This window comes from Enhydra lutris, unplaced genomic scaffold (genome assembly GCF_002288905.1).
Source record: "Enhydra lutris kenyoni isolate GAN:26980312 unplaced genomic scaffold, ASM228890v2 scaffoldscaffold69, whole genome shotgun sequence".
Classification (NCBI taxonomy): Eukaryota; Metazoa; Chordata; class Mammalia; order Carnivora; family Mustelidae; genus Enhydra; species Enhydra lutris.
In genome coordinates this window covers 4,844,266-4,988,444 of record NW_019154153.1, presented here as the reverse complement: position 1 = coordinate 4,988,444, position 144,179 = coordinate 4,844,266, and the positions used below count along the sequence as shown (strand labels likewise).

The 144,179-nt window shown below is 41.5% G+C and overlaps 1 protein-coding gene across 2 annotated transcripts; it reads left to right on the top strand.

Moving 5' to 3' along the window:
- The first annotated feature begins 59,951 nt into the window (after positions 1–59,951).
- On the top strand, positions 59,952–103,391 carry LOC111159678 (poly(ADP-ribose) polymerase family member 11). 2 transcript variants are annotated; one of them, XM_022522251.1, is made up of 9 exons: positions 59,952–60,096; positions 82,948–83,061; positions 84,582–84,710; positions 85,515–85,635; positions 88,282–88,357; positions 91,626–91,698; positions 91,777–91,907; positions 98,753–98,904; positions 100,401–103,391. In XM_022522251.1, the coding sequence occupies exons 3-9, from the start codon at positions 84,585–84,587 to the stop codon at positions 100,715–100,717; spliced, it is 996 nt and encodes a 331-aa protein (XP_022377959.1). In that variant the 5' UTR covers positions 59,952–60,096; positions 82,948–83,061; positions 84,582–84,584; the 3' UTR covers positions 100,718–103,391. The 2 variants fall into 2 exon arrangements, with proteins under 2 accessions (XP_022377959.1, XP_022377958.1); XM_022522250.1 differs by lacking the exons at positions 59,952–60,096; positions 82,948–83,061 and adding an exon at positions 60,128–60,280.
- The last annotated feature ends 40,788 nt before the right edge of the window (positions 103,392–144,179 follow it).

The window sequence follows — 144,179 nt, the reverse complement described above, 5'->3', positions numbered from 1 at the left end:
ATGAAAAGCAAAAATAGACAAATGAGACTACATCAAATTGAAAGCTTTTTTTTTTTCATCAAGGAGCACAATCAACAGAGTGAAAAGGCAATCTATAGAATGGGAAAAAATTGCAAATTATCTATTTTATAAGTAACTAATATCCGGAATACATAAAGAACTCCTAGAACTAAAGAGGCAAAAAATCAAATAACCTGATTAAAAAATGGGCAAAGAACTTGAAAAGATATTTCTCTGGTAGGAGTAAGTATATTATCTACTTTTTCTTTTTGGGTGCTGATATAAATGGTATTGTGTTTTTAATTTCAAATTCCACTTGTTTATTGCTGGTATATAGGAAAGCGATTGACTTTTGTATGTTAACCTTGCATCCTGCAACCTTACTAAAATCACTCCCCTCCCCTAGGAGTTTTTGGTATATTCATTCAGACTTCTTACATAACCAATTAATTACTTGCTTCCCAATCTGTTTTGTTACTTCCTTCCCAATCTGTATACCTTTTATTTCCTTTTCCTGTCTTATTGTTTTAGCTAGGATTTCCATTACGCTGTTGAAAGGAGTGATGAGAGGAGACATTCTAGCCTTCTCCCTGATTTTAGGAGGAAAATTTCCACTTTCTTACTATTAAATATGGTGTTAACTGTAGTGTTTTGTTTTGTTTTGTTTTTGTTCTTTTTTTTTTTTTAAGATTTTATTTACTTATTAGACAGAGAGACACAGTGAGAGAGGGAACAAAAGGAGTGGAAGAGGGAGAAGCAGGCTTCCCACTGAGCAGGAAGCCTGAAAGGGGGCTGGATCTCAGGATCCTGGGATCATGACCTGAGCCAAAGGCAGATGCTTAAGACTGGGCCACCCAGTTGACCCTGCTGTACGGTTTTTATAGGTGTTCTTTATCAAGTTAAGGAAGTTCTCTATTCCTGGCTTATTGATTGTTTAAATCATGAATGGTGTTGGATTTTCTCAAATTCATTCTGTATCTATTGATATAATCATGTGATTTTTCTTCTTTAGCCTGTTGATGTGAAGGATTACATTAATTGATTTTCTAATATTGAACCAGCCTGCATACCTGGGATAAATCCCATTTGGTCATGGTGTGCAATTTTTTTTTAATATATTAGATTAAATTTGCTATTATTTTGTTGACATTTTTACATCTGTGTTCATGAGATAGATTGACCAATAGATTCCTTTTCTTATAATGTGTTTGTCTGTTTTTTCTGTTAGAGTAATGCTGGTCTCATAGAATGAATTGAAAAGCATTCCCTCTGCTTCTTTCTTTCTGAAGAGATTGTGGAAAATTGGTGTAATTTCTTCCTTAGATATCTGGAAGAATTTATAAGTGACTCCACCTGAGCCTGGTGTTTTTGGTTTGGGAAGGTTATTAATTACTGATTTAATTTTTTTAATAGATGTAGGTCTATTCAGATTGTCTCAATCTTCTTGTGTGAATTTTTGCAGATTGTGTCTTTCAGGGAATTGGCCCATTTCATCTTGGTTATCACGTTTGTGGTCATAGAGTGGTTCACGGTATTTCCTTATTGTCTTAAAGTCCATACTGCCTATAGTGATGTCTTCTCTTTCATTTTGATATCAGAAATTTGAGTCTTCTTATTTTTCTGAGTTAGTCTAAGAAGATCAACTTTATTAATCTTCTCAAAGAACTTAAGCTTTTGATTTATTGATTTCTTGTTTTAGTTTCAATGATTTCTGCTCTGATTTATATTATTTCTTTATTTCTGTTTACTTGGAGTTTAATTTACTTGTCTTTTTCTAGTTGTCTAAGGTGGAAGCTTTGATTGTTGATTTTAGATTTTTCTTCATTTTCTTTGTCTAATATATGCATTCACTGCTATAAATTTCCCTTTAGGCACTGTTTTGGCAGCATCCCCCCAAATTTTGACTAGTTTTATTTTTGTTTTTATTTAATTAAAAAATTTTTTAAAATTTCTCTTCAGATTTCTTCTTTGACACTTGTATTATTTAGAAGTGTGTTGTTTGATCTCCAAGTATTGGGGATTTTCCATCTACCTGTTACCAATTTCTATTCTAATTCTATTGTGTTCTGAGAATAGACGTTGTGAACAGACACTGTGTTATTTCTATTCTTTTACATTTCTTAAGGTGTATTTTATGGTGAAGAATGTGGTCTATCTTTGTAAATATTCCATGTGAGCGTGAGAATGTGTTTTCTGTGTTATTGGATGAAATAGTCTACAGATGTTCATTATACCCAGCCAACTGATAATGTTGAACTCAGTTATGTTCTTACTGATTTTGTCTTCTGGATCTGTCCATTTCCAAGAAAGGGGTGCTGAAGTCTCCCAACTCTGATGGTGAATTTATCTATTTCTCTGTGCAGTCTACCAGTTCTGGCTTTATGAATTTTAATGGCCTGTTGTTAGATGCTTAAACTTTAAGATGCTTACACTTTAAGAATTGTTATGTATTCATAGAGAATTGAACCCTTTTTCATTATGTAATGCCCCTCTTTATTGCTGACAACTTTTCTTGCTCTGAAGTCTGCTCTGTCTGAAATTAATATAGCTACTCCTCCTTTCTTTTGGTTAGTGTTAACAAGTTGTATCTTTCTCCATCCATTTAGAAAACTGAGGTTTAAGGGGCACCTGGGTGGCTCAGTGGGTTAAAGCCTCTGCCTTCGGCTCAGGTCATGATCCCAGGGTCCTGGGATGGAGTCCCACATCAGGCTTTCTGCTCAGCAGGGAGCCTGCTTCCCCTCTCTTTCTCTGCCTGCCTCTCCATCTGCTTGTGATCTCTATCAAATAAATAAAATCTTTAAAAAAAAAAAGAAAACTGAGGTTTAAAATTATTATTGAAACAGTTGGATTAATATCTACCACATATGCTACTATTTTGTATACATTGTCTATGTTCTTTGTTTACTTTTATCCTGCCCTTCTTTTTTTTTTTTTTTTTTTGGTGTGTGGTAAAAAAGACACTAACATGAAGTGTATCCTCTTACACATTTGTAAGTGTACAATAGTGCTAACTGTATGCATATCATTGAACAGAAGATTTCTAGAACTTTTTCATTTTGCTAGATTAAAAGCATAGACCCATTGAATTGCAAAGCCCTGTTCCAATCTCCTCCAGACCCTGGCAATCACCATTCCTATGGCTTTAATTACTTTAGATACCTCATATAAGTAGAACCATTCAGCAATTTTTCTTCTGTGACTGGCTTATTTCACTAAGCAAATATCTTACTATTCATCCATGTCATCCATATGATAAGACTTTCTTCTTTTTTGAGGCTGACTTTTATTACATTGTATGCGTATACAACATTTTTTTAAATCCATCCATCTCCTCTCTATTGTGAATAATGCTGTAATGAACACTGCAAATATCTCGAGACTTTGCTTTCAATTCTTTTGGATAAATGCACAGAAGTAGAACTCCTAGATCACACAATTAGTTCTATCCAGACTGTTTTCAATATCAGTTGCATCATTTTACAATCTCATCAACAGTGCAAGAGATTTCCAATTTCTCCACATCCTCAATCACACTTGTTCCTTTCTTTTTATCCTAACCATCCTCATGGGTATGAGGAAATATATCATTGTTGTTCTGATTTGCATTTCTCTGGTAGTGATGTTGAGTTCCTTTTCATATACCTAATGATCACGTGTATGCCTTCTTTGGATAAATGTCTAGTCAAGTTTTATGCCCTTTAAAAAATTAGGTTATTTTGTTTTGTTTTGTATTGTTTTCTACTTAGTTGTAAGAGTTCTTTTGGATATTAATACCTTATCATTTAAATGGTTTGCAAATATTTTCTCTTATTCCATAAATTCTCTTAAATCTGTTAATTATTTCTTTTGCTTCACAGTTTTTTAGTTTGATATAACCCACTTGTCTATTTCTGTTTTGTTGCCTGTCCTTTTGGTATTATATTCATTCCCTTTTGTGTTTTAAATTGAATATTTTATGTTATTCCACTTGCTATCCTTTCTTAGCATATCAATAATACTTGGTTTTTTTTGCTTGTTTAGTGGTTTTCCTAGCATTTGCAATATACATTTACAATTAACCCAAGTCTATTTTCACCTGTAGTGCAAATACCTTTTAATAGCTCAATAATCCTAATTCCTACCTCCCATTCCCTTTTTTATTCCTGTCACTCACTTCACTTTGATATAAGTGATGTACATAATACAGTGATGTTATTATTATTTTGAACAAACTGTTATCTCTTAGATGAATTAAGCATAAGAAAAGTAAAAACCTTTATCTTACTTTCACTTATTCCTTCTCTAGTGCTCTTTCTTTTAAAGAGAAATCTTTATAAAGACCTAAGTTTCTGATCTGCATAATTTTCCTTCTCTCTGAAGAACTTCTTTTAAGATTTCTTCCAAGGTAGACCTACTGGCAATGAATTCCCTTACTATTTGTCTGCGAAAGTTTTTATTTTTTTCTTCACTTTTGAAGGAAAATTTTGCAGTATACAGAATTCTAGGTTGAAGTTTTCTCTCTCAACACTTGAGATGTTTTACTCCACTCTCTTCTTGTTTGTGTGGTTTCTAAGATACAATTCTTATCTTTATTTCTTTAGAGATAAAGTTTTTTCCTCCCTCTGGCTACTTTCAAGGGTTTTTTAATTTACAGATTTGTATAAAAATATAAAAATATTTATATTTTTTTCTTTAGTTTGAATATGATATGCCTAGGTGTAGTTTTTGTGGCATTTATACTGCTTGGTGTTTCTGAGCTTCCTGGGTCTGTGGCTTGATGTTTGATATTAATTTGGGAAAATTCTCAGTCATAATTTCTTCAAATATTTCTTCTCTTCCATGTTTCCCCCTCTTTTGGTATGCTCATCACACATACATTACACCTTTTCTGGTTGTCTTATAGGTCTTGGATATTCTTTTTTATTTTTTTACTCTTTTTTCTCTTTTCTGTTTGGAAATTTTTTCTATTGAGGTATCCTCAAGCTCAGAGATTGTTTCCTCAGCTGTGTCCAATCTACTAATGAGCCCATCAAAGGCATTATTCATTTGTTAAAGTGTTTTCAATCTCTAGCCTTTCTTTGTTCTTCTTTCTTAAAATTTGCATTTCTCTGCACACATTGTTGCTCTACTTTACTCATTAGAGTCATTAGAATATTAATTGTAGTTGTTTTAAATTCTCAGTCTGATCATTCTAAAGTCTCTGTACATCTGGTTCTGAGCTTGATCCATCTCTTTAAACTTTGTTTTTTACCTTTTAGTGTGTCTTGTAATTTTTTCTTGGTAAAAGAAACTGTAGTAAATAGGTTTTTTAATAATGTTGTGGTGAGTGGTGAGGTATGAGGGAAGGGGAAGACTTCTAGGGTCCAATGATTAGGTCTGTCTTTTCCTGAGCCTGTGCTCTGGACTGTGAACTTCACAAGTGCCTTTCACTCCCCAACTCCCATGCCTTAGGTAGGACAGGAGTAGCTGGAGTTTAGTATTTTCCTTCCCCCAGACGAAGGTTAGTGTAGGTGGAGGTAGATATTCCCCTTCCCCACATGGATGGCCAGAACAGATTGCAGTTAGGTATTTCCCTTCCCCAATTGGCTGACCTCTGATAAGACCCCAGTAGTGTAAGAGCCTATTCAGCCTGAGCAGCCCCACCCCGGTTGAACTGCCATTTTGTTGTAAAACTTAAAATGACTTTGCCCACCCCCCAAGGGAAACTTACTTAAAAACAAGTCTCGGGAAACCAGTCCCAGGTAACGAATTCGAAATACAAGGGTGGGTGAGGCCAGGTGGAAGCATTCAATCAGTGCGGGCGCATACTTTCTCCTAGCTACCAAGGAGTATGGGCCCCGCCCTTTGGGCACCTTTTGGGCGCCAATTCTGAACTAGGTGGATAGGCTGGTTCAAATGTCTACTAGGGTAAATTGTAATTCAATTGGTCACCTAGCATGACTGTGCAGCTTTCTCTGTGTGTTACAATTTCATTGGCCACCTGTGTGTGGCCAAGCCCAACCACATGTCCTTTGCTCTATAAAAGTTAGTCTGGAAAGCAGGGAGGGTCGCCCTCTCTGTAACAGGTGTGGCCCTGGCCGGCCAGTTTGATTCCTGATGCTTGGCGTGAAATAAAGCTTTGCTTGACCTTTGTTTTGTGTCAGTCTCGCTCCTTTAATCAAGGACCCATTATTGGGGTACCCAATTTGGGGGGACCCAACAGTAGGTGTTGGAGAGGATGTAGAGAAAGGGGAACCATCTTACACCATTGGTGGGAATGCAATTTGGTACAGTCACTTTGGAAAACAGTGTAGAGATTCCTTAAGAAACTAAAAATAGAGCTACCCTATGACCCTGCAATTGCAATACTGGGTATTTACCCCAAAGATACAGATGTAGTGAAAAGAAGGGTCAATGTACCCCATGTTCATAGCAGCAATGGTTACAGTCACCAAACTGTGGAAAGAGCCAAGATGCCCTTCAACAGACAAATGGATAAAGAAGATACGGTCCATATATACAATGGAGTATTATGACTCCATTAGAAAAGATGAATACACAATCTTTGTATCAACATGGACTGGATGGGACTGGAGGAGATTATGCTGAGTGAAATAAGTCAAGCAGAGAGAGTCCATTATCATATGGTTTCACTTGTGGAGCATAAGGAATAACACAGAGGACATTGGGATTGGGAGGAGAATTGAGTGGGGGAAAGTCAGAGGCGGAGACAAGCTGTGAGAGACTGTGGACTCTGAGAAACAAACTGAGGGTTTTGGAGGGGAGAGGAGTGGGGGTTTGGGGGAGCCTGATGGTGGGTATTAAGGAGGACAGGTATTGCATGGAGCACTGGGTGTGGTGCAAAAACAATGCATTTTGGAACACACACACACACACAAAATTAAATTAAATTTAAAAAAAAAATCCCAGTAGGTTCTACTCTGGTAAAGTAGATTTCCTTGTGGAGAGACCTGGAAGAACAGAATTCTCTGTGCATTTCAAAATGATTCCAAACCACCCACCCCCAAGCCAGAAGCCTGGGGAGATTTTTATCTAATTGTCACTGTGAGTGCCTGGTCAAGATCCTGGAAGTAAAACTAACAAAAGGGAGGGGGTCCCCTTTGAGTTTTCATCTCTCAGAGGTGTCCATCCTGAGCCTCTAGCAATTTGTCAGTTTAGTTTATGTTCTCCAACTCTGGTACTAGCTCCCATAGAGGTTTCAGCTCTAGTGAGTTGTGATTTTCTGTATTTGCCTGTCCTGTCTGTCCCTCCAATTTTGAGGGCGGTGGTTTGCCTTGTGACTTCACTTCTCGGATGGATCTAACAAGGTATGTTTTTAGTTTGTTCAGCTTTTTACTAGGGATGGAGTAATGACTTCCAAGCTCTTCATGCGCCAGATCAGAAACCAAAAGTCTGAGATACCACAAAGATCTGGCTCTCATTCTCTTTTGGTCTTTATAGTAGCCCTTAAGCAAGGAGCGGCCCTTCTTATTGTACTGGCGTGTCAAGTCGCAGCTGAAATGTAAATATCTCATACCCACCCGTTCATGGAGATCACCAGGTTACTCATCTGCTTGCCTGGAGGAAATTATCTGAGCTCGGTGGTAATTCTCATTCAAGAGAGATTTTGCCCTCCAGAGCTTATTTGGAAATGTCACATTTTTGGTCGCTGCAGTGGGGAAGTTGCTACAGTAGCAGGTGGAGGGTGCTACTAACCATTCTTCATTGGACAGGACAGCCCCCCACCCACAACAAAGAATTATCCAGTCCCAAATGTCAGGAAGTGAGATTGAGAAACCCTGTCCTGGGTTAACCCTGAACTTTTCGTCCCCGACTCCCACCCCATCTTCCATCTTCAATAAAATCAGTGTTGAACCAACTCGATGCCTTGAAATTCAATGACGGTCTTGATTAGATTTTGGTCTTGTCACCATTATTAGGGTGTCAGTCAAGATTCAGCCAACATTGTACTGAGTATCAGCGACCCACGACGAGGCAGCATGCTTATTGCTTTCTCTTGTAATCTTGCTTCATTCGGTTTTGTTAAATACTAATTGAGCCCTTAATACATGCTAGCTGCACTGCTTCCACAGGAGGGAAGGACTGTTTTCCCTGTTTTTACAGATGAGGAAGTTGAAGCTCAGAGAGGTTAACCACTGCAGCCCAAATCATATAGCTCAGAGTTGGCTTGTCAGCCCCACGCATGTGTGGAGAGAAGCCACCATTGCCTTCTCTCTGCTGAGAGCTGTGAGTGCCCAGATGCTCTGGCTAACTGAGGTCCGTTAACATCAACATCTGTCAACGTTTGGGAAACTGAGGCAGGGTTGAGGAAGTGACACTATGAGTGGCAAGAGAGGAATAGAACCCAATGTTCCAAGTCCCCACCCAGGTGCTCTGCAGGCCTCCCAGAGAGTATGAATGGGTTTTGATGGGGATAATAGTCTCTCTCCAAATACACTCACTGCTAGCCTTTCTTATGGAGCAATTCAGCTTTCAAATGCTCAGTACATTAGACCAAAGGATGGGTGTTTTGTCTTCTTTTTCCCCCTGGCTTTTTCTTTTTTAGGGAAAGCAATTTGCTCCTTTCTGATTTAGAATGAGATCTGGCAAGTAAGTGCTTGTTCTCCCTCCTTCCCTTGTTTCCCCACTCCCTCCCCACCCTTCAGTTTAAAAACAAGTTGTGGGGAGAGGGAGGGGGAATAAGAACACAGGATCCATGCTAAGCAAAACTATTTGCATAAGCTGTACACTTGGTTCTCAGAGCCTGAGCTGATCTAACCTATGACAAATTCCTCCGTCTCGGCCACCTGCCAGCTGCGTTTTCATCGGGGCTGGCAGGACAACTGAAGTCTACATTCTGTACTAATTAACGACCTTCGGGGAGAAGACCACCAATTGCAATGCCAGCACACTTTGCTTGTTAAAGGGGACAGGGGGCCGTGTTGGACAAGGCCCAGGCTTTTTTCTTTAGGGTGGTGGGCGGGGAAGCAGGCCAGGAGGAGTGAGGGGTGGATGGGGTGGGGGGGTGCAGTAAACATACCAGAAAGACAAACTCTAAGTTGTAGGAACAGTTGGGAAGACATCTGCACATGCCAGAACATTGTCATGAACCCTGGCTTCTACAAGGTAACTCTTCAGCAAGTAGGAAGGGGGCCTGGGAGTGAAGGGTTATCTTTTGGGGAGAAGACTTCTGCTGGCCCTTAGAGTGGCAGGCAGAACCCATGCTTCACAGGCCAGGTGGGTCTGAAAACATCAGGGTTGTCTTATCTGTGCCTGCCAGCCACACCCTCAGTGCAGGTAGTCATCAGCTTTTGGTAGCATCACCTTGTGGTACAGGGATCAGAGACATGGGTCTACAAGCCACAGTGCAAGAAAACCTCTCCTCTTCCAGGATCCAATTCATTTCCTTTTTCTTTACTGCTGGGGCTTGGGGTGGCATTATGAGAGGACATTCTTAAAGAACATTTGAGACAAGAACAAGACTCATCCATAATCTCCCCTTCTACCGGGATGTTCATTTGTGAGCTCTTGGATGTCATACTTGCCTTTGGCCACTTTGTGTGAACTCTTGTAGCCATCCTTTGTTTTCTTCTCCTGGATGGAGGAGGCCTCCAACTACGACACATTAAGGCCTGAGGAGACTCTATGAGATCATTTCACGGATGCTCCTGACTCTTAAGAATTACTCCGTAGAAACTAACCCTAGGTGGGTGATGAGGCAGTAAGCTTTTAAAGAATGAAGCAGTGTCCCATAGGGTCCTGCTTGCCTACTCCTATGTTGGCTGGTGTAGGGAATCTCTTTGCGGGGAGGATGTAGGCCAAGTGTTCCTGGCTTATACTCCTTGGCCCAGGACCTCCTGCCCACCTGGCCAGCAGTGTCACTCCTCTAGAGAAAATAGCCCTCCGTCTTCCAACTCACCCTCTCGCACCGCAATCTCCAAAGTCTGTGATGTGGAACTAGTTCCTTTCTTACAGGCACATCCGTTTGAACTGTGAGAGGTAAAAAAGGGGCCAATTGTTCTTTCCTTCAAGAGGAGCCTGGAGTAGAAAGATGGGGTGCCCCTCTACTCACCCCTATTCCCTGTAGGCCCCCAACCACCCCCATATCACCAGCCCCATGCTTCATTAAGGGAGCACAATGTGTCCCCGTGGTCGCCTGCCAGCCGGGATGTCCTGTGTGACAGCAGATGCAAAGAGAATGAACAGGCGGCTGAAAGAGCTGGGGACAAAAAGAGCACATTGTCCAGAGCTCTGAAAGGGCTGCCTGAGAGGGGACATATGCATCTGAAAAAAATACCCCAGTGGGTCCCCCCCTGCTGGCCTCAGCCCGCCCTCACCCAAACCTTCAACTGATGCTGCACAATGGCATCTCCAGACCCAGCAGGGCCAGGCCAGCTCCAGGCTAACAGCAGGCACAGGGACTAGAGGATGAGTGTGAGGCACGCGTTCCCTCCAGGGAAATTCTCCACCCCTGTCCCCTGTCTGTCATCGAACCATGGAAGGCTAGAGCTGGGAGAGTCTGCAGAAACTATCTGGCTTCCCTCCCTCTGCAGGTGAAAGAGATGCAGGAGAGGTGTGGGAATACAGTCTCAGCAGGAGACACCAGGATGCTGGGGCACCCAGGTGTCCCACCGCCTGCTCCATTTCATTCTGGTTGCCACAACTCTGCATCCAGAGGATGAGAATGGACTTTCCAGAGGGGCTAGATATTCCCACTAACCCTCCTCTGTGCTGCTCTGCTGGGGTATGGAGCCAACACTCAGCTTAGGAAGTGATTGTGTCATACCCATAAGAATCCCAGGGCTTGGTTGGATTTCTGAGTTTGGGGCCCCAAGAAATGGGAGAAGAAGTAAAAGCTAGCTTTACAAAGAAGCTGCTATTTTGTGAGAGATGACTTCATGGTTTTGCAAAAGGAAAAGTACATGGGTTTATAAGTCAAACCCAAGAGTCTGAATCCTCTGTTCTGTTTTGCGAACTTGGACAATCCATGGAGCCTCCACAAGCTTCGGCTTCAAAGTTGGAAAATCAGGGCTCATGCCAATGTTAGTATCCGTCCTGATAACCGATTCTGCCACTAACGGTCACGTGCCCCTCGTGATGGCCTCTAGTGAGATCAAATGCGACACCAGGAGTGAAATCTCTTTGTAGACAATATAGCACAATATATATTTCAGAATGTTATTTTTAACACTAAAAATCTTGGGGCAAGCTGTCATGGCCCAGGACTGTATTGCTTTGGAGGATATTTTCCAACCAGCAATTGCTTTTTGACTTAGACATTTTGGGGAGGACGACTTGGTAGAATCAAGGTCCTTTTTTAAAAATCAAGTGTAAATTTGATAGTAGCTCTCTTTAATCATAATGGGCAGAGAAACTTTCTGGAAAGCCAACTCTCCTAGTCAAGGAAGGTGTCCGTGGAATCACTCAACCTTTAGCCTGTCTCCAGTGAATTTTCTGACATGAGAAAGTTCCCCTCCACCTGGGGCCATTTCCTCTTTCCTCCTCAGCCCCTCCTAAGGTGTACTTAAGTGGACCCCACAGACTCAGACTTCGTCCCCTGGAGAAATGAGCTCACCGGCTGTATGCTAGCAGATGTGGGGAAGTCTGTGTGGTCTCTCACAACAGCTGTTCAGAATTCTTTTCCCCTGAAAGTTTCCATTCTGTATATGGGGAGGTGGGCAGGGGGGAAGGGCAAGCCGGCAGGCGAGGAAAGAATGTCGGCTCTCCACCCTGTTTTGGAGCTGTTTTGATTCTTTGAGATCTCAGTGTTTCAGAGACAGTGTACATGCTGGAAGATGTCATAAATGAGTTTGTTTTGTTCCAGATGTATGACACCAGGATCTCCGGCTTGGATTATACATACTGTGTTGCCATGCCAACACACACACACATGCATACACATGCTAGTCTCCTAAACCACGCTCAGCACTGGGGAGGGAACAAGGGGCCTAAGAGAAATATTTTTTTTTGTCTCAAAGGAATTTCCCATTGTGAAGTCAAGTAACATATTCCTGAATCAATTAGAGGCCTGGTAAATGTCACACTGCCCAGAACCCAGAGGAAGGAGTGTTCCCCTTGGACAGGGCTAATCAGAAGAGGCTTTGTAGTAAAGGTAGGACTTAAGCTGGTTGGGAGGGAGGGTATAACTTGAGCAGAGAGGCAAGAGCTGGGTGCCCAAACAGGGTAAAAGGGTAAGCAAGAGGGAAGAGGTGGGATGAACCACTTTCTCTTACCCACAGGCATCCCACTTATGTCCAGAAGTCTACTTAAAGATTCCTAGAGCTAAAAAGGCTCTATCCCCATCTCTAAATGAGGTCATGACCAAATCATCTTCTCTCACTGGTAAAGCCTATCCAAGAAAAAGATTCCAGGATCTCTACTTGTTCTAGAGTTTTGCGACCGCAATTGTCGATAAATCTTTCCTCATATTTACATTTAATCACTTTGGCAGCCTGGTATTCACAACCTGAAAGCGGGTCTTAAACTTGCTTAAAACTATAGCCCCAAGGACGTACTATATATAGGCTGAAATTGCCTCATATATATATATATATAAATATATATATATATATATATATATATATATATATATAGGCTCTAGGCCTTCAGAGGTAATTTAGGATTTCCTTGCCTTCAAGACGTTCATAGTATAGTAAGAAATTAAAGCATAATATTGGAAAGTCTATTATAAAATAGAGGTAAAAAGAATTCACCTGAAAGTTGTTAACTGCTTAGGGTTTGGGAGATGGCTCCATGGACAAATTTATAGTCGTGGTGGGCTTTGAAGGATGAATAAGGGTTTTCCAGGTAGACAAGGGAGAAACTGGTATTCTGAACACTGGGATCAGTAGGGATGAATACATGAGGGATGGACAAGCATCCTCTCTTATTTCCTCCAAGATCTTACAGATCATAAAGTCAACTTATTATATGCTAAAATAATAATAAATGAATGAATAAACGCATAAATAGCACAGCACTTCACAGAAAAATCCAGGGGATTTGGAAACCTTAGAGGTACAAGTGCCCATAGGATCTTTTATTAATCAGTTGGTGACTAAGACAGTGTCTAAGACTGATGGTGAGGTCAAAGTTCTTAGCAAAGAGCCCAGCACGTGGCGGCCCTTTGACTTTCACTTATTCATAGACCATCTCAAGAAAAGGGATTCCAACGGAGGCTGTGAAAGCTTTAGCTAACTCCATGAAAGATAGAATCATAACAAGAGGAGGGTTGATGGGGTTGATGTAATGAAAGGGAGTCATATTTGTCTGCTGTAGCCCTTGGTCTGTTCTCAAGTGTTTCCGTTACGTCATTTAAGTCCACTTTCCCTTCCTTGTTGAGCTGGAAGAAAAACACATTACAATAACAGCAACTATGATGGCACAGGTGACAATGGAGACTTCCCGTGGATCAGGTTCTGCTCTACACACTTTGTATTTATGAACTCACTTAATCCTCATGATTCCCTGAAGTACGTGTGATTATTAGGCCCTTTTTAGAGACTGGAGAGTCATCTAAAGGAAACTAGAGAGTCAAGTCAACCAGTTTATCACCTCGCTAACTATTATCAGTGAGTTGAGCCTCTGTGGGGTGGTCCCAGAGCCCAGATCCCAATCATGACCCTCCGGGTCTTCTTCCAGAGATATAGGACAAACCAGAACTCTCTTCCTGCCCTCTTGATGCCTATCCACTGAGTTTCAAATTTTTGTTGTTGTTACAACTGCCTTCTGGAAGTCCTTTCCTACCCTCCCATCCTCACTTCTTCTGAATATCAGAATAGGGGTGGTGGCAGAAGAGAAGTGGATATCCCATTGAAGGATGTTGTTGGATGATTTGAAAGCAGTTCTGTCTCCTTAGTCTTTTCCTTTTGCTGGGGGGATTACAAGCCCTACTTTGTCCTTTTGCTTCACCTCTCCAAAACCCCAAAAGAAAGATCTCTCATTCTAAAGATGAGAAACTGAGGCATGGGGACAAAAATTTGTGTATCACCCATAAAAGCCTGAGAACATCTGAGCAAGACAAGACAGGGACTCCTATTATATAATCCCACTAGCCCTGTCACTAGTCCAGTGCCAAACTGGAACGGATGACAGCCACGTGGCACATGGGCCTCTCACTCCCATTACTGCTCCAGGACAGACTTCAAACATTCATAGGATGTTCTCCTCCACTGAGTTTGAATGCTGCCTCAGAAGACTTCTTTCTCAGTTCAGTGCTTCAAGTAGTCACTACTTATAAGTCTGATTTGATCCATGAGATAAAACCCCTTTGACATCCCTGGACCAGCCGTTAGCTGTTTGAGGTCTAAGAGGGCCTTGGGGGGCACCTGGGTGGCTCAGTGGGTTAAAGCCTCTGCCTTCAGCTCAGGTCATGATCCCAGGGTTCTGGGATCAAGCCCCCCATCAGGCTCTCTGCTCAGTGTGGAGCCTGCTTTCCCAGCCCCCCGACCCCGCCTGCCTCTCTGCCTACTTTTGATCTCTGTCTGTCAAATAAATAAATAAATAAATCTTAAAAAAAAAAATAAGAGGGTCTTGGGTACCCTCCTAGATCTAGAACCAATGTACCATCTCCAAGGGGAGCTGGGCATTTTCTCATTACAAGGCTGTTGGGCTACCTAGTGTTTCTTTCCTCTTTTACGGGGTGTGAGCTAGAGGAGCAAGAGTCTGAGCAGTGGCCTTACCTGGGGTTAGATAAATGAACTTTATTTTGTGTCAGTCCCTATTAAAAATAAGACCTAAATATCCCCAAAGCTGCTGCTTAGGATTGTACAGCGTATATTCAGACTACAGTGTGAATGACACCCCAGAGGGTTGAGCAGTGCACAATCTGTACTACTATCCCTCATTATTCTTTCCCCAAGCAGCTCATCATCTACTTGGGGTAGCGATATCCAAGCAAACAGCCATAATTCTGTCTTATCAGCACTAGCACTAATGCACGGCCACAGAATACAGCAAAGGGAGAAACCAGCATCTCTCCTCCTGAGAGCGGGGGAAGCCTTTGCGGCACCAGTACCCTTAAACTAAGCATTGAACAATGAATAGGAGTTCCCCAAGACAGGAGGAAAGAAGCAGCGTTCTGGGTAGGGGGGCCGGAATGCAGAAATAAGCGCATAGCAAAGAGTTTATTATGTGTCTGGCGGGAGTGGGGTGTGGGTTGGTGGGAGTTGGCTCCCTCTGTTCTCAGACTACGCTGGTGATGCCTGGCTGCCTACAGTTGGGTAAGGCCCACCCCAGGAATCCTCTCGTCTGCGCTGTACTGCGCAGGGCTGCCTGGAGAGGAAAGGTCCTCAGAGACAAGCACGTCCAATGCAGAGAGAAGATGGAGAGATTTACTTTTCTGAAGGCAACAGCCCCACGCCTCAGTCCCACAGTACATCAGTGTGTGGAAGTCAGAACGCCAATTCACAGCCCATGTGCACGGGCCAGGGGCGGGAGGCTTTCTGGGAGTGAGGTGAGAGCGGGGCTGTTCCCAGAGGCTCCAGTCTCTGTTTGTGTAGACAGCGTGGAATCTTTTCAAGCCATGACCATGTGGCATCCGCTGTTTCCCTCCAGGAAAATTCATGACATGGTGAGGAATGGGCCAGCTTGGTCTGCCAGAGAAGGGGCAGGCATTCTGGGGCGCTGCCCATTGTGGTGGTCAGTGCACTTGAGACAACATAACGGTTCAAAATGCACTCCCGGGCCGGAGGTAGAGACAATCCCCAGGGTGAGGAGAGGGGACTGAGGAAAGACCCCCTTCCTCAAAAAAGAAAAAAAGAAAGAAAAGAAAAAGAAAAAGAAAAGAAAAAAAATCCTCTCCAAAGACGAGTAAATCCACTCTTAATCCAGATAAAAATCCCCAGGCACCCGGCCACAGAAGGAAGAGTCCAGCGTGTCTGACAAGGGCTCTTCTTTCTCCTGCAGCCATGGGGAGAAGTGCACACAGAGTACCAGTAACCTCAAGCCGTAGGGCAAATGCTGGCTGGCCATGTGGGCCAGGACTACTACGTCAAAACTCGATTTGGGGAACATGTCCCTGTTCCGCTTCTGTCACCTTCCTTGCCTGTGAGTAGAGTCTGAAGTTCTCATTGTGGCTTGTTCAGATCCACGGCTACCTCCCTCTATCTTACCGTGTTCCTCTGCCACACTGTTCGCCCATTCTCACTCCCTGTGGGCGGCTCTCCATTCCCTGGGGAGCTCCCTCTTCCCTGACCCCCTCACACCCCCAGTGCTGCTCCTCCCTCCGGCAGAGCCCGTCCCCCGCTTCTCTGCCTTTGGAGATACAGCCCACCTCCCAGAGCGGACTGACCTACTGTTCGTTCTACACCCATAAGCCATGATCCCGCCTCCTGCTCCTCCGTATGTCCGTATGCCGGCACTGGATTAGTCTGTACCTTATTTTAACCTAAAATAAAATCCAACGTATAACATAAAATTATGCAGGGATGGGGATCTTTCACTGAATTTCAAACTTCTCAACGGTTGGAACCAATCTCCCACAGTTCCTGGTGTAAATGTCTCATACTCAGTCATCAGGTGCCTGCTGGAAGGAAGGAGGGAGGGAGGGAAGGAGGGAGGGAAGACAGAAAGGACAGGTGGAGAGAAGAAATAAGGGAGGCATATATTCTTTTGGAAGACTACTGTTTAATGAGGGGCTTCTTATTCTTGGAGGCAGACCTTGCAAAAACTGCCTTCTAATGTAGGCGTAACCAATTCTGTCTGAAAGAGAAACCCTGTAAGCCAGGTGCTTTCATAAAGGTATCTCTGTGTGGGGGCGCCGGGCTGGCTCAGGCGGAAGAGCACGCCACTCTTGATCTCAGGGTCGTGAGTTCGAGTTCCACATCGGGCATAGAAATTACTTAAATAAATCAACAAAAACTTTTTAAAAAAGATATCTACATGTGATGGGGCATTACGTGTTTGAATACATGAAGAATGTTAAATGTTTTCAATTAAACTTTTCCTTATTTTTTTTTTCAGTAAAGACTTTGCAAGCACCTTCACTGTGTCAGGCCCTCCACAAAAAGGGACTGAAACATGGGTGGGGGGGGTGCGGGGCAGATGGGAGTTTTGTCCTCAAAAAGCTCCAACTCTAGAAAAAGAGAAGGCATGAGCCTAAACATCATATGCAAGGTCAAAATCTTTACACGTGGTAAGGGATGGTGAGGAGGGGAAGTTTACCTCCAGCCTGCAGAGATGGGAAAGCAGGGACTTTCTGTCTTGAAGTTCTGGGGAAGAATTGCAAATCTGTTTGTTTATTGCCAAAGAATGCTTGCCTTGGAAACTGGAGAGTGCCTCAGATTCAGACCCAGTGATAGAGTGTCTCTAAACTGGGTCAGGGACAAAGACAAAGGACAGACGATACCATAAATAACAAACTTATAGGGCAGAAGGTGTCAGCTCAAGTATTTGAGGCTCTCTTCAAGAAAGAGGGAACCAGGGATATAATCATTGGGTGAGAGGAGCAGGAAAACTTCAAAACCAGTAAATCAATTAATTATTGAGTTCAGCACATTTCTTTCTTCCCGGGCATGTTACAACTTCTTCCAAATTGATTTCCCCAACTTCGGTCTCTCCCTGGTATTACCCACCCCATACAGTACTGCAAGGTCGATTACTGGGTAATCGAGTACTGGGACGACGTCTTGATCACGTTATTTCTCTTCTCGCAAACATGATAGTTCCACTGAAAAAGCATACAAATAAAATTTCAATGGGCCTTCAAAGTCATTTTAGTTGCAGTTTGCTTTAACGAGCCCTCCAAGTGATTCTGAGGCATGCTAAGGTTTGCAAATTGTTGCCATATGGCTTATCTCTTCTCCCAAGGAAGTGTATCTCCTGAGGCTAGAGCCCTTCCTGGTATATTTCAGAGTCCCTCCACTCAGAGGCTGGCACATGGCAGGTGTTCTAGAAATCATGGAAAGGTAACATTCATCTTCAAAGGTAACTTGTCGAGTGGCGTGCTGGGTGCAGAGGGGACTAGAGCAGAATTAGATGTGTTAGCGTGCATTTGGTCATTGTATTTTTCCCTTTTACAACTTATTTATTTATTGCATAACTGGAAGCCCGTACCTCCCACTTACTTTCACACATTTTGCTCATCACCCCACCTACCTATCCTTTGACACCCACCAGTTCTCTGTATTTATGGGTCTGTTTCTGTTTTATTGTTTGTTTCTTTGTACCTTTTTTTTTTTTAAATTTCTGTGTAAGTGAAATCATATGGTATTTGTCTTTCTCTGACTTATTTCACTTAGCATAATACCCTCTAGGTCTAGCCACGTTGTCACAGATGGCAAGATCTGATTCTTTTTTGTGACTGAGTAATATTTAGTGTGTGTGTGTGTGTGTGTGTGTGTGTGTGTGTGTGTGTGTGTGTCTGTGTGTGTCTGTGTGTGTGTACACCTTCTTTGTCCATTCACTTATTGCTGGGCACTTAGGTTGCTGTCATATTTTGCCCTTGTAAATAACTGCGATGAACATAAGGGGTGCACATATCTTTTCGGGTTAGCATTTTCACTTCCTTTGGGTAAATACCCAGCAGCAGAATTACTGGATCATATGATATTTCTATTTGTAATGTTCTGAGGACCTTCCATATTCTTTTCCACAGTTGTTGCTGTGGCACTGGCAGGGCACGAGGGTCCCTCTGGTCCACATCCTCACCAATACTTGTAATTTCTTGCCTCTTTGATACTTCTCATTCTGACTGGTGTGAAGGGGATATCTCATCGTGGTTTTGATTTGTGTTTCTCTGATGATCAGTGACGTTGAGCATCCTCTCGTGTGTCTGCTGACCATCTGGAGGTCTCCTGCGCGTTTGTTCAGAGTCTACGGGAGGAGACAGAATTGACACGGGCAGCAAGTGAGAATAACACAGCGCTGGGCAGCAGGGCGCAGGTCCTAAAAGCAGCACAAGCACAGAGAAGGGGACAAGGCTCTGGATGGCCTAATTCTATGTTTTTATACGACCGAATTCCACTCTTCCTTCACGGTGCTCGTTTTATTCCTTATCTGTCAAGGAGCTGGTGGCCAGCAAACCAGAGGATAGTGACGATGACAACATAACAGTCCCATCATTACTTAATGTTACTAAATAGCTAATGCTTATGAGGGGTCACTATGGGTCAAGCACCATGCTCAGCATTGTAAATATCAGCTTATTTTATCTTCCTAATGGCCCAGCGATAGATATCGAGGAGGGACCGAAGTTGGAGAAATCAATTCAGAAGTCATTGCAATGGGCTAAGTACCGAATGAGATAATCTTATTAACCGGTTTTACAGAGGTGGACACTGAGGCACAGAGAAGTTAAGTAAGAAACTACTGATTTGAAGGGACAGTCAGGTTTGAACCTCTCTGAGGACCACAGGGGTTGATAAGGGAGAGCTAGGGTCCCAGCAAAGTGTAGGATGGGACTTCAGACTAAACAGAAATCCATGGTACCTTCAGCAATAGTCTTTCTGGATGGCTGCTGATCCTTATTTGGCCTTCCACGAGCTTTCTGGCTCTGTGGTTAGCTTACTTGCCCACATCCAGGGGGGACCTCTTTTCCTGTATTCATTGTGCTTTCTGTATCCACCAGCCTCCTGCCCCTTTAGAAATTCCAGATGCTTCTAGGAGTGAAATACCGGCATTTCATCACCCTCTCTTCCTTTGCCCTTAGCATGGACAGGCTCCCCTTTAATATTGAGGATCTCTGAGGTCCTCCCCACCATCCTAGAACATTCTTTCTTCTTTCTTTCTTTCTCTCTTCTTTCCTTCCTTCCTTTATTTTATTTTATTTTATTTTATTTTTTTGTCCCACAAGGTATAGAACAACAAGGTCCTGTAGTTCTTTTTACCACTAGATTTTAAAAACAGGTGTAATGAGAGTTAAAGTTCAGTGTGATCCCGCGGGTCCAGTGCTTTAGGGGACTTGTAGCAACTAAGTTTTATGCCATCTCTGACTTACTGTGTGACCTTGGGGCCAGCCACTTGCCCTCTCTGTGTCTCAGTCCCCCGCGGTGGGATCATAATATCTACCGCCAAGCAGTGCTCGGAGCATGAATGAATTATTATCCTGAACGCCCTCTGAGCTTCTGGGACAAAGGTGCTATGTTAATACACAGTATCCCTCTTCTTCTTCTTCTCATTAGTATTATTCAAACCCAGATGGCATTATTATTGCTGTTGATTGACAGCCCCGCATAGCCCCATTCACGGGTGTCAGAGAGCCAGGCGGTAGTTAACACAAGCAAAAACCATGTTTAAAACAAAGCCCAAGGAACACTCCAATAGTGTGTGCCTTGGGTTGCTATTAAAGCCAGAGCAGCTGCAGTGGCAACACGGAGGGACAGGGCAAGGAAATGCATCCCGGAGCACAAAGAGGGGAAAGTGGGTCTTGACACTGATCATATAATCGTGCTGGGCTTTTATAGACACTGGGAGGCCTCAAACAGAATAAATGCTTGAACTTTATCCACGGTTTACAGGCAGCGGCTGTAAAGGTCTTTGTTGCTGTTGCTGCCATATTAATGACCCAGCTTGGGGCGCTGCCGCCGCCGGCCGCTTCTTCCAAAGAAAACAAATCAAAGTGAGTAACTCGATGTCCAGCAATGAGTTTTCCATTATATAAAAATAAGTATAAATCTCTCCCAGTTGGGCAGCCGTACTGCGACGTCGGAGGCTGGTAAAGGGGTCAAGGTAGCTAGGCACTTTGAACCCCTGAACCAGCCCATCAAAAAGAGGTTCCTTCTCTTTGTTAATTGCAAAATAAACAGATAAAAATAAACCGTGGTGTTCTGGCGCTGTGGACAGAGTTTGCACCAAAGGAGAGAGGATCGGAGGCAGCTGGGGAGGGGGACTGGGTCCCTGGGTCTGGCTCTCCATCCCTTTTCCACCCTGCTTGCCCTGATAAAATCCCTCTGAGTGAATGACCTCAACAAGCAGCCACAAGAATCATCAGCTACAGGGCACGCCTTGCAACTTTACAGAAGTTTATTCCAAGTGGCATCTTGGGCCGATACAATTTAGTGCCTTGAAGGCTTTAAAAACTGATTGTCTATAAATATTCTGATTGTTTTAACAGAACTCGGGAGTCCTTGGGAGCATTAGGCAGCTGAAAAGTGGAGGCAGCTTGCCGTTGGTGGAGGTTTGGACAAATGGATGAATAATGAGAGCTCCTAGGACATGGGAAAATGGACGAAGTTGGATGGTGGGGGCGGGGGGCAGTGAGCATGGGAAATAAGGCAGGGTGGAAGTGGAGAAGGAAGAAAACGGGGCACTGAAGTGAGAGAGATATCTGGGGAGCTTGCCCCTGGTCAGGGGGGCGGCGGTGATGAGGGCAGTGAAAGGAGTGACAAGGACAGAGTCAGTATCAAGGGAAAGAAGTTAGACATCTGTAGGTCCAGGGAGGCAGCTGATTCCTGAGGGGCGCTGGTTATAGGGTCTGGGACCCACCCCCTTTTCACCCCATTTGTCCTTCAGACACAGTGGAAAATGTGCTGCTTTAGCATGGCAATCTTCCAAAATAGAAATTATTACCCCACCAAAAATAAACGTGTTTCTTTTACCCAATGGCTTGCTGATGTTTCCCATTCGTCTTCTTCACCAACTCTCTTTCCTTTGCTGGACCCCCCAACTATCTCTTCTTTGCCACCAGGTGAGTGTCCATCCATCCATCCATTCCCTCAGTCCCCATAATGCTACCTTCCAGAAACCATACAAGGTGTTCTCCATGCTGATAACGTAGGGTTTCTGTCCTAAAGCTGCCCTCTTCCCAGGGTCAGAGACAAACTGGTACCAAGATAAGTTCTTGAGTATGAGGTGGGATGGGGACAAGATCAGGTGAAGGAGAGGCCACTCCGGTTGTGAGATGAGTAGACTGGAGGGCAGGGTGTGGGGGGAGAACCAGCTGGTTGGGAGATGTTGTCATCGCCGAGGCTAAGGACCGCCTGGCCTGAGCTATGCCAGAAAGGGGCAAAGAAGACAGACCATCTAGAAAGGCAGAATCATCTAGAGAGGAAGGTGTGGGATAGGCAAGGAGAGGGAGCTTCCCAGAATTCTAGCAAGTGTGACTAACCCCCTCCTCCAACTCCCTTCTTCCATAGTCCCTTCCCTTGCAGGGTGCCTCTAAAGCTTGCCATGTCTCTTTGCTTTTGCTGCCCCCAAACCTTCTCCTCATGGGCATGTTCCCAGTGATTCAACCTTTCCTCTCTAATCCCCAACTTTCCTTCTCCTTCAAATATCATTTCACCCCTTTATTCTCTGCTTTTTCCACTTCCATGCTCTTCCCACCTGGGTGCTGCAATGGGACCGTGGGGCTCCTTTCCTCGCTGGCTTCTAGCCTCCTGCCCTGGGTTTGCTTGGGGGAAGGGAGGTGGCAGGTGGGGAATTCTCCTGGGAAGCAGGATGAGGGAGATTCAGGGGGGAGGGGAGACAGACCCAGAGAGATGAGATCAAGGGTGGACGTGAGGCAGAAAAAAAAACAAAAACAAAAACCTAAAAGCAAATTGGTTTTATTCCTTCCCTGACATAGTCTGTTGGGAAAGGATTTAATGTGGTCCCAGGAGATTTCCACATTCCACAGTGAGAGCTTCCCTTCCCCAGCTCCTCTCTGGGGAGTGGGAGCCGGGACTCCTGATTCGAGACACCTCAGGAAAGACAAGCCGAGGCTTCAGAGCAAGGGCAAGGAGTCGTTTCTGTGGTTTTCCACATTGGTGGGCCCTGAGTGGTTTATTGATCATCTGCTAGATGTTCTGCTTGGCTGTTGCTCATACAATCTGTCTCCTCTATCCCTGACATCAGCCTTCTGAGGTAAGTATAATTCCACCTCAGACCTGGAGACACTGGGGCGTGTGGAGATTAAGAAACTCTGCCCTGTTGGCGGGAAGCCTCAGCCTGTAGCCTTTCACACGAGGACACGCACTCCTTCCATTGGCAAGCTCACTTGGTTCAAAAATAAAAGTAAAGCTAACATAACCCATGTACATTTAGCCTAATGTACATTTAATCTCACTTTTTTTTTCTTTCTCTCTCCTAAAATGTTAGAAATAGATCTCACTCTCTGAAATTTCCCCTGAAGCAGTTAAAAATGTTTCCCCAGATGAAACACTTGGAATCCTAAAAAGGGTTTTGTTGGTTGATTGGTCGGTTGGTTTTTGAAGATAACATCAAATAACGTCTTTCATGAAACCTCATCTTCCAGACCTTTCCCAAGAAAGTTCCTCTGAGGAAATGATCTCTGGGCGGATATGTTGGAATTATTTCCCAGGACTGTCCCAAGGGGCAGATGTTCTGGGAGAAAATCGTCTGCCCCCTGCATGGCAGGGAACCAGAAGCAGGCTTGATGAGCAGGGGCTGGAGGTGTAAACAGGCAAGAGAGTCCGAAGCAGGGGGGCAGAAGTTGAGAGACACGTTGAATGCTGCTGTAATAAAAAATAATCCCTAAAAACGATGAGAGTGGCTTTGGGACAGTAGAAGACAAGCTGGAAGGACGTTGAGGAGAGAACTGGTGAAAATCTAAAGGATCTCAAGGAGACTGTTAGCAGCAGCCTGAAGTCCCTCAAGAAAGCAGTCAAAGATTAAAGACAAATAAGGAGAGGCACGTGGGTGGCTCAGTCGGTTAAGTGTCTGACTCTTGATTTTGGCTCAGGTCATGATCCCAAGGTCCTGGAATCGAGCCTGCATCCGGCTGTGCCCTGGGCACGGGGTCTGCTCGACATTCTTTCTCCCTCTGCCCCTGCCCCCACTTGCACATGCATGCATTCTCTCTCAAAGAAAATCTCTTTTTTAAAAAAAAGGCAAATGATGGGGTGCCTGGATAGCTCAGAGGGTTAAACCTCTGCCTTCGGCTCAGGTCATGATCTCGGGGTCCTGGAATCGAGCCCTGCATCGGGCTGTCTGCTTGGCGGAGAGCCTGCTTCCCCCTCTCTCTGCCTGCCTCTCTGCCTGCTTGTGATCTCTCTCTCTCTCTGTGTCAAATAAATAAATAAAATCTTAAAAAAAAATAAGGCAAATGAGGAAAATATTAGCGGAAACTAAAGAGAAGATAATTCATTATGTGGTGGCAGAAAGTCTAGCAACATTCTTGCCTGCAAGAGTATGGAAAGTAGAAAATGTACCTCAGCAACTGGGTGGCCTGGCTGAGGAGAGTTCTAGGCAGGCTTAAAGGTCACCCTGGCTTCTTTTTGTTGCTTACATTAAAATTTGACAGGAGAGGGATAAGCTCCAGAAAAAAAAAGTTAAATATAAAGCAGGCAGGGGGCGCCTGGGTGGCTCAGTGGGTTAAAGCCTCTTCCTTCGGCTCAGGTCCTGATCCCAGGGTCCTGGGATCGAGCCCCACATCGGGCTCTCTGCTCAGCAGGGAGCCTGCTTCCTCCTCTCTCTCTGCCTGCCTCTCTGCCTACTTGTGATCTCTGTCTGTCAAATAAATAAATAAAGTCTTTAAAAAAAAAATAAAGCAGGCAGAATCCACACAGTTTGAAAACCCCCTGCCTCTCCAGGTGAAAAGCAACATTAAATTAAGAATGGCTTCTGGACAAAAATTAAATTCAGGGAATAGTAAGAACAACATGCCATAAAGACGATACTGAGATTTTGATTATAAAGTCCTCTGTTACCTGGTTACCTCTGTTACCTGTTACCTCTGTTACCTGGTTACCTGGTTAACTCCTATTCATTCTCCAAGACCCAGTTCAAAAGCCTCCCTAAAGGAATGCCTTAAAAAAGTGTTGTGTCAAAAAACAACCAAAAAAACCTCAGGACTTTTAAGAATTCTTGGCAATTTCAACAGAAGCTGGATGTTTTATTGTGAAGACCTTTGTGAACCCAACTTTTTTGGTCCCAATTGCATGAACCATAATAAGATTCACAAGAGGCTCCCAAAGATTTTAAGAGAATCATACAAACAGAACTATCATCAGTTTGGACTGAAAGGGACAAAGGAAGTATAAAAAAAAAAATCTCCAAACTTTCATAGGCCAAGAAAACTACTTGGTTGCAAATATGGGCTCCCTTTTACAGAAAAGAAAGAATGTCCAGAGGGTAGAACTAAGAGCCACAGTGAAGAATTGCCAGGGCTTGAGCCCTGATGAAGGGATTGACCACGTGTGGCCTGTTGGATCTCAGAATTGCTTTAGACCCGGGTCTCCTGTATGCCTCCTGTTCTTCCTCTTTTCAAACGGGAGTGTCTAGAGCAGCTGTCCTATGCCTAGGTCACTACTGAATGCTGGGTGTGTGGGAGGGGTACAGATATCTGGGCCCTTTAATTCTCAGGCTTTCAGGTAGAGAAGAGCTGTGCTGGAGGAAGGATGTCTATCTCTGTAGAATATCGTACACCTTCTTTGCACTTTACGTACTCTGTTCCCTCTCTCCAGAGTTGTCTCCCCTTACTTTGCTACCTGGTTAACTCCTATTCATTCTCCAAGATCCAGTTCAAAAGCCCCCCCAGCTTCATCAGTTAAAGTTGGTGGCTAGGTTTTCTGTCATTCTACAGGACTTATCATGGACTTATCATCTTGAACTGAAAAGGTTTCCATACTCTCAGTTTTCCTCACTGGCCCATGAGTTCAAGAATGGCAGGGGGGTGCCTGGGTGGCTCAGATGGTTAGGCATCTGCCTTCGGCTCAGGTCATGATGGTCCTGGGATCGAGCCCCGCATCTGGCTCCTGCTCTGTCGGGGAGTCTGCTTCTCCCTCTCTCTCTCCCCGTTGTCCCCCCTGCTAGTGCTCTTTCACTCTCTCTGTCAGATAAATAAATAAAATCTTAAAAAAAAAAAAAAAGAATGGCAGGGATGACATTTTATCACTGTGTTTATAGAAACTCATTGCAAAATTAATGCAGGTGCTCAGCACATATTTGATGGTAAACAAACATGAGGAGTATGTATTTAAAGAGAGAGCATGCAAACTTTGAGGAGAGAAAGTGAGTTAAGAAAACTTAACAGGTGTGCTTAATTACTGTGGCCCCAGAGGCGAGGAAGTTTGTTAAGAGTGGAGTGTGGTCCTGTCCTGGAGGTCAGTGTCTTTGATTTGGTGTTTGGAAAATCTGAACTTACTTGCCAGGTGATAAGAGTGTCCAGGGAAGACACAGCTTTGTTTTTTGGGGGGAAGGCTAAGAACTTTGCTCTCCTTGATTTACAGTCAGTGACTTATGCCTTAGTCCCTTCAGCACATAGGAACACATTACAGAACATGAAGGGGGAACCAGGGATTCTGGAGATGTGAACATCAAATTCCCAGAGACCCTCTCAGACCTAAAATGTTCTGTTTGGAGGAGCCAACTTGGAAACAAACCAATGTGAAGCTCTATGTGACCAGAGACTGGCTGTCTCTTTCTCTGTCACTGCAGGCACTGAGTATGCACTAAGAACATTTTTTTTTTTCATGGTTGCTGAGTGGTATCTGGGAAGGAGGAAGAAGGGAAGGGAGAAGGTTAAGGGATATTTTAGGAGCTTCACAGGTATAGTGATCTCCAATGGCCATGTCCTCAGACTTTTCTCTAAATATCTGGACATGACTCTGTCCTCCCCTAACTTAGTAAGGCTCACTTCTGAGAGAGTATGAAACAGAAGCCCGTGCCTCCTGCTGTCATGGAAAACTCCATCTGAATGCCCAGACCAGAGTCTTGAGGGAAGATGATTCATGTTGGGCCCAAAATAAGATTTAGTGAAATGACTGATATTTCTGTTCTTTTTCTGTTTTCTCCTTGTGAAAATCTCATAGTCAAGATGTAAGAATGATCACAAATACATAAATATGAATATCCTAGAACTTAATAACCTAGAACACAGAACTTAAACAAAGTCAACGCATGGAGCCAGATGTATTTTGCAAGATGTATTTTAAGAGGGGCTGGCGAGGGCTCTTCTCCCACTCCAAAGGGCTCTTCAGCACAGAGCTGCCACTGGCCAATACGGTGGCCTTGTGAAAATTTCGAGAAGCCATTCTTCCCTTCACGAAGATGTAGCTCTGTGCCAGAGCACGTGGTTTGGTGAATAAAGGGCAGAATGGGTCTCTGGTGTCACTCACTCCCTTTCACTTTACATTTCATGGTGACAACAATCTACACAATCACAGATGAAAGTCTTATTATCATGAAGTCCCAAATCCCACCATTTGGATTCCATTCTTTATGACTGAATGAAAGCATTCCTCCCTCACCAGGGCTGGGCACCCCCATATACTGACTACACATTGGCTCCTATCAGCCAGCTCTGCATCACTCTCCCCGAAGACAAGGAATAGTCAGCAGAGACCTGAGCCAGTGAAAGAGCCAAGGGGGAACAGATGGGCTCCTAGGAGGACCTGGGAGGCCCCTGAGGCTCTAGTTGAGGGGAAGAGGGTGGGAGTGCTAGGGCGGGGCTGAAGGTCAGCAGGACCAGACCACATTCACCTATTTCCTTTTACTGGTTTAATGTGGTTACCAGCAGCTTCAAAGTTATGTAGATGGCTTGCATTCTCTTTCTATTGGGCAGCGCTACCCTTGAACTTAACAAGGGACCTAACACCTAGCAGAGGCTCATAAATGTGACTTGAAAAGAGATGAAACTAAATATACTACAATTACCTGTCTGAGAACTGTGAATGATACATTTTCTTTAGGCAATATTTCTTTCTCTTTAGTTTTTGTTCTTTTTATCCCCACAGTTCTATTGACATATAATTAACATACATCACCGGGTAAGTTTCAGGTGTACAGTATAATGGTTCGACTTACCCCTATTATGAATTTCGTTCTCCTCTGCAAAAATTCATAGTTGTCTAACATAAACAAGGCAATAAGCCAAAAGATACTCCCAGATATCTTTTCTGTAAATAAAAAAAATCCCCATGTCCCTCTCCTTTATCCCCTTTTCTGGGATGTACACAATCTCTCAAGTACAGTGAGATTGTTGGCCACACAAGGAGAAAAGACAATTTATCAACTCTGGGTCCTTTCTGTAGATGTTGAAATTGATTCAGAATTCTAAATTGTCTTGGGGCTCCTGGCTGGCTTAGTCAGTGGAGCATGTGACTGACCCTTGATCTCAGGGTTGAGGGTTCCAGCCCCAGGTTGGGTATAGAGATTACCTAAAAATAAGCTCTTGAAAAAAAAAAAAAAAAGTCTAAGTTGTCTAAACTCTAAATCCTTTCTGAAGGCCTACCGAAGATTCAAAGTCTGTATCTACAGGGGATACAGCTGTAACCAGAGAAAGTAGTTAAAGACTTTAACTGAATAAATGAATTTAAGTGAATTAAGTGTTGAGCTTGAATTAGGAATTTGGTGGGAAATTGAGATTTGGAGACAAATTTTAGGGTCTTCCAGCTACCCCGAATCACCAGGAAGATTAAATCTCCGGTAAGCTTCAAGTTTTCAGAAGGCTATGAGGACTAACGGAATTGGGAGTCAAATTGTGAAGTTAAACGGGAGGACCACTTCTCACTGGCTTCTCAGCTCTCCGATCCACGGGTCCTCCGTGCAGCTCTGACCCAACACAGCCCTGTGTCAGAGAGCAGCCCTCTGTGATGGCTGGCCCAGGTGAGAGGTGGCGCGTCGTGGCACTGACAGGGCCTCCGTGGGCGGGGGCGGGGGCGGGTGCGCTGACAGGGCCTCCGTAGGCGGGGGCGGGGGCGGGGGCGCAGGCAGGAAGCGGGTGTAGACGCGCACCAGAGGAGATTGTGGTTTTAGGGGATTTTTTGTTTGCTTAATTACTTGTTAGAATGGATTTAGTTTCTCTCCCCAGAAGAGATACAGATTTGAGATGAATTTTAGATGTTTTTAGAACAAAAATGCTACTCAGTTGAATTTCTGTTTTTGCCATAGCCATGCTACTGAGCTGAAGGAAAAGAAAGCACAAGTATCCCGTCCCAGACTGAAACCCTTTTTTGTTTCCTCGGTGTCACAGAGCCTTCATTCTGTTCCTTAGGAAGAAATAGTATCCTGAAGGATTCCAGTAAAGCTGGACAATTAAGTAAATATTTTTGCTCAAAAAACATGCCATTTGGTACCATTTTCCTTGATAAATTATCTTCTCCTTGTCAAATAGGGACCAAAAAAATATAACCCTTCTCCTGAGGTAGAATCATAATGAATAGAAAGATACAATTGGGCTTTTATACATCTTAAAGCATTTAAACATACTAGACCTTGAAGTAATTAAGCTTTTTTCCATCATATTTTTAACTTTCCTAAAAAGAAACAAAAATAGAGCTCATGCTAACATCTCTTCTCTTTTTAAAAGAATGCTGTGAAATTGAGGAAGGAAATGAGACAATTTGTCCCTAATCGTCTTGCCTTAATAGTTGTAAAAGCCACCCTTTCACAAATGGTATATAGGGTTATCTTAACTGGCTTCATGCACAGTTAACTCCATGACCATTATATAGGACACACTTCATGGAAAAACTGTGTCCACTGCTTTCCCCTTATTTCTAAATACACTGGGTAAATACAATACATTACAGTTGTTCAGAGCAGACACTTCGATAAACAGTTGGCCACGATATGGCAGTAAGCCACCAGTACTCAGTCTTGCTTGTTGTATGATTCATTCATTCATTCATTCATTTGTTCAGTTTGCATGTGTTGAGTGCATTATGCAGAGAAGAAATACGTAACTTAGCCTGTAGGATCTGGAGCCAGCTTCACAGCTGAAATGAGTTTTGTTTTCTTTTTTTTAAAGATTTATCTATGGGGCACCTGGATGGTTCAGTTGCCTGAGGTTCCAAGTCTTGGTTTTGGCTCAGGTCATAATCTCATGGGTCATGGGATCCAGCCCTTATCGTGAGGAAATCCATGCTCCACGGGGAGTGGACTTGAGGATTTTCTCCTTCTGCCCTTTCCCCTATTCTGCCCAAAGCATGCCTACACACACGAGAGTAAGGGGAGAGGCAAAGGGAGAGGGAGAGTCTCCCAAGCAGGCTCCCCATTGAGCATGGAGCTCTGCAACTTGAGATCATGATCTGAGTTGAAATCAAGACTCCCTCGATTGACCCATTGAGCCACCCAGGCACCCTGAAATGAGTTTTGATCAGGTCTTAAAGTAAAGGTGTGGCAGGAAGACCATGTGGCAGAAGGGACAGATGTGTCAGGTCGCAGGAGAATGAAACTGTGTGCCATGTTTAGGGAACAGCAGGAGACTCCATGCAAGTGGAGTACAGGATGCCCGACGGTGGAACTGGCACGCACCTGAATTGCAAAAGATGTTGAATGACAGCCTAAGGAGTTTATATTTTAATTTTTAGGGGAAAAAATTGTATGAAATGGATTTCCTGTCAATTTGGCTTTCCTTAATTTTATTATTTCTACGGATTCCCTGTTCTCTAAGTACAAAGCCATAAAGGACAAAGTAGGAAAAGAAAAACAAATATAAGACATAGCCAAACTCAAAAACAAGAAAAAAATATCTTTATGGATCATGGCAAAGCAGTGAGTGAGGATGAAGCCACTGAACTTGCGAGGCTCTGGGCCCAAATCAGGCAGCAACAGAAAGGAGCCTAGCTTCTGTGGGGTAACAGAAGCAAAGTGTCCATGCATAAGACAGTAGAGGTAGGCAAATGCCCTGAAGCCAGAGTCTGACTGCCTAGAAGATCTAAGACCCAGCCTCCTAACGAGGAACTGATCCAGGTTCTATGATTGACTCTGTAATAGTCTCATTATCACTGTAGGGCAGGAGCCCCTTAACACCATCATAAACCTGGTGATGAACTAAGGGTGCAGTGTCCTGGGTAAAGGCATCCACAAAACTTCTCAAGTGGGTGCAAGAGAGAGCAAAACAAAACAGGAAGCCTCAGGTACAAAATGAGGCTGTACTAAATTCACCCAGATTTAGTGCAAAGAGACAAAGAAATATAAAATTAAAAAAAAGTAGTTCAAGACATGCAGTATTATCAGAAGTTCCAATGCATCTCCAATTTGAGTACCAGTAAAAAGAAGACTCGAAGGAGTGATGGAGAAACCATTTTTTTTTTTTTTGAAAGATGGTAGCTTGGGATTTTCCAGAATTAAAGGAAAATATGAGAATTCTGAGCAAAAATGCACTTTGAGTACCTAGTAGGATAAAGGTATATCTATATAACAGTGAAATTGCATAACATCATCAGTAAAAGAAAAATCTTTAAAGCTACCAGAGGAAAAAAAATGATTACTTATGAAGTAATCTATTAGTAACAATTAGACTGAAGTTTCACCTTAAGCTTTCATCAGTAGCAATAGAAACCAAAAAATATTGGAGTCGTATCTTCAAAGTGCTAGGGGAATTTGTTAAGCTCACTCTCAATCAAAATGTGGTATAAAATGAAAACATTTCAGAAATGAAGAGACTGACAATGTAACCCTACCAGCAGAACTCATCATAAGTTAGATTTTGACCAAAAAATAAGGAAAAAAATAATGGAATATACAGTAATTAATGAAATATGTTAATGTAAATGTAGTGAACTATTGACAATGAGAGTAATACCTTTTTGTTGTTTTTAAATCAGTGAAAGTAAGATTTAAGATAATAACAAAATGGAGGAGGAAGGAATTTTATAGACAAATTTTATGTATGACCAGAAAAAGAATAAAAATATTGAAAAAGTTTAGGTCTGTTCTTTTTTTTTTTTTTTTGAGAGAGAGAGAGAGGGGAAGAGGCAGAGGAAGAAGGAGAGAGAGAATCAAGCAGACTCCCTGCTGAGCATGGAGTCCAAGGAAGGTTTCTATCTCAGGACCCTGAGATCATGACATGAGCCAAAATCAAGAGTCAGACACTTAACTGACTGAGCCACACAGGCACCCCTAGATTTGTTAATTTTTTTAAAAAGTATATGACTGTTGAATATTTAAGGATAAATATAATTTAGTCACTTAAAGGATAGAAATACACAGTATAGATTCTGATTCAGTCAGAGAAAAAGAGAGTGATAAAAACTTTATTACCCTAAAAGCAAATAGAAAAACAGAAAAAAGAAGCAATAAAAAAAGCAAAGTTAAATAAAGACAAAAGAAGATTATAATAACTGACAGTTCTTACAAATGGATTAAAGCCAACTGAAAGAGATTATCTAAATGAATAAGAGAGAGAGACACTTAGGACCATATAGGACCAATAAGAGAGATATACCTAAAACAACACCAATCCAAAAGGTTGAAAATAAAAAACTGGGGGGAAAAAAAGATCATTCAAATTCCAAAATGATATTGAGCAGCAATGTTGATATGACACAGAATAGAATTTATGGCAAAAAAGAACAAATAGGGAAAAAGAGAGAAACTATATAATAATGATCAGAATCATCCTCTAAGATGACGTAGCTCATCCTGACCTTGTGTATGCTGAACAATAGGATTCACATTATGCATAAGAGGGAAACTGGTCATTATATATGTATACTAGGAGATTTGTAACATTTTTCTAATAGAAAATAATGGATCAAATGGACAAAAAAGTAACTCTGTAGGACTACAGAATATTTGAAGGGAAAAAAATCTATCAGTTTCTCTGATAGCTATATGTAGAACTCTGCACACCATAAAAATCACAATTTATTTTCACGCTAACATGGAGCATTTGTGGACATGACTATATAGCAAAGCAGATTTTAACAATTTTCAGAGAATTTATATTATACTAACTTTCTGATCTCTGTTCAGTTAAATTAGACATGAGCAAGCCAAGGGGAGAGGTTTTTTTTGTTTGTTTGTTTGTTTTTTAAGATAAAAACAAACATGTTTGGAAACTTAAAAATGCATCCTAAGTAATTTTGGGGTTCAAGAGAATATCACAATGGAAAGTCCAGAATATTTTAAACTAAATGAAATAACAGAGTCGTATATAAACATATGATGCTGTTAGAAATTAAAGGGTGTAATGGTACATAGATCTACATATTAATACATATTCAGTCCCCTCAAACCCATTCCCTATATCCTATTTTCATAATCATTAATGGATTTGTATTTTCATAATTTGTTTTGTATGGTATTCCTTATTTTGATTCTGAACTTTTCATCACAGCTATGTAAAAAAATGAATTAATTAAAAATAAAATAAAAGGTACAATTAGACCCTATAATTAATTTATAAGGAGGAGGAAAGATAAAAGGTCAATGAGTGCATAATCAATTCAAGAAGCAAGGGAAGAAAAAATCAGAAAGAGCCTAAAAACACTGGAATGAAGGAAATAATAAAGTGAAAGACAGAAATCAATAAATTAGAAAATAAACTGTAAAAAAGATCAATAAGAGTAAATCGGATTGGGTGCCTGGGTGGCTCAGTGGGTTAAGCCTCTGCCTTCGGCTTAGGTCATGATCCCAGGGTTCTGGGATCGAGTCTCACATTGGGCTCGCTGCTCAGCAGGGGGCCTGCTTCCCTCTCTCTTTCTCTCTTTCTCTCTGCCTACTTGTGATCTCTCTCTGTCAAATAAATAAATAAAATCTTTTAAAAAAGAATAAATCAGATTTTTTGAATAAAAGAAAATCATCTAGCAAAGCTAACCAAGAAAAAAGGCATAAACAATATTAAGAACAACGAAAGAAAAGAATAGAACCACACCACATTAGAATACAGATTAAGGGGGCGCCTGGGTGGCTCAGTGGGTTAAGGCCTCTGCTTTCGGCTCCGGTCATGGTCCCAGGGTCCTGGGATCGAGCCCCGCATCGGGCTCTCTGCTCAGCAGGGAGCCTGCTTCCTCCCCTCTCTCTCTGCCTGCCTCTCTGCCTACCTGTGATCTCTGTCAAGTAAATAAATAGAATCTTAAAAAAAAAAAAAAAAAAAGAATACAGATTAAGCAAACCGCAGGAGAAAAGAGGTAAATGTATGCAAATAAATTTAAAAATTCAGAAGAAAAGACTCAAGTTTACTTTTACAATGGGATAAAGAGAGAATAAATACTGGGATGAAGTCAACTATCTAAGCCATATGTCCTAGTTAGTCAAGGTTTAAAAAAAATCACAAGTCAATGATAAACTCTTCCAAATGGTTTTTTTTTTTTTCATCCACTGGGGAAAGCTTACCTCTTCCAACTTTCCTGTGAAGATAGTGGAACGTGAATCCAGGAACCTGAACCTCTCAGACTGTGGTGCCCTATCTCTGTGCTGAACTGATTATCTCTGGATAAGTTGAACATGAAAAATACATTTCTATCATGTGTAATCCACTGCTATTTAGACTTTTTTAGACTTTTCATGTTACTTGCAGCCAAACCTAAGGTGAACTGATACAAAAAAAGAATACCAAACCAAATGAGGAATATTTATAAAAAATATATCACAAAATCATACATGATATGATAATATGATAATATAGTAATATGATGGAGTACCCTGGAGTTGTGTCACACTGAGTCCTAAAAGGTGAAACTTCCTAAGGATTCCTATCAGAGTCAGGAGGAGATAGAACTGCACACCGTGACTGCTTCTTTTCAATACTGTACTGAAAGCCTAAGTAATACAATAAGATAAAGAAAATAAGTGGGGCACCTGGATGGCTCAGTGGGTTAAAGCCTCTGCCTTCAGCTCAGGTCATGATCTCAGGGTCCTGGGATCAAGTCCCACATTAGGCTTTTCTGCTCAGTGGGGAGCCTGCTTCTCCCTCTCTCTCTGCCTGCCTCTCTGCCTACTTGTGATCTCTCTGTCAAATAAATAAATAAAATCTTAAAAAAAAAAGAAAATAAGTAATAGACACAAGAATTTAAAAGCAAAAGGAAAACTGTCCTTATATGCAGGTCTGATAGTCTAAGAGATTTTCTAGATAAACTTTTGGAATTGATAAGTGTGATCACTAACCTGGATATAAGACCAACAAAAAATCAGAAGTCTACCTAATCATCAGTAACAGATAACAAAGAATATAATTTTTAAAATGTCCTATTCATAAAGATGTATAAAATGCCTGTGACAAAAATGACGAAATAGTACTGAAGAAAAACAAAAACAAAAAAAGCCCGTTATATTCATTAAGATGCTTTCATATGCAAGTAACAGATACCCAACCAAAAATGTCTTAAATCAGAGAATTTTTATTATTTTGCGTAACAAGAGGTCCAATATAAGCAGGTTCAGGGCTGGTTAACTCTGCAACTCAAAGATGTCACTGAACACTCAGGTTCTTTCCATCTTTCTGCAGCATCATCTCCAACAGGGCTTTCATCCTGAGATTTGTCTTCTCACGGTTGCGGGTTAGACGTCTTAGCTCCAGTCTATGTGCAAAGTCCCCATCACACAACCCTGTTCTGAAGGAAGTAGAACTATCTCTTTACACATCCATTTTTATCCAACCTTTCTCAGAAAACTATGCCTTCTCTCCCCCTGCCCAGGATGAAGTCATGAGGCCCTGCCTACCAGAAAGGGAGACTAAGAAATTATCTCGTATCTGCAGCCTCTATCTCAAGTTCTTCCACACCTGAATAAGTGGATAGAAGGTCTCCATTCCTTGAAAGACCTGTCAGCTCCCCCCTGCCCCAGTTTAAATCTGTGAATTCAGTGCAATTACAATCAATATGAAAAAGAGGGTTTTTTCCGAGGGACCTAAAAAGCTCATACCAAAATTAATATGAAAGAACAAAGGGCCAAGGATAGCTAGGGCAATTTTGGAGGAACAAACACTGGGGGCACATGTCCTCCTGGAGATCAAAACATCCTATCAAGTCATAATAACTAAGATGAAATTGCTTTAACACAGAAACCTAGACCAATAGAAGACAGAGAGCTCAGACACAAGCCTGTATGTACTTAAAAACTTGATACATGACAGAGGAAGCATTATTCCACCCCTTACACCCGTGTTTCTCAAACAGCAATAATAAAATCTATGGCTCTCTTTGATAAAAATTAAAATCCCATGCACTCCTCTGCCGTCTCAAAATAATATGCTCTCCCCAAAGGGTTGAGAATTACAGTATTCCCTATATATCACTACAAGCAGGAACTATATTTATGAGCCAAGTGCTTTAATTTTTCTTTTCAAATAATGTCTGATGCTTTGCACCGTGCTTCATTTCCTCCTAAGATTCTGATATGTGCACCACTCTCTTTTCCCAAGTCTCCTCCTGGCTAGGTTAAGAGTCATCGTGGGAGGCAATGGGAAGCTAAAGAAATCAAAACATGGGCTGACGTGGTCAGATCTGCATTCTGGAGACGTCGTTGAGTAGCCGGAGGATAGAATGTAGAAGGAAAATAACATATAATCCTGCCCAAATGGCTTTTTAAAATCTAGCAGCAGAGATATGAAATACACACAGGGTAAAGACTAACGACCTTTCTGTAGCAGCCCATAAAATCGCTCATCCAGGGACTCACAACAGAGGACAGGTATCTTATCATGGAAAGTGCCAGGAGATTAGAGCTGGAGGATTGGGCTTTGTCACTTCAGGACTTCAGACCTCCCTTTTCCCACCTTTAAAAGGGGGAACCAGGTGGTGGGTATTAGAGAGGGCACAGATTGCATGGAGCACTGGGTGTGGTACAAAAACAATGAATACTGTTATGTTGAAAATAAATTTAAAAAATGATTAAAATTTTTAAAAAAGTGGGATAATGGCAAGACGTACTTCACAAAGCTCTTACAAGAATGAAATTAGAAGGTCTGTGTGAAAAATGCGTTGTTGACTGTAAAATGCTAGCTAGATGGGAGCCAGCACAGAGCACAAAGATGTATATTGTTATCTCTGAGCTACAATGCTTCCTCTAGCAGTAAAATTAATGACATTGACTTCTTTGCTCTTTACCTGCCGTAAATTCTTCATGGGAGCAAGGTCACAAAAGGGCAGTTTTGTAACTTAGAAAGCAATGCCAAACCTTCCAGTTGGAAGGAGCCTTTGATTTGAAGTTATTATTTCAGCCTCCCACTGGATGGAGGAATCCTGTCTGCAGAGTCCTGCCCCAGGTGGCCATCCTGCCTAGGCTTGAGCACTTCCCCCAAAGGCAGTGTTCCTCTCTCACAAAGCATCCCAGTCCACCAGTCCAGTCCAAAGGCAGCAGGAATCCTTCTAAGTAGAGCTGTGATCAGACTCCCTCCACCTGTTTTCCCCTTTGTAATTCCCTCCCTTTCCCCTCTGACAACTCTTCAAGGGTTTAAAGACAACTGTCAGGGCTCTCTCCGTCCACCTTCCTTGGGAGAAACAGTCGCAGTTTTTTCTAACTGCTGCTTTCTTGACATGATTTCCAAGAGCCTTCACTCCACTGGCTGGCCTCCCCGAGTTGCTCTCTGCTTTGTCAGTACCCCCTTTAAAATCTGGTGCCATCTCCCGGCCATTCCTCCAAATGGAAACAAACCCAATGCCCAAGAGTGAGTCAAGGTAAACAAAATAAGGCGTAGCCATATGATAATGGATTGTGTAATTATTAAAACTGTGTTTTTAAAGAATATATAATGAGTTAGGGAAATAATTCAAGATGCGATGTTAATTTTTAAAAACATCGAAAACTCTGCATAAGCCATATTTTAAAAACTCTCTTCCATAGTCCTCCTTCTTACACTGAAAAGGACCGGAAGGATGCATAACAAAATGAAATCAGTCGTGGTCCCTAAATGAGAGCTAGATCCCTTTTGTGTTCTTCCTTATCACCTCTCTACACTTCTAGGTTTCTACAGTGATTATGTTTTGATTTTATAACTAAAAAAAAATTACAAAGAGGGGTGCCTGGGTGGCTCAATGGGTTAAGCATCTGCCTTCCTCTCAGGTCTTGGTCCCAGGGTCCTGGGATTGAGCCCTGATTTGGGCTCCCTGCTCAGCAGGGAGTCTGCTTCTCCCTCTCCCTCTCCCTCTCTGCCCTGCTCATGCTCTCGCTCTCTCTCTCAGAAATTAATAAATAAAATCTTTTAAAAATTTAGAAAGACCCACAAAGCTTACTAGGAAGGAAAGTCCAGAGCAAACCCTGATGCCCGGATGCAAGTGGGGCAATGGCACCCCCACCACTCGTTGGTGGGGCATGGTGGGAGGGGGACACTACACTTCCCTCTGTGTTGCCTGATGAACATTAGTCTTTGTAGCCATGTCAGAACTTTTGCCTCACGTTGAGCTTTTTGAACTAAAATCCTCAAGACTTCTTCACATTAACTCTTGTTAAGAGTTTGAATAACTGGGGCGCCTGGGTGGCTCAGTGGGTTAAGCCACTGCCTTCGGCTCAGGTCATGATCTCAGGGTCCTGTGATCGAGTCCCGCATCGGGCTCTCTGCTCAGCGGAGAGCCTGCTTCCCTCTCTCTCTCTCTGCCTGCCTCTGCCTACTTGTGATCTCTGTCAAAAAATTAAATAAAATCTTTAAAAAAAAAAAAAGAGTTTTAATAACTGAGTTGTTTTTTTTTTTCCAAATCAAAATGAAAAACTGTCATTTTCCCCCGTTAAATTCCATTGTGTTTGTTTTGGCTCCTTGTTCATGCAGACCATATCCTGTTTCTGTCACGCAGTATATTATTTCTACTTCATTTTGTGTCAGCCCTCATTTATACACTGGCATATCGTGCATGTCATTGAAGGATTTTTAACAGAACTGGTCCCAGACAGGGACCAGAGGCACCTTGTTCTATGTACCTGTGCTTGGGTGACTTGGCTCAATCATTCAGTGCTTTGTGCATACAGTGGTTGTCCCCATTGTGCCTTCCCCCAACTCTAGAGTATATAGTCCTTATCTATTCATCTTACCATGAGAAACTTTGTCAAAAGAACTGCTGAAAGATTCACTCCCTCTGGGACAATCTGGTGAGTTTTGGTAACCTTTCAAAAAAAATGTAAAAGTATGAAATGATTTAGTATGACGTGGCTTATTCTGCATGAACTTGTGCTGGCTTCTTGAGAGTACCACTTCCTTTTTAAAATGATTACAATCTAACTCTTTATTAACCCAGGTTAGAGTTTGCTGGGATCAGAATTAAACACTTCAGTGCAAACTTTCCAGAACCTACATGTTCTCCCTTTTGACGACTAGGACAGTTGCCCATCACTATTTCTTTGGTATCGCTCCGAAGATTCCTGAAAGATTACTGACAATGGCTCTGTGATTAAATCTACAAGCTCTTTCAGTCCCTAGGGACGTAATGTTTCAGGACCTGGAGACGGGAGCTTAGAGAGGCCACGTATTTATTTTCTAAGAAGCTTCACACCTAGGGCTGCAATTTCCTCTTCACCGTGTTTATACTACTCTTTCCAGTTTAAAGATCCTTCTTGGAGATAGAGAAGACGGAAGCTAAGTAGGAGTTGAGTAATTCTGCTTTGTATCTCTCATCTGCTAGGATTACACCATCTGCCCCAAGCACTGGACCTGCCCTTCCCTATTCCCCCTGCTCAGAGCATACATGCACAAAGCCCTTTCTACTGTCCCTGAGAATTTTTTGTAAGTCTTAGCTCATTCTGAGCCCCGGACTTGCTAACGTGAAGACTAAAAGCCTCTGATACCCTCTGCTTTTCTGTTCTGGTTCGATGCCTCTCCTTCCCACTTTTGTAAAGTCTCTTTGAAAACCTGAGGAGTGCTGGAGAGCTTCCACTCCTGGTTCAGGGACTCCCCTTTGCTGCATAGTCAGGATCACGAGAGATTGTATTGTCCGAATTTCACTGGCGGGAGAATGTTTCTTTAATATGTCTTCTGTCCCCTTATCCTTTAAAACACAAAACACAACCAAATAAAATAAAACAAAATAACAACCACCCAAAAAAAAAAAAAAAAAAACCCTCTTCAGGTTTGCTTCCTGTCACAGGTGCAAGTGATATTTTTTAAGTAACTGGTATTGCACATTTAGGCTCACCATGTTCAATTTTCTTAAAAAATGTATGACAAATTATAAAAAATGTTGCTTAACTTGCTTCAAATAAGAATGTGGAGGAGCTGTTCTTTCCAGTTGATTGTGCAACGAGAAAGAGGGGAGAGGGCAGAGAATAGAGGAAGAAGGGACATTAACTTTGAGTGCCGATGACACTATTTCGTGTAATTTTTATATCAATCCTGTAAACACTGTCCTGATTTTGGAGATGGAAAAAAATGAAGCTTAGTTTAAGTAACTTAAAATAAAATTGTTTGGGATCCAATAGGTAGAGTCAAGATTGAACTCAATCTCTATGATTCTACTGTTCAATCTCTTTTCCCTGCATTAGAGGTTGTAGGTAAAGAAGCTCACAGGACAATTTAGCCCAGAGACGTGTTTTGTGGACCACACAACATTTTCTGAAATTTGAATATATTGCCAACATTTACAATTTAGGAGATTTTAGGTCATCGAATTCCAGAGTTCCAGCTTCTTTTGAAAATTTATGGACCCTCATTTTTCCCCATGGCAACCACTGGCCGAGTTGAACAGGGGTGATCCCTTCTGAGAGATCATGCCCTCTCCAGGTCTCCATGATCTCTACTTCTTCCTCATTTATATTCTCTCCTTGGTCCTGCTAGGTATTTGAGTTTGCAATGTTCAGGGTCATGTGCTGCTCCATTGTATTTCCTAGTTTCAGAGAAAAAGCCTTCTGCCACATGGAAAAGAAGGGAGCAAAGCTTATGAAAATCACAGCCCTGTGTCCTACACTCAATTCAGCCTTATTATTCCCCTGGAAGAGGTGCTCCCAGAAACTCAAGAGGTTCCAAAAAGAGCGTACTTATCTTACTCAGCTTGTTCCAGGCTCCTCCATTCCCAATAATGTCCTCACTTTCTGTCCTGTGGTTTTTAAACCACGAAGTCTAGCAAGGATATAATTTAAGACCTTAGAACCTCTAAGAGTGGGGAAAAGAATTTGTTCCTATGACCGCCTAAACAGAGCTCTCAGGCCTAATCAAAGCCTATGCTCTCCACGAGTCTCTGGCTAAACCTGCCATCATGGTTGGACACTAACAGAACATTAATATCCACCTGGGTGGCTTGATCAGTTAAGTGTCTGCCTTCAGCTCAGGTCAGGATCTCAGGGTCCTGGGATCCAGCCCCGCATCAGGCTCCCTGCTTGGCGGGGAGTCTGCTGCTTCTCCCTCGCCCTCTGCCCCTCTCCCTGAACTTGTTTTCTCTCTCTCCAATAAATAAATAAAATCCTAAAATATATATGTATAGGCTAGAATGATCAGGCAGTTGATTCCCAACTAAGGCTGGGAATCAGGAAATTTGTTTCATAGTCTTGGTTCTGTTACTAGGAGGATATCAGTGTTGGGTATTATAATAAAGAGACCTGAGGAAATAAACTAGGGCTAGTAGCTAAACTAGGGTCAGTAGCAAGAATGAAGAATATGGGAGGACATCTGAAAATGTCTGTCTGTCTATTCATTGAAATACTTGATACATATTTACTTTACTACACATCCACCAAATGTCGGACACATTTTAGGCAATGAGGGTTCAGAACTGAACAAGACAGACAAAAATCCCTGCCATCAGAGAGTTTACATTTTAGTAGAGAGAGAGAGACAGACCATTACAAGAGAAAATAAAAACAAGGAAATTTACATGACAGTTGGTGATAAGGATGTGGAAAAAATCCAAGCAGAATAAGGGAGTTAGGGAGCTTTGAGGCTGGGAAGGGGACAACTCAAATAGAGTAGGTGGACCATCTCCGGTGGGAAGGTGATATTGGAATACAGACCTGAAGGAAGTAAGGAAGCGAGCCATGGAGATGTTTGGAGGAGAGCATTCGCGGAGAGGGGAGAGCAAGTGCAGACCCCGAGGTGGGACCATGCCTGGCATGTCTGAGATAGAGCAGAGGTCAGCATTGCTCAGGTGGAGAAGGCAAGGAGGAGAACAGCTGGAAACGGGATACGACAGGCCACGGGGCTTCAGACAGGGGAGACACTTGCTGGCCACTGTGGATACTCTGATTTTTTTCAGATCATCATGGGAGGCAGGGAGGTGACATGCTTGGCTTACACTTAAGATGACTCTGAGAACTCTGTTGAGAATAGCATGTACTCACCAGGACAGAAGCAGGGAGTTAGGAGCCATTACACAGAGGCTGGACTAAGGAGGTACCTCGGAAGTGGTGGGCTGTGGTTGTATGATGCACATTGTGTGGACGGTGAAGAGAGCAGTATTTGCAGAAGGATCAAAATAGAATCTGAGAAAAGAAAGAGGGGGTGCATGTGGAGTAGGGAGATTGAATTAGAAGATTTTAGGTCTCAGCAACCAGAGGATGCCATTAGCTGCAATGGGGGAGGCTGTGAGAAGGGCAGGTTTGGGTATCAAGACCAGGAGTTCAGTTTTGGATGCCTTGGGATGCTTATTATACATTCAAATAGAGATTGTGAATGAGCAATTCGACATGAGAATGCACAATTATAAACGTGGGCATCGTAAGGTGTTGATTATATTTAAAACCATGGACTGGATGAGATCATTAAGGGGGAAAGAGTATTTAGAAAGAGGTCCAGGGACTGGGCCCTGGGCATTTAAACAGTAAGAAGGGGAGAGTAAGGTGGAATCAACCGAAGAGACTGAAAAGGAGTATCCAGCAAGGAAGAAGGAAAATCCAAAGAGGGTGGCTTCCCAGAAGCCAATGGAAGAGAGTATATTAAAGAAGGATGGAGTGATCAATTCAAGCAAATTCTGCTGGGGGTCTGGCACAATGAGGATTTGGGATGACCACAGATTGCAGTGGTGAGGCAATTATGGTAGTGATTTCCACAGGAACAATTTTGGCCGTGACAGCCTGCATGGGAGGGTGTGGGTGGGTAGGGTGCTGTGAGCTCCCAATGAGACGGAGTTCAATGGAGAATATGGGAGAAGATTAGAGACAATGAGTATAAACAACTATTGAAAGGAATTTTGCTGTGTAAAGAAGAAAAACGGGATGGAAGTTGGAGGAGGAAGTGGGGTTAGGGGAGGTTTCCTGTGTGTGTGTGTGTGTGTGTGTGTGTGTGTGTGTGTGTGTGTGTTTGTGTTTGTGTGTGGTGGGGGTTATTTTTAAGATGGGGCCATGTCTGAATGCTCATGGGATAGACCCAGTAGAGAGCAGAGACATGATGCTTTGGGACCCAGGGGAGAATTCTAGGACAATGTCTGAGTAAATGCGCTGGATGGGATCTAGTGTGTACATGGAGATGGTGGCCTTTACAAGGAGAAGGGCCAGCCCATCCATGGCAGTGATATAAAGGCAAGATACAAATGGGTTGGTACGTGGAATGACAGAAGTATGTGGCTATAGCTGGTCTTGTCACCAGGCTGAAAATGCACAGGAAGGGAAGAACTCAGAAAGCCAGGCCCAAAGGCCCATGGAGAGGTTGATAAGGGATCGATGCATTTACTTCCAGGAACTAAATCTGAGAAGACACTGAGGGGGGCACCCTCTAAACCATGAGACCAAGTACGCCTGAGGGTCACAGTTAGACATGAGGACTGTGGGCACTGCTATCCGAGCTGATGGCCACAAGATGGGATGAACTCACCCAGACAGAGAGAAGAGGGAAGAGCATGGGCCAGGGAGTGAGCTTTGCAGGACACCTGCATTTAGGGAGCCGTGTGTGCACGTGGGTGCGTGTTTTGGGGTGAGAAAGGCAGAGAAGACAGAAAAAGAGCATTGCTGGCTTTGTCAGTTCACAGCTACTTTCTTGCCCAAGAGAGTGAAGACAACTGAGCGCGACGGAGACGGTGGAAGGAAGAGTATTTCCTGAAGGAAGGAGTCTTCCGCTGGGCGGCCAGCCTCAGGGAGGCCCCAGGACTGAGGAAGGAGGTAGGGAAGGTGGTGGCTTAGGAAAGTCACCAGATTTGAGAAGAAGAAGGTCACTGGCTCTCAAGGGAACCATGGAGGAAGCTGGGGCAGATGCCCAGACTCAGGGCCTTCAGATGTGATTAAGAAAGAAGTAGAGACAGTAGGTGGGTGTAAGCTTATACATGTTGAAACAGTGTATCCATGAAATGAACAAACATGTATAAAAAGTCATATAATGTCTCTAAAAACCAAGCAAAACACTTTATGGGAGATCTAGGATGACATCGGGAAAGGACCCATGGACAGGGCATGAGGACCTGGGAGGTGGTAGAGTGCCCCCATGGTCCTGAGTGTTTCTGGCTAGGCCTTCCTTGGAGCTTAGCCAGAGGAGTCACAGGGCAGGTGGAAGGATATGGCCTCCTGGCAAGACTGTATACAACAAGGAAATGGGAAAGCAAAGTGTCCTGTGTCCTAAAATCCCCCCACATCTGTCTTTCATGGTTTGAAGAAGACAATGTGAACCAAACCATGTAGATACTGAATCTTACATGGCTTTCCTTCTCTGCTTTCTTAAATACTTTTCCCACATGCCTCTAAGTCTGGCTGCAAATGCGTGTCTCAGAGGAGTGTCCTAACAGACTTCTAGTCAACATGGGAAGCCCAAGAGTGTATTCTTGGGGACGACCCTACGACATTTAGGGAATAACAAATATTGTGCTTTGGGTCCTAAAACATGCTGCTAGTACCTTCTTAGGAAGGCCTTCATGGACACTGAGAACCAAAAATTTCAGCCACAGTAGAGTAAAACATGCCCCCTCTCTCCTGTTTGCTCCCTTATCCTCTTACCAAAGGTCTTGTTAAGACTTTAGGGCTGTGGGGCGCCTGGGTGGCTCAGTGGGTTAAGCCTCTGCCTTCGGCTCAGGTCATGATCCCAGGGTCCTGGGATCGAGCCCCACATCGGGCTCTCTGCTCTGCAGGGAGCCTGCTTCCTCCTCTCTCTCTGCCTGCCTCTCTGCCTACTTGTGATCTCTGTCTGTCAAATAAATAAATAAAATCTAAAAAAAAAAAAAAAGACTTTAGGGCTGAAGCATCAGTGAAAATTTTTACTTTTGGGAAGAACTAGTGTTTTTCTTATATTTTAAAGATCCATTTATTTATTTATTTATTCACTAGTAAATTTCTTAATAAATACACTAAGGTGCAGAAAATGAAGTTTAAGAAATCACCTCCCCATTTAAGGCAAATTCATTTTCATGAACTGTAACAGATATTGCCAAGGATTTGAAATGTGACAGTCACCAGGCCCTGTGCTTGACATGTATTACCAGATTTAACCTTCAAAAAAGTTGATGAGGTAGGTATTTACTGGCCCTATTTTATAGATACTGAAAGGGAGCCTCAGAGACATTCATGGGTTCAAGACCTAGAGCTGGCAAATGGCAGAGTCCCAGTCTGTTCCACTGAACGTGTGTCTACACCGTCGGAATCCCCTGATGGAACTCAGTGAGCATTTTTTTTTCACATGGCTGCCTTGCCTTCACAGCCATGGTGATGAGGGGTTTCCCTATAGGAGGAAGACATCTGGGAAATCCCATCCATCCCTCTTCCTCCTGCCCCAATGATGCCGCAGTTCCCAAAGCTTGGAAGACCTTGGCGTTCCTCAGCCACACTGAGAATCTCTGTGGGTAGAAGGAAACTGAGGCACAAAGGGAGTCTCCTGCTGGTGGAGGGCAGGATGTGCAGACAGTTCAACGGCTCACCAGGCAGGCCAGGTCACACTTCTGTACACGGTTGGTATGGGAGCCCCGGGAGGGTGTGGGGGAGGGCCCTTCTAGAAGTGTGACCTTAGACATGTGATGAGACTCCCTGGGCCTTGGTTTTCTCAGGTGAAAAGAGGAAGTGATCTCACCTTCCTCTCTGGGGAGGTACAGTGGGGAGCAGGAGGTTGGGAGGGGGTGGGGAAGGAGCCCTGCCCAAGTTACAGAGACCAAGCTGGAAGGGAGGAGATAATGTGGGGAAACCATGGTCCAGGCCATGGGCTGGCTTGGAATTTGCAACCTGGTGAAGGCTGGGGGGATGGGGTCAGGGGTTCAAGCATGTGAGAGATAAGGTTGGTTTCACAGGGATGGGATTTGCCAGGGAAAGTACTTACTTTCCTTTATTTGAAGTGACAAGTGCTCTTGACAGTGCCCTTTAAGGGAAGGAGGAGATGTGGCTTAGGTGGTGTAATTTCTGGATGACTGTTCCTGGGGAGCAGGAGTTTATGTTCCCACGCCTGATGATGCATCCAGCAATGCATGTGGCTGGGCTGTTTCTTCACACACTTTTCCTTTCCTTTCCTGTAAAGATTTCCAGCGTTATCATTATGTTTAACAGTTATAAACACTCCCATTTATTACAAACTATCTAAGCATCGGCTTTACTTATATTTGCCTGGGAAATTTGTGCTTATCACCCCCAAGCTGGGCAATGAGTGAGCTGTACAAACACTGCTTTCTAAGCCTTGGACTGACTGGTTAGTATGCAGCCCTCACTATAATAGGACATGGGTCAGCCCCTACTTGCCGATCTCTTCCCCCCCCCCCCCCCCCGTTGGAAGATTATCTCTAAGGCAGAGGTTGTGACTGCTTGTGAGTGAGCATCCTCTCAGGTGTGTGGGGAGGTTGTGGGGGTCTGTGAGTGCCGCATGGGGTATGGTCTGCAGGAACAAAGATGTTTGCTTCCTTTTACATTCTGGTCAGGCTCCCGGCCCCAGGAAACTCACAAATCACTGTCACAGTGCTTCTCATATCACACAGTCCTTATCTGTTTCTTTAGTGGTCTCTCCCCCAAGACTGTGAAGCTCTCATGAGCAAGATCTAGATGTCTTTCCTCTATCTCCTCGTCCCTAACACCAATGTCCCCAACAGGGTCTGGTACAGAGTAGATGCTCAGTGTGTGTTGAGCAAAGGAATGACTTCTTTTCTCAGCTCTGTTTCTGACATGCTTTGTAAGCAGCTCATTTTTGGAAGGACTTTCTTTTTCAAAAAGATTTTATGTATTAATTTGTCAGACAGAGAGAGAGCAAGCACAAGCAGGGAGAGTGCCAGGCAGAGGGAGAAGCAGACTCCTAGCTGAGCAAGGAGGCTGATGCAGGGCTCGATCCCAGGACCCTGAGAACATGACCTGAGCCGAAGGCAGACGCTTAACCCACTGAGCCACGCAGGTGTCCTGGAAAGACTTTATCTTCCCTATGTCACAATCTCATCACAAGTCTTTCCCCAAAACTATAGCACAGTTGACCCTGGAACAATATGGGTTTGAACTGCATAGTTCCAGATACGGGTAGACTTTTTAGAATACATTCCTGTATTCTCTTTCTTGTGGTTTTCTTAATATTTTTTTTCTCTTACTTCCCTTATTGTAAGAAGACATGCATGTAATACATATAACATAGAAAATACGTGTAAATCAATTGTGTTATCAGTAAGGCATCCAGTCAACAGCAGATGATGAGTAGCTGAGGTTTGGGGGAGCCAAAAGTTATACTTGGATTTTTTTTCTTGTGCAAGAGTTTGGCACCCCTAACTCTCAAGTTGTTCAAAGGTCAACTGTACTTCTGTGACCGTGGTGTGTGATTCTGAATGTTCTGTTAAGATTATTCATGACAACTTATAATTTACTACAAAGAGGATTTCACAAATGTTAAGGGGAGAAGCCAATCCTCCCTTTCCACGTGCTGACATAATTACACAATCCACGTTTGCTGGGACGCCCATCTGAAATTATGGAGGACACACAAAAGTAGTTTCTCCACTGTTCAGAAAGGTAGCTATGCCATTTGTCTGATGACATGTACACCTGACCTCCACCCAAAAGCTTTAGGCTCTTGGCTAATAGAGGAAAGGTTCGGTTAGAATAGGATGGGCATCCCTGGGGCAGATTTGGTCCTGAACCAGTTACTTGTCCATTAGACAACTTTTCTCGAATCCTTTACCTGTGGTAGCACAGGGAGGAAAGTGAGCTCATTTGGGCTTCCTTATCAAATTATCCTAAAGTTCTTTTCTTGTCTTAAAATGAAATGTGTTATAATATGAGACTACCTGAGCTCACCTTTCTGTGACTCTTAAGATCAAAAAGAAATGTCTGTGTATTAGATGCTTACCTAAACATTCTAATTCTAATTTGGGACAACTGATAATGGCTTGGAATGCGTTCAACATCCTACCAAACTCTTTGGAGTATCCTCTGGGTAGCGTTCAACAGGGAGAGGGGAAGAGGGCAGGAGGGAGTGGGCCATACAAGCAGATCCGTAACAATACAATCCAACAACACACCTACACCAAATGCCCCAGGGATGATCACAGTTAAGTGTCAGAGGATCCGCACTGAATGCATCAGAGATTTCAAGAGAGGAAAGCACTGCGTGCGCCTAGGGATGGGTAGGAAACACTTCCCAGGAGAATTGGTAACTATCCTGGGCTTTAAAGGGGTGGGGATTGGAAGCTGATGGAGAGGTGGCCAGGGATCACATTTCACCTTAGGGAATGGCGGGGGCACGTGGAAGAGTGACAGAGTCCATCTGAATGGAGAGAAGGCTTGCACTTGGGAGGAAGAAGAGACAGAGCTGGAATGAAATGCTGGAGCCAGACACGGTGGTCTCTGAGCACCACAGTCAAGAATTTGGATTCTGAACCAAAATATAGTTTTGAAATTAAAAACAAAAACAAAAACTAAAACTAAAAGCAGGGGACAGAGTAGAACACATTTTACTGAGAGGAAACTGAAAGCCAAGATAAAGGAGAAAAGTTAGTAAGAAAATGTCCGATGATTTGCGACATAGAACAGAGACGATCAGACCTTGAAGGGCCCTTCCACTTCATCTGGTCCAAATGCCTTATTTCACAGATGGGGACATTTCAGCTGAAATAAAATCAAAACCTGCCCACGCTCACTCAGCTAGTGAAGGGCAAAGCCAGAGCTAGAAACTAGTGTGGTGTTCTTTTCACCCCCCCTAATAAATTCAAATCTCCAGACTTCGACAAATCGCATCCCAGGTTGCTCAAAGAACAATAATCTTTGAAAGAGCATGGAGAATAGGAGAACTGTTAACAGACAAGAGAAGAACAAAGTTGTCCTGATTCTCAAAAAGGGGGAAGGGGGCATATTATAAAAACTATAAGCCAGTCAGCTTGACAATTATCCCTGGCAGAATTCTAGAACAGAATTTTAAAAAGCTATTTACTCCACAAACATTATTATAATAATAGAAACGAAGGGGGAAATAACCCACAATTTCACCACTTTAACCCATCAACTGAACAGATTATTAAGTAGACTCTTTGTAAGTCTTTAGAAAAGCAGAGATCACTCAGAGCCAACCCGAAATCTCAGAAAACAAAACATGTCTTCATTTATTCCTTTTTTGATAGGGATATTAGACTGGTAGAAAGAAGAGGCATCAAAACCATACTTGCTTTCAGCATGGCTTTTGACAAAATCTATCATCATCACCTTGCGGATAAGACATGACCTGGCCGATAGCCAATGGGTACAACCACGGCTGGTGTAAGAATTATACCTAAAGACTGCTGATTAGTGCATACGTCAGCCCTCCGGGGAGCCACGGCGGCGAGCCTGGAGGTCTCTCTTTTACACGTCCCTGACAGGATTTTTGTCTGTGTCTTAGAGGAGATGCCTATCAGATTTTCATACGACACGAACAAGGAGGGAGAGCTTATGTGAAGGAAGAGAGGATAACATGAATTATAACAGCAAGCACGGAACGTGTGCTATGTTCCATGAGTTGTGTGAAATAGAATTCCACAAAATTATTACATTTAAAGTGCACCACGCTCTGAGGCAGATGGTAATATTATATCTCCATTTCAGAGATGAAAAAACTGATGTTTTAAGAGATTCGAGTCATTAGCCTCAGATGACACAGTTCATGAACAAAATTTTGAATCCTGGTATGCCTGGCCCCAGAGTCTGAATTAAATGAATCTGTGTAATTTTGACAGACTATAGCCATGAGTCGAAATCTATGCTATATCACAGAGCTGAACCCCTGAATTTTATTTATATATATATTTTATATATTTATATATAAGTATATATTTTATATATTTATATTATATAAATATATATTTTATATTAACTATAGCATATATAAATTATATATTATATTTTATACACACACGTGTGTGTGTGTGTATATTTTTTTTAATGGGAAAAGGAGAAGCAGACTTCTGGCTGAGCAGGGAACTTGATGCAGGGCTCCATCCCAGGACCCTGGCTGGGATCATGACCCGAGCCAAAGGCAGAGCCTTAACAACTGAGGCACCCAGGTACCCTGAATTATATTTTTAAAAAATGAGTTTCATAGACAAGGATTGGGCTGGTCTGACCCACCACAAACATGTGAGTGACCTGGGAGCTGGACACAGGCTTTAAAAAGAAAACAGTGGAAAGAGAGTTCACCAAATGTGGGTCCCCTTCATAGAAACACAGTGTTTGAATCAAGGCAGCTGACAGTTCTGTTGGCTATGTGATCAGAACACATGTTAAGTAAGATAAATCAGAAAAAGACAATGAAAATCGATCCAGAAACCATGTCATATAAAAAAATGGTTGAAGAAATGGGTATTATTTTAGGCTTAGAAGGCCTAAACCATTACATATTTTAAAAGAAGTTATAGAAAAAAGGTAGTTTATTCTGCATTCCTGTAAAAGGAAGAATGGAGACCTGTGGGTAGAAGTTATAAAGAGCCACCCTTGGGCTCAACCTAAAGGACTCTCTATTGGAATTCTCTGGAAATATAACAGGCCACTTCTCCGAGTGGTCAGTTTGGTATTACTTTAAGAGTTTAAACAGACAGAACAAGTCCTTGTCAGTGTGGAAGAGATTAGTGTGGGAGCTGGGAGGAAGACAGAGGCCATAGGAGCTCCTTTCCAAATCTAAAATTCTAAGACTCAACTTAGATATTATCTTATCGGAACTTGGTTAGTGGTTATAATTCAAATGGTGAATAGTTTATCAAATGATCCACCAACTAATGCTGAAACAGGTGCAAATATGTTAAAATGATAGTTTGTTGGGAAATAGGAGAGTTTCTACTTTAATTCCTAATTTAATTTGTAGCTACCTGAATTTATATCAGCATTGTTTAACTGGCAAAACCCCATCCATATCAGAACAAGAATCAAAAACCTCTCACTTTTGATTATAGTGCGCAGTTAAGCCTCCTGACCACCTACCTCTTTTGACACTATGTAGTTAAGAGATCTATAGTTCTGTATAAATGCCTTTACTCCTAAGTACACATTATACTGCTTTCATTCAGTCTTGACCATTTGGTTGATTTAGGGTAAAGCAGTACAATTAGATTATTGCTACTCCAGACAGCTATTCTGAAATGTGCTTGACAAAAGCTGATCTTGCCCACCCAGAAACAAAGGAATTCTCTGGCTTATTAGAAAGTTTGTGCCCGCTTTTTTTTTTTTTTTTTTTTTTTTTTTTTAAATCAGAGCCCTCCTTGCCTGTGTACCGGCGCCATCTAGTGATGAGATGGTGAAGTGAGCACATTTTCAGCCAGGGAGCAAAAACCCAGTTTCAGACAATCTATGAGGGACCACCATTCCTTTCTGCACCTCGGAATATTTGGATTGGAAGAAATATCCAGGAACCAAATATTTAATATTCCTGCATTATCCAGGAAGCTCTTCCCCAAGATCCTACCCAGAGATACTGATTTTTAGTCTATTTGCAGAGTAAGCATTCATCCAGGAGGGCCCCAGTTGAAAGAAAGCCTCCATGGGCAAATAAAAATGAGGGAACTGAATGGTAGAGACCTTGGTGATTTTTCTTTTCTATTTCCTTTTAGGTTCCCCCCTACTTTTTTTTAAAAGAACTAATGGCAGGTGAAGACATGCAAAGGCATATGACTGGAAACCTATGGAAATGCTCAGAATAGCTTCAGAGAGTGGGAACAGATCTGAAATGAAAGCATGAGATACAACAATGCACAAGCATCCTACAATAGAGAGGAAGAACGTAATGTCCTTGAGGGCAGTGATTTTCCAAAAGTGGTTGTCAGGAAAATTTTGTTCAGCTCTACGGCAATAATAAGCCTTGTCTTAAAACCATTCCATGTTTAGCTCACCAGACTTTGAAGAAGAGGATGTTATATGCACTCCTGCTCCAGTTTAGTGATCATCCAGGACTGTGGGTAATGTTAGGAATATTCTTTTTTTTTTTTTTTTTAAGATTTTATTTATTTATTTGACAGACAAAGATCACAAGGAGGCAGAGAGGTAGGCAGAGAGATGGTGGGGGGGAGCAGGCTCCCTGCTGAGCAGAGAGCCCGATGCGGAGCTCGATCCCGGGACCCTGGTATGATGACCTGAGCCGAAGGCAGAGGCTTTAACCCATTGAGTCACCCAGGCGCCCCTGTTAGAATATTCTATCAATTAAAAATATAAGCATAAGACAAGCATCATCCCAAATGCTAAATACTGATGGAGGGATTTGGATTACATGTTTGCTAAGATTCCTTTTCTACTCTGCAAGTTTCTCCTTCTTGGAGAGGTGAGGTCATCCACAAGATCTACAAGGAGTGCCTTTGCGCCAGGGTTACCTGTCCCAGAGGGCCCATGGTTGGGCAGAGTGAGAGCCTTCTTGTTTCTTCAGTGGCACAGGTGATTCAAAGCAAGCCGATCTGGACCCGAGAGCCGATCGTCATTCTCAGTTGCTTCCTGTCTCTTGCATTCTTTGGATGGTTTGTGCATTTACTTTATATATTTGTCAAGTCTCATATCTGGCTCTCTTTTTAGTTTTCTCCAGTAAATGAAAAGTCCCCCAAAGGCAGAGAGTTGACCTTTTGCTTCCTGTGTGTCTGGGCATCATGGTGCTGACATCCCTTAGCCCAGCATCTGATTTGTCTCACTATGACACCATTCATGGACTGTGAGATCTGGCAGCAACACTGGAGATCACCTGGTCCAATTATCTCATGTTTTAGATGTGAAATTGAAGCCCCCAAATGGGATTTGACTTGTTTAGTATCACCCAACTCTTTAGGACCAGAGTTTGGATTAGCCCGAGTCTCGTGACTGTTCTGGACTTGAACATGGCATTTTGATCTTCTCTCCCATAATGGGGTGGTGGGGGGGCGCATGCATGTGCCTCCCCATCTCAGCTGGAAACAGTCAGCCACAAGCAAGAAACTGCTTCAAACAGTGTGTGAATATTGTCTTCTCACGTATGCGCATTTTGCCTTCTACTCCATAATATATGTCTGTTTCAACATACACATGTTAAAATTACTTTTTCTAATAAGGAAAACTGATACTGAAGGTGTAATTGGAAAGAGCCCTTTATTCCTCAGCATAATGGCATAAACCTTGGAATCAAACTAAGTTTAACTTTGGGTTGAGTGCTTGGGGTTTAGGAATGGTGGACATCTTTCCGAGTGTGGTTCTGGGACCCTGAAGCTATGTGAAGGGAGACAGAGGAGGGCTCACAAAGTATGTGAAAGCCGAGATCCTATATTTTTAAATAATGAATGTTTTAACAGCTTTTTTGAGACCTAGTTCATATACCATACAATGCCTCCATTTAAAGTGCATAATTCAGGGCGCCTGGGTGGCGCAGTCTGTTAAGCTTCTGCTTTTGGCTTGGGTCATGATCCTGGAGTCCTGGGATCGAGCCTTACTCTGGGGAGCCTTCTCTCTCTGCTTCTCCCTGTCTCTCTGCTTGCCCTCTCTCTCTCATGCTCTCTCAAATAAGTAAATAAAATCTTAAAAAAATAAAGTGCATAATTCAATGGTTCTTAGTATAAAGTCGCTGTATCTTGAGAGAAAGCCTGAGAACAGCTAGTGGTCAGTATGTTACAAACATACCTGCCCCACACAGTGCCTTTTAAAGTGGAAGGAAAGACAATATCTCGTTTTTAAATGCAGTGTACATGCTGTCCTGCCTCCTAGGGATCTGTAGGGCATTATTAATTTACAGAAACACCCCTCTTAAGCTCCCCAACTCCCCCTCCCACACTGATCCAAAGCTCTATCCAGAGACCTGATTTGCTGGGCAAAAGCCATGGACTTTGTGGTGAACTTGCAGAAAAGAACAGTCCTTGAGTTGGTGGGGGAAGGGAGCAAGGGGTCAGGGAAAGGGATATAGGAGATCAAGGAAGGAACTATGCTGCTTTCTTTTCTTTCTTTCTTTTTTTTTTTATAAAGAAGAACGTAAAGGTATCCTGGGAGAGTACTTGAATTCCAACTGCGATTAGGTAATTGGGACTGGTATCAGAGGTAGATGGGTTGAAACCACACTGAGAAATGGCATAGAGTAGTGGAATAAGAGGTGCAGGCCCTAAATCCAGGCACCTACCTAGGTTTGAATGTTTGGTCTTGGGCCAAGGTAACTGATCTCTCTGAGCCTCAGTTCCCTTACATATAAAAAGGGGTAACCTACTTTATAGTTTGTTGCGAGCATTCTATTTGTTAATATACATAAAGAGCTTATAACAATGTCAGACACATACTTTGCGCCATGTAAGTATTTGCTGATTTTTATACCAGGCCCTGTTCAATCCGCACGTCTTCTCTGCTCCCCACTCACCCACACACACTCACACACACACTCCTTAGGAAACTTGCACCCTGTTCCCTCTGTATGGAATGCTCTTTGCCCAGATATCCTCTCTCACACTTACTCCCTTCCCTCTTCCAGACTTGTCCTCAAATGTTACTTGCTCAAGGAGGATCATTCTGATGACCCTCGATATCCCTTACCTTGATCTAGGTTCCTTTTTTCTGTGGTTCTCATCACCCTATACCATACCATATAATGTACTTACTAATTACATTACATTATGGGTTTCCCCACAGCCCCAGGCTGAGCCCTGCCTGTCCCTATCTCCCCACTCCCCCGACATGTAAATTCCACATGGGCAGGGATTTTTCTCTATTTTGCTCACTGACGTATCTTAAAAGGCTAGAGACAGTGCCTGGGACGTGGAGGGAGGTTGGTAAATATTTGTTGAATGAAGAATTGAAGAGCAATTCATATTAGATAATCTGTTGTAATTTCTTGACCTCCCTGCTCATTAGGAACAGGCGTCAGCCCCACATGCCTGGAATGACCTCATGCAGGCAGGACACCCTCCGGCTCGTTCTTTCCACCACCGAAGGCTTTTCCTTGCCTCCCTCTCTCCTGATTTTTTAAAAATTATTTCTTATGGAGGTGTTTTCCTGCTTTCTGCTTTTAACGTCAAAGCTTCTCACACTCGTTTTCTAAGTCATTTCTGTTGCCCCTTTCCGGATCAGTCCTATTAAGTCCTTCTTTACAATGCGATGACCAAACCCCTAATGCGGCATTCCTGGAAGGAAAGCCCCAGCCAGGAATGTCACAGCTCCAGAGCCTTTTCAGACTCTCCATCCTCTAATTAGGACGGCCACACGCCTCAGCTGCTGCTTTTGACTGCTGCTGTGAGCTGCATGTTGATGCCCATCATTGTGTCTTAGATAATTTCCCTGAGCAGCTAAAACTAATAATCAGTGGTATTTTCAATAGAGCCTGGCCATTTAGTGGGTGAGTTCTTTAGCACTTCATTTTTTTTTTTTTTTCGGTTGAATTTAATTTCTGGTCGTGTTTCCTAATTAGGAAGATTTACAGGATTCATTTTGATTTTTTGAAAAATTCCTTCCCAGGAATGCTTATCTCGGCTTCAGCAAATGTTTCATCTGCTTATTTTACCTCTTAATTCCTGCTGGGGTTGTTAACGCGTCAGACTTCAACAGCAGGGCTGATTCTGGGGCTGCCTCATTGTTGGCTCTTTTTCAGACCGAGGCTGGGTCTTTATATTCAAGGCCGATGGGCACAAATGCAGCTTTTTTCTCCTTCACTCCCTGTACCCTCTTGTGGCCCCTCGGCTCTCCTTTTGCGCCTTCTTCCGGTCTCCTGGCTCCTCCTTTCTGTCAAATCCAAGCTTGCCTTCCATATGCATTTCTAGGACTCCCCTATTTCTGGCCCTAAATGTGGCTTTTAATAATAAAAACAGCTAGAGAAAATTACATTAAAACGATAAGCGATGCCATATCTTGCCTCTCACCACCTGCTCGATTTTCCTTTCTCTTCCTATTGTGTGTAGGTAAGATTGATCTGGTTTGCACAAATTTGCTTGGCCGCTCAGCTACTGGTTTTCTGATTATTTTCGTGCTTTCCAGTGATAGGTCTCCACTGCTCCTTTTCTTCTCCTCCCTCCTTTCCCCTCAGGCATTTCCTCCGTCCTCTCCTGGCATTCAAAGAGCTAATAAACTCAACCAGGTGGAAGGGGGACTGCAATCGCTCAGAATCCTTGGGCTGGGGTTAGCCTGGCTCTAGACAGCTCCACCCAGAACACACAGAGAAAACACAAGAGATAAAGTAAATTGTCTTCCGTTTGTTTGGTCTTCCTGAGAAAACCGGTGACCGTGGTCAGTGTGCATAGTTTCTACTGCCGTGGCTCTGTGCCCAGAGCTGTGATGCAGAAGGGAGCATTCCCAATGCTGGACTTGGTGTGACAGGGAAAATTTCAGGCAGAGAGTCATCTGTTGAAAGACTATGAGAGGCTGAGCCCGCTGTGAGTGATTGAGCCCACCCTTGAGAGAGGTATTGGAGAGTACAGTCCAGTTGTTTTCTATGAGGATATTTTATAAAGTCCCAGATCCAAGGGGTTTCCTCAGCAAAATAAGAAGTGGATTATCAGTACAATTCCAAATACACAGAGGGCCCCAGGAGACAATTTAAGGATGAGAGATACTGGCTTGGCCACTGAGGCAACCCTGAGAGGCCATTCCTAGTGGGAAGGGGTCAACGAGACTTTGGCCAGTTGTTGGCATAGGTGAAAATACTGTGACTAAGGGGAGCTGAAGAGCCACAGTATTTCATGTGAAATTTCCCAGTTTTGAAGATGGCAGTCACTTACCAAAACAATTTCAATACTCTTGTGTGTGCTTTAGATATGAGTTTACGACCCCAGGACTAAATGATCATCAAGGTTCCTTCCCACTCTTGCTCTCTCAGTGGTCATAACTCAGGCATGATAAGGAAAAAGTTAATACTAAAATTTGCGCAGCTATTTTCAGTTTATGAAATATGTTCCCTTCACATTACCTTGAGATATAGCAGTTTATATTTTAAGAGCTGATGTATATTCAAACCCGTTGTGTTTTCTCCATTCCATTCTCTGACCACCAGCCCAGGCAACCCCAAGACTTCAAGAAAATGATGGGTAGTCCCAACCCCCTGAAAATTTGAGGACTTGGTCCTAATCTTTCCGGTTAAACTTGCTTTGTAAAAATCCCCATCTTTGAAGAAGAACTAAATAACTTAACCTGCTGCTATTCACTTAACAAAATTTGTTAAACGCAGACACAAAAAAATCCCTAGTAACCATGGACAAATTTTATTTAATCCTAAATAAAAGATTAACAAATTGAATCTGGCAGTGTATTCAAAGAATAATGAATAGATGATAAAGCTGAGTTTATTTCAAGAATGTAAGGGTGGATTGGACATTAGAAATCTACTATAGTTCATTATATTAATAAGTCAGAGTAAAAAGTGAATATGGTAATAGACCTTAAGAGACAGTTAATAAAATTTAACCTCCTTTCCTAATTAAAATTGCATGGTAAATTAGTAATAGAAAAGATGACAGTGTATTTTTTTAAGATTTTATTTTTAAGTAACATATACCCAATGTGGGGCTCAAACCCACAACCCTGAGATCAAAAGTCACATGCTCCACCAACTGAGCCAGCCAGTCACCCCGAAATAATAACGTATTTAAAGGAAATCAAGAATCAACTAGGGGCAAATGCTTGTCTTGCTACATTATAGACTGAATGCCCATGATCTTGTCCTATATTTTTCAAAAGTTTTCTGAGGTTTTGGCCAATCCAACAGAAAGAGAGAAAACTGCATTATAGGCAATATGATTGTTGACATAGAAATTCAGAGAGATCAGCTGGCAAATCATTAGAACTAATAAGACATTTTCAGTGTGTTAAGATACAAGATAAATAAATAATAAATAAAAACGAAGTTTTCCTAATTTACAGTAATGAAAAATATCTCATTTGCAATAATAGCAAAAAAAACCATAAAATCTCTAAGAACAAACTTCACAAAAATTGTGCAAATCTTTGCAAAGAGATTTTTATGTCTTTGAAATTTAAAATACCTAAATACATGAAGAGATGTATTCCCGAATGGACAGACTCCTGAATTTGAAAATTTGGAAGAAGAGAATTAGGAGAGAAGTTGCTTTATGAAATAGCAAGTATATTACGAAGCTACAATGATAGAAGTGTGACATATCACAAACCATGAGAAACTATAGACTCCGGGGAAACAAACTAAGGGTTTCAAAGGGGAGGAGTGTAGGGGACTGGGTAGCCGGGTGATGGGTATTGAGGAGGGCACATGTGGTGATGTGCACTGGGTGTGACATGCAACTAATTAATCGTTGAACACTACATAAAAAACTAATAATGTTCTATATGATGGCTAACTGAACATAATAAAAAAATTTTAAAAGTAAGTGTGACATAGCACAGAAATAAGCAGATAGCTGATAGAAGAGACCAGAGTGTTCAGAAACAGATATACACACACACATACGTTTAGTTTGTGATTAATGGTGCCACTTCAGAGTAGTTGGGAAAGAACAGATTATTCGATAAGTGATACTGGGCAACTGGTTAACCATTTGCAAAAAGTAAAGTGGGAAAAAAAGGGTGAAGAAACCTCTCAATCCATTTACAAGAAAAAATTAGAGATTTCAAGTTTACACATTTTTCTTGAGTATATAGTTTGGCAAAATATATCAAAATTTGAGATTTCTATAATCTCCTATTAAATGATTCCTATTTATTTATTTATTCATTAAGACAGAGAGAGAATGCGAGTTTGTGCATGAGCAAGAGGGGGAGGTGGGGCTTGATCTCAGGACGCTGAGACCATGACCTGCACTGAAATCAAGAGCCAGAAGTTTACCCAACTGAGCCACCCAGACGCTTCCAATTCCTAATTGGAATTAAAGAACTAATTCCGATGAGGTAAATGGACAAATGCACAGAAACGTCTATACAATAAAGTTTTTTGCTGCACTTTCTTGAGTAGTAAAATCTTGAAAACCACTTAAATGTCTGTCACAATGGATTATTTCAAGTGTGTGTGCAAGCTATACATACAAACCTTGGACTGTGATGAGTGTACTTCAAAATGATGAAATAGATTTACATATATTGGAGTAAAGGCTATCCACAGGATAGTAAGTAAAAGAGTCACGTTGTTTTTGTTTTTTAAATATTTTATTTATTTATTTGACAGAGAGAGTGAGAGAGCACAGCAGGGGGAGCAGTAGGAGACGGAGAAGCAGGTCCCCCACCAAGCAGGCAGAGAGCCCTATGCAGGGCTCAATCCCACCACCCTGGGATCATGACCCCAGCAAAAGGCAGACACTTAACAATCTGAGCCACCCAGGTGCCCCAAGAATCATATTTTAAATCTGTAGGTTTTCTTTAACATTTTTTTTTTTAAATGTGTGGAGCTATGGAAAAGCCCAGAAGGATATATGACAAAGTGTTTCTTTTTCCTTTTGCCTGGGTAGATTCTTTTTTTTTTTTTCCCCCTGGAAGAGTCTCCCCATTTCTTAGAGCTCTTTATCCAGGTAAATTCAATAGCACACCCTTGAGGTCTTAGCTTAGACTCTGTAGGGGGGCGGCGGGAAAGCAGACACCCTAGCCTAGGTAAGCATGCTCTCATTGAACCCTGTACTTTCCATACTACCTACAAACCATACTGCACTTCTTTATTTATCAAATTACCGAGTTTTAGTTTTTTGTTTTCCCCCTGAACTCTAAGCTCCGTGTGGGCCTGGACTGTGTATGGATCTAGGGTTCCAGAGCCTACCACGGTGTCTGGGAAATAACTGTCGCTTATTGCGCCCTTACTGCATGCTAAATACTGTGGTTGGTATTTTAAATGATCTCAGTACACCCTTAGGTAGATGCTATTATTCCCTCCTTTCTGAAGATGAGGAAATTGGAAAATAGTCAAGTTTGTCCCAAAAGCCATTGGCCCCGCTGGAATTAATTCCCAGGCCTGACTCTTGGCCGCTACACTCACTATACAGTGATTAATAAACACCGGATGAAATACAACCAGCCGCCGCTTGAGGACCAGTCGCCGGGTACGTTGCGGTGGGGACTGAGCACTGGAAGGGTAGAGCGGAGGAGAAGCCCTTTAAACTCCCTTGCCATCAAGATACCCACAAGCCCCGCCCACTAGGGCCCGCCCACCAGCCCGGAAGGGAGCGGCGGGGGCGGGACGAGCTTCCGGGGCGGGGCGGGGCCAGCGCTGGTTGGCCAGCTTCGGGCGGAAGTCGGGAGGGTCGGTGGTCCGAAGACGCTGGCTTGTGACAGGGCGGGGTAGAAGGAAGGCCTACATAAAGGTTGCCTCTCCATCCCTACGCTCCCGGGGACCCTCGGAAAAAACCCAGCACCCCGGCCCCGCGGCTAGCCCCTTCCCCCAGGCTCTCTCCGCTCGATTTCGCCACCGTTATGTGGGAAGCGAATCCGGTGAGTAGCCGGGCGGGACGGGGCGGACCCAATGGGCGGGGTTGAGGAGAGAGGGGCGGGAGGGGGTTCCCGGGAACTGCTCCCCCTCACCCGCTTCGTGCTGGGTGTTGAGTTCCGGGGCCCCGAAGATCCTGGCCCTTGCGGCTTCTGTAGTCTCTGGCTTTTGAGCGGTGGAGATGGCTCGGTGGGTTCTCCAACGCATTATCGCTTTCTGTTACAGTTATTGATTTGACTTGCTGTGGTTTCTACGCCTCGGCCCCCCGCCCCCGTTCACCGTCTTTTTTAAACTTTGTGTTTTGCTTCCTCATCGAAGTTCCGGGGCTGGGGACCGGTTCCTCTGCCCGTGCCCCAGGTGTACCTGCCAGTCCCATCCACCTAAAGCGAGGCGATTCGCCCCCCGTGTCTCGAGTGGGCCTAAGAGGAGCCATCCCTGCCCCTTTTCCCTTCTTGGGGGGCGGTCGTTTCAAAGTTGGGGGGACCGAGTGTATGTTCTAAGCCTGTAGAGGGTGAAGTTCTTAGATTTTTTTTTTTTCCAGTGGACGGAACAGATGACCTGGAACTTTTCAACTGCGAGTCTTGTCTCGCTCCTCCTTGTTTGACTCCCCTGTTGGCATTGCGTCTGCGTGTATTTTCGTCTGCTTTGTTTTTATACGTTCCTTCAGTGTGCAGCTGTCGCAAGAGTGGAATCCGTTTGCCCAGAGTATTCCATTCATCTCTTGTTAGAGTTGAAATCGCCTAGTAACATGGCCGGTGTACACCTTAGGAGCTGACTTGGGAAACGGCGGAATCCCGTTTCAGCGAAACGGTCGGGCTGAATGTGTGAAGCTACCCCGTGTGCCGAGGTCACTGCCCAGATTCACGTACAACCCGGTTTTCATGCTCGCAGTACGCTTTGGCTGTAATCAGTACTTGTGTTTTGTTTTGTTTTGTTTTGTTTTTCCCATTTCTGGACTCTGTTTCCAGATGAGTTGGAGTGTTGATAAGTTCATTCTGTTATATTTTTAAGTTTTTACCCAGTGGAAACTGGTCTCTTGGTCTGCGCTCGTTGCTTGCACATTGTGGTCGCGTCCCAGTCCTTCCTGTAACTGGTCCTCCTCTAAGATCTTTTTTTTCTTTTTGGTTCATACATGTAACCCTGCGATATCAGGCCGCATCACAGGAAAGTAATCGCTGGTATTTGATTTTAGCAGAAATAGTGCGGAATTAATGAGAATGTGCTCTCTGCTTTGGTATTTACTTTCGCTGTCTGTCAACAGTCTTCATTTTCTATCATTGTACGCGTCCATGTGTGTGCGAGCGCGCATCTGGCCAGTGTGTCCTCAATTTTTATTAACACTCCCTTTCGTCTTGGTTTCTCCATAACAAATTTTTTAGTCGCCTAAGTATGTCTTGCTCAAAGTCGCATGTTTGAAATTCTTCACTATATTGTAAGCTCCCTGTGGGCAGGGATTTTTGTCCATTTTGTTTATTTTGGTACCTTATTTTGGCATTTCATAGGCACTCAGTAAATATTCGTTGAGTTAGCAAAAGTGACTGGATTAGTGCTAGAGGGAGTCCTTTTCTCCTGCTGTTCATTATCCCTCCTCCATCACATAGACATTAGCAATCACTGTTGGATCATTTGTATGTTGGTAGGATTATAAAGACATTAGTGAATGTCTTATAAATTTGGTTTGTTATATAGCATTATCTCATTTCTTTGTGAGGAATGCTGTTTCTTCTGACATCACCCTAATGATTTTGCTAGATTTCACTAGAGCACACTGACCTTTGTTAATAGACGAACCTTCCACATATAATCCCACATTCTTCTTTCAACCCTATTGTGCTACCCTACTGTGTCTTTTTTTTTTTTTAAAGATTTTATTTATTTATTTGACAGACAGAGATCACAAGTAGGCAGAGAGGCAGGCAGAGAGAGAGGGGGAAGCAGGCTCCCCGCAGAGCAGAGAGCCCAACACCGGGCTCAATCCCAGGACCCTGGGATCATGACCTGAGCAGAAGGCAGAGGCTTTAACCCACTGAGCCACCCAGGCGCCCCCCACCCTGCTATGTCTTAATGCGACTGTGTTTTCTTACTGATACTGGTTACCTTCCTATGAGCATATTAATTCCGTCAAAAAGGGCAGTTTAGTTTTTAAAATACAGTCAACATTCTGTGTGTGTTTCTCTCTAGTAATCTGTTAGTAATCTAGTAATCTGGAACTTTTCGCTTTTAATAGAAGCGGCATCTGGACAGTTTGTCCAGCTGTGCTCATGGAATTAGAATTAATGTTACTGTAAGCCAAACATACTAGGAATGAAAAACAAAACAAAACTACAACGTATCCTGAAGATAAATGCAGATGACTTTTGCATTACCCATCAATTGAAATTACTATTTGCCATTTCTTACCATTGAATGAGATACTAATAAATTCTACTTTGTGAAGCAAGACCACTGTGAACCGAGTTAATTGAGGACTTCTGCCTAGTTTCTCCCTGTATATTTTGATAGCGTCTATGGCCTTAATGTACTACACATGAGCTGCAGATAGACCTCCTATTGCGAATATACCTTCTGTATGATACTGTATTCTTCTCACAGGTGGCTTTGAGAAAATGTTACACTGATGCTGGCCATGGTAATTCTCAGAATTACCTCTCCATGACATGGTTTGAGTGTGGAAAATGAGCACTGAGCTTGCAACATTTCCTTGGGGGAAAAACCTAAAACAGGATAACCAAGGAGTTATAAATTTTGTCTCAGTACAAAATTTTATTTTATCTTTCCACACAGTCATGAGGTCAGTGATATCTACTCAAGCTTTTCACTGACCAGGCAGCTTGAGGTAAATAAAGCATAATGTCCCTGCCAAGGCAGATCTGATTGACAGAAGCAGCAGGCACACTCAGTTCTGATATGAGCTCTTGGCAGTTTGCCACCCACCTGGGGGAGGTAGCCCTTGACTAATGTCCCCCAGCTTAGAAAAGTGGCATAGTCTGGAGAAAGGAATCAAAGGGGTGTGAAAGTCATCAAAGCAGTGATAACTGCTTTGACTGTGTGTACCGTGCCTTTATCCTGCCTCTCTCTGCCCTCTTGTGTCATCATCTTATTCTTCTTTGCTGCGATTGGAGTAAATAATAACTATTACGTATGAGGGAGTTTCAGTTTCCTTTTCTCGCACTGATGAAGGAAACTGAAAACGTGACGAACATCTGTAAGATTACAAGGCCATGCATTACAGTATTAAGACCTTACTTCCCGTGATGAACTCTTCCATACTTCCTTGCCACACGCGAACTCATCTTATTAAAAGAATCTGAGGAGTTAGCTGAGGGAGGGGAGAACAGTTTTCTCCGGATCATGCAGGTGAGTGTGCAGCATAATTACATGAGTGCCTGTGTCCTGTTTTACTGCCTGCTGTTGCTGGGTGACAGGGTGATAATGTGTGTGTATTGCTGCAGTGCTTTGCCTGCTGAGCCATCTTTGTCTTTGTGATTTTTATATTCACAGCTGCTTCCAGACTCACTTGGCACTATGATTCTTACCTCTCCTTTTTCTGTCAAGCTTCTTGAAAGAATAGTCTTACACTTTTTGTCATTCTTATTCACATCTCTATCCTCCAGCCCCACCTCTGCCCCTAACACCTTTACTTGCTAGGAGGTCAACGAGAACTTTTGAATCAACACATCTGTAGTGACTTTCATGCCTCCAGCCTCTTTCTGCAACATGAATGCACTCGAAGTGTTCCTCAGGACCGCCCCCCTCCCCCTGCCCCGGGACTGTACTGCTTTGGATTTCTTCTTTTTATGATTTACCTTTGAATCGTAATCTTAATTGCACTAATTTCTATCCCTGAAATATTCTACTGTTCACCTTTGTTTGTTCTCAGACTTTTTTTTTTTTTGGTGAGCTCCAAGGCTTCAGGTATTACTGTAGTGTATATGTCTGCCATATGTATCTTTCCAGTCCTGACCCTATTCCTGAGCCCGCTGATGGATACCTCTCCTGGTTGTCTGACAGTTCACAGTTGGCATGTCAAAACTGTACTACCAGAGAAACCAATCACTGATTCATTTTTCCCACTCAACAAGTGTTTACTAAGTATCTATCACATATAAAACATTCTAGACACTAGGGAGGGACATTACAAATATGGATCAAGTCAGAGCCTGCCTCTCAGGGGCCTTGCAGCATAGTTGGGGGAGTGGAAGCGATACCAGAGGATCTTGGGGGACTAGGAAGGTTTTCTAACCTAAGTTACATTTGAACTAGGTGTCGGAGTTATAGAAGTGGTCCTTAGGGAAGGACAAAGGAGCAAAATGACCACAGACCCCAGAGGTGAAAGAGAATGGCAAGTACAGTTTGGATGAAGGAGCGAAATGGAAAAAGGGCATATCTGATGAATCTCAAATGTCAGTATGGGCATTTTCAGAGAATGAGGATGGAGGGCTTTTGGGTGTTGGTAACTAAGATCTGTGTTATCTCTTCTGAGTCAGGCAGCATCCCTTAGGCTTGGGGGAGAGTGGAGGTAGAATTTGTTCCTGGAAATGAAAGTTCTACAGCAGGCATAGTGTCTGTGAAGCTGTGTTCTTAGATCCACGTATAGTCATGGGTTCATATCCTGATACCTGTGTCTTGGCGTTCTTTCTAATCATCCCAGTAGTGAATTGAGTTCAGCTTGTGAGTAGTGTGATGTGCCACTGTTTGGTGGCTGAGGCGGTGCTCAACAAAGCATGCCCACACTGAGGTTATCTGATACCTGTGTAAGGTAGGAATTAATAAATTATTATCCTCCCTTTTTCAAGGAGGATGCTAAGTAAAAGTTTGGTGACCTTTCCGAATAAGGAGAGAACCGGGTTTTAAATCTAGAACTTTTGGGCTCCAGAGCACGTACTCTCTCCAGTCTGACTTAGGATATGGGGACTTAAGTGGTAGAGAAGGGCCTGTGGGGAAAGACACAGGAAGTCAGAGGAAAAGAAGGATGCTTGAGCAGCAGAAAATCACGACTTTTTTGTGACACCAGCTCCCATGTTTTTAGGACTTTTTTCTAGTGGTGCAGTGTACAAGTAGCAGTAGGGAAATGATGTGGCCTCCCCAGGGATGCAGATGCAGCCCAAGGCCAAGGCAATGAGTCTAATGGTTTCTGGAGTTTCAGAGTTTGTGATACAGGCCGGAGGCAGACTTTCATAACAGGTTTGAAGGATGGAGTGAGTAAAATGCTGAGTATGACCCACTAGTCTAAAATATGCAGAGTATTGAGGTCTGTGGCTTATACAACTCACCTTCTAAGAGTTGGATCTGCTTTTGAGATCCTGATAGCACCAGTCTATTTATTGAGCACTTACCATAAGCTGGTCAGTTCTAAGCCTCAGTGTTTACAGTGGTGAATGGAACAGACCAGCTCCCAGCCCTTAAGGGCTGCAGTCTGGTGCAGGGAGGCGGACATTAAGCCAGTAATTACACAAATAATATTTTACTGCGCTTGCAGCAAAACCTCTGAAAGAAAAAGAGAACAATGACAATGTATAATAGGGGGAGTTAATATTAGATGGGGATATCAGGTGTGTCCGCTCTCTGAATTCAAGCCACTTTTAGAGCGATCTGAAGAATTGAGCAAGAGTTAGCCAGATAAAGGTTGGACGGGAGTCAAGGAGGGCTATTTAGACAGCAGAAACAGCATGAGCAGAGACCCTGAGGCAGAAAGGAGCTTGGTGTTTGAGGCAGAGAAGCCACGTGTGGCTGGAACCCAGGGAACCAGGAGAGGAGGCCAGGAGGTATGCAGGAACTAGCGGAGCATGGCTGTGTCACACGTGTTTAGGATTTTGAACTTCATCCTCAGAAGTGTGGGAAGCCATTGGAGGATTTTATATAGGAAGGGGAAGGAACATATCTGTGTTTTTTAAAAAAGACCATTCTGGCTGCTGCGCAGAAAATGAGTTATGTATTAGGAAGTGCGGAGTGATGGCCTCCCAAAGATACCCACACTGTAAGCCCCAGAAACTGTGACTATGTTAGGTTACATAGCAGAGGAGGATTAAGATCACTAATCAGCTGATGTTGTGATTGGGAGATTGATTACTTACGGATTTTCTAGGTGGGTCCAGTGTAATCACAAGTATTTTTAAAAGCGGAAGAAGGGGACGAAAGAAGTGAGTCAGAGAAAGATGTTGTTGTGGAAGAATTGTCAGCAGCGCTGGCTTTGGAGATTAGGTGAGAGGCCACAAGGCAAGAAATGTGGGTAGCTTTTAAAACCTGGGAAGGCCAACAAAACACTCCCCCTTACAGCCTAGTGAGTTCCATGTCAGACTCCAACAGAGGGGTAAGATAATACATTTGTGGTGTTTTAAGCCTCTAAGTTTGTGGTAATTTGTTCCAGCAGCGATCGAAAGCTAAAACAGAGGGCCGTCGGAAAGGCTGTTTTAAGACCACTTAGGGAGCTGCGGTGTGGTCCCTGGGGAACATGAAGGTGATCTGGACTAAATCGGTGTTGGCGGGGAGAGAGACTCCGAGGTGGAGGAGTTCAGGCAGCACTGTGGATGAAGGGTGCTAGGTTTCTGGCATGGGCTGCTGGGAGGAATGAAGTATTTTCACTGAGATGGGGAGATTGGGAAAGGGGCAGATATGGCCGAGATCAAGATTTGGCTCTGGGCCTGCTATAGGTTTAATGTGCCTGTGAAGCATTCAAGCAATAAAGTCAATGAGGCAATTGGATATGTGGGTCTGGAGACCGGGCTAGAAGTGGCAGTTTTGGCCTTAGTCTGTGTGGATGGCTTTTAAAATCATGGAGTATATGAGACCCCTAGGATGGTGTTTCTCAAACTTTTCAGCACCCATGCAGATCACCAATCTTAAACAAGAAAGTAGTATTTAAAAAATTAATGTTTTCATTTATTGAAAAAGATATTTTTGCAGCCTCATACAAAGTATGTATTTAACTTGTTGACAGATAGCTTGAGCTGTAGGTTGGATCCAGACACTAATTTTTTTTTTTAAGGTTACATATTTATTTATTTAACAGAGAGAGAGAGAACGAGCGCGCACATGCACAAGCAGGGGGAGCGGCAGGCAGAAGAAGAGGGAGAAGCAAGTTCCCCACTAAGCAAGGAGCCTGATGTGGGGCTCAGTCCCAAGACCCTGGGATCATGACCTGAGCTGAAGGCAGATGCTTAACCCACTGAGCCACCCAGCCATCCCTGATTTTTTTTTCCCCCTGTATTTCTACTAAATTAGGAAATTCCATGTTATAATTATAGATTGTCAAGATTTGCAACTGGTGTTTGCTGGCTCTGTCAGATGTTTTAGAATGCCAAGATCAAACACATACTGAGAAAGTATGAGAAGATTTCTCCCTGAAGGCTATTCCTAGTGTTCAATCAGTTGCCAAATTGACACACTTAAAAGATTAAGTAACTGTAGGAGCAAATGTTTCAACCAGGCTGAACATTTGGAAGATAGGAGCAAGTGCATTCTTAGTCATTCTTTGATTACTTCAGTCTCTGGAAAGTATCTGTTCATGTTTTGTTGTAACATTTGGATGGGTTCTTTATATATCGGCAATAATAAAATAAGTCTCACTCTCTGATGAGTGAAGAAAGCCATCAGATTCTGGGAAGGAATCACACCCTAGCAATCGAACCATTTGTAGCATAGTTTCGTGACTGGAAAATCTGGTTATCTTTTCTCCTCCTCATTAAAAATTGGGAATTTTGGCCTTGAAATAGTAGTTTTAGGTTATTTCAGATGCTGAGTATATTTTAGCTATATACTTAAGCAGGCCTCTGGAAATCAAGAATGGCTATTAGTGTTATCAGCATCATAAAGAAATATTTTTATCCGATCTGTCCTTTTGGAAACTCTTGTCAGCACTTTTTTTCCTTGACACTCAAGTAGACGACGGGTGATTTTGCAAACACTGCCATTTCTTTCCACACATTTGAGAGCACATACTGAGTTGTTGAGATTTGCTGATACTTAATTTTTATTATTTCCTTCAGCACTCAGTTATGATCAGGAGACATACTGTTTACTTGTAATTGTTACAGGGGTTTAAAACACCTTTTCTTGCTGTTTGTGTAGCTTGTGGTCTGTCAGTTTTGAGTGGGTTGCCCCTTTTCCAGCCCATGTCACAGCTCACAGAAGCATCATCATCTAAATGAAAACTGGCTTCCCTTGTGGTGTGAGTTTTCACTGATACACAGAACAAAAATTTGTTGAGTACTTCTGCCTCATTACAGAGTATATATGCTATAAAAACTGATTTGTTTCTCCACAAGTAGTTAACTTTTAAAACAAAGTAAATGCTGACACACTCATGTGATAATTTTCTCATAACGTGCCATTGATAGTATGTGACTTCCAATTGAGTCATTTAATAAAGAAATTTTGTCAGTAGCTTTTTTTTTTTTCACAATTAAGTTGGGCATTAAATTTGGACTGACAGTTTCTCAGCGATATCTAGATCTTTACCTGTTTTAGCTGAGGAGTGCCTCTTTAGTTAATAATCAACAAACGAATTGATTTGAGGCTTTGTTTGAAAATGATGTGAAAGTTTTCTTGGTTTTACACTGCCATATTTGCCGAACACTAGCTGATATGAACTGATCAACACAGACTGAACATAATGACATAGTGAGTTGGTAACTTTAAGGAAATTAAAGTTTTCATAAAAATCATTTCTCTTATATTTCAACTTTTCAAGATATATCTGAACAAATTTCTTTAATTTCCCCTCGAAAATGCCTGTGAACTTTACATCATAATTCTTGAGGACCATGTTTCGAAGAATCTGAAAAAGACAAGAAAAGGGGCCAGGAATGAGCCCACAGAACTGAAAAGTTACAGGCTGCATAGACATTAAGGTACAAAGGAGATCAAGAACTTGTGGCCAAAAATCCAAGACAATCTAGAGAGTATCATTTCATGGAAATCAAGAAAAGAGTAATATAGGACAAAGGGTAAACTGTGGAATGTTACTGAGCAGTCAAGTAAGATGAGGACTGATAAAAGAGCATAGGATTTAGCAACATGGAATCTCATTGGAAGTCCTAGCAAGTGCTGTTTCTTATTTGTTTGCTTGTTTGTGATGGTGTTGGAAGATATTGGGTCAGAAGCTAGAAAAAGTAAATTAGGGTGAGTTTTAGAATGAATGGGAAGTAAGGCAAGGAAAATTGTGTATATAGACAGAGAGTTATAGTTAATCCACCAACAGAGATAAAATGGAATCCTAAAAGTATTTGATCTAAAAGAAGATTGAAAAGGGTAACAAAGAACAGATGGAACAAAAGCAAATAAGAGATGATAAACTTAAACCTAACCATATCAATAATCATACCAAAGTAAATGCTGCAGACATGTCAGTTGGAACACAGATTGCCAGATTAGAGTAAAAAGTAAGACCTGATTCTAAGTTGTCTATAAGAAACACACTTTGAATAGAAGATACAAATAGGATAAAACTAAATGGAAGGGGAGCTATGGCACTGACACCAGAGGAGAAAGCTTAAGTGGTATATTAGATTTCAGAAATAATGATATTATCAGGGATAAAGAATGTCATTTCCTATGATAAAAAGTTCAGTTAATCAGTAACAATCCTAAACATTTATATACATGACTATAATAGAGCTTCAAAATACATGAAGCAAAACTAATGGAACTGTAAGGGGAAATGGACAAATCCCATTATGGTTGGAGATTTTAATACTCCTCTCTAAATAATTGCTAGAATAAGTAGGTACACATGAGCAAGGATACATAGGACTCAAACAATACTATCAACCAACTTGACCTAATTCACATTTATAGAACATTACACTTAACAACAGGTGAATACACTTTTTTCCCCAACTACGTGGGGGACATTTTACATGATAGACCATATTCTAGGCTGTAAAACAAGTCTTAGTACATTTAAAAGAATTCAAGTCACGTACAGTATGTTATCTGATCAAAATGGAATTAAATTAGAATTCAGTAAAAGAAAGACCTGTAAAAACTGCAAGCATTTGGTAAGCAAGTACCACATCAACCCATTAGCCGAAGAGATAGAAAATGTGAAGACAATGTATCAAATTTGTGGTATGCTGCTGTAACAGTACTTAGAGGGAAATTTAGGGCTACTTTGATCCCTATATTGGAAGTGAAATGTCACAAATTAGTGATTATAGCTTCCTCCTTAAGAAACTAGAAAAAGAGGAGCAAATTAAATTCAAGCAGGGGCAAGGAAATAAAATTTAAAGTGGAAATCACTGAAATGAAAACCAAGAAACTGACGAAAGCAGAAGCTGTTTTTCTTTTCCTTTCTTTCCTGTTTTTTTTGTTTTGTTTTGTTTTGTTTTAAACATCCATAGGATTGATAAACCTCTAACCAGACAAATCAGGAGAAAAGGAATACAAATAATCAATATTGACAATGAGAGAAGTAATATCACTACAGATATTAAAGGGTAATAAGAGAATGTTATAAAAAATGTCAGTCAGTAACACCACTTAGATGAAATGGGTATATTCTAAGACACAGACTACCAAAGTTCCCTCAAGAAGGAATAACACGAATAATCCCAAGTCTATTGAAGAGTTTTTGTACATGGAAAAGGGTTACCCACAAAGAAAACTCCAGGTGTAGATGATTTCCCTGTAAATTCTAACAAATATTTAAGGAAGAAACAATACTAGTTCTGCACAAGCTTTCAGAAAATTGAAGAGAAGTTTATACTTCACAACTCATACTATGAAGCCATCATTACCCTGTTACCAAAACCAGTCAAAAGACATTACAAGAAACAATGGACCAATATTCCTTTCCTAATGAACATAGATACACACATATTTTTTAAAGATTTTATTCATTTATTTGACAGAGATCACAAGTAGGCAGAGAGGCAGGCAGGGAGAGAGGGGGAAGCATGCTCCCCACTGAGCAGAGAGCCCAATGCAGGGCTTGGTCCCAGGACCCTGAGATCATGACCTGAGCTGAAGGCAGAAGCTTAACCCACTGAACCACCCAGGCACATAGATACATACATTTTAAGCAAAATTTTAGCAAATTGAGTCTAACATATAAGAAGGTTAATTCATAATTACCAGATGATGTTTGGTAACATCATAGATGTTACCACGTCTATAGATACACATATTTTATCATAGATAAAATAGATACACACATGAAGCAAATTTTTACATAGATACACACATTTTAAGCAAAATTTTAGCAAATTGAGTCTAACATATAAGAAGGTTAATTCATAATTACCAGATGATGTTTATCCTAAAAATGCAATGTTGGTTTAAAATTTGAAGAGCAATCAATGTAATTCACCATATAAACAAACTAAAATGAAAAATCCTATGATCATTTCAATGTATGCAGGAAAGCATTTGACAAAATTCAGTATCCCTGATAAAAACTCTCAGCAACTTAGGAATAAAAGGAAACTTGCTCAACCTGATTAGGGGTATGCAGAAAATAGCAAACTCAGTAGACCTAGGGTACTCAAATCATGTACCTTCTCAAAAAAGGCCTTTTTCAATGACTGTCCTTTCCCTAGCTCCAGAGAACCAAGCTCTTAGAATAGTTTGTCTAATGAATGTATCTGCATGCCTGAGATCTTGAGCTATACTATACCACTTTCCCCAGATAATTTACACTGGCAGTGTGATTTATGGTTAACACCTGCTTTCTCTCTGGAGGTCTGGAATGTCAGCAGCTGAGGTCAGTCATGTAGGGTGACTGTCATATACTTATATGACTAACTCCTAGTGAAAACCCTGGACACCTAGGCTCAGGTGAGCATCCCTTGCTTTGAACTGGTCACATATGGTTGCTAGGAGAATTGTTTCCTGTGTGACTCCACTGGGAGGGAATGTGTGGAAGCTTATACATGGTTTCCTCTGGATGTCACTCTATGCGCTTTTTCCCCTTTGCTTATTTCATTGTGTATATTTTTACTATAATAAACTGTAACCGTGAGTAGAACAATTTCTGAGTCCTGTGAGTCTTTCTCCTATGAGCCCGAGGTTGTATGGACCCCTGACAGAAGGGGCATCTACAAAATACCTATATCTAATATCAAACTTGAGAATGAAAGAGTGAATACTTTCTCACTAAGATCAGGAACAAATGATGCCCATTCTTTATTTGACATTGTACTTGAGATGATAATCAGTGCAATAAGGCAAGAAAAAGAAGGCATGGAAAAGAAATAACAGGCATCTGTATGCTAGAAGTGAGTCTATATTTATCTATATATAAAATGCCTACTTAGAAAATCTGATGGAGTGTCCAAAAATCTAGAACATACAAGAGAGTTTAGTAAGGTTGCCAAATACAGGATACATGTACAAAAAATAATGTATCTCTAAATACAGGCAACATTCAATCAGAAATTGAAATTTAAATGCAGTTCTATTTACAATAATATCAGAAATATGGACTACTTGGGCATGAATCTTACATAAATGACGTGCAAAATCTATACATTGAAAACTAGAAAACATTACTGAAAAATGTTAAGACCTAAATAAGTCAGGAGATATACCTCATTCATGGGTTGGAATACTCAATATTGTTGAGATGGCAATGATCTAGATCACCATGCCATCCCAATTAAAATTGAAAGGACCAAATAGCCAAGCAGTTTTGAAAAAGAACAAATTTGGAGCACTAACACTACCTGATTTAAAGATTCAGTGTGAAACTACAGTCATGAAAACAGTGTAGGATTCGCAGCAAGATAGAGAAAATGATTATCAGAACAGAACAGAGTCCAGGAATAGACCCACAAACATATAGGCAACTGATTTTCTTTTTTAAATGAAAGTAAGGTTTAGTGGAGAAAGGACAGTTACCCAATGAGTTCAGAAGTTGTTTAAACCCTTTGTGCCAGTGAGGCTTCCATCCTGTGATGATCCATCCATGTGCAGTTTAGGAAATGTTGCCAAGTCTTTCCCATGACCTGCTCTGATCGTTCCTTTGTGGATACAACCTGGTGCTTGTACACAGCCTTCCTGACTTTCATGGTTCATTGTAATTCCAGGAGGGCTTTTCTTGGTTATTCCTGGTTCTCTGTATTAAATTTCTGTATTCTCTACCATTTGGCTTGTATTAGGGCTTTGGGCTTCTTAGTTGTTTTGCCTTGAGATTTCCATTTTTTTTTCCAATAGTGTTCTTAGGTATGAGGTTCTGTACTTTCTGTTCCAAATAAAGTCAGTCCCTTCAGACAGAGATATGGAGCTCTTTGTTCTTATGGTAAGCTTTTACCCTCAGTAGAATCCTTGTACTGCTACACCTGAGTTTGGGAGTGGGAGCTGACTTTACCCAAAGTGATACCTGGATTTTGGATAGAAGGGTTATTGGCATCCCTGGTCTTCTTGAATTCCTCCTCTTGGCATGGAACTTCTATCTTACGAACAAACTAGGTTGATAGCAATCAGGACTCAGAATTCTTAACCTACTGGGCCTGGAGTAGAATTTCCACCAAATGTACTGGGACCGGGTGGAGGAGCCAAGAGGTCAGTCTCCTCTGTTGCCTGCTCAGAATAGACCTATACCTCTAGGTTGAAGAAGATGAGAAACACTAACAACCTGCCCCTTCAAGGATGAAACTAGCCCAGGACTAGGAGGTGGAGGGAAAGGGAGCCCCTGTCTACACATGACTGAGATGGATCTTCTGTAACATAGCTTTGGTGGAATGGGGATAATGGACTATATCTTAGTCAAATGCCACAGACTCTTGCCTGTTCTGAGATTTAGTAGATTTTCTTGATTAAATGTTTGTCCATTTGCTGTATGCCCTTAGGACAATTTCTAGAGACCATATGTTGTTTTTTTTTAATGATGATTGGTGATGATTTTGATAATGTTTTTTAAAATAATGTTCACCAATTAGAATGTGGTTTTGGTGGGGAGAAGTTCCACTGAGCTCCTTACTCTGTCATTCCAAAAGTTCCTCCCTGTTTTTAATATTTTAATAGCAGGCTTTAGATCTTCTTTCTATAGAGACAAGGAAGTTTTCATTACCAAATGTGATTTTTCTCAAGATATTAGTTTATGCTAATGTATTTTGTTAACTATAATAAACTTATCAGAAAGCTTTTAACCAATCTGGAAGATGACATTATTTTTCTTCTATACACTGGGATTTTGACTTTAAACTCATTTTCCACATAGCCTTTCTATTTGATGATCCAGGTTGACTGTTCCCAGGCCCCATAAATACTGTCTTTGGAATAGGCAGCATTATAGATGGATTCCACCAGCATACCCACTGCACTTGTAAATTTACCAAATGCTTTTTCACTTTATACTGTCTTTTTTCTTCATAACCTGGTGTGCAGGAAGTATCAGTTCTGCCAATTAAAAACTGAAAATTGGCATAGTGGCTACACTAATTCAGCTAGCATGTATTAATTATCTACTCTATGATAGACAACTTGCACACACTCCTTTTATTGCCTATGAATGTGTTCTAATCTAGATCCATTGCATTTTAAAGTTACTAATTTAAACTTGACTTTGCTCTTTGAGCCTTATTATACAGAATTGCCCTTCCTTTGGAGGGGAAGCTTAGTATAGAAAACCATAAGACTTAGTCTTAGGAACTAAGTCTTTGGAAAGAGCCATAGTATATATGAAGCAAAACAACCAAAGTAAGCTTTGGCAACAGGAGAGAAGGTGCAACTGTCTGTATATGAAAATGAGGCCATGGGGGTTGGCAGTTTAATGAAGAAGTGACACTCAAGAATCCTTGGGTGTTTCTTTAATCTTCTTTGTACTGCTAACTCTATGATTCTGTTTTTTGTTTTGTTTTGTTTCATGTTTTTATTTAAATTCTAGTTAGTTAACATATAGTATAATATTAGTTTCAGGAGTAAAATTTAGTGATTCATCACTTACATATAATACCCAGTGCTCATCGCAACAAGTGCCCTCCTTAATACCCATCATCCATTTAGTCCATCCACCTACCCACCTCCCCTCCAGCAACCCTCAGTTTGTTCTCTATAGTTAAGAGTCTGTTCTATGGTTTGGCTCTCTCTCTTTTTTTTCCCCTATGTTCATCTGTTTTGTTTCTTAAATTCCACATCTGAGTGAAATTACATGGTATTTGTCTTTCTCTGACTGAAATATTTTGCTTAGCATAGTTCACTCTACCTCCATCCTCATCATTGCATATGACAAGATTTCATTCGTTTTATGGCTGAATAATATTCCATTGTGCATATCATATATATATATGTGTGTGTGTATTATTTTTAACTTTTTTTTTTAAAAGATTTTATTTATTTATATGTCAGAGAGAGAGGGAGAGAGAGCAAGCACAGGCAGACAGAATGGCCGGCAGAGGCAGAGGGAGAAGCAGGCTCCCTGCCGAGCAAGGATCCCGATGTGGGACCCGAACCCAGGATGCTGGGATCATGACCTGAGCCGAAGGCAGCTGCTTAACCAACTGAGCCACCCAGGTGTCCCTATTTTTCACTTTTTAATGAACCTCCATACTGTTCTTCAGAGTGGCTGTACCTGTTTGCATTCCCACCAACAGTGTGAGAGGTTTCCCCTTTCTTCACATCCTCACCAACGTCTGTGTTTCCTGTGTTGTTAATTTTAGCCATTCTGACATTCATGGTTTTGATTTGTATTTCCCTGATGATGAGTGATGTTGAGCATCTTTTCATGTGTCTATTAGCCATCTGAATGTCTTTGGAAAAATGTCTATTCATGTCTTCTGCCATTTCTTAACTGGATTATTTGTTTTTTGGGGTGTTGAGTTTGATAACTTCTTTATAGATTTTGGATACTCTTTATCAGGTATTATCTTTTCCCATTCCATAGGTTGCCTTTTAGTTTTGTTGATTGTTTCTTTTGCTGTGCAGAACATGTTTACCTTGATGAAGTCCCAATGGTTCATTTTTCCTTTTGTTTCCCTTGCCTCTAAGAACATGTCTAGTTGAATTTATTTGTGTATATGGTGTAAGAAAGTGGTCCACTTTCACTCTTCTGCATGTGGCTGTCAAGTTTTCCAAAATCATTTGTTGAAGAGACTTTGTATTTTTTTCCATTAGATATTCTTTTTTGCTTTGTCAAAGATTAGTTGGCCATAGAGTTGAAGGTCTGTTTCCGGGTTTTCTATTCTGTTCCATTGATCTATGTGTCTGTTTTTGTGCCAGTACCATACTATCTTTGATGACTACAGTTTTGTAATATAACTTGAAGTCCAGAATTGTAATGCCTCCAGCTTTGCTTTTTCTTTCTCAAGATAGCTATGGCTATTCGGAGTCTTTGTGGTTCCATGCAAGTTTTAGAATTGTTTGCTCTGGCTCTGTGAAAACTACTGGTGGTATTTTGATAGGGATTGCATTAAATGTGTAGATTGCTTTGAGTAGTATAAATATTTTAGCACTCTATTTGTTCTTCCTGTCCATGAGCATGGAATGTTCTTCCATTTCTTTGTGTTATCTTCAATTCCTTTTATAAGCATTCTGTAGTTTTCACAGTATAGATCTTTCACCCCTTTGGTTTGATTTATTCCTAGGTATCTTATGGTATTTGGTTCAGTAAATGGGATTAATTCCTTGATTCCTTTTTCTGCTGCTTCATTATTGATGTATAAAAATATAACAGATTTCTATACATTGATTTTGTGTCCTGAAACTTTACCGAATTCGTGTATCAGTTCTAGCAACTTTTTGTTGGGGTCTTTTGGGTTTTCAACATAGAGTATTATGTCATCTGTGAATAGTGGAAATTTGACTTCTTCCTTGCTGATTTGGATGCCTTTTATTTCTTTTTGTTGTCTGATTGCTGAGGCTAGGACTTCTACTACCATGTTAAGCTAACAGTGTTGAGAGTGAACATCCCTGTCTTATTTCTGACCATAGAGAAAAAGTTCTCAGTTTTTCCCCATTGATGATATTAGCTGTGGGTCTTTCATGTATGGCCTTTATGATATCAAAGTATGTTCCCTCTATCCCTGCTTTGTTGAGGGTTTTTATCGAGAACGGATGCTGTACTTTGTCATATGCTTTATCTGCATCTATTGAAAGGATCATAATGTTCCTAACGTTTATTTTATTAATGTGGTGTATCACATTGACTGATTTGTGGATATTGAACCATACTTGCGGCCCAGGAATAAATCCTACTTGATTATGGTGAATAATTCTTTTAATATACTGTTGGATTTGATTTGCTAGTATTGTATTGAGAAATTTATATCCATGGTCATCAAGGACATTGGCCTATAATTCTCTTTTTTTAGTTCCATTCCAAAACCCTATGTCTTCATCTGGTTTTGGAATCAAGGTAATGCTGGCCTCATAGACTGAGTTTGGAAGTTTCCCTTCCATTTCTGTTTTTTGGAACAGTTTGAGAAGAATATGTATTAACTCAAGTGTTTGGTAGAATTCCCCTGAGAGCCATCTGGCCCTAGACTTTTCTTTCTTGGGAACTTTTTGATTAATGATTCAATATCTTTGCTAGTTATTGGTCTGTTCAAATTTTCTATTTCTTTCCGTTTCAGTTTTGGTAGTTTGTAAGTTTCTAGGAATTTATCCATTTCTTCCAGATTGCCGAGTGTGTTTTTTTCATAATATTCTCTTATTATCATTTACATTTCTGTGTTGGTTGTGATCTCTCTTCTCATTCATGATTTTATTTATTTGGGTACTTTCTCTTTTCCTTTTGGTAAGTCTGGCTAGGAGTATATCAATTTCATTGATTCTTTCAAAGAACAAGCTTCTCGTCTCATTGATCTATACTGCTGTTTTTTTTTTTTTTTAAGATTTTATTTGTTTATTTATTTGACAAAGATCACAAGTAGGCAGAGCAGCAGACAGAGAGAGAGGAGGAAGCAGGCTCCCTGCTGAGCAGAGAGCCTGATGTGGGGCTCGATCCCAGGACCCTGGAATCATGACCTGAGCCGAAGGCAGAGGCTTTAACCCACTGAGCCACACGGGTGCCCCTATACTGCTGTTTTTTTGTTTGTTTCTGTATTGTTTATTTCTGCTCTAATCTTTATTATTTCCCTTCTTCTGGCTTTAAGCTTTATATGCTGTTCCTTTTCTAGCTCCTTTGAGTATAAGGTTATGTTGTGTATTTGAGACTTTTCCTGCTTCTTGAGAAAGGCCTGTATTCCTATGTACTTTACCCTTATGACCACTTTTGCCACATCCCAAAGGTTTTGGACTATTGTGTTCTCATTTTCACTTGTTTCCAGGTATTTTTAAATTTCTTCTTTAATTTCCTGGTTGACCCACTCATTCTTTAGTAGCATGTTGTTCCATGTAGCATGTACTTCCATGTATTTGTGGTTTTTCCAAATTATTTTCTTGTGGTTGACTTCAAGTTTTATAGCATTGTGGTCAGAAAATAATCATGGTATGATCTCAATCTTTTATTTATTTATTTATTTTTAGATTGTATTTATTTGACAGAGAGACAGAGATCACAAGTAGGCAGAGAGGCAGGCAGAGAGAGTGGGGGAAGCAGGCTCCCTGCTGAGCAGAAAGCCCGATGCGGGGCTCAATCCCAGGACCCTGAGATCATGACCTGAGCTGAAGGCAGAGGCTTAACCCACTGAGCCACCCAGGTGCCCCTGATCTCAATCTTTTTGTACTTGTTAAGGCCTGATTTGTGACCTGTATGTGATCTGTTCTGGAGAATATCCCATGTGCACTTGAGAAGAATGTATATGCTGCTGCTTTAGGATGGAATGAAGTCCATCTGGTCCAGTGTGTCATTCGAAGCCATTGTTTCCTTATTGATTTTTCTGCTTAGATGATCTGTCCACTGCTGTAAGTGGGGTGTTAAAGTCCCCTGTTATTATTGTATTATTACTAATGAGTTCCTTTATGTTTGTTATTGTTTTATGTATTGGCGGGGGGTTCCCAAGTTGGGGACATAAATGTTTATAATTGTTAGATTTTCCTGTTGGATGAACCCCTTTGTTATGATATAGTGCCCTTCTTCGTTTCTTGTTTTTGCTTTAAAATCTAGTTTGTCTTATATAAGAATGGCTGCTCTGGCTTTCTTTTGATGTGCATTAGCATGATAAATGGTTCTCCATCCCCTCACTTTCAATCTACAGGTGTCTTTAGGTCTAAAATGAGTCTCTTGTAGGCAGCATATAGATTGGTCTTGGTTTTTTATCCATTCCAAAACCCTGTGTCTTTTTTTTTTTTTAAGATTATATTGGGGTACCTGGGTGGCTCAGTGGGTTAAAGCCTCTGCCTTCAGCTCAGGTCATGATCCCAGGGTCCTGGGATCAAGCCCCTCTCTGCTTAGCAGGGAACCTGCTTCCCCCGTCTGTCTCTGCCTGCCTCTCTGCCTACTTGTGACCTCTGTCTGTCAAATAAATAAATAAATAATATTAAAAAAAATTTTTTTTATTTATTTGACACAGAGAGAGAGATGGTGAGAGAGGGAACACAAGCAGAGGGAATGGGAGAGGGAGAAACATGCCTCCTGCTGAGCTGGGAGCCCCATGTGGGGCTCAATCCCAGAACCCTGGAATCTTGACTTGAGAAGAAGGCAGATGCTTAACGACCAAGCTACCCGGGTGCCCCACCCTATGTCTTTTTATTGGAGCAGTCCATTTACTTTCAGAGTGATTATTGAAAGTTAGGAATTTAGTACCATTGTGTTACCTGTAAAGTTGTTGTTTCTGGTGATGTTCTCTGTTTCTTTCTAGTCTGTTGCTTTTGGTCCCCACCCTCCCCCCTACCTCATAGAGTGCCCTTTAATATTTCTTACAGGGCTGGTTTAGTGGTCACAGATTCCTTTAATTTTTGTTTGTCTGAGAAGCTCTATCTCTCCTTCTTTTCTGAATGACAGCCTTGCTGGATAGAGTATTCTTAGCTGCATATTTTTCCCATTCAGAATGTTGAATATGTCATGCCACTCTTTTATGTCCTGCCAAGTGTGGAGAGATCTGTAGCTAACTTCATTTGTTTACCCTTGTAAGTTAGAGACTTCTTTTCTCTTGATGGTTTTAGGATTTTTTTTCCTTATTTCTATATTTTGCAAGTTTTACGGTATGTCTTGGTGTTGGCCTGCTTTTGTTGATTTTGATGGGAATTCTCTGTGCCTCCTGGATTTATATGCCCATTTTCTTCCCCAGATTAGGGAAGTTTTTGGCTATAATTTGCTCAAATAAAACTTCTGCCCCCTTTTCTCTCTCTCCTTCTATGAGTCCTGTGATATAAATGTTACTATGCTTTATAGAATCATTGAGTTCCCTAAGTCTACATTTGTGATCCAATATTTATCTTTCCCTCTTCTTTTCAGCTTTATTATTTTCCATAATTTTATCTTTTATATCAGTTATTCATTCCTCTGCTTCTTCCATCCTTGTGGTCATCACATCCAGTCATTTTCTCATCTCAGTTGTAGCATTTTTTTTTTTTTTTTTTAATTTTGGCCTAACTAGTTTTTAGGTCTTTTATCTCTGCAGTAAGGGACTCCCTGGTGTCTTCTGTGCTTTTCTCAAGGCCAGCTAGTATCCTTATGATTGTTGTTTTAAAGTCTGGATCAGGCATATTACTTATATCTGTTTTAATTAGATCACTGACCATGACTGGCCATGTTCTTTCTTTTGAGATGAATTCCTCCATCTTGGCATTTTGTCTAGGTATCTGTCTTCTTCTGTGTGTCAGGAAAGCCTGTTATGTTTCCTGTTCCTGAGAGTAATAGCTTTATGGAGAAGAAATCGTATAGTGTCCAGGGCCTGGTGCTTCAGGGAGTGTCTGGTGTGTGCTACATGCACTCTGCTGCTGTATTTTGGCTGTTCTATCCTTCAGGCCAGTTGTCTGCAGAGGCTCTCCTTGCCTGCAGTGGGCAGTGTTTGGACCTTGTCAGAGTGTGGCAAGTTTTAACTAGGCATGCTCTGGTCTGCTCTTTAAAAGAGGCCAGATCCTATTTCTTCCAGAGCTGGAGCTTTGCAATGCTCAGTGGTCAGGAGACTTGGTGGCTGTGGGAGTTTCTCCTAGTCTTCCTGGGGACTAGCCCACTGCTCTGGCTCGCAAGCGCACTTGCCCTAGTAAAGAAGCACCTGCAGAGTGCAGGGGAGCAGGGCTTGGTGTAGGCAGTTTAGGCTGTCACTGTTGGTGCTGTGCTGCTTACCAAGGTTAGTGTATGCATAGGGGTGGGAAAGGGAAATTGTGCCAGTCCTCTCCCCGCTGCCCCGGGAGAAGGGAATTTGTGTCTCTAGCTATCTGGAAAGCCCTCTCAGAAAAGCCTACAGTCTCTCCTCCTGTGTCCCAGGTGTCCCTCACATCCCTGCCTTCACCCTGTTGTGTCCGGTCCATCTGCCCACATGGCTGCACAGTGCACCTGTCTGTAATCAGGGACGCCAGCTGAGTTTTAAAACTCCAAACTTTAGGGATCCGGTGTGACACAGACCTATGTTGGTCCTCTGGGGGAGGGTCTTGCCACACTGTCGCCGGTGCTGGTTTGTCCCTGAAGGGCAGTCGCATGAATGCTCAGGAGCTTGGAGTTTAGAGTAAAGTGCAGCAAAAAGCCAGGATCCAGATTAGCTGCGCTCAGCAGGTGTCTGTGCCCTTATGCTAATGAACAGGACAGTGTAATGGTGCCTGCCAGCTCTTTTGTCCCCCGCAGGGCAATGTCAGCTCTCCCAGATTCACTTCAAGAAGGGGGAACCATCTCTTCCAGTGCATCCCAGGGGAACCTCAGATCATGTTTGCTTTCAGGCCTCTACCCTCCTCCACAGGAGTACCGCAGTACCTGCTGGGTTCCATGCTGTCCATGGCAAGGACTTCTAAACCTCCAGTCTTTGGGCCCTGCTAGTTGTAAAAACTCAAAATAATCAGCTCTCTCATTTTCCCAGTCGGTGGTTTTGGGGAAGTGTTTTCCTTGTGCAGTTCCCTGTGTGCTCTCTCTCACCTCTCTCTGTGACTAGGGCTCTCTCCCCGCTGCAGCAACCATGATCTGTTTCTCCCCCAGATTATGTCTCCACACTTCTTACCCTCCACAGTGTTTCCTCTTCTCTCCCTGTAGTATGCAGTTTGTTCTGTCAGTTCTCAGATTGATTTCTTGGGTGTTCAGAATGATTTGATATTTATCTAGCTATGTTCAAGGGAGGAGACAAACCTGGGGTCCTTCTACTACTCTGCCATTTTAACTCACTGGCTGACTCTATGATTGTAGACGAAATAATTGCATTTTTTTCTGCTTTGTTTCCCCCCTAACTTTAATTGGAGGATAGTAACTTCTCCTGCACATTGGGCTATGGAAGACAAAAAGTTTTATAGAATTTGAAGTGTTTTAGAAATGTTTTACATGGGGCACTTTTCTATAGTACTACCTTCTCCAAAATAGTGATAAATATGAGTCTGTCCTAAGTCCAACCCAAAGCTATTTATGACAGGAAGTTCTGGAAGGACTTTGGTAAAATACTATACTTGTAACCTGGCTTAAATTGTGATCTTAGGGACAGTGTGACATAGCAAAGCACACACGATATGTGCATACTGTATAAAGGGTGTTTTCTATTTCCTATTTCTTGTTTTCATTTCCCTTTTCTGGTAGAGAAAAGATAGAACTTATAAGCCAAATGTTTATCTTAACTATTACCTTTAAACTCAACCTTCCACATTTGGGGAGTTATTTTCAGAAGAAAAAATAAACTAAGGTTTTTCTTGCTTTCTTTCTTTCTCACAGTAAAATGGCCCAACAATGTGAACAGTATGAACAATAATAGAAGGAAGAGCTGGAGTTGTGAACAGTTAACCTGGACAACTGATTTTAAATTTCAAATTACTGCCTTTATTTTCTGATTAAAAAGTATAAGGCAAATAGTGGGTCCTATACCTGAAGCTCTTGATCCTAGAGTGTTCTATTTTTCATTTCTTAGCCACCAATCAACTTTAAAACATGAAGGAAAAATCCAGAAAATAATCATAAAGCATTCCTTGGAGAAGTTTCCAAACATGAATAAAATATAACAAGCCCCCTTCATTGAGCTCAGGTACTGTACTTAGCACTTTACTGCATTATCTCACTCATTTATAACAATGGCCCAATGAGGAAGGAGTCTTTAATCTCTATTTTGTGAAGAGGAAACTGTGTCCTAGATACGGTAATTAGGAAGTTATGCTAGGTTACACAGCTTCTGGAAACAGGATGGACCATTTTAAGTAATGAAATTTAAAGCAATTATTTTCTAAATTACCTAAATCGTGTACATTCTTTGTAAAAGGAAAGAAGATGTAAGAAATAAAATTTTTTAAAAATCACCAATAACTCTGTGTGTGTGTGTGTGTGTATGTATGTAGATAAAGAATAAGTGATAGTGTTGGTTAACCCTGGAGAAGGAAAGTGAGAAGATACCAGAAAGGAAGGGATGATAAAAAACGTGGTTACATTTATCTAGAATGTTTTGACTTTTTGCACAGGGACTGTTTTCATATATCAGTTGTGCAAATTTAATTTATTTAAAAGCCCTGAAGGAATGAGGACACATTCCAGATAAAGTTAATCATCTTTGACTAACCTCATCACCCCTTTTCTGGTGACCCTCTCTTCATCACAATCTCTACTCAAGAATGTTTATTTTCAAAGATAGTGTGGACATGAGTTACTTGATATAGGGAAGATTGTAGGATTGTTGATAATGAAGCATAAGGCAGTATACTATGGCAGCTACAGGCACAGACTCAATCCAGACTGCCTGTGTTTGGGTCCTGGCTTCCGTAGTGTATGATCTCTCTGTGCTCCAGTTTCCTTATTTATAAATTTGGGATAATAATACCTATCTAACTGGGTTGTCTTGAGTCCTAAATGAGTTATTATCTGTACAGCACTTAGTGCCTGGTACATTGTAAGAGGCAGGTAAGTGTTACTACAATCATTATTGTTATCCTGACACTCAGAAAAAACTATGATAAATTGTTGTATATCCATCCAGACTTTTTATCTGTATGTGTGTACATATACACATAGAGACATGTACATACACATGCATTCATGTATGCGTGAATTTTTTATGAAAATTGGATCATACCATTTCTATTTATTGTAACCTTTTTTTGTATTCAACACTATAGATTATAAACATCTTTCCATGCCATGGAATAATGAAAGTTTAAAACAAATCTAAGGTGTATTTGGTCTTAACGAGCTGTGATAGCATGGATTCTTTTGATCGAACGTGTGGACATATGATAAGACAGAAATTTCTTGGCACTATATTGAATATCTAGAGTGCTTATAGATATTGACACAGCTTATTTTAAATGGTTGAGTGGGCATTGATATATCTTACCTGAGAGTATTATTATTTGTCTTATTTGTTAAGCAGTGATATTATATTTAGCCTTCGTAAATCTTTATCTTCAGAGTCAATATGCCAGAGAGAATGGTATTTTCAAAGGGTCACTGTGGGAAGGACACTTGGAATATAGTACTTTGTAGGAAGAAAAATGATGTCTAAAAAAATACATTGGTTATTAAGAAAAGTATTTCTTCTGCTTCTATCTGGCTTTTCAGGAGATGTTTCACAAAGCGGAAGAATTCTTACCCAAGCGGACGGATAGTGAGATGGACGAGATGGACACGTCGGACACCCAGTGGGGCTGGTTTTACCTGGCGGAGTGTGGGAAGTGGCATATGTTTCAGGTACCTCCTTTCTAGAACCTACCAGATGGGTTTCCTCCACCTTGCGCTGCACAGTGTGCCAGTGCAGACCCTGAAGGACATCCAGCCTTAAGGACATCAGACAGCTTGACTAAAAGAAAAATGAGAAATCCTTTTCCTTTTCGTTTCCCCAGGTTTTTGTCAGTCACGTATTTAGAAGAAGCAGTGCGCGATCACTGCAGGTACAGAGGGCCTATGTGACTGAGTTGGGTAGTGTCATTACAACCGAGCAACTCCGAGTTCCATTTGGTGGGAAAGAAGGGGAAGAGAGCAAGCCCATGTTAAGCACCGTGTGTCTGCCGGGTATTATGTTAGATGCCACAGGTATCTTTTCTCCTTTAGCCTCCCAGCAGCTCCAGAGCCCTGTCTCACAGTCAAAGAGACTGAAACTCAGAGAAGGTCACAGAATCCATCCTGAGTCACATGCAGCTAGTGAATCTGAATCCAAACTCAAAAGCTTGTGGTCCTCTTTTACTTCTAAGCCTACTTAAAGATTTCATTTGAGCCAGTGAGGAAGTTGTAATTATTATAATAATTTGCAAAAGTTGTATCAACTTGGAAAGAGGAATTCGAAGCAGTTGCTGGAGTGTCTTTGCTGGAAATCCTGACACTGTTTTGCACACGCTGGCTTAGCTGTGATTCTCCCTGTGTGTGGGGACTAGAGCAGGTGATCAGTCACTTCCCCTTGTCGCTCCATTCTCTGTCTCTGTGACCACAGAACCGCCTCTGTGGCCAAGCCATTGATGTGAACAGCTGGTAAATGAAACTTTCTGGTTTGTCTTAAAGCCGGATACCAACATTCAGTGTTCAGTTAGCAGTGAAGATATCGAAAAAAGCTTCAAAACAAACCCTTGTGGCTCCATTTCTTTTACTACTTCCAAATTCAGCTACAAGATAGACTTTGCAGGTATGTTTTTTTCCGTAATAGTTGTGTGTTTTTAGTATATTGATATGGTAAAGTCTACGTTCTGAAGATGAGAATTAGTTGATATATTTGTAAGCAGTGAAGTAAATCCTTTTTGTCATACACAGAAATCTCTCTATAAAAATTCAAGATTTAAAATCTTGAGCAACATGACCTTTTATAAAGGAGTATTTGAATGCTTATCGATACTAATGTATGTGGAGATTGTTGTATATTTTGAATTTATGTAACACTTCTAAGGAACACGAAACACTTTTTAGCTGTTTTTTTCACCATCAGCCTTTTGAAATAGCTGGGAATCTTTTTATTTTAAGGATTAATCTGAGAGGTTAGTAACACTAGCTGGTGATGGTTTGAAGACAAAAGTTCAGCTGAAGGACAGAAAACTATTTCTTTAATGGACATTGCCTTCTACCATTTTCTGATTTCATTGTCTCTTTCACAGAATAGCCAGTTAATCTGGAAATCAGCCCCACTTTGGATTTCATCCATCATATATGGGCGTGGTTTTAGGTATCCCATGAGAAACCTGTAGAATTCAACTCTTTCATTTTCAAGCTGGTAGTTTCAGCTGTTGGTTGCATAGAGACATAGAACCACCTGGATGGGGAGGATTTTTTTTTTTTTTAAGATTTTATTTTTAAAGTAATCTCTACACCCAATATTGGGCTCGAACTCCAAGGTCAAGGGGTCATATGCTCTACTGACTGAACCAGCCAGGCACCCCAGGGAGGCTTTCTTAATAAAGCATATTTTGGCTGCTGCATGGCTCAGTCCTCTAGCTGTTGCATCCCAGCTTCTATGAGCAGTATCCTTATGACACAGTTAGTAGTGTGTTGTGGTGCAGTAGGGTGGCGAAGCCTTCGGAAATCTCCTTGGAGGCGCTGAGACCCAGAAATGGTGAAAGGGTTTTGTCCAGTAAGGTTGATGCAACCAAATCACTGATGATTATTGTCTCCCCAAAGCTTGTTTGATTAGCAAGAGTTACATTTTAATATATTCTTACTGCTGACTAGCCATCACTTTTTTTTATGACATTAGGCAAATAGATTGCCTTTAAGGGACCCTGATATTTGTCTTTTGGCCTCAGTTGAGACAGAAGGCGTCTGTTAGACCTTTTAGACATTTTATGTACAAGTGCCTGTTGGAAGCAATACGGAGACACCATGATATGCACACAGCAGGCTGCATGACAAGGATAAAGTTTATCAAAGCATTCGGTAGTTAATTCAACAAGCCACATCTTTCTGAAAGAGTAATTTTTAGTAAATGAGATTGTAGGGAGAGCTTTTTCCCAAGCAATGCTGTTTATTAAAAAAAAAAAAAAAATCTTTATCAAAGAATAAGAGTCACATATAATCATTCAATTTCACCAACCCTCATATAATGATACTACATCAAAGTTACAGGTACCAGCATTTCACGTGTACTATTTGTAAAATTAGCCCCAGCCATTCGGCCACAAGCCAACTCAGGTGCTCTAGATAAAAATGGTAAAACAGAAACTCAGAGTGGGCTGCTTTAAGATGACACCACAAGCTTTGCTCCCTGTGCTGAGATGATCTTGCTTTTTCCTGCACAGTGGTGATGCCATTGTGGGCAGAACCTAAGAGAATCTAGAAAGGGAAGAACAGACTTCATACCTTATAGCCTTTGCCTGAATGGGCGAGCCTCTTTATTTTGGAATGAAATGATGCTAGTTAGATAAGACAGAGGGACTAGCATCTCACATTAAGCCTCAATTCTTAGCTTTGTGGGAACAAAGAAATGGACCTGGTGCTAGTGCCATAGCTAAGGCACAGAAGAGAGAGGGAAATGACACCTTCAGTTAGTTAATTAGACTTTTATCACTAGAATCTCTTTAACAAGTATATATTGCATCTAGCGGGTTTTCTATTTTTTGGTTTGGGTATACAATTTAGAGAGAAGGCAAGAAATGTACAAGTTTTTGGAATTCTGTGAATTGTGTAAGTTCTGTGGTGGTAACAGATCTTTTTACCGTTCCCCAAATTTTTGGAGAAATCAAAGTACACTTTCTCCTAATAAACCAACCAAAAGATTTGTTTCTCTAATTTCATTCTCTTCCGAGGACTCTTCATTTTCCAAAGTTTGGAATTCTGGCACTGTAGCCTCTGCTTATGGGCAGTGGGATACAGAAAGGAGTGGGCCCTGCCTACTGAGCTGCAGGAGCCCAACACCCTGTGTATGAGCGCAGATCATGCCATGAAGCCCCACTCCCTGAGTATCACTTTTTTTTTAAAAGAGATTTTATTTATTCATCTGACAGAGAGAGGGAGCACAAGCAGGGGGAGGGGCAGAGGGAGAGGAAGAAGCAGACTCCCCGTTGAGCAGGGAGCCTAATGTGGGGCTCCATCCCAGGACCCTGGGACCATGGCCTGAGCCGAAGGCAGACGCTTAACTGACTGAGCCACCCAGGCACCTCCTGAATAGCACTTTTATGTCGTGGTAAATAGATATGGTGAGATGTCCTTGATAGACTGTGCCTGTCAGCTCTTCCTCAAGCCCCAAGGTTCCCCATCGCCAGGTGGTGTGGCTACACATCTTCGTGACTGTTTACAGCACAATATGTTCCTACCACTTACCTAATATCTTTGTCTTTGTATACAGAAATGAAGCAAATGAATCTCATCACTGGAAAACAGCGCTTAATAAAAAGAGCCCCCTTTTCTATCAGTGCTTTCAGGTATTGTAAAGAGAATAGGGGTAGAAAGAGTGGGCTTTTCTCCTCTTTCTTAGTATTTGACAGAGGAACAAATAGTCTGAAAATGTCTGGGTAGGTTATTTCATGATCTTGATACTGCTCTTTCTGTTACTGAAATTCACAATGGTTGATGAACTAACAATATGATTATTTTCTGTCCTTTTTTCCTTCCCTGTGTCCTCTTCATTTCCCTGTATATTTTGACATGTTTTCATTTCTTTAGGACGGTTACGTAATGCCACATGGTCTCCACTACAAGTCCTTGAAATAGCTTACTGAATTAGGCTTGAATTAACTTGCAAATACTCTGACAGAGCCATCCAGTTATGCGGGCCATAAATCCTAGGCAGTTGCCTGTTTTGTCTCTACCTCCACTTATCCCCACTGGGGTACTCCTGGGAATGATTTCCAATCTGTCGTGACCAAAGGAGGCCTGCAGGAGGGGCCAGAGCAGCAGGCCAATAGCACGGCTCTCTGCTCCTGGGGCTGGTTGCACATTTTCCTTTTTGCTCTCACTGGCTGCACACAGCCTGAAAAGAGAGGCAAAGATGCCAGAAGAGAATATGTGTTTGTTATTCATGTGAATGAAAGTGAAGGGGAAAATCTTAGAGCATACCTCCTATTTTCTGCCCAAGCGAATATTGATATCCCTGCTGTTGAAAGAATATAGAATCAATCAGAAAAAATAAAATGCTAGCGTGTGAATTAGAGGGGATACATACTCCTTTGCTCTTCCCAGGGAGATATTCTAAAAGCATTAGAGTAAGGAAAGAAATACTTTAAGTTTTTATCCATTTGTTTCTTAAGACCTTTGGCTTATATTTTAGCATCATGATTTAAATGTTATTTAGGTACTTATAGAATGAATGCCCTAGTACTTCTATGGAATATGGAGAATATATTATTTTCTTACCAGCCACATCATATCTTTATTCTTGAGTATGAGGAATATAATAAAGAAATTACTTAGCTTCCGAGAGTGTGTAATCTGGGCGAAAAATGAGATATAATCATGGAAAATGTTAGTGAAATTGTACGTTATTATTTCTGGTGTACTTTGGTGGGGAGAAGCACGACCCTATGGGGTCGAGCACTTTGTTCTGTCACGGACTATAGAAGCCAGGAGAGGGAGAGAATAACCAGAATGGAAGACAATAAGCCAGGTAATGATAGAGGGGGACAGTTAGGTAGGCTACAGTAGAGCAAGGAGTAAAGCAAGTGACCATTGATACAGATATATTCATTTGTGGCAGGAATATATCAAGCATGTGTTACATGCAAGGGGAGTGGTTTATATTTCCTACTGGCAAGGAAATTACAATTAATTAAGGCTATGGGGTACATAAAAATTAGGAAAAAAAAACTTTTCCAAGGCTAGAAGATATTTCAGGGAAAGTAAAAAACAAAACAAAACAAAAACCCCTGAAAAACAACAAGAAGAACAAAACAAAAACAAAACACAAACACTGGGAAAAGTACTGACGCGCTTACCTTCGAGGGCTCATCTCTGTAATATCTGAATCTCTGAGTAGAAGACCTACAACCCATTAGAAACCTATGACCTCACTCATAATAAGAGAACTACAAATTATACCAGACTATTTTTTTTATTTTATTTTTAAAGATTTTATTTTATTAGAGAGAGAGCGAGAGAGAGCACGAGAGGGGAGAAGGTCAGAGGGAGAAGCAGACTCCCCATGGAGCTGGGAGCCCAATGTGGGAGCTGATCCTGGGACTCCAGGATCATGGCCTGAGCCAAAGGCAGTCGCTTAACCAACTGAGCCACCCAGGCGCCCCGATACCAGACTATTTTTTTTTTTTTTTTACTATCAAACTGTCAGAAGTTCAAAAGTTTGATAACACCCCTTTTTGGAGAGGTTGTTGGGAAACAGGAATTCTCTCCATTTCTGGTGGTGATATTAATGAATCCAACGTTCAAGGAGGGCATTTGGGCAGTATCTGTCAGAATCCTAAATAAATATGTTCTCTGACCCAGGAATCCCATTTCAAAGATGTTATCCTACAGATGCATTAGTGGATGTGTAAAATGGCAAATGGATAACCTTGTTTTTTGCAGCATTCTTAACAGTAGCAAAAAGTCAAAGACAAGCTAAATACCATCAACAAGGGACCTTTTACAGAAGCGATGGTTTATCTGTACCTTAGAATTCTGTGCACCTGCAAAATCAATTGCACTCATTCATTTAACCACCCTGTATGGAGTGTTTCCCCTGGGCCAGGTTCTGTGGTAGGGGTGGGGCGTGAGGATACTCTCTACCTACTGATACAGAAGGATCTTTAAGAACATAAAAAGTGGGGAAAAAAATGGCTGCAAGGAACCTGTTTTTGCTATCATTTGTGTAAAAATTTGGTTTGTGATAACCTAAAGAAGTCTGAAAGAATAATACCCCAAAGTCTAAAAAAACCTGATTACTTATAGCTGGGGCAAGAGGTGACAATTAGAGAGAGTAGAAACTGTTCACTGTCTGCTTCTTCATACATACTCATTTTTAAAACGTATGATTATAGGATCTTTTAAAAAATTACGGTGAGCTTTAAAAAGGAAGCTAAAGACAAGCTTGACATTTATGACTTTCTTCCAGTAACTTCCAGTCCCCAGGAGATCAGTATGTTCTTTTCAGCCTTTTGCCATGAAGCTCTCCAACTTACCATCTTTTTCTGTGTTCCCATCCGGGGCTTCAGCGTGGGGGGCAGGCTTTCAGAGTTTCACTGGCCACACTAGGTGAATTACCAGAGGCTGTGTGTGGGGAATAGAGGGCAGTCAACAGAGAAGAGTTTAGGTTTGAGTTAGAGCTTGAAGGACATTGAACATATGGCTGAAGAGTTTGGACTTTATTTGATAGGTAATATCAATCTGTTAAAGAGGGGGTTTTTTGAATCAAAGGTTTGGTTTTCTTCTTGGAAATGACTTTATTTAAAATATTCCTTATATTTTAAAGAATTTCTGGCAATTTTAGAAAAACATGACAGAATTAAACAACCATTTTTGAAATTTTGATGTTATTCAAGATTGGCTGTTTTCCATCAAAGTTGTCAATTCAGCACCTAAAACGCAGCACACAGGAGACATTGAGTAAATATTTGAAAATAAAGAACCAAGGGCTTTAGTTAATTGCGTTTGTCACAATATCCCAAACATGAAAATTAAGCTTTGGAGAAAAGGTGGAATTAAATCAACCATCATTATCACCAGCGTCTAATACTGTGTTGTGTCTTTTGCCATTTAAAGTTACATCTGTGAAAATGAGGCCATCCCCATGCCCCCACACTGGGAGAATGTGAACACCGAAGTGCCCTATCAGGTAAGAGTGGGGCTGGCCAGCGGCCCTGTGCGGGAGCAGAAGGGGCCCCTGTAAAACTATGCAAACTTCTTTTTTCAGCTGGTTCCTTTGCACAGTCAAACACACGAGTATAACGAGGTTGCCAGTCTCTTTGGGAAAACAATGGACCGTGGCAGAATTAAAAGAATCCAGAGAATTCAAAACCTGGACTTGTGGGAGTTCTTCTGCAGGTAAGGTGGCATCTGGCCCTGGCCCTCTCTTTGACCTCTGAGGCTTCTGGAGTTTTAGAGAAGGCGAAGCGCCAGTGCTGACACGCATTGTCTTTTGGTGGTGGTTGTGCCAACTGTGTGTGTGTCTCAGCGCTCCATGTCAGCATGCTCCCTGGGGGACAGGATGAGGACTGGTGACAGAGAGCCACCCTGGAGGTCAAGGCCAGGCTCACTTGCAGCTCTGTGGCTTTCGAGGGGCAGAGCTCTGCATCGGGCTGCAGTCAGAAACGGGAGGGAGTTGAGGAAACTGTTCAGGCTTGTTCGCGTGGCTTTGGTTGACACAGCCCTGTATGTGGACTTAGAAGTCTCTGGAAACATTGTTTATGAATTTTGTTGAATTTTCGGAAAAAGCGATTCCACCATCTTGACTATAGTTATCTGCTTGCTTTGTTTTGGAGGACATTGTGAAATACACCTTCAAATGTCCTGGTAGGCCCAGTATATGCAGTAGATTTAAAATCTCAGTTGATTACTTAATTAAGATTGGAACCACCCGTCAGATTGCTCAGTATGTGTTTACCCTAAAAATAAAGCCCATTAGAGAAAACTTAAAGGTGTTGTCCAAATTAACCTGCTGAGCTATATTTTTTAATAATAAATACTATTTAAAACAATGGCTTCCCAAAATATTTTTATTAAATTTATGATACATAATTTCTAATTTTTTAAAATACAGCAGACCTTTTAAAAAAATGTATTTATCTTAGAGACAGAAATCACATGTCCACACATGCCCACAATTGTGGGGGAGGGGCAGAGGGAGAGAATCTTCAAGCAGACTCCCAGCTGAACGCAGAGCCACACATGGGGCTCTGTCTTAGGACCCATGAGATCATGACCTGAGCCTAAATCACGAGTAGGTCACTAAGCTGACTGAGCTACCCAGGCGCCCCTAAATATGAGCAGACTTTTAATATTTACTCCACAAATTTTCAAATAATAGAGTCTAATATAATGAATGTAATACATAATATAATGTATCCATCATCCTGACTTAACCTGTTAGGATTTACTGCACATAATCTTTCTCCTTTATTTCTATTATTGTTGTTGCTAAACTATTTCAGAGCAAATCGCAGACCTTAACTCATTTCATTCCCATATACTTGAAAATTAGGCCTAACTTTTGTAACGATGTGTGGAATTCTTTCATGCCTCTGATAAGTAGTAATACGGCCTGAGTATATTCCAGTTTTATTGCCGTAACAGTTTATGGTAATACAAGGAGTTTTCAGTGTGTATTCTTTACAGTCTTGAGTCTTTGAACCAAGCCAACTTTCATTTCTGACAATAATGAGTTTAACTGAGTGTAGGAGGTTTTATTGGGTTCTTGTTGGATGATCCTTTTGTCAAGGAAGATGGAGGCTTCTCTCCCCCTTTAATTTTATCCTCTCATTGAATAAAGTGAGATTTTTCTAAAATGGTCTGATGAAAACTTAATTCATTGTTCTTAATCAGGCCTCTGAAATAGAGTTCAATAATAATTGAACTCATAATTTGAGTTGTCACAATTCAATCCTAGTGGTAGAATGTACCAGTGAATCCCCTTGTTTAAACATTGTATACTTGGGGATTTTACTGGAAATGGTTTCACTCCGTCAATGCCCTTCATGATTTTATGTAATGTTGGCCTGCAGGAATCTGTGATGGTAAATGAACTTGTTACCTGCTCTGACAGTAGAAAATATTGGGTCTCATTGTAAGAACAGCCTGTTATTTTGACATCTCCACGAAGAACTAAAATCCTACTCATTCTCATCATCGTGTAACCTCTGACTCACTATACAGGTGGCGAGGCCCACGTGAGTCCCTCAGGCATCTGTTTCCATGTTGTCCAGGCCTTTTTTACTTCTCTCCCCTCTTCCAACAAATATGTTGTAGCACCTAGTTTGTGTCAGATGGTATTCTAGGCACACTTGGGACTTAACAGTGTACAGGACCATAATTTGGACAAGGAGCCAGGCAATTGAAATGAAATAAATTGAAAAGAAAATGAAATTGAATACCAGTGAAAATAAAATGAAAGTAAATTGAAATGAAATGAAAATAAAAATTAAGGGCGCCTGGATGGCTCAGTGGGTTAAGACTCTGCCTTCGGCTCAGGTCATGATCCCAGGACCCTGGGATCAAGCCCCGAATCGGGCTATCTGCTCAGCAGGGAGCCTGCTTCCCCCCTTCCCCTGCCTACTTGTGATCGCTCTGTCTCTCTGTCAAATAAATAAATAATAATAAAATCTTTAAAAAAAAAGAAAATAAAAATTAAGATGAATAATTAGAGAAGAAGGTAGAAAGGTAGCCAAGAGGCTGGGCATACAGGAGTTTGTAGTAGAGCCATTGGAATGGTTGTGTGATTTTCTTCAGTATCCTTACTTGAGTTGGATTGATCCGGAATTGAGGTCAGAGAGTTAGCAGGAGCAGACTGTGCAGGGCCTTATAAATCAAACTGAGGGGTTTGGATTTTTTTCCTGGACAGTGGAAATCCATTATAGAACATGAAGGAAGAGAATGAGCAATCCAATTTGCATTTTAGAAAAATAATATATCAGGCTATACTGTGGAGAAGGGGTTTAAAGCAGTGGTTCTCAATAAGAAGTTATTTTCCCCACCAGGGGATATTTGGCAATGACTGGAGATGATTTTTAGTTGTCATGTGATTGGATGGGGAATTAAGACAGGTGTCAGTTGGTTAGTTAGCCCAAAGTGGCACTAGTGTGGAGGTTGAGAAATGTTGATTTGAAGGAGTCACAAGTAGAACCAGGAGACCAATTTAGGAAATTATTTCAGTAATTAAACCAAGACACATTGTGTGGCCTGAACCAAAGTGGCATCTGCTGTGTTGGAGTGAAGAGGATGGATTTGAGATACTAAGGGTGTAGAATGATGATTGAATGTGTTCAGTGGTGTGAGTAAAGAGACAGGAAAGATAACTCCAGAGTTTCTGACTCACTTTGGTTGACTAAAGGAATATGGGCAGGAACAGATTTTGGTCTTTGTCTTTAGGGAGGAATGGGCAGAAGTAGTAGTTGATATATGTCATGTAGACTAGAAATAAAGGTTTTGGAATTACTAGAAAATGTGAGGTAGTAGAAGCCATAGAATTGATAAGATGACCAGGGAGTGTATGTAGATTAAGAAAAGAAGAGGACCAGGGGGTGGACAGAGGAAAACTCAAGGCAGAAACGGAGAAGTAACAACCACAGAAGGCGGAAGAAAACCGATAGAAGGTAGAGTTAGAAATCAAAGGAAGAAAGTGATTTAAGCAAGTAGGTATCATCCTCAGGATCACATACAAAAGAGATGCCAAGTAAGATGATACTGAATTTGTCCTTCAGATCTTGCGACATGGTCATTGGTACCCTGGATGAGAGCCATGTTGGTGGAGGCTATGTTAATATTCAGCAAATGTAGGCAGCTCTTCCGAGAAGCTTGGCAGTAAAGAAGAAGAGGAATGCGAGAAGTTGGATACTGTGGATTTGGGAAGGGGTCTTCGTTTTGTTCTGTTATGATTTTTTAAGTTAAAGATGGGAGGGATCTGAACACATGCAAATTACAGTAGGAAAAAACCCAGAGAGGGAGAGTTTAAAGGACAAGAGAAAGGGAAAGGTAATTGATGTATTAAGTCTCCTAAAGAGGTGTGATAGGGTGGAATTCAGACATTATACTAGAATATACAGAAGGAGCTAGACGAGGGTGGCCCAGTCATGTTTATAGATAAGTAGAGGTAGGGGATGAGGAGAGGGGTTATGTTATGGGGTTCCTTCCTGAAACTTTCAGTGTCTTTGGTGAAATAAGTGAGGTAGCCTACAGCGAATGAAGGGTTAGGGAGGTGTAGTTAAGAGAGAGAGAGATGGGGGAAAGAGGAGATTTGGAATGGCCAGTGTGGAAAATGAGGGAGAAAGAACTAACCTGGGAACCATAGGATTTCCATCAGTGTTGATAGCTTAGCTGGTGTTGGAATATGTGGATTTGGAGTGGAAACCCAGGTATGTTGTATGATTTATTTCAGCAGTCCATATTTAAGAGCAGAGAGGGAAAGCAGTTGGATTGATCCAGGGTTGGGAAGGATGGGGCAGCAAGGAATTAAGAGCAGTGAAAGCTGCAATCTCATGAATAATGTGGATTCAGATGAGAGGTTCTCAGCCCTGGCCACCTAGCAGAATCACCTGCAGAGCTCTTTAACACATGGTGATGTCTGTTGCCCATCCTGGGTCTACTGAATCAGAACCTCTGTGTTCTGACACCTTTGTCTTTAACAAGTTCTGCAAGTGATTCTAATGCTCAGCCAGCATGGAGAACCACTGGTCTAAACCTAGGCGAACATACCTCGGTCTGGAGCTCAAAGTTATTCCTGTTGCAATTTAGGGCACATGGCAACTTAGTCCTTTTGGCTAGTCCCTGAGAGGGTGGGTAATTTTAAGATATCGTTGAGAAGTAGGTGCTGCCGTATTTTCCAGAAGTTCAGAAATGGCTGTCACGTTGGACCAAGGTGGGCAGAGTCATAAAGAACTTGGTGTGGTTTGAATCCTGTGATATTCCGCAAAGGTTTAGCTACAGCCCAAGAGGTCCCGGAGCTCAAAGTTCGCCTCTCCAGAACCCCAAGATCACAGTATGTCACGAATCTCCACATTTCATAGGTGCCTTAGTAATTGGTACTAGAATTAACTATGCTGTGGGGATGCAAAGCTTTGCCTACCCTAGCCCACTCTGCCTTCTACAGGGATATATGCCACATCCAATCCAGTGACTGAGCAGATTTTCAGGGCTCACACTATGAGAGACTCGGGTGAATTTTCAAACCAGAAATTATTCTAATCTGTGCCTGAGAAGTATAATGGTGAATATCCTGATTTTAGAGTGGTTTCTAGTCATTACAGTTGGCGAAGCTTGACCTTAGGAGGATGTATACTAAAATATTTACTTAGAAAAAAACAGTATAGATTCACCAGTGCCCAGCTAAATAAGAGAATTACCATAGTGGTAGATGACCAAGGCCCTAGACAGTATAACTGGGTTTTTTCTACAAAGTGGTTGACAAACGTTCTTTTACTGGATGCAAGATAGAGAAATGTATGCTGGGTGATAGTTCAAAGAGAAAAATTAATACCCAGTTAAAAGTCTTGGGCTGAGAGTAACTTGAATGGCATGCTTGCTTTCTTCTTGCACCCTTCAATATTTTTATCAGTAATTTGGATGAAAATAAAAAGGGCTTGCTTATCACACTTGTGAAAGATTAAACATGAGACGGGGTAGCCTATTTGTTGTGTGAATGAGTCACGAGTCAGAAAGACCTTGGAAGATTGAAACAGTCAAAAAGATTTGATTATCTTTTTTTTTTTTTTTCTTAGGATATTTTCCTTGCTTGGAACAGCAACCTGTGTGCATCATTAAAAAAAAAAAAAATGTACCTACAGGTCTAAAAAAGAAAGTCAGCAAATTTGTTCTCAGTGAAAACATGCTGGGTTTTTCTGAAGGACATATTTGTTTACTGCGCACTCTTCTAACCTCATGCTTAATGGTCTGAAAGGCTGTCACCAGTAGACCAAACCACATACGTTTAAGTTTTGATACATGTTGCCAAATGACTCTTGAGAAAGAAAATTTCCACTCCTCTCATTTAAATGCAACTGTCATTCCCCCACAAAGTCACTAAGTTGCATGTTGTTTATAAATTACGCATCTTTAAAAAATTGCTTTTCAAGATAAAGTTTAATTGAAATCAATCTACTACATTAGGCCTACAAATCAGCTTTCCCAATATAGCCAGCCAAAAAGAGGTCTGGTTGGAGAATTGGAGGTTTGGAGTAACTACAAAGTGATACCACTGGTAAGCCAGGAGAGCTGGTGCCGGCTGATGATATCTGGACTCTGCTTCTATTTCTTACTGACATTTGTAAATTAGAAGATATCCAGCAGATTCTTGTCAACTAAAGGCTGTCCAGGAAAGAAAAGGCCTGGAAGCTATGCTATATGAGGCTGTTTTCAGTTTGTTCGTTTTTTACTGTTACAGTCAGTCCTGCATTGAATATCTTTTTATGTGTAAGAAGAGATTTGTCCATTGGGAAGTGGGTTGAAGTGGATGGCTTCATGTTCCTCCCAGCTCTAAGATACAAAATTCACTTCAATCTAACCAATGTTTTCTAGTCTCTGGAGATAAAAAGATTAGGGCATGGTCCCTGCTGAAGGAGTTCAGTATTTAAAATGGAATGGGGAGAAATCAGAGAGGAGATAAATCACGAGACTCTTGACTCCAGGAAACAAACTGAGGGTTGCGGAAAGGGAGGTAGGTGGGGGTATGGGTTAACTGGGTAATGGGTATTGAAGAGGGCGCATGATATGGTGAGCACTGGGTGTTATACTCAACTAAGTAATCATTGAACATTATATCAAAAACTAATGATGTACTGTACTTTGGCTAATTGAATTTAAAAAAAGAATAAAGACTGTGAACTTTATATTATTTAATTGTTTGTAGTGTCATTTTTAGGCATCTGTAAAGCTTGGCTGGTTTAGGCAATCAGTTAAACCTTCACTATTATGGGGCATCATCTGGGATATCTATAGTTTTTAGTATAATTTTCAGTCTTAGGTATCAGTTTTAACTAATAATTTTTGCTAAGATGATTATGTATTCAAGAACATTCGAGATTATTTCTCTTCCAGAGCTGCTTTGTCCACTTATGATTTACGTTAAGGAAGTATTTTCTGTTTCACCCTTTGTGTTGAACTTGGCTCTTCTGAAAACTTGTAATTGTCACTTATGGTCTGTTTCTCTGTGTGTTTTGTGCCTGTGTGTATTGTGATTTTAGGAAAAAGGCTCAGCTCAAGAAAAAAAGAGGCGTGCCTCAGATTAATGAACAAATGCTCTTTCATGGTACCAGCAGTGAATTTGTGGAAGCAATTTGCATTCATAACTTCGATTGGAGAATAAATGGTATCCATGGTGCTCTCTTTGGGAAAGGTAATTATCAGAATTCCAGGTCTCATTGGAGTCCTCCGAGAGATTCTTCTCTCTTTAGAGATTGTTTTATAAGTCAGGAGTTTGATAGTCATTAAGTTAAAAGTTCTCTACTAGGTTCCTCGTACACCCTCAGAATTTCTGAGCCATAGAAAAGCCACTTCCTGCATGTACAGGGAAGAAGTAAGACTTTGACACCTCTTTCAGATTAAATAGCTCCCTCAGTCCCAGTCATTCAGGTGGGACAATCATGTCCCAATTAGCTGGTTTTTGCGTTACATTTAATTTCCATGTATAAATCCTTTCCATGGGTAAGTCTCTGTAATAAACTGTTTTATATCAAATATACAGAGAACTATAAAATGCATTCATTGCATTGTGGACAGGTCTAGGTACTAGTACTTTTTGTTTTGATTTTTCAAAAATGGTAAGTAGCCATATTAACGAGCAATGAGGAATAATGGGGGAATTCCTCACCTTTTTCTAATGTTGTGAAAGTCCAAGCTCTCCATTTTATGCCCATGACTCAAGGAAATTATGGTGAGAGATGAGGAGAAAAGATAGGGATGGGCATTTATTTTTTTGGTCCTTACTGTGTACCTTATGTCCCGCAAGAGAGCTGGCTACTACTTAGGATGGAGACATGCTACATTTTCCTAAAGTAGATTAATTTTTTAAAATAATTACTGAAAAGGCCATTCTATTGATTTAACTGTACAGGGATGGGAAAAGTGTGCTGTTAATCCTGTCAGTACAGCGTAATCTGAGACTTGGTGATTCATTTCCCAAATTTTTTAGAGTAAATATTGCCTTCATGATGTCAGTCTCCTACGCCAACCCTTTTGGAAGAGTTGATGCTTTATTGAGTTTTCAGATTTTGGTGACAAACCTGTGTGAAGTTGTTCTTCTGAAGTGCTCAGATAGGAACAACACTACACTCTTCAGAAGCCCTTTTCGTGGTTATTGGGTTCTATTATCTCCAGAAATATTCTTGACTTGTCACCCTGTAACATAATGTGGTTTCTTGGGTTTTGAAGTAATCTCTGCAGACCAGTCATTCTCACTGTGCTCAGCAGAGTGCCAGTGGATGCTGGACGAGGGCCGTGGGCTGAGGAAGGCAGTGGAGGCAAATAGAAATGAATGGGTGACCCAAGCAGCTCAAACTCAGGTCTCACCACACGCTTACTCACAGGAACAGTTTGTGTCTTACATACTGGATTTCTTTGTAAGCTTTCTTTCCAAAACAGAAGTCTGGTCACTTCATTTTGGTGGGAGTAGGGGAGGGTGTTGATGGCATGGAATGGTACAAAAATTTATAAAAAATTTATCCATGGATTTCTGTTCTCTCTCAGAGATCTATAGACGAGGAAATTCCACATCTGTTTTCCTTAGATGATTCCATGTGTCTATTCCCCTAACAATTAGAGTGTTTTTGCTTGTGTTTCATACATTCTTCAGAGTAATCCTGGCTTTTTTTTTCTTGGTCCTTTTTGTTTAAGGAACGTATTTTGCTAGAGATGCTATTTACTCCAGTCGCTTCTGCAAAGACGACATAAAACACGGAAACACATTCCAAATTCATGGCGTAAGCTTGCAACAGCGGCATCTGTTTAGAACGTATAAATCTATGTTTCTCGCTCGAGTGCTAATTGGAGATTACATAAACGGAGACTCCAAATACATGCGACCTCCTTCCAAAGACGGGAGCTATGTGAATTTATATGACAGCTGTGTGGATGATACCTGGGACCCAAAGATCTTTGTGGTGTTTGATGCCAACCAGATCTATCCTGAGTACTTAATAGACTTTTATTGATTTCACTTCCAAATCTCAGTGGTCAAGGAAGTTCTGTGCTTTTTTTGCAGGAAGATTTGCTCTCCTGTCATCTAGCCACTAAATGTTCACTATCTGATACTTTTGAAACAGATATGAAAAAAAAAAGTGGCCTCCATATAAAAAGACATACTGACTTTAAGGTTGGTTTTTTGTTGTTTTGTTTTTGTCCGTTGCTCGTAGTCTTGTTTGTTAAAGATTGATACGATACCGTTGCCATTTGAACACAGAGGCAAAAGGTAGCACTCAAAACTGAATCAGCTGAGTCTCAATTACCGTGATCATTCAGAGTCTGTAAAGTTTACGTGTGTGTTATATTTATTCATATATATGTCCAAAAAATAAAAAAAAAACAGACATAACTGTGTCGTCCCTTCAGAGGAATTGATCCTTTGTAAATTAAATCCTGACATTATTATCCACCAATCAATACATTGCCTTGTTGGTCTTCCAAAGCGGGGATTTAAAATCTCAAAGCAGGCTGAGTACTGTGGGAAAAATCAGAAATAAAGATGTTATTTACCAAGCTGCCGGACCAACCAAAAGGAAAAAGTCAAGGTAGAGTGTCCAGCTTCTGATCACCCAGGGGCGCAGAGTGCTGAGACTGCCCCTGTCATTCTCTTATCTCCTACGTCAGAACTGACAAGTGCTGCAGACTGTAATTAGTCCACAGTTCACCCACCAGGGCTCTTGAATTCTCATACCATGACTTGCTCCACACAGTGTTTACTGCCTCTTCAACATGAAACACTTACTGCTTTGCCAAAACATGTATTTTTCCCTTTGCTTTGGGGTCCCTACAATAATTACTTGTAAGATTCCTTATCTGCTCCCCACCACACACAGCTATGCAACAGCGATTCCTAATACTCACATTTTTAAGTTGGATCTCCCCATTCTGAATCATTGTAGAAGGCAGGGGGTTCTGGGATCAAATCTGGTTTAGCCTTTTGAGTAGTAAATTGACAATCTGCTAACACTTAAAAAGTTAGATCCAGTTCATAATCATGTGCAATGGAAGTTTGTCTACCTGTTCCATCTGTTTTGCTGTTATTCTATTCCAAAGAAGAATAAGTAATGTTGGAACAGCTTTCTGCCCCTAGAGGCGTTCTGGCAGAGGCTAGACAATGACTGGGCAGAAATGTCATACAAGAGTTCAGGTGTCAGTTGGAGGAATTGGCCATATGATGGTTGAGTGTTTCCCCACCTTGATTTTCCATGATTCTACCTGAAAAAAAAAAAAAAAAGAAAAGAAAAACACACCTGTATCAAGCCTTGCCAGAAAACCTTTTCCTAACTCAGTCTAATACTGAACTCTCTCTCCATTATCCTCATTCAGTTTTGAGTGAGAAGTTGTGAACACAGGTTAACTTTTCAGGGAAAAGCCAGTCAATGTTCCATGCCTGTGTTGTTCATTTTAGTCATTTGCATTGAGAGAACATCTAGAAATCATAAAAAAGGAAGCATATAGACCAATATTAGGCATGGTAATTCTTCAACTGCCGTATATCCCCAGATTTTTGTTGTAGCTCAGAATACGTGAAACTGTACAGTTGAAAGTAAGTAGTACACAGGAAACTGTTACGTACAATACTTTGAAACCAAGCAGCAACAAAGATTTCCTGACTTAGATGTGCACATTAAGAGCCAGTTTACATGAAAGGCTGTGAATATTTATGAGGAGCCCATTTTAGAAACATGCAGAGATGATCATGGAAATAATTGGAATAAAAGTCACCAGACTACCTTGTGAGAGATAGCAAACTATTGCTCTAGATTCATTCACAAAAGAACAATGTTAGAGACATTAGGAATTCAGATTTTGAAAATCTTTTTATTCTATTTATTTGTTACTTACACACCAAAAAAAAAGAAAAAAGAGAAAAAAGTTACAGTAATCCCTTCAATATGGCTGTCCTTTTTTTCAATTTAACACCATTTCACTTCCCGTCACTGGAACGGAGTAACTGTTGTAGCATTTGGGAGTTATTCTTGTAGATGTGCAGATCTTATCTCGAGGTGTGACTTAAAGCCCAGAGTTGAGGTTTGCAAGACAGTCTGTATGAACTCTGAGCTTAACTAGTTGGCTCAGATGTAGTAAATAGAATGGATTGCAATAGACATTGTAAGAAAGAATTCTGGTTTTCTTGTCTGACAATGTACTGCCAATTCTTTTATAATGAAGAACTAATTTTGATAAACTTTTCAGTGTGATAGTGTGGCATTAATTGATATTAAAATTCTGTTCATTTTGATCAATAGATTGAGTTGGGAACTCCTAATTAGTATATAATAGACTGGACACAACCATCTGTCCCCTTTTCCTCTTGTCCTAGTATACATAGTATGCGTGGTGAGAGTAAAGAGAACCTATTCCAGACTAATGAATAAATGATTTTTAATGATTATACATTGAACAAATTCCAGCTGATAGTGATTTTTCTCTTCCACGTTGATGTCAGCCTCAGGGTAAAAAAAAAAAGATGTGTTTATAAGAAACAGTTTCATAAATCTTGTGGTTATGAACAGGAAGGTTCTTCTATTAGTGCAACTTTCACTTCTAGACTGTTACGGTGATGCTAAAGCGTTTGGAGCCATTTTTGATATGTGAATATATTGTTTTTACATGTGGTGATTAAAGCTTTCCGTAGCAGGGCTTGGTTGTCTGTGTATGCCATATATTTGTTTCTGTGATTTCTGCGTCTCATCTCCACCTTGCATTACTTAAGCCTACATTTGCAGCTCGAACTTAATGGGCCCTTGAGAAGTCTGTTCCCTCTAACTCTTATATAACCCACTTACAGATGGGGGGAAGTCTCTTGTTCTTGGTTTAAGTCATTGTAAGCAACAGCTAATCAAATGATCAGTGAGAAAATAATTTACTCTGCTGTTGAAAATTCCAAAACAGTTCAAGGCCAAGAGCCTACAGACAATTCCTTTACTCCCGGTGTGCTCCCCCAGCTCAGAGGAGCAATTCTGGGGGCTGTGTCTACATGCATCTGAGGAGCATGCTTCCTGCAGTTCATCCAGCCTCCAGCCACTCCTGCTATGTCCACAGTAAGTTTTGAAGCAAGTTAGATATTTCATTCGATCTTTAATCTTTTGTTGGCAAAAAAAAAAAAAAAGGGGGGGGGAGCTATCCAAAGATGTCTTAATTTTACAGGTGAGAGACATGAGAGACAGAAGGATCAAGGCTTACCTGTGGAGGAGAGACAAGATGGCAGAAGAGTAGAGGGCTCGTTTCATCCGGTCCCTGAAATTTTAGCTACATATCTATCAAATCATTCTGAACACCTATGAATTCAACCTGAGATGTAAGAAAAAGAACTGCTGGAATTCTACAAATAGAAAAGTGACCACTTTTGCAAGGTAGGAGGTGCAAAAAAGTGAATCTGAGAGGATATATTGGAAGATAAATGGTGGTGGGTGGGGGGAGTCTCTGTAAGCCAGCTACCAGAAAGTGATAGAGCCCCAGAGTCCTAAACTGGAAACTTTAGAAATCTGCTCCAGTGAAAGATGTCCCTGCCTGAAAGGTGCTCAGGTGGTGAAACGGGGCAGAATGCTAGGTAGGAGAGTGTGGTCTCAGGATCCCGGGGTCACAGAAAGAACGAGGGTGCCCGAGCCAGCAGAGTTCCCAAGCATTGAGAGAGGGGAAACCAGCTATGGTCAATGAGCCCAGGAGGGGCTCTCAGTTTGCTGTAAACCCAGAACCATGGCCTGATGGGGCAGCCACTCTCCCTGTGGGGGCCCTGCAAAGGTCAGAACCATGGCAACCCTCCTCCTTCCCCCAGGAGAATTGGCATGAGTGTGAACTGCAGTAGTCTGCAGAGTTTGTTGCACACAAAAGTGAAGACTGATTTTCCCTGAGGGTTTACTGAAGAGAAGGGGCCATGATCTTTCACCTTCAGGGCTGGAGAGTGGGGCACTGCCATTTTTATTTTCATCCTCTAAAGGCCTGAAAGCCTTTAGGGAACAAAAGCCACATAGAGCAACCCCAAACAGCCTACACAGAGCCTGGCCCCCTGGCAAGGGGCATTGCAGCTCCACCCAGATGAAGATACCTGAGAATCAGCACAGCAGCCCCTCCCCCAGAAGACCAGCCAGAACATCAGGCAAATACCAAATTTACAGAGCACACAGAATTGCAAAACTCCAGCACCAGGGGAAAATAATATATCAAATTCAAAGATTTTTTTTCCTCATGATTCTTTTATTTTTCAGTTTAAATTTTTCCTTTTCTTTTCTCCTTTTTGTTCTTTTCAACCTGTTTCTTATTTCATCAACTCTTTGTTCTTAAGTCCTTTATTAACTTTTATTGTTACATTTACATTTTATGGATATATTCAATTTTTGGCTTCCTTTCACTGTATTCAGTGTGTGTGTGTATATATATATACACACACACACATACATATTGCTTTCTTTAAAATTTGGGATTTGGTGTCTTTTAAAAGACCAAAATACACCCAGGACCAAGTGGATCACCCTATTTTGTCCACCTGGGAGATTATTCCCCCCTCCTCCATTTATTTGCTTTTGTTTTTTGGTTTCTGACCTCTTCAGATTTCTCTAGTGGGTATTTTGCTTGGGTCATGGTTGATATTTTTTATTTTCATTCATCCATTCTTCTGTTGAGCAAAATGACTAGAAGGAGGAATTCACAATGAAAGAAAGAACCAGAGGTAATACACTCCATCACAGATATAATCAATATGGATATAAGTAAAATGTCAGAGCTGGAATTCAGGATAATGATTATAAAGTTATTAGCTGGACTTGAAAAAAAGCATAACAGACATTAGAAAATCTCTTAGTGCAGAAAAAATCTAATTAGGCTGAAATTAAAAATGCTTTAACTGAGATACAGTCTTAAATGGATGTTCTAACAGCTAGAATAAATGAGGCAGAAGGGAGAGTCAGTGACATAAAGGCCAAGATGACGGAAAGGAAGGAAGCTGAGGAAAAGAGGGCAAAACAACTAATGGACCATGAGGGGAGGAATAAAGAAATCAACAATACCATAAAGTGAAACAATATTAGAATTATTGGGGTCCTAGAGGAAGAAGAGAGAGGGACGGAAGGTATATTTGAGCAAATTGTAGCTGAGAACTTCCCTAATCTGAGGAAGGAAACAGGCATTCAAGTCCAACAGGTAGAACCCCCCCGCAAATCAATAAAAATAAATCAACACCCTGACGTAATAGTGAAGCTTCCAAATTTCAGAGATAAAAGAGAAAATTCTGGAAGCAGCTCAAGATAAGAGGTCCTTAACTTGCAATGGTAAAAACATTAGACTGGCAGAAGACCTATCCACAGAAACCTGGTAGGCCAGAAAGGGCTGGGATGATATATTCAGGGTACTAAATGAGAAAAACATGCAGCCAAGAATACTTCATCCAGCAAGGGTGTTTTTCAGAATGGAAAGAGAGATAAAGAGCTCCCGGGACACAGAAACTAAGAGAATTTGTGATCACTAAACCAGCCCTTCAAGAAATATTAAAGGGCACCTTGTAAGCAAAGGGAGAGCCCAAAAGTAACATAGACCAGAAAGAAACAATCTACAGAAACGAGGACTTTACAGGTAATACAATGGTACTAAAATCGTATCTTTCAGTAGTTACTCTGAATGTAAATGGGCTAAATGCGCCTATCGAAAGATACAGGGGTATCTTTTGATTAAAAAAAAAAGCAAATCCCATCTATATGCTGTCTACTACAAGAGATTCATTTTAGACTTAAAGACACGTCCAGATTGCAAGTGAGGGTGTGGAGAACTATTTATCATGCTAATGGACATCAAAATCAACCTGAGGTAACAATCCTGATATCAGACAAATTAGATTTTAAACCAAAGACTGTAGAAAGGAATGAAGAGGGACACTATATCATACTTAAAGGGTCTATCCAGCAAATCTAATAATTATAAATATTAATGCTCCTAACTTGGGAGCAGCCAGTTATGCAAACCAATTAATAACAAGATTAAAGAAATAGATTGATAATACAATAATAATAGGGGACTTTCACACGCCACTCACAGCAATGGACAGATCTAAGCAGAAGATCTACAAAGAAACAAGGACTTTGAATGACACACTGGACCAGATGGACTTCACAGATAAATACAGAGCATTCCATCCTAAACCAACAGAATACACATTCTTCTTGAGTGCACATGGAACATTCTCCAGAATAGATCACATACTGGGTCACAAATCAGGTCTCGACTGGTATCAAAAGATTGGGATTATTCCCTGCATATTCTCAGACTACAATGCTTTGAAATTTGAAACTCAATCACAAGAGGAAATTTGCAAGGAACTCAAACACTTGTAGGCTAAAGAGCATTCTACTAAAGAGTGAATGGGTCAACCAGGAAATTAAAGGTGAATCTTAAAAATTCGTGGAAATAAATGAAAATTGAAACACAAGTGTTCAAAATCTTTGGGATACAGCAAAGGTGGTCCTAAGAGGAAAGTACACAGCAATACAAGCCTTTCTCAAAAAATTAGAAAAGTCTCAAACACACAAGCTAACCTTACACCTAAAGGAGCTGGAGAAAGAACAGCAAATAAAGCCTAAACCAAGCAGGAGAAGAGAAAGGATAAAGATTAGAGAGAAATCAATGAACTAGAAACCAGAAGAACAATAGAACAGATCAATGAAACTAGAAGCTGGTCCTTTGAAAGATTAATAAGATCAATAAACCCCTAGCTATCCTTATCAAAAAGAAAAGAGAAATGACCCAAATTAATAAAATCATGAGTGAAAGAGGAGAGATCACAACCAACACCAAGGAAATAACATTTTAAGAACATATGAGCAACTATATGCCAACAAAATAGGCAATCTGGAAGAAATGGATGCATTCCTGGAAACTTATAAACTACCAAAACTGAAACAGGAAAGAATAGAAAACCTGAACAGACCCATAACCAGCAAAGAAATTGACAGTAATCCAAAAAATCTCAAAACAAACAAGAGCCCAGGGCCAGACAGCTCCCAGGGGAATTCTACCAAACATTTAAAGAAGAACTAATACCTATTTTTCTGAAGCTGTTTCAAAAAATAGAAATGGAAGGAAAACTATCAAACTCATTCTATGAAGCCAGCGTTACCTTGATCTCAAAACTAGACAAAGACCCCATCAGAAAGGAGAATTAAAGAACGGTATCCCTGATGAACATGGATGCCAAAATTTTCACTGAGATACTAGACATTAGGATCCAACAGTATCTTAAAAGGATTATTCACCACAACCAAGTGGGATTTATTCCTGGGCTGTAAGGGTGTTTCAACATTCGCAAAGCAATCAATGTGATACATTTCATTAATAAAAGAAAGGACAAGAACCATATGAATCTCTCAAATGATGCAGAAGAAGCATTTGACAAAATACAGCATTCTTTCTTGATTAAAACTCTCCACAGTATAGGGATAGAGGGGCCAGACCTCAATATCATAAAAGCCATATGAAAATCCCACAGCTAATATCATTCTTAGCGGGGAAAACCTGAGAGCTTTTTCCTAAGGTCAGGAACACAACAGGGATGCCCACTGTCACCACTGTTGTTCCACATAGTACTAGAAGTCCTAGCCTCAGCAATCAGATGACAAAAAGAAATAAAAGGCATTCAAATTGGCAAAGATGAAGTCAAACCCTCACTCTTCACAGATGACATGATACTTTCCATAGAAAAACTGAAAGACTCTTGCCCCAAATTGCTAGAATTCATACAGGAATTCAGCAATATGGCAGGATATAAAATCAATGCACATAAATCAGTTGCATTTCTATACATTTACAGTAAGAAGAAAGAGAAATTAAGGACTCAATCCCATTTATAATTGCACCCAAAACCATAAGATATCTAGGAATAAACCAAAGAGGTAAAGGATCTGTACTCTAAAATCTACAGAATACTTAAGAAAGAAATTGAAGAGGACACATAGAAATGGAAAAACCTCCACCGTCATGGATTGGAAGAATAAATATTGTTAAAATGTCTTGCTACCCAGAGCAATCTACACATTCAATGCAATCCCCATCAAAATACCATCAACATTTTTGACAGCTGGAACAAATAACCTAAAATTTGTATAGAACTAGAAAAGCCCTTGAAGAGCCAGAGGAATGTTGAAAAAGAAAACCAAAACTGGGGGCATCACAATGCCAGAATTTAAGCTCTATTAAAAAGCTGTAATAAGACAGTATGGTACTGGCTCAAAAACAGACACATAGATCAAAGAAACAGAATAAAGAACCCAGAAATGGTCCCTCAACTCCATGGTCAACTTATCTTTGACAAAGCAGGAAAAAATACTCAATGGATAAAAGATAGTCTTTTCTATAAACGGTGCTGGGAAAACTGGACCATTTTCTTACACCACGCACAAAAATAAACTCAAACTGAAGGCAGAGGCTTAACCCACTGAGCCACCCAGGCGCCCCTATAAACTCAAACTGGATGCAAGACCTAAATAGACAGGAATCCATCAAAATCCTAGAGGAGAGGTCCTCTTCGACCTCAGCTGCGCAGCTTCTTGCTAGACACATCTCCAAAGGTAAGGGGAACAAAAGCAAAAATTCACTATTGGGACTTCATCCAGATAAAAAGCTTCTGCACAGCAAAAGAGTCAACAAAACCGAAAGGCAATCTATGGAATGGTAGAAGATATTTGCAAATGACACATCAGATAAAGGGCTAGTATCCAAGATGTATAAAGAACTTATCAAACTCAACACCCCCAAACCAAATAATCCAGTCAAGAAATGGGCAAAAGACATGAAGAGATGTTTCTACAAAGAAGACATACAAATGGCCAACAGACACATGAAAAAATGTTCCACATCACTCAGCATCAGGGAAATACAAATCAAAACCCCAATGAGATACCACTTCACACCAGTCTGACTAAAATTAGCAAGTCAGGAAACAATAAGTATTCACAAGGATGTGGAGAAAGGGGAACCCTCTTAAGCTGTTGGTGGAAAGGCAAGCTGGTGTAGCCACTCTGGAAAACAGTATGGAGGTTCCTCAATATGTTAAAAATAGAACTACCCTATGACCCAGCAATTGCACTACTAGGTATTTATCCAAGAGATACAAATGTAGTGATCCAAAGGGGCACCTGCACTACTAGGTATTTATCCAAGAGTTACAAATGTAGTGATCCAAAGGGGCACCTGCATCCCAGTGTTTATAGCAGCAATGTCCACAATAGCCAGACTGTGGAAAAAACTAAGATGTCCTTTGACAGATGAATAGATAAAGAAGATGTGGTTCATATATACAATGGAATATTAATCAGCCATCAGAAAGGATGAATGCTTACTATTTACATCCATACTTACTAGTCCCATCAATACTTACTAGTTTATATCAATACTTACTAGTTCCATCATGTGGATGGAACTGGAGGATATTATGCTAAGTGAAGTAAGTGAGTCAGAGAAAGACAATTATCATGGTTCACTCGTAAGCAGAATTAGAGGAAACAATGCAGAGAATCATAGGGGAAGGGAGGGAAACCTGAATGGAAAGTCATCAGAGAGGGAGAAAAACCATCAGACTCTTAATTATAGGAAACAAACTGAGGGTTGTTGGAGGGGCAGTGGGTGGGGGAATGGGGTAACTGGGTGATGGGCATTAAGGATGGCATATGATTGGATGAGCACTGGCTGTTATAAGCAACTGATACATTACTGAACACTACATCTGAAACTAATGATGTACTATATGTTAGCTAATTGAATCTAATTTTTTTTAAAGGCTTACCTTTGGAAACAAATCAGGTTTTTTATTCAGTAAGTCATGTCCCAGTCTATATAAATGTTGGCCTGTTGGTAAGGATCAGTGTGATGAAATGCAGCTCTGATGGTATAGAAATGTGACATCTTTACAAGTTCTGTTCCTAGGCCATCCCAGCTTTGAGGCCCCTCGCCAGGTCGCCAAGGAATAGCAGTGGAAACAATCTGACAGCAGACCTAGTTGTGCTGTAGCCCCACATTGTCCATTCTCCTTGGGGAAGGATGTTCTGTTTGTTTTAAATAAACATTGTATTTTGTTTAAAGTGAAGTCTATTTCTAGATGAAATTATACATTCTGTACTTGTAAAAAAAAAAAGGAAAAATGAAAGGTAACAGAAAATAGCAAGGAAAGGAAAAACAAAGGCTTGTCAAATATTGGTTTTTATTAGAAACTTTAGCACAAGGAGTTGACTTATTTTTACCCCTTTGCACTGTATACAGGAAAGGGTTTGGTGAAAACAAGCTGCCCTGGCTCATCTCCTATGAATAATTTTGTTATCTCACTTGGGGCAACACTGATGGAAGAGAGGAACATTTCAAAGAAATGGGAAATACACAATTATCGGGGGCTGCCTGGTTTTTGTGAATAATACATACAGGAGATGTGAGCCCTACATAACCAGGAAAGATGTTCTAAATTCATCCATGAAAGCTTCACTTTTTTGCAGAGGTGGTTCACTTCTCACCTTCCAGAGACTGCAGGCCGGAAGGAGGTGGAGAACTTCTGCAGTCTCCCTCTTTCCCCTGCCCCCTTCCTGTACTGAGCTACGCCTGACCCATCACGGTAAAAAGAGGTCTTGGTTCTTCTTAACACCAAGACAGTAAATCCCTTGCTATTGCTGAGTTAAGTTGCCGGCTGTAAGATTATGTAATCATTTTCTCAGCTCTAATTGCTTGGCTTTCATTCTTCAGCACTGCAGGCTGAGAACTTGGCTTTCATTTGAACTTTCTCACCGTGAGGCGATGTCGCTAAGAATTTAACATTGGTTTTATTCATTTTTAAGTGGATTCTCATGAGTTTGGAACACAGGGTAATGCCAAGGACATTTGTTTTCCTACAGCTTTCTAGCTTTACTGTACCCTCGACCAAGAGGTTACACAGTAAGCGGATGCTGACTCAGGCTTATGCTGACCTCACTATAATAAACCAGTTTAGGATAATCACAATCCAGGATTTAACCCAAATCATTTTTGCAATATTAATTGTAAATCCAGATTGTACTTCTTGGGTTTTCTTGTTCCTTTAAAAAAAAAAAAAAATCCCTCTCCCTGAAGGACTCATTATGCTTTAATGTTTTCTGGCTAACATGTGGAAGCCACAGGCATTATAAGCTCACATTTGATTAACATTCTTAGAGAATTCAGTGTTCGAGCCCAGTTCCTCTTCTTTATTCCTTTAAGAAGGAGATCAAGCACCGTCTTGGGAATTGCTGATCTGAGTTATATTTCTAGCTTTGATGTCTGACTCAGCGTGACCTTGGATAAATCAGCAGAGGAGAAGGTTCACTTTTTCAGAAGGTGAGGTTTATGAAAGACTTCTGTTAAAATTAAAAGACCTGACAGAGCATGGTTGGATTTCTCTAGGCAGCATCTGACCTGACTGAGGATGGTTTTGAGTTGGGGTCAAGAAAGTACAGTAGCAGGGATCGTGATGCATTGTGAAGCAAGAGTTTGGAATAGGAAAGGTAGGGAATGGCCCTGCTTCTCCCTGAACCTCTCCTGCCATTCCGTCCCCCGACCTTTCAAGTTCAGCACTTGGAGGTCCTGGGGCATGCCAGGAAGTGAACAAGTCAAGCCTGGCCTCTGCTTTCGTGAAAATCTAAGTCTAATAGGGAGGAAGGGAGGACATATACTGAACTGTAACAAGAACAATATGCTTTCCCAAAGGGGGAGTTCAGGCCACTGTGAAAGCCTGTGACAACGGGACCTAAGCTATCCTAGAGAACTACAAAACCTCCCCACGAAATGAAAGGTAAGTGGGTGTTTATTAGGTGAAGGACTGATTTTAGACCCCCAGCCACACCCAACGGTGTCACATCAGGCTTTCAGGAGATGAGAGGAACAAGGGGTGGGGAGGAGGCAGATTGTAGCATTTTAATCATTAAAATTAAGGTGAAAGAATCCAAGCTTCTTTAAGAACCAGAATATGTTGCCTCCAACCCTGCGTCTGGCCCTGGGAGTCAGCTTTAAGGAAACTAGAACCAGTGCTAAGGGGTACATGGAGAGAGGAGCAGAGATTGTAGAGGTCTTTATGCAACTTACAAGGAGAATCAAGATGCTTGTTAGGTAAACTTGTGTATTCTTGCCCCTGTGCCTTTGCTCATGCCTTGCTGCTTCCCCCAGAACACATACTTGCCTACCTCTCTTCTTCCTTCAAAGTCCTGTCTGTCTGAAGCATGGGCCCTGGAGTCAGGTGACGAAGTTGAATGTGGCTCCACGCACCAGCTAGCCGGCCTTGGAGAGGTTTCTCAACCTCTCTTTGATTCAGTTTCTTCATCTATAAGTGGGGATAATAATGCCTACTTCATGCAATGAAATCATTCCTGTAGAGTGCATGGATAATGCCTGGCATATAGTAAGCTTCAGTCAATGTTAGTGAGTATTGATCTATAAGATCCTTCCTGTTTTCAGAAGTGTTCTGTAGCTAACTCAACCCTCACGGATCTGGGATTCTTATGGGATTCACGTTGCACTTGGAGTTGGGGCATACTTTTTTTTTTTCCCTTAGCATTTACTTGGCCAGTGGCCTTCAGCCAAAGACCACCAGAAGCAGTCCTATAGTTAAGAAGTTGAGGGAGAACACAGACCATAGGGAACTGTGGAGTATCCCAGTAAGAGAGTCTTAGAAAGAGCTTATCATAGGATTTGGGCTTTGGGTGATTTGGTATAGCATCTAAGGAAGTAGCTTTTTGCCCTTGAATGGATGCTGTCAGGCAGCAAGGTGAGTCTTTGATTGGGTATCTCAGTAAATCTTATCTGTCTGGCTGGGAAGACGAGGTAAGGTAGCTGTAATTTGTAAAGCAGTAGCAATCTCTCATTTTGGCTGAAAGGTGGCGATGTTTGGTATTCTGCAGGTGGACAGTGGCCTTATTTTTGTGTGTGCTTAGACAAAATTATGAAGTGGCCTTGCTTTGTCTCATTTTGTCATAGTCTCCAATAACCTTGTCTGAGGTTCAAATTCTGTGAGATAGTTTAGGTTCTACAGGAGAATAACATGACATAGCCCGAGTGCCAGGCCAGTTTCTGAATGTCAGGGGCTGATCTTCTTGTCCTTCTCAACTTGTTAAATAACTCTTTTATCTGGGCCAGTTTCCTTCCTTTAGGGAAATTCTAAGTGAATGTATTCATTCATTCATCAACACACTCACTGAGCATCTCTCTGTGCTACTCAGCAGGCCCAGCAAAGGGCTCAGCAAAGGGCACAATGGTCAAAGCCCTGCTTTCAGGGAGCACCGAGTCTAGCATGAGAGGAGATTTAAAGACTGTCTGCTTTAGTCAGTCATTTTTTAAAAAGATTTTATTTATTTATTTGACCGAGAGTTAGAGAGAACACAAGCAGGCAGAGAGCAGGCTCCTTGCTGAGCAGAGAGCTGGATGCGGAGCTCGATCCCAGGACCCTGAGATCATGACCTGAGCCGAAGGCAGAGGCTTAACCCACTGAGCCACCCAGGCGCCCTTAGTCAGTCATTTTGATGGTTTTGATGGCATAAATGCCTTTTTCACCTTTCCCGTAAAGCCGTACTCCAGCCTGTGTCTGGATACACTCAGTCACACTAAGCACCCGCTCCCGTTGAGACAATGTTAGTTTAATGCCGAAAGTTAGAAAATCTTCCCCGGATCTGTAATCCCCTCCCACTTGGAAGGTAACCTTCCATCACTTGGACCCAAGTCAAACTAATATTAAAGGCATACACAATAGGTTTTCTGTGTATAACCTGTAGCCCCCCTATGTAGTCACCACATGAGAAGTGCAAATGAATGCTGGATTCTTACATCTCAGTGCTGTACTAGTGACTCATAGTTTTCTCAAAAGAATAGTCTCATTCAACAAATAATTTAATGTGATTGTGTTTTCTGAACGGCTTTGCTGTTTAGGTCTGTGTGGCTGGGGTCTCTGGGGCTTCCTAGGCAAGTGGGAGCCACTGAGGGTGAGAGCAGCAAACACTAGGTGGCAGCACCTGCCTTCAGAACTGGCAGCGCTATCTGGGCGCTCAGTACCCATCTCTGCACTTTGGAGAGCAGGATAAAGGGACTCTCCAGAAACCATCTATCTCCTTTCTCCCTCTACCACTAGGTGGGACAGCCCCCACTCAAGGCCACCGGGGCGTACATTTGTCCCATAGGTAATAACTGCTGAGGAAATGGGGGGGGCCCCCTCCCAATAGTGACCTCTTCCAATGTTTTATAGTCTTGCCTGTTTGAAAGTTCTTCTGTACAACCATTCATTCACGTGATATCATTTCATCTTATTTTCTCTCCTTTTCTCATCTGAAAAGTTATTTAGTCAAGCAAATAGTTATTGGGTACTTTCTGAGTCCATAAACACAAAGACAGTTACTCTTCAAAACTTACCTCTTCAGACATAAAATTATAATAAAATAAAATAATATAATATATAATATAATATAATATAATCTCCAGTTCTCTAACTTCTCTCTAGCCTCACCCTGCAGCTTTTCATATACCTGTGGTACCATCTCCGGGTGTGCTGTATATCATTCGCAAGTTATAGAGCCCCAAAGTCTCACCAACCTCTTTGACAGAGACAAGAGACTCAGTTTCTTACAATTGTGAAGTTAATACCTCAGAAAACAAAATGCATCTTCTTTGCTGTTTATAAAATGTGTGCCAGAAAAGAGAGACCATAAACTTGGCTTAAATTGGAATCCATGACATACCAACACACGTTTTTGAATACTTTCTCTCAAACTCTGAAGAACTTAACTTGGTACGCTACCATTTCTTTAAAGATAAAATTTCATACCATTCCTAAGAACCTGGGTGGGGGTGAGGGGGGGTGGTCAGATAATTTACCGCTGTGGTAGGCAAAACGAACTGACTCCCTGAGGTCAGGTTTCAGTGCCAGAACCAGCTTAGATCCCAGTCACAGGCACTGGGATTACCAGCCCAGTGATCCTTTGGCATAACTTTGGTGTAGTGTGGCTATATTTGCCCGATCTTAGCACTGATAGCCTTCATTTAAAAAGTAGGTGTTTTTTCAGGTGAACATTTTGAAAATATATGTGTCATGTGTTTAGCATATTGTATTTGAAAAACAATGTACTATCGTGAAAAACAAGTTTTACAGTCAGACTGTTCTATGTTAGAGACCCACCTCTGCCACTTCAAGCCATGTGGCATTGGAGAGTTGCGGGACTCTTCTGAACTGCTGTTTCATCATCTTTTAATGGTGTTGTAAGAATTAGCTTGAGACCGTGTGAGTATAAAAAGCATTTAGCACTGACACAGGCTAGTTGCTTAACACTGAGATATGATTTTATTACCTGTTGAGTAGTTCCAAGAGGAGGGTTTCTCTAAGGCAATGGTGGGAAGGGGCCAGAAGGTCTAAGAGAAGTTACGCCATAGCCCTGTAGTGCTATAGAACTCAACCTAGTCCTTTACTTCTAGGAAAGCATAAGAAACATGGAATGCTGGGAAGAAAAACCAAGGCAACATAATGAACATAAATAAGAATATACCTATGATTTATTTTTTAATATTTATTTATGAGAAAGAGTGTGCCAGCAAGGTGAGAGGCAGAGGGAGAAGGAGAAAAAGAGAATCTCAAGCAGACTCCACACTGAGTGCAGAGCCTGATGGGGGGCCCAACATGGCATCCCTGAGATCATGACCTGAGCCAAAACGAAGAGTCAGACACTTAACCAACTGAGTCACCCATGTGCCCCAGCATATATCTATGATTCAGATTCCTTACTGTCCATCCATCCCTTGGCTTCCAGACAGATTCATATCTTGTGCATTCTAGATAGCCCTAGTAGACTGGGAACAAAGCAGAGTTGGGGTAAGGATACGTGAATTTTGGGTGTCCCTTCCAGCCAGAGACCCTCTCGTCGAGAATCCTTTCTACATTTTCCCAGTCAACAATAGCAACAATCACTTCTGACACTTTGGCTTCACCTAGATTATCACAGACTGCAGTTAAGTCACCTGCCATCATTGACTGTCAGGTGCCCAGGCCAGGTTGTAATTCATCGTCTTTTCTTCAGCAGCACCTGCATCCATACCTTGAATGTCCGCATGTATATTTGTTGGCTTTATGATTAGTTGCATTAACCTGAATCCAGTCTTGGCTCTTCCACCAACTTGGCAAGTCACTTCCTCCTCTGGGGCCTCAGTCCCCCATCTGTAAAATGAGGAGGTGGTCTGAAGCCCCCTCCTAGCTCTCATCTTCTGCAGTACCCCACTCTGACTCTCAAAGCTGCCAACAATATAAGTAAGATCAGTTCTTCAATTTATGTTCACAGTTCTCCAGCTTAGAGTCAGAATTGGGCCATAAAATGGAGGGTAGACAGAAAACTAAATAATAAGCAAAATATACTAAAATAAAGGGTAAAGTAGCAAAGATTGAGGGCACTTTTAGTATACCCAGAGGTGTTTTATGGAAAGTTGACCCTCTTGCCAAGATGACCTTGGAGAGTCCAGGTTATTCTAGTAAGAGGAATGATACCACAGGGGGCCATGAGATCTAGCTTGTTACTTCTCAGGTGTTCCCCGTGCTGCCACACAGCTTAGATGACATCCGAAGGCAGGAAACAGCCTCATAGGTAATCTGGATTTTGAGGGATGCCCTCGGGTGTCTGGGGCAATGCAGCATAAGTTGTAACTGACACAGCGCTAGGTGGTAAATCATCACTAACAGCAGAGAAGATGATGGGTTTATAGGAGGCAGCTAGCTGTACTTCATGCCCTTACCTCCCATGTGGGAAAGCAAATTGCAGAGGGATGGGATGAGAATGATTTTGACTAAACTCTGAGGACCTAGACAAAGTCATATCACTCAAAAATAAAGGCTCTGTTTTAGTAATGCAATTCACTTGTTATAAACCTCACAACCGTTTGGGATCTTTGCTGTCGAAATCTGTTCATCTAAGGGAAAACTCATGACTAACCAACAGGTATGTGGATTGTTAAGCATGTAGCCACCTCCACAGGTACAATATTCATTCACCTGCCAGTGGTACAGTGTACATTCTGGAACCCAGGGAAGAGAAAATTCATTTGCAGTTTGGACTAACAGAACAGTGAAAAACCTTCAAAAATATGACGTACACTAGTGTGTGACTGGGTGGTGGGCATTACAATAGCATTTGGCAAATTTGAATGAAGTATTTTGGGTGGAAATAATGAAACCAAATGAACCCAATCATTATCTTTGAATTACCTCTATTTCCTAAAGAAAAAAAAATAACCCTTAGTTTTGGTAATATGTGGTTTCAGTCATTAAAACTACCAAATGAATTCTATAAGTTAGAAAATGTTAATTGTTGCTTTAGTCATTCTACATTTATTGACCATCTGCTATGTACCAGATGATAGTCATTCACATACCAGGCCCTTTGCTAGGACTGACTTCAAAGACGAACAATGTATAGTCCCTTGCCTTCCAAGAGTTCTTGGCCTGGTGAGGAGACAAATATATAATCAAAGAAATGATAATTCCATGTAATAAGAGCTTATCAGAAATACGAATTAATGTGTCATGGGAAATACAAGATGTGCCTGGAAGGTAGAAAAAGGCAAGGTGATATTATACGTAAATCCTGAAGATGATAAAAATGAGAAAGTACCAAAAAATACAGGCAAAGAGATGAGTGTGGACAGACAACAGAGCTGGGATGGCGTCTTTGGCCTGAGGAAGAGTAAGCAAGTGTGGCAGCACGGTATGGTTGTGTTGGGAAAACAGAGTGGAAGTGGAACAGAATTAAAGGAGATAAGGCTGAAAAGTTAGGTCAGAGTCAGACTGGGAAGGGATTTGCATTCCAAGCTAAGGAGTGTGGATTTTGTTTGAGGAATTGACCAAAGTTTTTAAGAAGTTGAGGCACAGGTTTCAAGACTGGAGGAGTAGAGAGGTCATTGATAGGGATTAAAGAATATGGGAGATAGAGCATTGCTGGAGAGTTCAGTGGGCATTAATGTTTTATCTACCCCACCCTGTGCCCATTTCCTGAGAATAGCAGACATACCTGTTTTCCCATGCCCCATGTGAATTCATGAACCTAAATGAGAGCTGCCTTTTCTCTCCTTTTTTCTTTTCTTTCTTTCTTTCTTTCTTTTTTTTTTTTTTTTTGATGACCCCATTTCCTTAGATATAATGATTGTTTTAGGGGGTGCATGCCAGATGCAAGCTGGTCCAATTATACTCTTCTCTTCTCTTCTCCCTATCTGAGCGTTTGGTCAACATGGGTATATGACCCAGAGACCTTTCTTGGTAATTCTGAATTTTGAATTGGCATGAAGGAAAAGAAACTTTCTTTTCTGATGATGGATCTGTGAAGTTGCAAATCTAGAGATTCCAGTGGTTATGTCTCATATATGAAAGAATTAGTCTTCAGTAGAGAAAAATGGAAATTAACACATGGAGAGAAGTAGGTATGAGGGACAGAAGGAAAGTGAGTTCTGGCAGCCTCTCAGTCCCTGATTCCAGTCATCCCTGAAGCTAATTTAATTTCTCCCTGTCTGGCAGGCAGTTTGGCTAACATAACCCAAATAAATTACCCATTTTGCCCACGATAGATACCTTTGAGTTTCTGACACTTGCAACCAAGTATCCTGACTAAGGAAGACAGGAAGATAAATCTTGATCTTGATTCATCACAGTTTAAAAGACTCTTCTCCAGATAGTAGTAGAGCTCAAGAGAAAGGGAAGGGCTGAAGATATAGACTAGAGAGTTGTGTTTGGATAAGTGGGTATTAAAGCCTTGGAGACAGACGAGGTTGCCTAAGGTAAGTGTAGAAGGTGATGAGAGGCAACCTCTCCAAGGCGAACCTTGGAGAATGCCAACATCCCAGAGTGTACAGAGGAGGACCTGGCTGTTTGATACCTGGACCCTCTCTGATTTTTTTCCTGCTCTTCCAACCTCATGGTCCTCAGCAAGGGGAGTAGGGAAGCAATCTGGCAATCCATAGGGTGTCACTAGGTTTCCTTTTATTTTATTATTTTTTTAAAGTGCTCTAGGCCATATCTTCTGAAATCTTCCTCATAGCTTTCAGGCATGGAAGTAACTCTAAATTCTTCTTTTCTAGAATGCTCTTTCCTGTATTTGGAATCTGTTATCTCATAACCTTAGATCTGATCTCTTCCTCAGGGAAACCCTCTAACTTCTTTCAGCCATTACTCATCTGATAATACCAGATTTTACTGATCTCCTCTAAATGTTGGTCCACATTGTTTATGAAGGGTGGTATCTGGAACAGATATAGTATTTCAACGCTAACATGCCTAGCACAGAGTACAGTGGGACAAATGCCTCCCCAGTCTGAATAGGATGCCAGTGTTTGCCATACTGAACAACATACTGGTTACTCTGTTAGGAAATATTGTACTTGTAAGCAACCAAAACTTCCTAGATCTTCCCCCCTCCATTTAGAAATTGCCAGGAAACCGGACAAATCTAGAGACTATAATTTTGTGATTGCCTTTGAGCCTAAATAAATGACTTGACATTTGTCCCTGTTCAATTATTTTTAATATGAAAGGGTGATCATTGTAACATTATCTATAAGATTAAATAATTGGAAACAACATACCTAGGCAAAAATGGGAGAATGTTAAATATATTATAGCATATATATATAAGATAGAACATCACGTCTATGAAAATGATCTTTCTGAAGTGCATTTAATGACATAGGAAATTGTGTGTGTGTGTGTGTGTGTGTGTGTGTGTGTGTGCGCGCGCGCACACGCGTGCATGCACGTGCCATATATTAAGGGCAATGCTGAGCTTAAACCCTATATAATAAATTCTTAAAAGTCCTTCCATTGGGAAAGGGACTGACACTCTAGAGGATGGGAGGGAGTGTCCCTGCTCAATTTAATCTTATTAGTATTGATCTACCTTTTCAACTTTAAGAAATATTTTTGATCCTACTTGTATTGCCCAACAATTCTTCTCACCTAAAGCTTGATCTGTCAAGTGATTATACTGTTGGGCAAGAATAGAGAGCTGCAGTCAACATCCAGGAATGCACTGAAGTTTTGAATCCTAGGAACCCAGACCTACTGGGATATATGACTTAAGCCCTATATTAATCTCTAACAATGCATTAGTAGAAAATACATCCAGGCTGGAAAGCTTATTAAAAGATCATTTCATCCATATAATCCCCTCTAGCCAAATTTGGTGTTATACCTTTTAGGAAGAATCTCATAACCCAGGGTTCCCATCGGTGCCCTGCAAGTTGGAAAGTCCTGAGTTCACTTTGTGCCTCAGTAGAGGATTTTGACCAAAACACAACCAAGACTCTTCCTTCCCATGTCAGCAGAATGGGATTTGCTTTATGTGAAGGTCCTCATGTTAGTCTAATGCCAGGACAAGATGTAGTTCCAACAAGGTACTGTTGCATTCAGCTGCAGCAGAAGGAAGGTAAATTAGAATAAAGGCATTTTCATCTCAAAGAACTTCAGATGGGAATTGAGGAGCTCTGACAGCACAATATGGAAATTGAGCGAGAAAAGCAAGAAAGAAACAAGATTCTGACAAGGAAATCAAGATGCATGTTCATGGATATTTTCCTTTTGATGATAACAAAAGAATGATACATTTACATATCATATAAATGCTACATGTACTTAACAAAAGTCCACTTTCCTTTCATAGAGTTTTTGAAGGACAGGAGAGATCCATCTCTTTAACAGCAATAGACAGGGAAATGATTAATGCTCTAGCTTCTGAATACCTCTTCAAATCTGATATCTATAAAATAGTTGGCCACTGGGAAGGAAGTTGAACAGAACACAAAGAAGCTTCATGTAGGACAGGAAAAACAGTTCTCCCTCCACCTTCTGAATTCTTGGCTGAGACCCCCTGTAATGAAAGACTGACTAACAAGAGGAAACAAACAGAAGCTTATTAACAGGTGTACCTCATGTATAAAGAGGAGATACTCAGGGAAAAATGAATAACTCCCTGAGGTGGCTTAAAATTCAGGCTTACATACCATCTTAATAAGGAAAGAGGATTGGATGTAGGTCTCTTAGGGGAGAATAAATGAGTTTTAGGAGAGATAGATGGACCCTCAGAAGAACAGATGGGAAGTATAATAGTGTGTGACACAGTTTCTCTGGGTGGTGCTGACTTCTAGTCTTCTCTCCTGCAAGAGAGTCAGTCTTCCATGCCTGATGAGACTCCCTGGGGAGGGGATTTATGACAATTGAGTTCCTTTTAAAAGATCTGTCTTTGGGCAGATAGGGTTGTTCAGAAAATCCTCTCCTTGTATTTGCTATTTTTCAGAGTGCCTATAGTTCAAAGTAATCAACATAGCTCAGCAGCATATTTTGAAGTGGCATATTCTGTTATTCTTCATTAATATTTGCAAATAGAAAAGTATTTCTTGGATTGGAAGTTATTACCTCAGCAATGAGGTAATAAATAAATGTCTTTTTATTTTTTTCATTTTTTAAAAGATTTATTTATTTTTATTGTGTTGTTAGTCACCATAAAATACATCATTAGTTTTTGATGCAGTGTTCCAAGATTCATTGTTTATTTACAACACCCAGTGCTCCCTGCAATACGTGCCCTCCTTAATACCCACCACCAGGCTTACCCATCCCCCACCCCCTCCCCTCTAAAACCCTCAGTTTGTTTCTCAGAGTCCACGGTCTCTCATGGTTTGTTTCCCCCTCCGATTTCCCCCAATTCACTTTTCCTTTCTTCTCCTAATGTCCTCCATGTTATTCCTCATGTTCCACAAGTAAGTGAAACCATATGATAATTGACTTCCTTTACTTGACTTATTTCACTCAGCATAATAATATCCAGTCCCATCCATGTTGATGCAAAAGTTGGGTATTTATCCTTTCTGATGGCTGAGTAATATTCCATTGTATATATGGACCACATCTTCTTTATCCATTTGTCTGTTGAAGGGCATCTCGGCTCTTTCCATAGTTTGGCTACTGTGGATATTGCTGCTATGAACATTGGGGTACATATGGCCCTTCTTTTCACTACATCTGTGTCTTTGGGGTAAATACCCACTAATGCAATTGCAGGGTTATAGGGTAGCTCTATTTTTAATTTTTTGAGGAATCGCCACACTGTTTTCCAAAGTGGCTGCACCAACTTGCATTCCCACCAACAGTGGAAGAGGGTTCCCCTTTCTCCACATCCCCTCCAACACATGTTGTTTCCTGTCTTGCTAATTTTGGCCATTCTAACTGATGAAAGGTGGTATCTCAATGTGGTTTTAATTTGAATCTCCCTGATGGCTAGTGATGATGAACATTTTTTCATGTGTCTGCTAGCCATTTGTATGTCTTCATTGGAGAAGTGGCTGTTCATGTCTTCTGCCCATTTTTTACATGATTATCTGTTTTGGGTGTATAAGATTTATTTATTTTAGAGAGAGAGAGAGAGAGAGAGTGCCTACATGAGCAGGGAAAGGGACAGAGGGAATGGAAGAAGGAGGGAAGCAGACTCTTTGCTGACCTTGGAGCCCAATACAGGACCTGATCTCATGACCCTAAGATCATGATCTGAGTTAAAATCAAGAGTCAGATGCTTAACCAACTGAGCCACCCAGGCACCCCGAAATAGATGCCCTTTTTTAAACAACTATTAGTGTCACATCAGTTTAGTTAAGATCAAATTAAAACATAATATTGATTTCTCTCTGCTCATTTTACCACCTGCTTCTCCCTAAGAAGGTGACTAACTGATTGGGGAGCAAACTTCCCTTGTCTTCTAAAACTGAGGCTTTAGAATGAACTTCTCTAGGTTTTAATAGTGATGAAGTGTTTCCCATGATACATTGTAGTCTGTTTACTGCCCTTGGGAGAAAAATCACTGGCCATCTCATAGCTGCCTACCCCAACATCTTGTCTGTGGACAAAGGCGACTGCACTGACCTCAGGGACACTAAATTCCCACAGAAACTCATTTGCCATGAAAATGAAGCACAATGTTTGCATCCTGTTTCCTCAGTCTACCCATGATGGGTAATCATATCTAGAGCCCAAAGGGACTCAATAACACTCTCCAAACCCCTAAAGGGTTATTATGTGGAGAATGATGGCCAACTGGTCTCCATCTTCTCTGAGAACAGACCAGAGGGACCAGATTTAAACTACAGCACAAGATGTTTTAGTTAGACATCAAGAAGAATTGCCTGTTACTGTTTTAAGACACAGAATTGGTGACCAAGGGCAGCTGTGAAATTACTTGCATTGAGGATCTTTAACAGGAAAGACAGGCAGATGGACTAGGCAACCTGCCAGGGCAGGTGTACATAGAGGCCACCCTTCATGGAATCTCCCTCTAGGGAGATGTGCACGTGTCCTTAGAAGTGCTCTCATGAGACTGATCCCAAGGTGGGTCCATTCCTTATCTCCTCTACTAGATGCTAACAATGTTTAAGGCAATGAGAATATCTGGCCTGGCATTTTGAACATAGTAGATACTCAAGACAGATTTTTTTGAATGAATGAATGAATTCAGATGAAATTTTTCTTTGCAATTCCTTAATTCCTCACCTTCTTTTCTACCTCTTCCTCCTTTCAGCACCCTTCCCAGTTCAAGTGATCTCCCAAATCTCCCAGTTCAGAAATTGTAGAGTCTGGGTTTACTTGTGTTATTACTACACCATTTCACCTTTCTTTGCAAGCACAGATCTTATAAGTCATACCTGAATATGAGTTCCTTAATAACAGAGTAAGTGCTTCCAATTATACACATTATTTCAATGAATCCTCACATTCATTGGACTAGGTGTCATCATCCTAATTTAGAAAATTTAGAAATAAACTAAAGCTTAGAAAGACAGACGTGTCCAAGGTCAAATAGCTAACAAGGATTGTAAACTCATCTGTCTGACTCCAAAGCCCAGCATTCAGACAAGGCCATATGAGCTCTCTCACTCAGGAATATATATGTAGCAGTAAGGGTAAGGGAGGGAAAAGGAAAGACAGAGAGACAGAAAGAGAGAAGTACAGAGAGAGAGAGAGAGACCCAAAGACATCAGACTTCAATGATGGGATAGCTAATCCAATTCACTAGGGTGAAGGAGACATGAATTGACCCTTATGAGGAATTAATCCACTACATTCAAGAGCAAGCTTGGGATCCTGCCACCTAAGCCTACCTAACCTTATACCAGCTACTGCTTAGTGCCTGCAAAAAGGAAGCAGGCCCCACTTGTCTCCTGGGATGGGCGTCTCCAGGCACCAAAAGCTATGGATGTACTTTGGGCCCTATATTTGAATTTATGTCACTGCCTGCAACATTGGGACTCTAGCATTGCATCCTCTTGCAGAATTCACTCTCAACCATCCCCTTCTGGCATCAGAACCCACCAGAAATAGGATCTCTGTCAACAGTACAGTTTGACAGTTTTTCACTCCTTTAGTTGCATTTTGTTTTGATCTTGGATCAGTCATCGAAGGGGGGAACTTTTGACCAGACTTGGATCAGAGAACCCCAAAGCTGTGATGTGTTTAACTGCCATATCAGAAGTAGCAAATACAGAAATCTGTAGTGCCCCCCGCCCAGGCCTCACACACTAAGTTCCTCCGGTGAAGTTCTTACTGCTTGGCCACATGGGTTGATCTTCCCAAACTCCTTCTAAAGAAAGTTATAAATTCCTTCCTTGCAATCGTGGTGTCATTTACTGGGAAAGTGTGGTTTAATTTGTACAAAATTTTCTTGAATCAAATAAATCATGCTAGAGTGATTGTCTGTTGAAGTTTTATTATACATCCAAAGAAGATGGTCCAGTTAGCATTTTAAGTGGGGGGCTGGTCTCTTCTACAATAAGAAACTGACTGAAAAGGGAAAACAGGTTTGCTTTCAATGACCTGTTGGGGTTTTTTATGTATTTATTTGAGAGAGAGAAAGAGAGAGAGTGCATGCATGAGTGGGTGGAGGGACAGACAGACTTCCTGCTGAGCATGGAACCCCACATGGGGCGACCTGAGCAGAAGGCAGATACCTAACTGACTGAGCCACACAGAGCCCCTCAACGGCCTCTTTTGTCCTGGTTTGTAACAACTGCCATTCTCCATGCGTAAGAGATATCTGAGCAGCAGGAGCTGGAACTTGGAGCCCCCATTTTGGAAGAATAAGAAACACTGGGGATATACCCACTTCTAACTTGTCAGAGACAAAGGCCTCTGGTATACGTTTGTATCCAAGGTAGCATGTTACAGTGACTGGGCACATAGACTCTGAAGCCAGACAGCCTGGGCTCCAGTCCTGCCGACACCAGCAGGCTGTGTGACTCCTCTCACTTCGGTTCTCTCGTTGGCAGAAGGGTGCCCTTCTCCCGGGGCTGTTGTGACCATTACTTGAGCTGATGTTAGGCGAAGTGCCTAGGACACACCTGGAACACAGTAAGTGCCTTACATCTGACACAGCACCTGGTGCCCAGGGGCTCAGTCAATGCTTGTGAATGACTAGCGTTACAGGTTGATTACTACACCTGTAATCAACCCCGCAGGGTACGCCTACCACTAGATACAAGCGACAAATTGTGAGTAGGTGGAATGACTGACCAAGCAGAGAGTGAAATATCTTTGGGGTTCTTTATAACAATATTGATTCTCCTGTGTCAGGGATTCCCATGTAGGGTCCGGCATAGGTACAATGCCCTGGAGGCCTGGGGGAGAAAGGAGCTCTGTGAGTTCCTCAAACAAGAGAAGCAACTGTCCTCTGCTCACCTTACAATGTGTTTGCCCATATTGTAAACAAGGCACCGAGCTCCCCTGGCAGGTGCCCTGAGGGTGACATTTCAGGAGCCACGAAGCCCTCCAGGGCTTCCCAGGGGATGTGCAGAGCCACCTACTTCTCCTATATGGTTTTGGTCTCTGCTTGCTGTATTTCTCTTCCTGGTGCCTTCCTGTTCCTCCTCTCCCTGTCCTCCTTTGTCCCTTCATGTGATCCCAAGCCTCTAAGGACTATCATGTATCAGTTCCCAATATTTAGATATCATAGAAAACATGATTCTGTGATCCACTGGGGAAGAGCTCTGATGTAAGCCTCACACCTGTGGGAAATCCACTGAACTTCAGGATGTCTTCAGTACATGTCTTATGCATGTGTGCATGTCCGCATATGCACATGCATGGAATTTATAAATACTTATACATAGATGCACTTCAAAGACTATCATGCCTACACTCAGATTGCCCTAAACTAGAAAATTCCTTGCCTCTCCTGCTGCCTGAGGCTTTCGGTTTTCTGTGTTCCTTCTACATTTCCATGACTGTAATCTCCGGAATACTCACATTACACTAAATGTTGGATGTAGTTCAATGCCTAAAAATGAAAGAAAAGAAAAATTTGTCCCATCTCATATTTTTCCTAGCATGAGAATCCTTTATATTTTTCAGAAAAGATTTTTCAGAAAAGGTTAACAGCTGATGAAGTTCCTACTAAGTACATCAGTTGACCATATTTTATACAGACCTCAGTTTTGACATTTGCTGAGGACTACATTATCCCTAACCTTCACCCTGTGTTCCCTACCCTCCAGCCTACGTCTTCAAGGAAGGAGATGGTGTTTCCCAACTATGTATCCCCACCTTCCCTAACAGCACCCAAAATATAATTTGTTAAATGAAGTAGTGATGTCCATGTATATGATTGATTGTGTGTATGTATGAGAGAGAGAGAGAAAGAGACTCTGTGTGTGTGTGTGTGTGTGTGTGTGTGTGTGTGTGTGTGTGTTGGGAGGGTTGTCTGCAAGGAATAGACACTCAAGAGAAAAAGGAGGTTTATGGTAGGTTTGCCTGAGAACTAGAAACAGAAAATATATCAGGATTTCAGCAGTTTCAAGATAACTGTGTCCTTTCTCTCTGCTTCAAAGTCTCCCTCAAGGTGAATTCTCCCATCTCTGCTATCTGTCCTCCTTCCCTTTGGTACTCACTGAGCCATCTCCTCTATATTCTTCAGCGTAAGTTCTGACAGATTTAGCTCATTCCTACTACCCTAGTGGACAGCACCCTTTCCACAGGCTGCGCCATGGACTGATGCCCAGCCTGGGACTGGGCTGCCCAAAGTCAGAGGCATACATTGATCTAATCAGTAGCTATCCCCGCCAAAACCATTTCCTGGCCTTGTCACTTTAAAAGATGGAAGGTGGGGGGCTGTGAACGACACAGTTAAAGAGAACAGTAAATACAGCAGGAACATTACAATTCATGCAGGGTGTCCCTGAGAAGGGGTGCTGGTACACTGTCACACAAGCAAAAGAATGACTAACTACAGCGTGACTGTTATTCGCCAAGTTTGTTCCAAATCCTTCACACGTATCACTCATTTGACCTTTTATGATGTGGTATTAGGATTGTCAGATTTCGCAAATTAAAATGCAGAATGGATGCACATGCAATATTTGGGACACACTTACACTAAGAAATTATTTGCTGTTCCTCTGAAATTCAAATTTAAGTGGGCAGAGTGTATTTTACCTGGCAACCCTAGGTATCCCCACTTTACAGATGAGAACACAAGCTCAAAAAGACAATTTCCCAAGGACACACAGCTAGGACGTGGCACAGCCAAAGGGGCTTCAGTTCCTGTGCCCTTAACACTGTGCTAAACTGCCACATGCAAACACATGTGCGTGCGCGCGCACACACACACGCAATCCCTAATGAGAGACTCCTTTGTTCTTGTCATCTTTCAAAAATAAAAATCCAACACCAGTGAATCCCTTAGCTGGTGTATTAATCAGGGTCTAGGCAGGAGACAGAAATCACAGCAGAAATCCGACAGGAAATCTTTTTTTTTTTTTTTAAGATTTTATTTATTTATTTGACAGAGAGATCACAAGTAGGCAGAGAGGCAGACAGAGAGGGAGGAAGCAGGCTCCCCACTGAGCACAGAGCCCAATGCGGGGCTCAATCCCAGGACCCTGGGATCATGACCTGAGCCGAAGGCAGAGGCTTAACCCACTGAGCCACCCCGGCGCCCCTCGAAAGGAAATTTTTAATACAAAGACTTATTTATTAACTCTGTAAAGGGTGGTCAACTATTAAGAAGGGTACGAGAGAATGCTAAGGAGTGGAGAAGCAGTAAGTACAGGAAGCAGCTATTGCACTGAGGACTCAGGGAAAACTAATGAAGAAATTTAGACGCTCAGAGAAAAGGGCCTTGCAAGGCTAGGTTCAGACCTCAGGGAGAGTTTCCGGTTGTGACAGGAACCTGCCGCCTGCAACATGGCGACAGGGAAACGGGTGGAGGATGCCCACGGTTGAGCTGCAAAGGGCAGCCTGCCCTGGCTATTAAATGCTGATGGGTTGTGTCTCCTGACCTGTGACCTACTATTACACTGAAAAACCGAAAACCGGAAGGACAAGAAAAAACCCTTCTCTTCTAGGCTTGCATTGTCCCTCCCACACTCCTATTGTCGAAACCTAACATGAAGCCAGCTGGCAAAGAGAAATATAGCCTGGAGAGCCCAGCTCCTGTCTTACAAAGCAGGATACAGACGGTGGGTTTGGAGCTGAAAGACGTTAAATTAATAACTGGTGCAGATGGAAAGTACATTTTTTTTTTCATCCCAACGATGGAAAGAAGCCCAAAACATCATCATGCAAAAAGGAGATAGATTGACTAAGAGAGGCATTTGCTCCTAAAAAAAAAACTGAAGGTTTGCATGAAAACATCTCTTAGAGTACAGCCGTGAAATGCAGCCTGCTGCCATGGTATTGGATAAGCAAGACAAGGTGTTATGAAGCCTGTTGTGGAAAAATATGCAGAATGCTGAGAGGTTTTTAACCGAGCAAATGCCCAGTACAAAGTTAATAGGGCTGAGAAATTCATTTCCTAAGAAACAGAGTAAAACCAAAGATCAATCATTAAAGGATAGATCACTTTTCAGGAGGCCTCCTTACTTATGACTTTCAAATGGATGGTGATAAACATTTACTATGCAGAATAACATTTACCTCCTGAACCCCTGACATTTCTGGAGAGGGTAAGACTGATGTTTGCCGAGGCAGGGGCATAGACCTGATGAACTGTGAAGACCCCATTCACTACCAGAGGGGAATGAGTCTGAGGATGATGGATAGAGACAGTTCTGCGTACGTGAAGGAGAGTAAATCAGGCATCAGGTCTGTTACTTCAGTCGTGAGATACTGACTGTTCTATATTGTCAGCAGTAACTTCTTTTCCTATAGAACCCTGACTTTCCTGCTTCCATAGCAGCTTCTCTAATTGCAAAGTGTCCTCTCTGATTTGCTCTCTAGACAATCGTGTCTGTCCTGCGAAGTGCTGACTCTCAGCCTTGCTGGGCAAATTGAACACATCACTCTTTGAAATGCCGATGTTGCCAAGGTCAGTCCAAGGGACATTCTTCTATATTGAAAGCATGCTTCACCCTCTTGCCTACCCTTGCAGTGGCGTCTCTTAGTATTTATGGAACATCTACCTCCACAGCTGTACCTGGTCCACACTGATTGAGTCAAGACCCAAGCCATTCTGTAGGCATGAAAATACCTCCTACCTTGAGCCAATGCTTTGCATTCATCCTCTTCTTTAAATTTGAAATCAGGGCTACATCCAGCTCCTTTTTCAAATACCTAAGTGCTTTAGAGATTTTTATATTCCTAATGCTTCCTTGAGGGACAGTATAGTTAGTGCTTAATAGCACCGGCCAGACTTCCTAGGTTCAAATCCCACCTCTAACCTTTACCAGAGTTTGGGTGAGATTTTAAAATTCCTCCATGCCCAGTTTTCTCATCTCTAAAATGAGTATAATAATAATAGTATCTATTTCAGAGCGCTGTCATGAGGATTTATGTACATATAAGAGACTTAGAGTAAGAACAATGGCTTTGGGAACTGTCTTCTTGCCCTAAAGATTTAGAAGGCATTGGGCAACTAGAAATATAGGGCTGTGATCTCTGAAAGAAGAGAAGCAAACTAGATGAGTCCCATGATATCCAGCTTACTGACTGGAGGCTGTTTATAAGCTGCAGTGCAGGTCAGAGGAGTTCAAAGGACATCCTGGGCTCTCATTAAGTCGATCAGAGCTCAGAGTTTGGGGAGGCCCAGGCAGCTAGAATTTGTGCTGCAGAGGAGTTCCAGACAGCTGCAGAAGGGTCTGTTCAAGTCTTTGGCTAATGATCTACATTTCTGTGGAGCAAAACTCCATGAGGCTAAGGAAATTATCACCAGAAAGAATAGGCCAAGCAATTCTCAGAGTTCGTACAAGGCCAGGGGTAGTTCTCATTCCATCAACCAGAATGGAGAAAGATTATAACACACAGGACATTGGGCAGAGTTCTTAGAAGGGTCATCCTTTAAAGTAGAGGTTGCTCTGGACCCACTTTATCAAACTGAAAAAAAGTTTCCAAAGGAATAAATGTATCTTCTAGTAACTTAATCATATACTAAGACAAAAATCCAACATTCTTTAAAGGGTTACAACAAAATCCAGAACTCAGTATCACACAATTCATAATGTTTATCATACAATGAGAAATTTCCAGGCATCCTAAGAGGCAGGACAATGTGACCCATATCCAGAAGAAAAATAAATCAATAGAAATAAATTTATTAAATGAGAAAGATAATGGAATTAGCAGATTGGGACCTTGAACAACTATTATAGATATGCTTACATACGTAAAGAAAAATATGAGCATAATGAAGAGGAAACAATATATAATAAAGACCCATATAGAACTTCTAGAGATGATAAACATAACTGAAATGGAAACTGCATTATATGAGACTGCAAATTATAGAAGCAGAAAAAGAAAACAGAGTGAAATTGGAGGCATGATAAGAGAAACTAAGAAATGCACAAAGAAAAAACTTTAAGGAGCACCTGGGTGGCTCAGTGGGTTAAAGCCTCTGCCTTCGGCTCAGGTCATGATCCCAGGGTCCTGGAATCGAGCCCCGCATCGGGCTCCCTGCTCAGCACGGAGCCTGCTTCCCTTCCTCTCTCTCTCTGCCTGCCTCTCTGCCTACTTGTGATCTCTGTCTGTCAAATAAGTAAATAAATAAAAAAAAAAATCTTAAAAAAAAATAAAAAAGAAAAAACTTAAAAAAACAAACAAACAAGAACAGGGCCTCAATGAACCATGGGGCAATATCAAACATCCAAAACATATGTCACTGGCATCCTAAAAAGAAGAGAGGAAAGAAAAACTACTTGAGGAAATAGCACCAAAATTTTTCTACCATAAATGCATAGATCCAAGCATCTCAAAAAACTCAGTTAGTGCAAACATAAGGAAGCCTACACTAAAACCACTGTATTAAATGTCCAAAACAAGTGATAGAATGAAAAAAAAAATCTTAAAGCAGCCATAAGAAGAAAAAGAAAAAAGAAAACCAGTAGTTCAAAGAAAAAAATGACAGCAGACCTCTTGTCATAAATTTCTCAAGCCAGAAGCAGCGCACAACATCTTTAAAATGCCAAAGGATTAAAAAAGCCAAAACTTGATTTATATAGCCCGGAAAAACATCTTTCAAAAATGAAGGCAAAATAAACCTTTTTCTCATCTGATTAAAAGTTAAGGGAACCCATCATCAGTGACCTACACTAAAAGAGGTCTTAAATAAAGTTCTTCAGGCAAAAGGCAAGTAATAGCAAATAAAAATTTGGATCAATAAAAAGAAGTAAAGAGTGCTGAGGATGGTGGGTATATAAATAAATATAAAAGATATCTTTTATCATATTTTTAAATCTCTAAAAACAATTGTCTATTTATAGCAAGAATAAAAGCACTATATTATGGAATTAATAAAATATGTAGTAGTAAAATGCCTGACAGCAATTACACAATGGAAAAAAAGAAGTGGAAGTATAGTGTTGAATGTTTTTTACAGTACAGTTGAAGAAGTATGATATTATATGAAGGCAGATTGTGATAAACAGAAGATGGGTATTGTAAATCCTGGAGAGATTTCTTTAAAAAAAAAGAATAGTTAATAATCAAATGATGGAAATAAAATAGAATTATGAAAATTATTTAATTAACTCTAAAGAAGGCTAGAAAAGAGCAAAGGAAAACAAAGAACAGACAAGGTAAATAGAAACTGGTAGCAAGATGACAAATTTAAATCTGAAGAAATTAAATAAAATATAAATGCTGAAGCAACCCAATTAAAAGCCAGAGATTGTCATACTGGATAAAAAGGAAAGACCCAACTATATGCTGGATTCAAGAAACCCATTTTATATATAAAGACACAGATAGGTTAAAAACATAAAAATAGAAAAAGACATATCATGCAAATACTAATTAAAAGAAAAGGAGAATGGCTATATTAATAATAGGCAAAGCTGATTTCAGAATGGAGAATATTATCAAAGATAAAGAGGGACATGGCATAGAGATGAAGAAGTAAATTCATCAAGAAGACAAAACAGTCTTAAATATATTTGCTTCTAATAACAGGTATTCAAAATGCATGAAGAAATACCTTACAGATTTGAAAGGAGAAATTAGAACATATACAACTACAGTTAGAAATTTCAACATTCCCGGGGTGCTTGGGTGGCTCAGTTGGCTAAGCAGCTGACTCTTGATTTCGGCTCAGGTCATGATCTTGACATGCAATTGATAAAACATTTAGAAAACAACCAGTAAATCTATAGAAAACTCAAAGAACACTCTCAACCAGTATGACCTAATTGGTATCTATAGAAATTCCACCGAGCAAGAGCATAATACACATTTCCTTCAAGTCCACATGAAACATTCACCAAGATGGACCATATACTATTCCATTAAATAAGGCTCAATAAATTTAAAATAATTGAAATCACATCGAGTATGTTCTTTGCCCACAACAAAAATGGTAACATAAATATATCAGGGAAATCCCCAAATAGTTGGAAGTTAACACACTTCTAAATAACCCACAGCCAAAAAAAATTTTAAAGAAAATTAGAAAATACTTTGCACTGAATGAAAATGAAAACATGCACATACACATTTCTGAGATGCAGCTAAGAGTACTTAGAAAAAGATTTATTGCATTGAATGATCACATTAGAAAATTAAAAAGGTCTTAAATTAATAATCTTATCTTCCACCTTACAAAACTACGAAAAGCAGAACAAGTTAAACCTGAAGTCAGCAGAGGGAAGGAAATAATAAAGACAAAGGATAAAAAATGATAGAGAAAGTCAGTGAAACCAACCAGCCTGATCAGTAAAAGGAGAGTAGACACAAATTACCAATATCAGGAATGAAAAAAGGGAGCATCACTACAGATTCTACAGGTATTACAAGAAAAATTAGGAAATATTATGAAAATGTATATGCCAATATATTCAACAACCTAAATGAAATGAAAACCTTGAAAAACACAAACTGAGACCATTTAGAAAAAATAAACAGGAAAGTCATTTATCTATCTAAAATTTTAAATCTGTAATTTCAAACCTGCCCATAAACTTCAGGCCCAAATAGTTTCACTGGTGAATTCTATCAAGTAATTAAAAGAAGGAATAATACCAATCCTACACAAATGCTTTTATAAAGCAGAAGAGAAGGAATGCTTCCTAACTCATTGGTTCAGCATCATTCAGATACCAAAACCAGACAATGTTATTACAAGACAGCTACAAACCAATGCACTTCATGAACATAAACACAAAAATCCTTAACAAAATGTTCGCAAATTAAATCCAGCAACATATAAAAAAGAATAATGAACATGGCAAAGTGGAGTTTGTCCCAAGGATGAAATATTAAATTAAAAGTGATTCATCACATTAATAGACAAAACTCAAGCAATGGAATTTATTACATGAACAGACGAAAAGGAAAACCATATGATCAACTCAATAGATACAGAGAGAGGATTCGAGAAAACTAAAAACTCACTCATAATAGAAACTCTCAGCAACCCAGGAATAGAATGGAACTTCCTCAAATTAATGAATCTATGAGAAACCAACAGCTAACATCATATTTATCAGTGCACCACTGTATGCTTCCTCCTTAGAACCGGAAAGAAGACAAGAATATCTTCTTTTTTCACTTCCGCTCAACATTATACCAGAGCTCTTTAGCATTACATTAACATGAGAAAAAGAAATAAAAGGAAAGGAAAGGGGAAGTAAATTGGAAAGGAAGAAATAAAACAATATTTATAGTTGATAGGACCTTGTATATCCCCCCCCCAAAAAAGTGAATCTATAAAAATGTGAATAATGGGACTAGAGTTTAGCAAGATTGCACAATGTAAGCACAATGCACCAACACATCAATTGTATTTCTGCATACTAGCAATGAATAATTGGAAATTGGGATAAAGACTACTATTTACAAAAGTGTCAAAGAACAAGACATACTTAGGAATAAGGTTAAAGATACAAGGTAAAGGTACAAGACCTTTACCCTAAAAATGATATGTTTATTGACAGAAGACTCAATATTGAGGTCAGTTATCCTCAAATTGTTCTATAGATTCAACACAATATCAAGCTGATCCTTGAATTTATATGGAATTTAAATTATATGGAAACTCAAAGGTCTTAGAATAGTTAAGACAGGAGTGCCTGGTTAAGGGTCCAACTCTTGATCTCAGGTCTTGATGTCAGGGTCGTGAGTTCAAGCCCTGCTCTGGGCTCCATGCTGTGTGTGGAGACTAATTTAAAAAAAAGAATAACCAGGACAATTTTGAAAAAGAAGAAAATTTGCATAAGTTTGCACTACTTGATTTCAAGACATATTAAAAATTACAGTACAAATCAAGTACGATATTGGAATGGATATAGACAAGAAAATCCAGGGGTGCCTGCCTGGGTGGCTCAGATAATTAACTGACTCAGGTCATGACCTCAGGGTCCTGAAATCAAGCCCCATGCCAGGCTCCCTGCTTAGCGTGCCGGAGAGAGGCCTGACCGAGAGAGTCTCCCTCTCCCTCTGCCCTTCCCACCACTTGTGCTCTCTCTGTCTCTCAAACAAATAGATAGATAGATAGATAGATAGATAGATAAATGAAAATCCAGAAATAGACCCCACATACGGATGATTGATTTTTGTCAAAGCTGCCAATTCAATGATAGTCTTTTTTAACCAATAGCATTGGAACAATTAGCCATGGTAGAAAAAATGAACTTTGACTTGTGTCACATCAGATATAAAAAATAATTCCTAAACACAGAGCTGCAATTTTAAAAGTTTAGAAGAAACCATAAGAGAAAAATTTTGTCACCTTGGTTAGGTAGGTACAGGTAAGTACAAATGCAAATCAAAAGTATTAATGAATTAAACTTTATCAAAATGTAAAACTTCTGCTCTTGAAAAGACCGTGTCAAGAAAACAAAAGGGCAAATCAAAGGTTAGGTCAAAAAAATTCCCAAACGTGTCTGATAAAGGACTTGTATACAAAATAAAAAGAACTCTTCCAATTAAGTTATAAGAAGACAAATGACTCAATCAAAAATGCAAAAGACTTAAACGGACACTTCAACTAAAGAAAATATGTAAATTGCAAATAAGCACATGACAAAAAAGTTCAACATTACGTAGTCATTAAGGAAATGCAGACGAAAGCCACAGTGAGGTGCCATCACACACCTGCTGTGTGTAGGCCACAGTTAAAGACCCTGGCAATACAAAGTGTTGGCAAGGATGTGGAGAAACTGGAACTTTCCTACATTACTGGTGGGAACGCGAAAATGATACAGCCACTTCGGAAAACAGTGTGGTCGTTTCTTAAAACGCTTCTGTAAACCCTTGCAATCCCACTCTTACACGTATATCCAACAGAAATGAACACCTAGGTCAGCAACAAAGACTCTCCTGAACCTGAATTTTTTTCCAGCAGCTTTCTTTGTGATAGTTCCCCCACAGGAAACATCTGAAACAATTAGTTAATGGATAAACAAAGTGAGACATATTCGTTCATTGGAAGACTACTGATATGTGCAGCTGCAGCTGTGTGAATGAATTCAGAAACGTTATGGTTAGTAAAAGCAGACACAAAAGACTACAGCATATGATTCCATTTATATGAAAGTCTAGAAAAGCAAAACTACTGTGATGAAAAGCAGAACAGTAGTGTCTACGGTCACGGATGTGAGAAGAGGTGGATGGTAAAGGGGCATGAGGGAACCGTGAGAGGTAATGGAAATGTTCTATCTTGCCTGTGGTGGTGGTTACCAGGGATAGACGTTTGTCAAACTCATCAAACAGCACTCTTAAAATGGAGAATGGTTAAATAATGGCATATGACTCAGTAATAAAAAGATATAGGGTGCCCCGGGAGCTCTGTTGGTTGAGCATCCTACTCTTGGTTTCAACTGAGGTCCCGATCTCCTGGGTCATGGGATCCAGCCCTGGTCGAGCTCCATGCTCAGTTGGAGTCTGGTTGGATATGCTCTGCCTCTGCACCACCCCCCTCCTTATGCACACTGGTGCTCTCTCTCTCCCTCTCTCTCTCAAATAAATAAATAAATAAATAAATCTTTAAAAATAAAGATACAAACTACAGATACACGTAACAATGTGGATAAATCTCACAGACATTATGATGAATGAAGAAGCCAGATACACAATAATGCATACTGTATTATTCTATTTATTTGAAGTTCTAGAATAGGCCAAAAAAAAAAAAAAAACCACCCGTGTACAGTGAAAACAATCAGAGATGTGGTTGCCCATGAAGCAGGGGCTGCAGAGTATCGACTGAAAAGAGGCCTGAACTTTTTGGGGGGTGGTGGTAATATTCTGTATTTTGACTGAAGTGCAGGTTACAAAGCTGTATACATTTGTCAAAGTTATTGAACTATACACTTAAGATCTGTGCATTTCATTGTGTACAAATTATATCTCAGGCAGGTGTTCTTAGAAATTTAAAAAATGCTTTCGTATGCATTATTTCATTTGTTCTTCCCAACAACCTAAGAGGGGAATGCTGTGAATCACACCTCCCCCAACGCACACATTTCACATTTCAAAAATCCAATGTTCCAATAAAAAAATACAGGACTTGCCTGAGCTCACACAGCTGGGATAAGAATTCCACGTCTCCACTCCTGTTCCACTCTTCTTTCGATTATGTGTGCCCCTGAGTGGTTTTACCCGAACCATGGAACTCAGGATAAGTTCGTCCTTTACAAATAAACAAATGGAATATGATCCTGCCCACCCCAGCCAAACCTGTATGTGTTCCGAAACAATAGGACTCCAAGAAAAACAAGAACATAAAAATATCCTCCGCAGGGCTCGTTCACGTGGGCACAGCACAGTGTTTAAATTACAACCCACATGCCGAGCACTTTCTCCACCCGTTGTTAAGTCGTAAAACAAAACCACTCAAACGATAACAGCAGTCGAGCAATTGCTGGTTGAGAAATTCCAGTAGATCAGCAGAGCTGCCTATCGCTGCTGTAATCCAGTGGGTTCGTGAGGAGTTTTAGAGACGGGCGAAGCTCTGAGACATCCGTCACTCATTGCGGGTGTCTTGGTGCACACAGTTAGGGCCCTGCTTCCTTCCTCAGGAATGTTTCTCCGGGTGTGTGGTCATGGTGGGAGCAATTGACTCTCCTCACTGACATAACACGATATGATGTGATAGATGAAATGAGCTAGAACCTTCTACTAAATATTAATGTGTAATTGTCCAAAGTCACAAATATTTTGGCTCTGATGTAAAAGACGAACAGCCATTTACCCCTTAGAGGTTTGGAGAGCAGGAGACTTGATGGTGTTTTATTCTGAAATTTCCCAAGAGGAATTTGAGAAATACTTTTCCTGGTTAATGGATTCCTAGATATTGTTGTTATTCATTTGCTTCTTAAAAAGCTTCCTTTGGTCTAAGTTCTGGCCTTTCCCCCCTGCACCCCCTCATCATGGTTTAGATTTCTTGAAAAGCTTCAGAATGAACCCATTCCTGCACCTTTCTACCTCTAGATGGCGCTCTTCTCATTCTGGCTTGGATTTCCTAGTTCGCAAAAATGCCAGGGAAGAAGATGGCATAGGCGGTAATTGTCTTGCATTCTTCTTTTTGTGAAGGTTCTCACAGAAAGAATAATCCTTCCTCCCTTCCTCCCTCTCCTTTTGTTCAGCAAATGTTGTTGAGCACTTACTATGTGCCAGGTATTGGAAATGTAGAGTTAATAATGACAGTCCTTCTCCTTAAGCTACATCCAATAACAGAGACAGATGTGGATCCAGATAATTATAACACAATTTTTTAAAAAGATTTTTTTTATTTATTATTTATTTATTTATTTATTTATTTGTCAGAGAGAGAGAGAGAGAACACAAGCAGGCAGAGGCCGAGAGAGAAGCAGGCTCCCTGCCCATCAAGGAGCCTGATATGGGACTCGATCCCAGGATGCCGGGATCATGACCTGAGCCGAAGGCAGCTGCTTAACCCACTGAGTCACCCCAGCATCCTACAACACAATTTTAAAGTGCTAGATGCAAGAAGATGAACTTGGAAAGTTAGGTCTAGATTGTGAAGGGTCTTGTGTGCCATGGAAGGGGGCAGATTTTCCTGAGAGGACAATAGAGAATCTTGTAGTGTTTTAAGCAGGGAAGAGACAGGGTCCGATCTGAGTTTTGGAGTAGGATGTAGGATGGTATAGGATGGATTGGGGCTGTGAAGATTAGAGCCTCCTTTACTGGCTCTCCCTCCTTTTCCTGGCCTCTGTCACTTAGAGGGTCAATCCGGGGCTTTCTGTTTTCTTCCCTTCTCTTTCCTTTTCTAGCCGTACCTGCTCCACTGCTGTGTTAGGTGGTCTCCTTAGTCCCACTGCTTTAAACAGGACCTACTGAGTGCTGACTCTCAATTTTATGTCCCTAGCCCAGGCCCCTCTCTCTGACCTGCAGCAGCTGCTACCTAAAAACCTTCTCCACCGCCACTTGGCTGTCTGGAACCCAGTCTTTCCCGCCGCAGTAAATACCAGCACCATCCATCCGGGTAGGCACCCTCCCTTTCCACTATGCCCCACGCCAATCCATCAAGCCTGCACCGTCGCCAAAGTACATCCGGATCCGCCCCTTCTCTCCATCTTTCCCACCATCACTCTAGCCCAAGCCACCACGACCCCTCATTTGCACTGTTGGAGTAGTGCAATACTGCACTGCCTTACTCTCACCACCCCCCCAACAATCCATTGACCGTACACTAACTGGAGGGATTTCCTAAAGACCAAAGTCAGATTATGTTACCCCTTTGCTTAAAATCTATCCATCACCACCCATTGCACTTAGAAAGAAAAAAAAGATTCCCCAACTCCAATCTGAGGACAAAAAGGTCTTCTGTTATTTGGTCGCATCTGCCTTACTCCAAATCGGTAGCTCGTGGTTGCTTTACTCCAGCCTCCCTGCTCCTTAGTACCCCCAACAGTTTGCAGTTTCCAGTTGCTGGAATTCTCAGCACAAGGCTGGCTTCTCCTCCTCCTAAGCTCCCACGTTGCCTCTTCTAGACCCAGCTGCCCTCTGCCCTGGGGTGCTTTCTCTCACTCACATCACTCAGCTTATTCTCTTCCTAGAACTCACCACGATGGGTATGCACCTTGTTTAGCAGCTTTCTTGCCTGGCTCTCCCTCTATAGAAGCTCCAGGAGACTAGGGACTTCTTTCTTACTCATCGCCGTGTCCTCAGGGTCTAAAAAAGAACCTGGTGCAAAAGGCGTGTCTTGAATAAATGAATGTGGGTGACTTAGGGGCCATGGCAACAGTTCTAATGAGGGATTATGAGAGCTTGAACTAAATCAGCAAGTGACAGGATAGGAAACACAGGAGGTTTCAATCAATGTACATGAAGAAGATTGCATCGGTAAGACTCGGTGACTGAAGGGCATGCGGGGGTGGGCACAAAGGGTAAAAGATGTTTCTTGGCTGGGTGGATAACGATGCCATTGATGTAATGCAAAATTTGGGAGGAGCAACAATGAACCAAGCCTGTGTAGGAGCTGTGGGCTGGAGAAGATGAAGAAAAACACTGACTTGATCTGTAGAATTGGCTAGGGCTCCATGACAGTTTAACAAATAAAATAAGATAGTAGGTATTTTCATTTGAAATCCAGGTTTTTGCAATTTAGGCATGCATTAAGATATTTCTAAGTCTACTTACTTTTTCTACTTCTAAATTCCTTGTCTCCTCTTCTACCTCCACAAATGTGTTTGTGTGGGGCACCTGGGTAGCTCAGTTGGTTAAGCGTCTGCCTTCTGCTCAAATCATGTGGGATCGAGCCCCACATTGGGCTCCATGCTCAGTGAGGAGCCTGTTTCTCCCTCTGGCTGCCGCTTCCCCTGCTTGTGCTATCTCTGTCAGACAAATAAGTAAAATATATATAAAAAAAGAAAAGAAAGAAATGTGTGTGTGTGTGTGTGTGTGTGTGTGTGTGTGTGTGTGGTGTGATCCAATCAAAGAAAGTACCAGAAAGTGAATATCCCAATTTAACTGATCAAGATTCTGCCACTTTTCCCCCATTTTTTGAACATAAAGTCTTCTGACTTCAAAACACTTACAATCCCCTGAACCATTTGACTTTTTTCAGATCCGTAATATACTCTGAGCCCAGGTAGTAAAATGTACTGAAAGAAACAGACGGTCTTAAAGGCAGATGGGATTTGAGAGGTCATTCAGTTCGGCTGAAGAAGAAAGCATCCAGGGTAAAGATGGCCTGTCAGGTGCCTGAACCCAGAAAGATCCCAGGAAAGTGGAGGTCATCAAACCCACTGAACACCCCGAGTTTGAACTCGGCTTCCGACTGCGGCAGCAGAAGACGTCAGTGTATCGGCCGCACGTTGGCTGCTGGTTGTTGCTCGTCGCCGCCGTGGCTGTTTGATTCTCCACCTTCACAGCCCGCACTGAAGCTCATCATTTTCCCTCTCAGGGTCGTGCGGGTGCTGCGGCAGGACTTGCGAAGAAGGCACTGCCTTTCACAACACTGCTTTGTTTTTGTGTTTTAAAAGATTTATTTATTTATTTACTTACTTGAGAGAGAGAGAGAGAGTAAAGCGAGCAGGGGGAGGCAGAGGGAGAAAGAATCTGAAGTGGACTCCACGCTCAGTGCTCAGCACCCAGCCCAACCCGAGGCTTGATCTCATGACCTGAGCTGCACCCAAGAGTCATAGGCTTAACCGACGGAGCCACCCAGGCAGGGGTCCCGTTCTGTTGTTTTGATGGCAGTGTTAGCCTCCCACCTTCATTCCGTCTGATACCTTAGCAAGTGAGTGGTCTGAGTGACTCCATCTCTCACCTCTCTGTTCCTTCTGATATACGAACGTCTTCTTTCCCTTTCCCCTTCTGCTTCCCTGCAGGACATCTGGCCTCAGCAGGGGTTCTGGATGCACGACACCGGCCACCCAAGTGGTCTCGGGGATAACCTTCTGAAGTGAGAGCGGATGCAGGCTTGGCGTGTTTGTCAGCCTTCTCAAACCCTCTGACATGCCACCTGGGTCTGCGCTGTTCCTCCGCGGGGTATCACTTGAGACTCTGTGTGTACACAGGAATCCACAGCGATCAGACAGACCCTAGAACCATGCGGGCACACACTACACATTTGCCCACCCTGGTGCTAGCAGTGGTGACCAGCCCACCTGGTATTTAGGACACGAGGCAGAAGCACACACCCGTGGGGACCACGCTCTGGGCAAAGGCCATCCTCATTTTCTGAATTCCAGAACAGACAGACTTCTGAGCAAATCGTGCCCTCGACACCTCTTGGAGGGCCAGATCTTTCCTTCATGAGCCAGACACAGTTCTGGCTACACAGGACACCAAAAGGCGGAAGAGCTCATTTTCTGTTCTTGGCCTCCCAGAGACTGCCAGAACCTAACGGCCATCCGTACAGCCATTTGTGAGCATAGGAGACATTTTTCTCAAATAACTTAGGGATCTTATCTAGATAGAGCCTGAGTCTGTGCCTCGGTTCCTTAAATACCCTTGAGTTGGGAGAAGGTTGACACTGCCCATCTGGAGATGAAACAAAATCATCCCTGGGTTTCAATCTCCCACGTGATTTGACCCCAACTTATATTTAGAGAATCAATTGCTACTGCCCCCCCCACATAGTCTGCATTTTAACAGAATGATACTGTTTTTCTCTCAAATACACACTGTGCTTTCCGATTTCTAAAAACCTCTTCTTCCAGGCACATATCCATCCCTCCACTTACATCGTCCACATTCCTTCAGCTCTGTGGCTCAAAGTTATATCCATCCCTAATGCCCGATTTCAGTAATTCTCTCCGTAAAGAATTTCCTGTTTGTGCCAGTGAAAATGCTTTCCCCTTCTTAAATTCTGGTCGCTCTGTTCAGATTTCTGTTATCACATGTTACCTCGTAGTTTAGTTACTTGAGTACATACTTTATCTACCTCCTGCCTTCATTAGACTGTAAACTATCCAAGGGAAGGTCATTCTTTGCCACCTCGGTATCCCCCATAGCATCTAAAATAGTCCTTTGCACCTGATAGGAGCTCAATAAACATCTGTTGGGAAATGAATGAGAATCAAGAAATGAGTAGTTAAGGAAACATAAAATGAGTAGTTAAGCCCTGAAAAACTCAGCTGGTGGCTGGGTCCAGAGTGAAAGAGAAAGGCAAGAGCAGGAAATGTGCTGGTTTGATCTCTCTCTGGAGACAACCAGCTGCAGTCCCAAAGAAACACTTTCCTTAAAAAAGACAAAAACAAGAACAAAACCAGCAAACAAAGTTGGCAGAGGAAGTGATGATGTCAACCTTCTATGCCTTCACAGATGTGTCACTCAAATCAAAAGCCACAGCTCAGACACCAAAGTCTACATCTTCACCCCTCATCTTTCACCTCGGTTTTCTGGAACAGACACACACACAGACACACACATGTTTCTGGGTGTATATTATGTACCTTTTAGTTCTTTTTTACTTTTTGTAAAGGCCAAGATTATAGGCAAGAACTAATTTTGATTAGGCTTAAAATACCCATGGACTACAACTGGTATCAGAAGTATCTCCATATTGTGATGCTGAAACATATTGAGCAGGTGGCTGGAAACCTGGCGCTCTATTCCGGAGATCCTGGCAGCACTGGCCAAGTCCACAAGGGCGATGGGCAGCTGGGAAGGACAGGACCGGAATAGGACCAGCTCTGGCTAGGGCCACAGAGCCGTCTGGAGGTGACAGGGAGTTTGTGTCACAGGGGGACGGTGTTGTCTGCATAGATGAGCAGCTGGTCACGCTGGGCTTTGATCTTCCAGAGGTCATGTCTCCAGTGGTGAATCAGTCCTGAGCATCAGATTTCCTTTTGTTACAGACTTCTTGGGGTTTAATTTATAGACCTTAAAATTTATTCAAGTATACAATTTAATTATTTTAACAAATGTGTAGAGTTTTGCAACCATCACAATCCAGTTTTAGAACATTGCTGTATCATCATGGGGATGCCTGGGTGACTCAGGTGGTTAAGCTGCTAACTTGAGCTCACATCATGATCCCAGTGTCCTGGGATCGAGCCCCACACCCGACTCTCTGC

What these genes read in the sequence shown, in the direction of transcription:
- LOC111159678 (XM_022522250.1), top strand. Translation starts at nt 60,128, where the DNA reads ATGGGCGGGGTTGAGGAGAGAGGGGCGGGAGGGGGTTCCCGGGAACTG. An exon ending in TGAGCGGTGGAGATGGCTCG is followed by an intron (nt 60,281 to 84,581) that starts GTGGGTTCTCCA and finishes CTGGCTTTTCAG; the next exon opens with GAGATGTTTCACAAAGCGGA. An exon ending in ACACCGAAGTGCCCTATCAG is followed by an intron (nt 91,699 to 91,776) that starts GTAAGAGTGGGG and finishes TTCTTTTTTCAG; the next exon opens with CTGGTTCCTTTGCACAGTCA.